The sequence below is a fragment of the Uloborus diversus genome, chromosome 4, assembly GCF_026930045.1.
Source record: "Uloborus diversus isolate 005 chromosome 4, Udiv.v.3.1, whole genome shotgun sequence".
NCBI lineage: Eukaryota > Metazoa > Arthropoda > Arachnida > Araneae > Uloboridae > Uloborus > Uloborus diversus.
Window position 1 is genome coordinate 79,493,845 of NC_072734.1, and position 144,179 is coordinate 79,638,023.

The window sequence follows — 144,179 nt, forward strand, 5'->3', positions numbered from 1 at the left end:
AGGGTGATGAATTATATATGTAAATCATTGCTTTTTCAGTCAAAATTTTAACTAAACTTTTGGAACTTTATTGAATGAAAAATATAGTCAGAGATCCAATACAAATGCAAATGACTAGCCTACATCTCAAAAATAAAATGAAATGAAAAGAAGCACCTGAGCTTTTAAAATGTACAAAAATACCTCTAATATCACTTGTGTCTGCTACTTACAAAAATGTCCGTGGTAGTGTAAAAAATCAGCCTTAAAAACTAGAATTAAAGGTTAGTATTTTGAATCAGAAAAAAATGGCATTTCATGTATACATATATATGAGAATATAAATATAATAATAAAATAATGCTATCTTTAGAAACAGGCTCGCCCATTATATTTTTACTTTAGCAAGAATACTATACAATATACTGTGTTTCAGAGACTATGCACATTCAATCAAGAAAAATAGAATGGCCGGTAAAAATTTGACTCTAAAAATCTCTATAATTTTTAACTCTATGCATGACATTATTTTAGTAATATACTTAGATCAAATGTTTGAAAAACAAGGAAAAATTAATTTCCCTTACTACGTTACCCAGTGTAATCACACATTTGATTTATTGCTATTTGATTATACCATGTATGGATATAGAAATAGATCAGCTTTAAATTATTTACTTATTCTAAGAGCAAAATATACTTCAATTTTTCTCAGTTAAAGAAGGTAGTTGCAGGCAGCAAACTGATTGAGCACCTATTATTATGAGTTTTATAAAATTATAATACTTCTTTATGAGTATGTTCATATGCAGTTCAGTTCAAAATTTTAAAGAAAATTGAAGCACAAGATAAGAAATTAACAATAGTTTCATATTAAAAACAAATTCCTCATAACAATATCATGAATCTTAGATTTAGATTGCTTGAAAGTAAAATGTTAAAAAACAATAAATGAAATTTCACTAAAATTTTTAAAGAAATCTAATTTTAGGATTTACTGCACTTGAAGTACTGTGCTTGAAAAATAAAAAGGACATGTTGAATTGCAGCCTTAATAATGACATAAGAACTATGTCGAGGATCTTATACACTACAGTTCTAACAATTTATATAAGATTGCCTAGATAAAGTCAAAAACTATGTGGGAGCTGTACTGTTGTACTAAGCACAAAAGTCGTATCTGCACTTTTAACAATATTGAATTATTGTCCCCAGGTTCTTTGTAGCATATTTTACCTAAATACAGTGTTTTATGGTCTTGCGAACAAGAAATATATATTTTTTTTAATTCTAAAAAGGTGGCACCTGAATCAAATGCATGGTGATGCAAAACTTAAAAAAGCAATATCTCAGTTTGTGCTCGACTGCAGATGTGTTTTGTGCTAGTACCGCAATGTAGTCTTCAGAACTTATTTTAATACGTAAACAGTCTGAATTCCCTCAATAAGAAAATTCCAATAAAATCAAAAAGAAGTACAGAAGAAGCTGAGCTCCCATACAAATTAAGTCCTTACGTATTTATTTACAGTGAAATCCCATTACAATGAACTTTAAAGGACTGCAAGTTTAGTTTGTTGTAACAGGAATTTTATAGTGATCAAATTCAAGTAATGTAATGGCAGTTAAATTGGGACTGCACATTTATTTCGTTGAAAAGGTTATTTTGCTGTGTTGGGATTTATTGCAACAAGATATTTTACTGTATGACAAAATGCATAATTAACACTCAAATAAAGTTTTAAAGCTTTGCGTTTCAAAGCTTGAAATGGTTCAACATATACTTCATTTGGAAATCAATGCATTTGTTTAAAAAAGGTATTTAAAGAGATAGAAAGTTACAACATGAATAAATCATTACATAAAATTGTAAGGAGTCAAACACACATAAGCTAAATTTATTACACACAGCTTTGAAACTCAAGCCTAATAAAACAAAGAGACTTAACAGTTCCTTTTAAGATAGAGAAATAGTCTTTAAGATTGAAATTCCACTTTGAAATGTCTATAAAAGAAAAAAATTCTGAACAAAATGTTTTTAAACTTGATAAAAGTTTAATGAAAATTAAGGGAATCATTTTCAGTAAAAAAAAAATAATAATAAAAATAAAAATTCACCTTTAGAGGTGAATGGCACAATATGCAATATTGCTAAACGTAAAAGGATGTGATATTGGTTCAAAATGTTTCTACTCATTTATAAACGAATGGAGGGCTACTGCAAAGCTACTGTTTATGGTTATAACAATTATTTGGCGGAAGCGAAAAAAGAACATAGTATTGAGATTTAACTAGCTCTCAGAAAATGGTGGATGCAATACTGAATAAATTTTGCTTATGTGTATTGAATATGTTTCTGATACCATTAAAAACCTTCAACCATATTTTTGAATCTTAATTCATTTGACAATATTATATACTAGGCAAATTCCAACTACTGGGAATGATAGAACTTTTTTTTTCTTTGGCAGAAAAAAAAAAGAAAAAAGTCAAGAAGTTCTGTAAACTGTTAACTATTTTTTTTAACCGCCATTTTAAGCTGGAAGTTTTATATTAAAGACCCTGTATTTCATCATGTTTTGAAAAAGAAGTATGTGATGTTCATTCTTATATATAAAATACAACCAATTTTACAAAAATAACTATACCACACTTGATCAATAAGATTTTAGTGACAAAAAGTCATTAATTAAAATATAAAGTCACTAAAAATAGCTTTTACCTCTCAGGCAAAAATGTCCAATCACAAGATAAGCTGATCTTTCAAAAATAATTAAGGGTAAAAAATGATAGAAAAGTATTAAATATTAGTATAATATTAATACATAGAAAATTTCAAAAAGCAATAGCCATCATTTTCTTCCAACAAAAATTTAAATTTGCAATAATGTAGATGTTTTTAAGAGTTAAAGTTATGCACATGATAAAAAATAATTCCCCCTTTTTCTTTTTTAAAAAAAATTGTTTCTTAAAAATCCAAACCTTATTAAAATCATTTAGTTGAAAATTTACAATTATTATTGGAAACATGTATAAAAAGAGAAATGCAGCAATGATTCTTGTCAAATATTGAAACATAGGCACCTTTAAAATATTACAATATTGAAAAGATTCAAAGGTCAAGAACTTTTTGTGAGGAAAAACATAACATTTAAAACTAAGCAAATGGGTTTAAATAAAATGTACTAATAATGTATGAGCAAAATTTTAAAACTGATGAATAATACTCAGACGAAACTGTGTGTCCAATAAAATTTAAGCAGTTTTGCAGCTGGTGAAAGAGTTACAAAGATACTAGCTTTGGTGGAATTGAATCAGGACTAGACAAATCACTGCTTGAGCTTCGTTGTTGTCCACCACATGAAGATATCACACAAGAAAGGCCACTACTAGCTGTGCTTGTCACACAACCATTGCCATCCATCATGTTGAAGTAGAGACCAGCTGAAGGAGTATTTAAGGATGTATTCAAACCATTGAGATTGGACACGTCAGGAGACGATCTGAGGGAAACACCTTCAGAATTATTGAAATTTGAAGACAAGGACAGAGTGTTTGGACGAGTATAAGACTTTGACTTAGAGAACTGAGGTTTATTGTCCATTGACTTGTTTTTTGAAGAATTGTGATTCATTTTACAAGTAGCTTTGTGGGCTTCCAGTAAAAACTCAAGTTCTTCCTTTTGGCATGTGAGCATATGTATTTCATTCTGAAGACTTTGTCGTTTATCTTCAAGACCATCTGTTTCCTAAAGCAAAGATTAAAAAGCAAATCAATAAAGTGGATACACTTTTGTATTAAAGGCACAAAACAAATGTAATAATCAAGGAAAGTAGACTCATGACTAAATATACATGCATTTTTTCTTTTTCTAAGAACCAGGGTTGTTTGGTTTAAACCACGTTGGTTTGAACCAAGTGCATTTTTAATTCAAAAATGGATTTTTTGTAAAATTTCATTCTTTTCCCCTAAAGGTTTTCATAAATTTTACATACTATTTCAAAGAGTAAAATCTAATTAATGCAAAATAACTAGCAAAGATTTTTAGATATATTACAGATTTAATAAATTTAGAAACTTATATTTTTTAAAGTAATGCAAGTTTGCTAAATAGTTTTTATTTTCTTTTTTAAATCTATACAGCTTTTCTTTTAGGTACATAAATGTGCACAAGACAGACCAACTAAGTTTTTCTAAAATTACATGGGAAAAAATCCAAATAGCACTTTTATAATTTTTTAATTATCATTATTTTTTAGTATTGCATTTCAAAATAGTCCAAAAAGCATGTTTCAACCGAAACTTCATATACTACCTAATTGGCTTGATAACTTTACAGTTTAGTAAGATAGAATATGTACCACTGAAACGATGCATAGTGTAAAAATATGCAGTCAGAGCAAGAAAAGAAAATGTATAAAATTTTGAAAGCAGAAAACATTCTTTTGACTCTGCGATCTTACTACTACTACTAATAATAATAATGCCAAATTTTTCACCTTTTAAAGAACTTTTTTAAAATCCCAACATAATAAAAGAAGTCTCATGTATGAATGGTGGAAAAATCAATAAACATTAATTTTTATGACATTATTAAAATTTGTCTCATTATTAAAATATGCTAAAAGAGTATTTTCATTTAAGTTATTCTGAGGCTTTTAATTAAAATGATTTTTTTTTTTTTTTTTTGTCTTTGATAGCAAAATTGTATTCCTAAATGCATTAAACCAAGAGAAATAATGTCTACAACAAAAAACAATGATTTTCTTTAAACCTAACTTGTCCTGCTTCTATAATTGTTGCCACTGATACATTATAATTATTTATAATGACTCAGTGGCAACAATTATAGAATATATTTGTTATATAGTAGTATTTGATTATTATAATTGCATGATTTGTTAACTTTTTTTCAAATCTTAAAACAAAATATGCATTGATCTTTTGATTTTTTAAAGGTTTTTAATATATCAGACTTATGATTCATTAGTAGATACTGCAAAATACTTTCTTCATTTAATAATGCCTGATTTTAATTTTACTTTTTTATTTATAGTAGATAGCTATGATTGTGAGGAAATTGATTTGCAAGAATTTTTCTTGGTTATTTGCAATTAATAATGTCTGAACTCTCATAGTAAATTATTTCTTTGATTAGTTATACCAAGACCCATATTGTATTTTTTATAATAGTTAAACAAATTTCAAACCATATTCTCCTTTTGAAATCTCCTAAATTATCCAACTTTTGATGCTAAATGTGAATACCAGTTTTAAAGCACATTAAATTTTGAACAATTTAAGCTCAAGTGGGGTTCTGCAAGACCAATAGTTTAGAAGATATCGTACATCAAAAACTGGCCATTTTTGGCGAAAAATGAAAAAATTATGTTTTGATCACATTCCACACCAAATATGGACATGAATTCCCACTTTAATTGAAAAAAACCTGGCTATACTGTTATAATAGATTTAATTTGCTTTCATTTAAGTCAAAACCAAAGTCTGTAGATTCAATTGTTCTTTTACAATCGCAAAACAAACAAATGATCAGCAAGTTTGATTTTTGCAGAAATGAGACAAAACACTTTTCAGGACAATATGGAAGATTCTATTCTAAAAAAAGGGGGCAAAGAATGAGATAATAAGACTCTAATGCCTATTTATATACATATGTGTGCTGGAAAAACATGGCGATTATAGAAAACTTAAATAGGTCAATAATCGACAGCCTTATGCAAATAATGCAAGCATTCGTATCTATGCCTTTAACATTGATTAATTTTAAGCTCCATTTCATTTTTCAACACGAAAATGACCTACCAGGTTTTATTTTGAATGGAGAATAATTTTGGTATCAGACGAATTTGTAATGAGATTTAAATATTCTAACACAGACGAGCAGAGAAACAAAGAATAAATGAAAATGAAAGTTCACTCATTCTTTTTGCAAAAGCAAATGAAATTGTCCAGGTTCATTATAGCAAATGCAAAGCTTCGGAGGGAAACCTAGAAGGAAAAATGTACCCCCTATACACTTCAAGAGCAATATTGTCAAATGTTTATACTTATTGAAAAGTCATTCAAGCAGAAAGTGGAAAATAGGGATGCACCTAGAAACATTAACCAAAATTCTCCCACTTTTTCACTTAGCAGATCTCGATTTCTACACAAAAAATGCTCGCCTTTATTTACAAGAGATATGAAAAAGGGGATGAATTCAAAAGATTTTTATGTACTATTGAAGAAATTCCATGGTTTTGCGAATCCATAAATTTTTGCCTAGTTTGAAAGCATACATGTGTAATGAATGAACTGGTTCTAGTGAAACTAAAAGAGAGCCCGAGAGAACTAATCCATAATTGTAACATATTTAACAATTCAGTTGTGTGCTTTTTCGGTGAATTTAATGAATTATGTTCATGTTAAATTATTTTGAAGAACTGTAATGACTCAGGGACGTTTTTACTGTCTTCGGATACATCAGAATGACTGCACGCAAGCGGATTATGATTATATTTGACTTCTCAACATCAGAGGGCTCCTGAGGAAACGCTTTTCCAAACTGTGTAATAAACGACACCTCAATGATAAGTTGATCCCTAGGTTTGGACTTGAGGGCATAGAAGATAAAAACAACTAGAGAAACTGAATCGCCATCGAATAAAGTACGTCTCAACAGATCGTAATCAATGATGAAGAGGATGAGGATCTACTTTTTTTTTTTTTGCCATTTTTGCTTCAAACATTCAAAATATTTCTTTCCAGAAGAGTGCCAAAGTCCAGTTAATTTGTATTCAGTTTTATACTTTTTTTTTCAACCGAGGAAAAATGGAATAACTCTTAGATACATACTTTTCCTTCATGCAGTTAGTGGATGTGATACCACATCTTCCCAAGTCTGGCTAAGAAAAGCAAAACTGCACGGTGTTATTCATACTAACTGGTATAAGGTTGACCAAGCCACCATAGCTTTCCTTCCTGAAGTGAGTTCCGAAGCTTTAGCCGAAGCTGTAGAGATGGAGCTGGTTTCTCTGTACGGAAATGAGGTATCCCCTGATATTCTGGGACAGTATTCAGTTCCACCTGTTCCTCAAAGCAGCATCTGTTAACTTGCTGTTGACTTGGCTTTCCTCGGATGACTTTTCATCCAGAAGCTCACACTTCTTAGCATTGAAAAAGGTGTTCCTTGTAACACCGAAACACGTGTCTGCAATAATTTTGCAATTTTTGTGCGTCACAACATTGGATTACTAACTGTTCTACTTTTATTCATGTTTTAAGTCTTTTTAATCATCATATACAGTCGCCCCTCACCGCTTCACTTTATCACGTCTTTTTCTACCAAACACATTCATTAAACTTTTCTAATTGGTTCATGCCTGCTTTCTCTTTCAGAAGGATACAAAAATATTAATTTTACATAAGGCAAGTTCTTCTGGGGGCGAGGGCTAAGGTAGAGTCAGTTGAAAGGTTTAGGGCGAGAATTGTAAAAACACTGAAGAGAGTGTCAGTAAATGCTGTTGGCTCTAACCCACAAAACACATACTGCAGAGTGTATATTATTTTAGCTCAGCCCAGAAAAAGAAGAAAGGATGAGAAGAATTAAATTTAAAATTGAAAAACACTGTAAAAGAGCCATAGCAAAGCAGAAACTTTAAAAACTGAACTGTGCTACATTTTGCTCTCATACCGACGTGCATTTATTTACCTTTGAAACTGGTTTTAGCAAGGATCAGGAGAGGGGGCATGGACCCAGATGTGAAATTAATCTTGATGAAGTAATTAATATCCAGAGGGAAAAGGGCAGAGCCAAATTCAGACACAATATCCATTTAAGCGAGTACAAATGACAAAACATTTTAAATTTAAACAAAAAACTGATAAATGAGATTTTGAACGCAGCACAATCTAGATGTGTAGAGCATTGTGCAAGTCTATTTTGAGATAGTCTTAGTAACTATCAAATTATTTTGCATGAATAAAAAAAACTTACATTCATTAAATTACTAGTGAGCTCCATTCTTCTTCTACGACAACGAGCTGCAGCTAATTTGTTTCTTTCTCTTCTTATTCTCCTCCTTTCTTCTTCTTCAGGACTGAGCTAAAATAAATGAAGCAAATAGATCCTGATCAGGGTAACAGTTAAAAAGTACATTCATACATGAGTTTCTCATTGTATTCATTTATACAGGAAAGTCATCTGTCTCACCCATCCCCTAAAGTGCACCTAACTTTACACAAGTTAAAAAAAAACCTGTAAATTAATCCACTCACCCTCCCTAACATTTCAAGAGTGCATGTACCACGACCCACCTCCCCCTCTTTCAGGGGTACTCCTTATTTACACAAGATTTTCATTAATTTTTATTTTACAAATATAATGCTGTATGACTCAATTTTTGCTACAGGAATAATTCTCAAACTAGTTCTCAGACATCTTTAGTCTACAAACATCAGTGACTGTCTAATACACAATGACAATACTTGGCTTAAAAACCTTCTACAATTACCATCTGATTGTCTTGGGGTCTGATTTCCAAGATTATATTCTTGATTTACAGCTTTCTTTATTGTTTTCACAGTAACAGCCATGCTTTATCTGACAACAATTCGCTCCAGCTAAATTCAAAATATCTTTCTCGGATATAAAATTAGGTTGCTGTCTGACCACCAATGAGATGGAAAGGCTAACAGGCAGCTGTTATCCATTTTCCATCCCTGGCAACGCTGAATGCCCTTGCAAAGACACCTAAAAAAATACTGAAAATATTAATCAGGGTGGCGACAGGAACTGGAAAAAAAAGTTTTCTGACTTTTCCCTGATTTACATTACCAATGATAATGGTTTCCTTTCTTTGCCCTACCTGAAAAGCATTGCATTTTAAATAAAATGCAGTGTTCAAAATAGTTTAAGCTGTTTATTAAAGAAATATTTTGAAAAGATGCTTTTTTTTTGGTAAAAATTGTATAGTAAATTACCGAGAGAAATAGTGAAACCTCCAAATAGCGGACAGTCATGGGACCAGAAGTTTTGTCCGTTATTGGGAAGTGTCCGCTTTTAAGCCCCAATCGCTGCTTCTGCCCATTACCACCCTTTTAATTCCAATAAACAGTGATAAGGAAATGACGGGGGGGGGGGGAATATCAGTTGCGGAGGATGAAAAGCTTTGTAAGGCAAGCAGTTACTAAGATATTCTGTGAAAAGAAAAAAAAAACCGGAAGTGAAACCAGGGTTGTTTGGTTTAAATCACGTTGGTTTAAACCATGGTTTTAATCATGGTTTAAACCAATTGGGTTTCTTTAAAAAAACCATGTGGTTTTTTTTAAAAATGGTTTTTAAAAAAAAGAGCCAAAAAAAATCCATTTTACAGGTTTACATTGATTTCCAAAAAAAATATTGAAAAATTTAAAATTCTATTTATGCTAAGTTCCTAGCTAAGTTGCAGAGATAAATACTAAAATTGCAAAGTTGCTTCTTCAAAATGTATCACAAGCTTTAATAAAAAAAAAAAAAAAAAATTAATATATTTTTTATTTCATATATGTGCCATAAAGCATATTTCAGTCAACTTCTATCATTATGCTTAATTTGCATGATTAGTTAAGATTTACTAAGGATTGAATCTTTTATTGTAGATGCAATTCATTATATTGCTCACTCCTGTTGCAGGGGTGTGACATTTTTGCCCATTTATTTGCACTTTCCTGGAATTTTTACTTCGACTTGTAAGGCAATCGACAGTCTAACTTAATTGTTTGCACCTAAAAATTGAGATTTGTTCTGCAGGTGAACACAAATATTATTTTTTGAATCAAATTAAAAAAAAGAGTTTATACTTCATATTATGATACATAATAGTTCCTTATATAATAATGTAGGAAGATGAAAAGACAAATTTTTAAATTCCCAGAACAAAATTCAAGTGTATGTGTAAAAATTGATTGAGAAATATATAAATCTTCACATATAAACTACTTTCCATTGGTGTTTTTTTTTTTTTTTTTGGATTCTGTGTGCTCAAAAGATTTTGATTGGCTATACACCTATGCTGCTTTATGACTATTGGGTGCAGATAATTCATAGTTTTTCCCCCCCTTTTGTTCATTGGAATTGGGATTTTGGTATTTGCTTTGCCTTAGCTAACCTGTGCAGTGTACCAAAGTTACTTACTCATATTGTTTTAAAAAGAATGTCTAATTCTGGTAGAAAAAAAGACCTAATCTGGCTTTCATTTGATGAAATCAAAAATGAAGCCAGTATTTCATATCATAAAAGGTCTATATATACATGCATACTAATATGTTAATCAAGTCAAACATTTCAATCAATATTTCCCCGCAGAAAGCTATTTTAATTATTTAATTTAGTTACAAGATTTTGTTCTAATCTCTCTCATTAATCAAGAAATTAGGTATAATGTGACTATTGAATAACTGTTAATTACATGGAACCTTAATTACCTTCCGAAAATTAATTGTTTTTCTTGCAAACAGTATTTAAAGCAAAAAAAAACCTGATTTAAACCAAAAAAACCTGGTTTAAACCAAAAAACCGTTTTTTTTTTTGGGGTTTTTTTTTTTTTTTGAAAAAACCGGTATTTTTTACCAACCCTGAGTGCTACAATCGCAAGGGAAATTTTTTGTGAAATAACTGTCTGTTATTTAGAGTGAATTACATGGAATGGCCTATTTTGAGGGACTGGGACTTGCAAAATGTCCGTTATTCGGGAGTGTCCGTTGAGGAAGGTTTCACTGTATTGTAGGAAATCTGAAACAAATATTTTATGTCCAGGAACCAGTTAACATAAGAATTCTAAGAAATTATTAAAACCACTCTTAAAGCCTTATCTAATCATGATTAAACTAAGAAATTTAAATGGAAATAATCTTGAACTGAATTTTCAAACAGTATAATTGTTGCTGTAAGAATAACAAACAAGTGATAGGTAAAGTATGGAAGTAATGTTGTTTTACTAATGTAAATACTACTGCCATGTGCAGGTAAACGGCAGTACCTGCAGGAATTAATTTTCGAGGTATTTGAAGAAATGTGTGGTGGACAAAGTACTAACAATAGGATAATTTTGGAATTCCACGTTTTTTTCACCCTTCTTTTTCAGCAGAAACCAAATAAGTGAGTATGTACATGTACAATAAAGGTAAACGTACCATAGATGAAAAAAATTTAAAAGAAAATGAAAAATGTTCAGTTTCTGCCCTTTACCTGCACATAGCAGAATAGACATATTTATGTAAAACAAATTGAAATCTTTCAACAACCAGTCATATTGAGCTATTCTCTAATCAAGAACTTAGGCTTTAAAGAATGAATATAGCATTTTAACTATTAAAAAATAATAAAAATATCTACTTATGTACACAACTCAATTTCAAATGATTTCATTAGTTGTTTAAAAAAAAATCTTAGAATACTTTAGTAACAAACAACATTGAAATGCAAAAGCAATTATTAATTTTAAAATTAATATGTATATGGTTTTAACGGCTGAAAAAAAACACCCTTCGTTTAATCTGAAGTAACAGCGAATAATACCATGACAAAAAAAACATATTTAAGTCAAAATTCAATTTCAGCAATTACATTAAAAATGCCAAGTGATAACTTTTAAGATTTTTTCAGCATTAAATTAAAGAACAAAAATTCTTTCTTGAAATTGTAATAACAGAATGCTAATCACTTCAAGACAATGAGTAAAAGTAAAGGAGCAAAGTCATTAATGACAGCTTCCTCTTTGCTTGAAGGGTTATTTATTTTACATAGCATGGAATGCTATAAATAAAGGTAGAAGTTAAGCAATTTTCGGTGCATAAAATCAGGGGTGCCTCCTTGGGGGGGGGGGGCATTGAAAATTTTAGGGGGGTTGAAAGGTATTTTTCACTTTGGGGGAGGTCTCTTGCTTTTCGGGGGTTGTGGGAATAGTTAGGTGGAGTGCGCTTGCTCTTGGGGGGGGGGGGGGCACCTCTGATATAATATGTGAATTAGTACACATGTAACTTACTTTTTCATCCCTCATAGGACGTCGTCCTCCATTCCTACCACCCTTTGATGTTCGGGAACTTGTAGTCGATGCTTCAGAGGCAGGGCATGGCGAGTCAAGAGATCGATCTGAAGAATGCATGCAATCATCGACCCAATGGTTTTCCTCTTGTTTTGGTATTCCAGGAAAGGAGACAACTGGGGGAGCAAAACCAGCTTGGTGCTGATGTTCAAGGGGTGCAGGAGGGATCGAATGCAATTCCATGAATGATTCCTCAATATTCTTTAATGTTGTAGGAGTTAGTGTTGGGGTGGTACGAGTTGGTATTCCACATGTCAAGCCCTCAATGGTAGAACACTGAAATAAATTTCTTTGATATTAAAATTAATTCTCTGTTATTAATTTAAAACTATAATTTTCATCATTTGAATTATCATTGATCATATCCTCTGTTGCGTCATTACGCTACAGACAAGCCTTGATTGTTTAACGCACTCTAGAAATCTTCTGCGAGCCTCCGAAGAACAACTCAACACAGCATGCGCGCCTAGCACTGTTTTGGTTTTAGCTTGTTCGCCGACTTGCTCGAATATGGTTGTGTTTTTGTAGAGCTCCAGCAACGGAGCATAGCTTTCTTTTACAACAGGGTATTTGTCCCTAAAACTTGAACAGCTATATTGGTTAGCTGGAAATGATTACTGGAATCATGTTGTAAATATGTGTAAATAGTTTATAAAGTCTTTTTTCTAAAAGCAATTAGTCTTCACTGAAAACAAAACTTACAGTCCACTTAGAATATCGCCGAATCATTAGTCACGTCAGTCGCAGGTAAATTGAACCTGAATTTTCATTGAAGCTATTAATAGTTGAAGAAATTTGTTACTAATCATGACGGATAAAGATAGTGTAGTTACTCGTCAGAGTAAAGAACAATTAGTGACTCTTAATCGCCAAAGAGGTGCTTACAAAGGACAAATAACAAGAATTGCTACATTCCTTGAGGATGGAAAGACAAAGGATTCCTTGGAATATCAAGTTAAATTGGATAATGTACACAAGCTCATTTCGAGTTTGGATGAATTAAAATTAAAATATTTTGAAGTGGTTATTGATGAATCAGACTTAGAAAAGGACCTAGTCGTCTTCACAGAAATTGAAGAACTCGCTGAAAACTCAGAGGTAAGACTGAGAAAATTCTTACTTTCTAACACTAGTAGTAATCCAACTGAAAATCAAAATGATTTGAATAATTCCAAAATATTTAGTTCTAATGTTAATTTTAAATTGCCATTGCCATTGCCAAAACTTTCTGGAAGTTATCAGGAGTGGTACACATTCAAGGAGAAGTTTCTCACATTAATCGATTCTAATGATAGCTTAAATGACACGCAGAAACTATATTATTTGAAATCGACTTTATGTCATAGTGCATTAGAGGTAGTTACTAAGATGATTCTTATGCATCACTCTTTAAGGCTTTAGAAGATCAATTTGAAAACAAAAGATTCATTGTAAAACTCACATGAATGAAATATTATTAACGGAAATGTCAAATCAAGATCCAGCAAAAAGCCTAAGATCGGTAGTTGACGTATGTCTTAAGCACATTCCGGCTCTCAAAACTATAGGTTTGGAGCTTAATAAATTTTCTGAAGTAATGTTAATCAATATCATTCTCAAAAAATTAGATAAGGAAACGAGAAAGCAGTTTGAACTATCATTGACCTCCACGGAATTACCCGCTTGGAAATAATTTATAGCCTTTTTGCAAAAACGATGTTTAGTTCTAGAAAATTTACATAGCAATGCATCAGTAAAACCTAAGAATTTAACATACGAAAAGAACCAAAAAGTTAAGAACTTGGTGGTAAAGAATAATGCCGGTGAAAGAAATACAAGTTGTAGTGTTTGTCAATCACCTAATCATTCTATTTTCAAGTGTGATAAATTCTTAAAATTAGAAAGATATGATAGATATTTAACAGCAAAAAAACTTAATCTTTGTCTGAATTGTTTGAGTACTAAACATAAAATTGTGCAGTGCCCATCAACATTCCTTTGTTCCATCTGTTCGAAAAAACATCATAGCTTGCTTCATCGAGAGGAGTCCTTGGCGCCAATTAGGAATCGTCGTCTAAATAGCGACAGCAATAGCCTGATAAATAAAAAAGGATATTCCTTCCGCTTCAAAGGATCCAGGCACTAGGAATGACGTATGTCGTCTGAAAGAAATTTCGCAATCGTTATGCAGCGAGATTTCTCAATCAGGACATATTTCAAATAAGGTGCTGCTAGCAACTTCTGTTATTTATGTGGAAGATTTAAAAGGCGTTAGAATACCAGTTCAGAATACCAGTTCGTGGAATATTAGATTGTGGAAGTCAATTAAGTCTGGCCACGAATAGGTTAGCTCAGTCTTTATCAGGGAAGAAGGATAAAGTATTAGTTTCGGGGATCAACGGAACCGTTTCTAGTATAAAATCCAAAATGCAAATACGGATCTCAAATAAAGATAATTCTTTTAGTAGAACAATTGAATTCTACATTGTTCCAAAAATAACAACTTGGGTACCTTCAAATGATCTGGATACAAAGAATTTAAAAATACCAAAAGATATAGAACTAGCCGATCCTAACTTTGGAAAATCTGCTAAAATAGACGTGCTTATTGGAGCTGAACTTTTTTTCGAAATCCTAAAATTTGAGAAACAAAAGGTTTCTAACTTAATATTTCAAAACACCATCTTCGGATACATAGTTTCCGGATCACTAGGGAATCAAGGTTTGCAGACATTTTGCGGTCTAACAAAACAAACTGATGTATTAGAAGAAAATCTTCAAAAATTTAGGAAAATGGAAAGTGTTGAGGACGAATTTATTCCTCTCAGTGATGAAGGAAAAAAATGCGAAAATCATTTTTTAGAAACATATCACAGAGAGAACACAGGAAGATTCGTAGTTACTATGCCGCTAAAAGAAGATCCGACAGTTTTAGGGGATTCAAAATCAATTGCTGAGAAAAGATTGCAGCAGTTGTGGAATCGTCTGGAAAAAAACTCCCCTTATGTGAGAACTTTATTGTAAGTTTATTGATGAGTACGAAACTCTTGGTCACATGACAAAAATCAAGGTAAACAAAGAAGATGCAGGTTGTTACTATCTTCCACATCATGGAGTTTACCGTTCTGAAAACCCTACAACCAAGCTCCATGTAGTATTTAAGGCTTCAGGCTCTTCAACAAATGGTAAATCATTGAATGATATTCTTTTTAAAGGACAAGTTAAGGAAGACCTTTACGAAATAATGATTTGTTTTAGAAAACATAGGTTCGTGTTTCTCGCTGACATTGAAAAGATGTACAGACAAATATTGATAAATCCAGAACAAAGAAAATTATTGAGAATTTTATGGAAATCCGATTCTAAAGACCCGGTAGACACCTTTGAGTTAAACACCATTACTTACGGCACATCGTGCGCACCGTTCTTAGCAATAAGAACTTTGAAACAGCTGGCTGAAGAAGAAATAGAAAAATTTAGCAAAGCATCTGAAGTCCTTAAGAATGATTGTTACGTGGATGTTTTAAGTGGAGAAGACAGTCTTGAAGCTGCACAAGAACTTCAATGCCAACTAATAGAACTTTTGGAGTCTGCTGGAATGCACCTTCATAAGTGGAAAGCAAATGATTCCAAATTACTTGACTGTGTCAATAATGGATCTTCGGAAAATCATTCTTTCTTAGAGAATGAAACTAAAGCATTAGGAGTGACTTGGAAACCCACTCCGGATGTCTTCACTTTCAAGGTAAAAATTGAACACCAAGACAAATTAACTAAAAGGACTATACTCTCAGACATTGCACGACTCTTCGATCCCCTTGGTCTAATTGAACCCGTGATCACAAGAGCCAAAACCTGCATGCAAGAACTTTGGAAACTAAAATTAGACTGGAACGACCCGGGTTCCAGATTTTATCGTGAATTCCTGGATACGTTTTACAAACTCTTTGAAATCTTTAGAAAGTTTGACCATTAGTCGTTACATTTTGACCCCGTGTGCAAAATTTATAGCGTTGCATGGATTTGCAGATGCCTCATCTATTGCCTTTGGAGCCACTGTCTACCTCCAATCTTCATCTCATTCCCAAACGTCTTGCCACTTAATAAGTAGCAAATCTCAAGTAGCTGCTTTGAAAACCTTAACTATACCTAGACTAGAGCTTTCAGCATGCCTGCTATTAAGCAAGTTAGTCGTCAAAGTTTTGGAATCTTTAAAACTGGACATTGACAGTGTCTATTTATATACTGATTCTAAAATAGCCTTAGCATGGATCGAAACCCCGCCATGGAAACTAAAGACATTTGTGAGCAATCGGGTGGCTAAAATTCAGCACCATACTCAGAACTTTCATTGGCACCACATTGCGTCTGGAGATAATCCCAGTGATTTAATATCGCGCGGCTTAGATGCTACAGACTTGGTGGACAATTCCCTTTGGTGGTATGGCCCGGACTTTCTCTCTCGTCCTAATAGTCTTCCTGAACCAGCAAGCCCTCATCTATCATCAGAGGACCAGGGAATAATATTGGAAGAAATGAAGGACATTTCTACCGATACTTCCACTAAAGAAACTACCAGCCTGTGTGGAATTACAAAGTTATCTGTTTCACCAACACCTAATGACTTTAAAAATGATCTTTTTTCTATAAGCAATAATTTTATGAAACTAATTAGAGTTTTCAGTTTTATTTTTAGATTTGTTTATAACTGTCGCAATTCAAATAGCAGAAGGTCAGGACCACTGACAGCAATAGAGCTAAGGAGTAGTGAAACCTATTTGGTTAAACAGGTACAATTTATTTGTTTTGCTGAAGATATCCAAAATCTGAAAAACCAGAGTTGTCTTTCAGGAAAGAGTAAATTAAAGTATTTGAACCCTTTTTTAGATTCAGAAGGTGTACTTCGAGTAGGAGGTCGCTTGGACCATTTTAATCTTAGCTATGAGAAAAAACACCCAATTGTATTGCCCCACGATCACAAATTGAGTGAAATTATCTTGGAATATTTTCACAAGAAGTTTTTTCATGTTGGACCACAAGCTTTATTGCTTCATGTCCGGCAAAATTATTGGATAATTAATGGAAGATCACTAGCTCGTAAAATTGTTCATAAGTGTTAAGTCTGTTTTAGAAATAAACCTAGAGGAATCGATCAAATAATGGGAAATTTACCCTCAGAAAGAGTCAATCCTAGTCCCCCTTTTAAGGAGTGTGGAATTGATTTTTGTGGTCCTTTTTCCATTAAATACAAAAATCAAAGAAAAGTGACTCTCAATAAAATTTTGGTAGCATTATTTGTCTGCCTCGCAACCAAGGCAATACATTTAGATATAGTAACTGATTTAAAATCAGAATCATTCATTGCTACCCTTAAAAAATTCTTCGCTCGCAGAGGTAAAAGTTCTACAATTCTAACGGATAATGGCACTACTTTTGTTGGTGCAAATACTGAGCTGAAAAAATTGCATGCCTTAGTAAAAAATTCTGACAACACTTTAAGTAATTATTTGGCTGCTGAGGCTATTAATTGGAAATTCATCCCTCCCCGCTCACCCAATTTTGGTGGATTATGGGAGGCTGGGGTGAAATCTTTTAAACACCACCTCAAAAGATCAGCAGGTAGTTCCCCATTAACTTTAGAGGAATTTCGGACCTTGATTGTCCAAATAGAAGGCATTTTAAACTCTCGCCCTTCGCTACCTTTGTCGTCGGACCCTAACGAAATTGAAGTCTTAACGCCAGCTCATTTCTTGATAGGTCGTCCAATAACGTCAATAGTGGAACCAGATATCAGTAGTATTAGTAATAACAAGCTGTCTAGTTGGCAAAAAATCACTAAAATGTCACAAAATCTATGGAAAAGATGGCAGCATGATTATCTTAACCATCTTCAGCAAAGAAATAAATGGTTCGTTGAAAAGAAAAATCTTAAAGAAGGAACCATGGTAATCATTAAAGATGAAAATTTACCCCCTTGTAAATGGTCTCTAGGTCGAATCCTTAAGATCATTGCTGGTTCTGATGGAAAGGTTAGAGTGCTAGAAATTAAAACACCATCAGGTGCAGTAACAAGAGCCATATCAAAAATTTGCCCTCTTCCCATAGAAGGGAATGAATAATTAGTATTCATGGACATTTCAAATTTTCTTATTTTCTATTTCTGTCTTATATTATTTTGAATACTTGAATTTATTTTAGTTTATATATTTAGTCCAGATTGTAATCTCACTGCATGTTGAGACCTCTCAACGGGGGCCGGTATGTTGCGTCATTATGCTAAAGACAAACCTTGATTGTTTAACGGACTCTAGAAATCTTCTGTGAGCCTCCGAAGAACAACTCAACGCAGCATGTGCGCCTAGCACTGTTTTGGTTTTAGCTTGTTCGCCGACTTACTCGAATATGGTTGTGCTTTTGTAGAGCTCCAGCAACGGAGCATAGCTTTCTTTTACAACAGGGTATTCATTCCTAAAACTTGAACAGCTATATTGGTTAGCTGAAAATGATTACTGGAATCATGTTGTAAATATGTGTAAATAGTTTATAAAGTCTTTTTTCTAAAAGCAATTAGTCTTCACTGAAAACAAAACTTACAGTCCACTTAGAATATCGCCGAATCATCCTCAACATCATCAAAACACAAAACATTTTCTGGCAGAGGTTTTTAAAATTGAAAATTGTTGCTTTCTTTACATTTATATCGGATGTTAAAATGTTATTCAATACATTTAACCAAGCAGTTACATTTCTCAGTAGATATTGCATAAAATAATCAATAATTTGTATAATATCAAAATGACTGTAAAACGAAGGAAATGGGGGGTAAAGCACAATCTGCATTTTAACCTCATGTACATTTCACATTCCTCCCCCCCCCCCAAAATTATTTAAAACATGCTCTTTTAATACATCAATGAATAATCATCATTGAATAAGCATTTTTAATAATCATCTTTTAATACAATAACTGTACTGTCATTCAGCGCAATCCTGGGAGTTGACAGAGCCTGGGACAAATATTTTCAGGAGCCCCAACCTTCTCCATCTAGCAAGAGATTGGTCAGCTCATTTCATGACACAGTAGATGAACATTTATTGATCTTCTTTCAAAGTCGCAAAAATCATGCTAACAACTGTGGTGGGAGTTTAGATGAAAAGTACCAAAAATTTCCTCACTTCAATAATTTCATAATTACAATGACTATCTAAAATCTATGGGTGTCATAAAGTGAAAGAAGCAGAAAATATCACTAAATGATACCCTCTCATATCTAGGAGCCTGAGGCCAATGCTCTTCGGACGGCACTCATTCATTTAATCGGTCTTACGAAACTGCTATATAGAAGTTCCAAATCCGTGGAAAGAATGTCTAATTTTTAGAGGACAAGCATTTATTTAATGCTTGTCCTCCTATGTAAGAGTTGTTTAAATAGCTATTTAAAAATCTTACAAAATACATGAAGGTCAAAATCAAGAAAAAAGTAGGGTCAATTTGTCAAATGCAAGCTTCAAAGTTGGGAAAAAAAAAGGAATCTCAACAGGAAACACTCAAGTCTTAGGAAAAGCAGACATAATACCTGATTTCCCTTAAAAAGGTGACCATGATCATTTTAACTCTCTTAGGCCAGTAGGGGTGCTCATCACAAAATAATTATCAGTATGTTTAAGAAATGGAAAGTAACCTGTGATTGCTACCCGTTTAGTAAGCAGTAAGCTATATTCTTCATAACCTATGCCTTTTGGAAACATTTAAATACTACTTCCTCTTTATTTGTGTGAGAAAAATGTGTTTTTGTTCTGGGTGCAGTTTTAACTCCAAAACCCTTCCCGCCAAGGCTGGCACCTCGTCAGTTTGGACATCTTGCCCTTTTCCCCACAAAAAACTTACCAAATTTATACTACTACGTGCCGAGTCCGCTCAAAGAACGGGCCTCTAGTTTCTGACTACGCTGACATGGCCTCCTTTCAGCCTGCTTTCCATGACTGTGCCACTGTCGCTAACGCAGTTATGGAGCTCTACAGGGGTCTGTCCAGGATTTTTCACAGGGTCCGTTTTTTGTGAAAAATCAAATAATTTTGTGAAAAATGAATTAATTTTGTGAAAAATCAAAAAATTTCGCAAAAAAAAAAAATTTTTTTTTGTTAAAACAAATTTTAGAATTTAGAGATGGCACAAACAGCATCAATTAAACTTAAAGTTGAATGTTTTCCTCTTCTACGTCGAGAAATCATTCTGGATTTTTTTTCTGATATTTGGCGGGGGGGGGGGGGGGGGGGGGAAAGCATCGCTCTTTCAAGTATCAATATTTATCTACCATTCTACATTATGTTAAATTATACTAGATATATTTCTGTACAGCACTTAAAATAATTGTAACAAAAATATAAATGAATAAAATAAAATTCAGAATAGGGTTCAGCATTCAACTTTTTGACCCAAGACACTCTTAAAAAGCACAGAATTTGGTTTTAAAACTTCTAAATTCCGTGATTTTAACAAAAATAAAAAGATATTTCAATTGTTTAACCTCTTAACAAAGCGTAATAATCATTAAAAATTCGAAAAATCGGATTCCCATAGCGGATGCAAAGAGATCGCAATTCTCAAAGTCTGAAGGCATCAAAAGTATAAAAACAGCTTGTAAAAGAAATATTTTTGATAAAATTATTTTAAAATTGCAATTTTAGAGTCCTATAATAAACATATCATTAATATCTGTGGACACAGTTGACCCAAAAAATAAAATAAAATAAACCATCTATTTAGCATTTAAGTTTTGACTCATTAACAGAAATGGAATTTTGCTTTAAAAACTTGAAATGAGAGTTCTAACAGAAATAAGAGACTTTTCATTTATTTGAATCCTAGTAAAGCGAAGTTAGCTTGAAAAAAGAACAAAATGTGATTCTCATATCGGATGTTAAAAGATTGCATTTTTCAAATGTAGACATCTAAAGAAAAAAAAACGGTAATTAAAGGAGTTTATTTAAAGTTAATCATCCTTGTTAGCATCGAAAAATCAAAACCCATATAATTTTCTCCCAAAATAACAATTAAACATCTCACCGCACCACCGTAAAAAACGCAAATATTGACAAGCTGGCAAAATGATGAGAATATTTTCTAATCAAGTCATTATAAAGGTTCAAAGCCAGACGCTAAGGGGTGATAATTTTGAAGTTGGTAACACTATCTGAAGGGATCATATTTTTTCCTCACCCTTACTATCCCTTTGCAGTTCTAAGTTCATTTCGCAGATATATATTATATTGCTTATTAAATCATGAGCGGAGAAAAGTACTTACCAATGCCTTTTCAGAAAAGTTTACAAAAACACCGCTGCTAATTAGCTGTGATAAAACAAACAACCATTATATTTATTTGGCAGTAACCATTATTTATCGCTTGCAGGAGCATTCCAAGAGTGCCGATTTTTTTTTCAAAATTAGCCGATTTTGTATAAGCTGATCCCTCTAATTTGACTTAAAAAAAAGGTTCCAAAAATTATCGGTTTATACACAGAAATATGCGTTATTTTGCTTTCAGATTTGCTCTTTCAATAAACAATTTGACAGATCCGATCTTGTTTATCAGAATTTTGTGAAGGGTCCGTTTTGTTTGATCGGGATTTTGTGAAAGGTCCGTTTTGTTTGATCGGAATTTTGTGAAAGGTCCGTTTTGATTGATCGGATTTTTGTGAAGGGTCCGTTAACGGACCCAAATATCCTCTGGCCAGACCCCTGCTCTATCAGTTGATCATAAATTAAACTTGTCTTGTAGCAGCATAAACCTTTCTTGAAACTAAGCGCATTTGTGGAAGTTTGTAGAAGTCAATACAAATAATTTTGGGCTGTTAATGGACACAAATAATCCCATTTACGAAAACCACACTAAGAACATTTAAGAGACATTCACAATTGAAGAACACAAGGACTCTTTGCAACTCAATACTGGTATTCCGGAACACGATAGGATTACCAATGTTACATAGGTGTTTTACGTTCAATGTTTTCCGTTAATCACAGAGTGTAGATGTCTCTACTGTTTACTTTAAAAAAAATATTTTGTCAATAAAGATGTACGAAGACTGGCACAAAAAAGATAAATCATGAAATAAGACATATGCATATTATTTTGTTTTTGATAAGTGGTAGTAACAAAGTGCAATGATTAATTTAAGATTTCATGGAATTCAAATTTTTCTACTTTCAACAGTTTTAAATTCAACTTGTCAAACTTACTGCTACTGAAGCGGGGGATTCATCTGCGCCATTAGCCATAGATGATAAAATATCAGCTACGGATAAACGATCGGATATATTTTTCTCGTTCGCTTGAGAATACATAAGATTATGTCATCAAACAACAATTTTCTTTACTTCCGCAATTATTGTACTTTGTATTGAGCATAAGAAAACATCATTGAAGTTTATTATAATTTCTCTTTACCAGATGAGTCACAAATATGACATCATCCAATAAAAAGAAATAAAAAAACGTCAGAATCGCAGAGTTCTTCTTCCTTCTATGGTATGCACACACTGAGCAATGTGATTTAGCTGGAGTGGTATAAAAACAGAACTTCATTTTTTTTACATTGTTATTGCTTATATTGAAATAAGAACAAAAATGAAATGTATCATAGCTTTCTTGTGTCGTAGAAAGCAAAAATATATATAATTTTAATTTACAGCGAAAATAGTTCATTGAACTTCAAGTTAAGCAAAACAAAATGGCATCAATAGCGGTCATGACTCAAAAAACATTCTTCTCAACCGCCATGTTCATTTCATTGTTATGTGTAAAATATTTGTCTGTGAAATTTTCTGAACTTTTTAAACCAATATGAGACTGCAGAATCACTATTGGCGTTTTGTGTTAGCGAATGGAATAAAAAATCAATGTCAAAGCTGCATTATATAAATTCTCTACAGTTAATTATGATTATTTATTAAGTACTCTATTTTTTTACATGGATATGTCTAGGTAAGCAACCGTAATTAAAATAATTTTATTGTAAATATTTACTTGCGCAGAAACAAACGTTCCTATTTATCGATTAAAAAAGACTGAAAATTAGAAACTGAGGCGTGAATGTTCATTATACTTCATGCATGAATTGAACTTAAAATATGAAGTTCGTTGTTTGTTTACATTTTTTCTTTTTCATTTCCTCTTTGTAACACGATGTATTGAAACTTAAGACGGTGTATTGTTGTGGTGCTTTTTTTTTCTTTTATGTACACCTTAAGGCCTATCGCAAATGATTAGAAAGTTGATAAAATCATAATTGCTTTATTTACATCGTTTCCTGCAGTGTTGCGTATTTCGAGAAAATGTTGTGACTATGAATGTGGGTTGGTACATGCGTTTAAAGAAATGATTCTACATATTTTTTCCACTGCTAACGAAAGGCAGATTATCTTATTTTGCACTTATTCATAAAATGAATTCACTCAGTAAGGAGATAATTAAACTCGTTACAGGGGAGGTGAAAAAGTAGGATGTAACAAAGGACGAGAGGTCTCAGAGACCGCTCTATTTAGAAAGTTTTTTAAAATCGTGGAATCAAGATACATTCCTGTAATTTCTCCTAGATGTTCTTTGAACTTTTATTAGCATGGTCGAAAAATTTATTTTTGAATTCTGAATGGAAATTACCGAGGAAATTTTGCTAGTCTTAAGATTGTTCGAGAAAATGATTTCTTTGTTCTTGAATATATACAGAACATTTTAGTACCAGAAAGTTGATTATATCATGTACGGAAACATTTTGACAGCCCTTTAACTATTAGTTTTTGAGGAATAATTCAGCGTTCATTGTCTCTAGAACATCTTTTTGTGAACATTTTAAACAACTCTCAACCTCATCTAGAATATTTTGCATCTCTTCCGCATAATGCGGATAAGATAAATGAACCTATATTTGCGGTTTTAACGCTAAGAGCGATGTCGGCTAGTGCCGAAAGTTGTAACACTGAAGGGGAGGTGCGGTCTCACAGACCGCGTCCAAAGAATGCAGTGAAATTTAAACCAGATGCACTTGCCTAAAGATACTGAGAAGCAAGTGGGGTGTTCAAGGTCACAAAACAAAAAGCTATTGGGTGAAAAGCCCTTCAATCAGCAGGGGTCTGGCCAGAGCAAATTTGGGTCCGTTAACGGACCCTTCACAAAAATCCGATCAAAAAAACGGACCCTTCACAAAATTCTGGTAAAACAAAAACGGATCTTTCACAAATTGTTTATTGAAAGAGCAAATCTCAAATTAAAATAATACAGCATATTTCAAGTTAAATTAGAGGAATCAACTTATACAAAATCAGCTAATTTTGCAAAAGGAAAGGAAAAAAAAAATCAGCACTCTTGTGATGCTCCCGCAAGCCATAAATAATTACTACAGCCAAATAAATATAATGCCTGTTGTTGGTTTCTTTGAAAGAAATTAACAGCTGAAAGTCAGTTTGGTTTATAATTTTGCTTGTTTGTTTTATGCAGCAGTATTGTTGTAAACTTCTTTGGAAAAGCATCAACATTCTCTGAATAGGCATAGTAAGCACTTTTCTCCCCACTCATGATTTAATCATCAATAATATACAGCGAAATGAATAAAGAACTGCAAAGTATAGTATGGGTGGGGCGGATGTGATCGCTTCAGATAGGGTTAAAAAATGTAAACTTTTCTAGGGTTAAAAAATGTAAACTTATCGCCACTTAGTGTCTGGTGGTGCAATGTTAAACTGTTATTTTGGGAGAAAGTTATGAGGGGTTGGTTTTTCGATGCTAAAAATTATAATTAACTTTAAATAAACTTTTATTTACCGTTATTTTTTTCTATAGATGTCTACATTTTGAAAAACGCAATCTTTTTACATCCAATATGAGAATCATATTTGATTCTTTTTTTCAAGCTAACTTCGCTTTGTTAGGATGCAAATAAATGAAAAGTCTCTTTATTTTTGTAACAAAGCTTATTTCAAGCTTTTAAAGGGGAATTCCATTTTCTTTTATGAGTCAATAATTAAAATGCTGAATCGATGGTTTATTTTTTATTTTATTTATTTATTTTTGCTTCAACTGTGTCCAGATATTAATGATATGTTTATCATAGGACTCTAAAATGCAATTCAAAAGTAATTTTATCAAAAATATTTATTCTGCAAGCCGTTTTTATACTTTGAAGATTGCAATCTCTTTGCATCCGCTGTGGAAATCTGATTTTTCGAATTTTCGATGTTTAGTAGGCTTAGTTAAGAGATAAACAAATAAAATATTTTTTTATTTTTGTGAAAATCACGGAGTTTATAAGGTTTGAACGAAACTCTGTGCTCTTAAGCAGTGTCTTGGGTTAAAAAGTTAAATGCTGAACCCCTGCCTAATTTTTTTCTTACAGTTATTTTAAATACTATACAAAAAACATTTCTAGTATAATTTAACATGATGTAGAATGGTAGATAAATATTGATACTTGAGGGGTGCCCATCTCCCAGGGAGCGATGCCTCCCCCCCTCTCTTCAAATACTAGAAAAACACTCAAGAATGATATTCTCAACAGAAAAGAGAGAAAACACTCAACTTTAAGTCAATGATGCAGTTTCCACCATATCAAGAGTCTAAACTTTTGTTTTTACAAGAAAAAAAAATTGTTTTTAATTATTTGATTTTTCACAAAATTATTTTATTTTTCGCAAAAAACGGACTTTGTGAAAAACCCTGGACAGACCCCTGATCAGACTGAAAATGAAATAAGGCTGATTGGATGACTTTTGAGCAGTCTGTGAGACTGCACCTCCCCTATTAAGGGTTAAAAAATGTTTATTTTTCTACTGCTTTCTTTAATTATGTAATTATACTATGCCAATATACATTTACACAGTACAGCAGAGCTCCGATTATCCAACTCCAACTATCTGAAGCACTTTCTGAATTAAGATGAAAAAATAAAGCGATGGCACTTGCTGCGGTTTGAAAAATAATTCTTTTGACACACGCTTATTCTTCTCTCCCAGCAATGTCTTTCATTTACAGTACGAAATGTACATAGTACATACTGTCATAATAAAGTAAAACTATCAAGTATCTTCACACACAACTCAAAACTATCTGCAAGGAATAATAAAAAAAAACAATAGTTAGGTAAATTTTTCAGTTTTACAATGCTTATTGTGATTTCAATCATCTATCCATGAAAGCAAGAGATTAATTTCATTGCATGTATAGATTTTTAAGGTAACCATTATTTTGTATTGATATTAATTTGAAATTTTGAAGTACATATTTGCAGCAAATGTATCCGTGCATGGTGTGTGCGTCCATATTATCTAGCTATGCTGTATTAATGTATAGCACTAGGAAGAATGCTTAGGATGAAAAGTGTTACCTTTTGCAAGATTTATCTTAATATATGTGGCTCTGGAGTAAAGAAAGGAGGGTTTACAGTTGGACTCTGACCTACAGGAAAGTTGGCTCCTTTAATTCGAGAACTTCATGTTATTTATTGAGTTATTTTATTAATTTAAAGGCATTTTCGTTGTCAACTTTGATTTAAAAAAGTAATGTGTTTTTCCCTTGATTATTACATAGTAATGTTATTCTTATTTATTTCTAGCACTTTGTTCCCAATTTCAAAGATGGGTGGAACTGTAGTTAATAATACCAATCAAAGTGCTACTGCTACAAAAATGCTAGGGGTTACTTCTCCAATTAGTACAGCAATGCCTAGGGAAGAAGATCTTCGGAAGTCTAAAGAACTGGAAGATGTTCTTCACCAGTATAACCTTTTTGAATCTGATGAAGAATTGTCTCATAGGTAAATTATAGATTGGCCGACCCTTGGCTAATAACTGCAGTAGTATACAGCTAATCTGCGGTAGCTCAAAATATTTTCGAAAAAGCTTTTGAAGTTTTTTTCCTCCATGAGAATATATATATATATATATATATTATATGTACAGAAACATACAACATAGATGGGCCATTCCACAAAAAAGTAAACCCTTTATCTCACACGTGACAGTTCATATGTTTCAATAAAAAGTAATAATTTTAAAGAATAAAAAGGAATTTTCTGCTTGAGATATCACTTAAAAGTTTGTAATTTGTTAAGCAGGAATAAAATATATATAAGGCGTAGAGACGTACCGAGTACTCGGTAACTACTCTGTACTTGGCCAATTTGCCGAGTACTCGGTACTCGGCCAAATTCTGATCAGATACTCGGCCAATACCGAGTAGTTGCAAAAAATTGAATATTCTCCAAGGCAGAGTAAAATTTATGAAAAAGAAAGAGCAAGTATTATATTCTGCAATCATTTACAATTAAAATTTATAAGTCAAATTTAAATTTTGAGAATAATGACGTTTGTAATGCTTTAATGGAATAACTCTTTATTTTAATGTCCCCAAAGTTAATAAAACTTATTTTTTAAAAATTATGCAAAAAAGGTAAGTATAGAAAATATGGAATTTTTATATTAAAAATGAATTTTTGCTACAAACAAAAATTAGGTAGAAAAAATATAAAAATATCTTTGTTTAAAAAATAAAAGGAAATAAAACAACATTAAAAGTACAGTGCAGGAACATTGCAGACACATGTTTTGGCATTACAAGGAATTCCTTTTACAATGCACAAAATGGGAGCTCGTGGATTTAAAGGCATCCGACAAAAGTCGGATTTTTTTGTAGAATGTCTTTACATTCTTTAGCTCACATGTTATGCACTGAAAAAAACGTTCCTTGTAACGGGGGGGGGGGGGGGGGCAGAAACACATGGTCTGAAATGTTCCTGCACATTTGTTGTATTAAAAAAATTATTTATGTTTGGCAGACTAAAGCTGTAATTGATTGGTATACAGTGAAACCCCTCCTAACGGACACCCCTCTTATGCTGACAATTTTTAATTCCCCAGTTCCAATGCAAATAACATTATTAAACCCCTATCCTGCGAACACCTCTCTGTTGCGGACAAAAAAAATTGTTCTGTTAGTGTCCGCATTAGAGGGATTTTACTGTAATTTGTTTTAATTCCAACTTGATTAATCATACCTTTTATTTTATTAATTTTTAATTTTAAAAATAATTTTTTTGTAAAATTTTTGACACAAACAAAATTGTTTATATAATGCGTAATTGAATTTCAGCAGGAATTTAGTTTTAAAAACTATTATATGGACAAGGAGGTCTATACTACTATTCCAGTAAGTTCAAAATTCATCACCTGTGTGTCGGTGGTTCTTCTTAAAACGTAATTGGTACTTGGTAACTCGACCGAGTAGTGAAAGGTCGAGTACTTGGCTACTCGGCGAAAGTGCTACTCGATACGTCTCTAATAAGGCGTCATGTAGGGATAAACTGACAATTTTACGTAGAATACCCCAAATTGTTGTATTGCATTGGAGTTAATGATGATTAGAGAAGAAAACATTTTTTGAAGTTGAGTGCCTAAGATCCAACCCTATGATCAGGGTTAGGTTTTGGACTGTGCAAAACTGGTTTATTACACCATAGGTGGTTTTTAGTCTTAAACTGTCCAAAAGCTAAAGGGGTGTAATCTAATTGATTTGTATTTACTGCAATATTTGTAATGCATTAATATAGATTTTAATGAGGTTAAATAAATGAGTATTTAATAATATTTTCCCTCCAAACTACAGTGAAATACGTTTAACACGAAAACGCTTAACATGAAAAATCGGTTTACGCAAACTGGAATAGCGATCCGGACTGCATACTGCGCACTTAAATATAAATCTTTTAACACGAAATTCGTTTAAAATGAAAAAAAAATTTCGGTACTTTCAGCTTCATGTTAAACGTTTTCCACTGTATTCATTTTAAACAGTTGTTAATTTCTATTACATTCCTTATGTAACAGTTGGTAGAGTTGTGAAAGGAAATTCAAAACACTACCTAGACTTTAATTTTTGTGTAGACGGGATTGGAACGCATGCCTAATGATTCCCAAAGGTGGATGTCAGTGTAGACCTGTGCCTTAGACCTCTCGGCTACGAAAAATGTACTAACAGTAATAAGCCACTAGCTCTTAGTCCAAAGGAGAGTTACTCACAAACATACAAGTGAAGCTAATAAAAGCGTGTTAAAAATAAGAACAAATGTATTTATACTTAAATGTTCACTTTGAATAAATATATTAAACAGTCAAAAAAAAAAAAAAAATAATAATAATTTTGAGCTATATTGTTCTCTTTATGATTTTTTCTCACAAAATATAGTTTCTCAAAAAATAGCTTTGGATGCAAGGTTATTGAACAGGACGGTAAAAACTTTTCCAACCCCGCTTTCATTTGCACACATGCATAAACAAAGGGAAATTTGATTACTATTATCAAAAAAAAAGATGAAATAAACTCATGCATACAAATTGAAATTTAAATCCAAAATTCAACTTCTATGTTATTAGATTAAAATCAGCTACATCAATAAGTTGAATGTTCACATTGAATAAATGTTCAATATAAAAAATTACTTCGATACATTTTATTCTGTTTTTGATGTTTTCTCACAAAATACAATTTCTCTAAAAATATAGTTTTCGACACAAGGGTTTTGCACACACCAGGATTTTTACCAAACCTTGCCAACCCTGCCTATGATTGCTTTTAAAGCAGAATCAATGCTCAAAAGTGATTTAAAAGAAAAAAAAAATATGATTTTCTCAAAATGTAACCTAGATTTTTATGTTTATTAAGGAATGTGCTAGTTTTTTTTTTTTTTTTTGCTGTTTATTTCTCTTATTTCAGTAGTATATAACCTTATTTTAACAGTGTGTACCTCCCCCCCCCCACCCCACCAAATACTATAAAAACCCTCAAGAATGATACAATCAACAGAAAAGAGGAAAATTCCCTATTGAAAGTTTCAATGATGCAGTTTGCGCCATCTCAAAATTTTGAAATTCTGTTTTTACGGAAAAAAAATCTGCAAAATTGATTTTCCGCACAATTTGATTTTTCACGAAAACAGACCCTGTGAAAAATCCTGGACAGACCCCTGATAACAAGGCGCTCCTGTATCCGATAGATCTTAACTGAATCTTTGATGTGCATCTTCTAATTTTTAGCAATTGAACTTCAGCTTTAGTTCTTGGAGAAGTTGTAGCATGTCTGTTCATAATTAGCTCAGGAATTTAATTTTGAAACATCATGGTTAAGAATAGAAAGAATCTTTTTTTTTAAGTGAATTATGTCATAATCCTTCACAAATGTTAGTTGCAATGGTTGTTGATATATTTTCTCTATTGAAGGATGGAAGTACTAAGCAAAATCAATGAACTTGTTAAGATATGGATCAAAGATATTAGCTTAAAAAAGGTAATGTAATATTTTATTCTGTAAATTTTTCATTTTTTAAATGAATTTTAAGTAAATTTATTATTCAAAACATATTTTTAGAACATGCCTCCAAATGTTGCTAAAAATGTTGGTGGAAAAATTTACACATTTGGATCATATAGATTGGGTGTACATACAAAAGGTGGGTCATTTTTTAAGTTCATATGTTTTTCGCACTGCTGTTCATGAAACATTTTTTTTACCAATTAAACTTTGCCTAGGTGCTGATATTGATACGCTATGTGTAGCACCAAGACATGTGGAAAGAACAGATTTTTTTTCTTCCTTTGTTGAATTATTAAGAGAACAACCAGAAGTGAAAGATTTGCGGGTAAGTTTGCAAAGTCGTCATTTTTGCAATTTTACTTTTCACTTATGCCTGTTATTTTACCATACTCAGGGTTGCCATGCACCTGGAAAACATGGAAAACCTGAAATTGTCAGGGAAAATGAAAATTAGCTAAAATGGTCAGGGAATATCACAAATTGGTTGAAATTTCTGGAAGTATCAGGGAATTTGTTTCTAATTTTTCCGTTTTGTGGGTGAAACTGTTGTTCCATTTGGGCAAAGATGCAAGGTAAATGTCACATTCCGGATATGCAAATTTTCCTAATAGTTGAGAGAAAGATTTGTATATTCTTAAATTACGTTTTTTCGTTTCTAAAAGAGTGCTATTTGGTCTTTCGTATTTATTGCCATTTTACTTTTATGAGTAAGGAAAAAGCTCGATTTTTAATCAGCAAGTTCAGTTACAGAAGAAAACGAACGAAAGTAACTACACCGTTTCTCACAATTATTACACACCCATGCAAAGCCGGGTATTTTTGCTATATACAACAATCTTGTAACTAAATAAAGAAAATTATTCAATAGAGTCTGTCCCCCTACTCCTCAGTTACCGTCGAAAAAATATTTATTTTTTACCAGAAAAGGCCAAATACATGCATAACATTTTCTTTGTAGCATCTTCTGTTCGGAATTAAAATTCATATCTTATGAATGTAGATTAAGCAAACATTTTACGCAGTTTATAAACTTGGCTAGTCTCTGGCGAATGTATGGCACTGTGGTCCTTTTTCCGATAAATAATGGATTTGGATTTTTTTACTGTCAGGATTGTTTACGTTGTTAAGAAACAGTTGATTTCTTTCCGTGGGAGGATTTTAAAGGTTTGATGTTCTCACTCTAAAGGGACATACTATTTAACCTCTCCCTGTGTTGACCATTAACGTGAATTGATTGAAAAAAACTACATCAACGTGAGTGAAGCCGCGGGTAAAAGCTAGTAATAAATATTTTTTCCGAAAAATTTTAAAAAAAAAAGAATTTCTTTTTTTATTTTTACTGTCCGTAACTCTGGAATCGTTCACTTAACAAAGTAATGCTGAAGACCATTTTGTTCGTAATTTATTGTAGATTTTTTCGTACATTGCACTTTTCGCTCTAAACACCGTAGTTTCCTAAATATTTCCGAAAAACATAAAAACTACTAATTTACGTTTATCCCCCTCTCCCCCAAAAACCCGACGCTGAAAACGGTGTAACTTTTTACCAAACAATATGTGGACTGTATAGAACAATTTGGAGTTGGAGGGAAACTTTTACTTTAGATGTTGAGGTTAGGCCTTTTTTTGCTCTATTTGCACCGTACTACTATAGCTGTGCAAGTTGGTACAAAGTCGTTTTGGAACCGGGAAAGGGGTGGTCTTCAAAGCACTTTTTTTTTTAATGTCTGGGTTGTGCATATATTTATATCAAGTTCTTTTTTCTTCGGGTGGGAGTGAAACTGTATTCGAATAATGAGCTCTTCACTTGAATTCTATTTTCTATGGGAGGGAGAGGAAGATTTTCATTTTGTTCGAAACAGAACTCGTAATGCGTTTTTTAATCTGATTCTTTCCAATAGACGATTTAAAACTTTGCGAATCAAACAAGATTGCGAAGCAATCTTAGGGGGTTGGCGAGTGCCAGCAAGGCGGGGGCGGAGCCCCTTAGTGTTAAAAAAAAATTGTCAGTCATGGGATGCCATCGGAAGTGGAAACTTCAAAACACAAAATAAATTTTTTATGTTTGTGCGCAAGCTCCCGGGCGTGTGCGTGTGTGTGGTGTACGTTTAATTTCCATTTAAAATTAATTGTTGTATGAAAAATTTAAAGTTCATAAATTGTAGATCAAAAATATGCGCTTGGCTTCAGTCTAATGTTTATCAGCTATCCGAGCATCAATTATATACATTTTGGTTGTTCTATTTTAGTTTGTTTATTCTCTTACACATAATAGTCGATGATCGAGTAACCTGCATGTTTCAACAATGAAACTCATGCCACGGCATGATAATTTGATAATGTTTTGGTAATGTTTAACATGCAGGGAAAGGCTTTATTGTGAGAAGGCTGAACTTGATCTGGTATCTTAACTGTTTTACTGGTAAGACTGTCATTTCAGGGGAATGAAGAAACGAAAAAGTGGTCAACAATGAACGCTACCTACTGGAATTTAGCGTTAATCCATTGGAGTTTTACAATTTCAACTATCGAAATATCACCAAACAGGCAATGGCTTCGTTCAAATGTAGAAGCAATTTTCACCCGTCATACCTTGATGGGCGACTTTCTAGTAATATAATAATTCTGTTGTGAGGATATGTTGCTGGTGAATCACCTATGTACCTCTAGTGGAATCTCCTGTTTTTATTCCTTCGGAGGTTGGAAAGTATGTTTTACGAAAAAAAAGGGGGGGGGGAAGAAAGTAAGAAAAGTTATTTACGAGAGCTCTAATTGTTTAATAACTTTAAAAAAGATTATGGTATTCTGGACAATGTACTGAATATTTAATTTTGTTTTATCTAATTATTATATTTGAAAAATATTAAGTAAATACTTTTTAAAGTAATTTGAAATGAAACTTGAGTCCTTTGGATTTTTAGATTTTATACTTGAAAAACTAAATTTCATTTAATTTAAATATCTTACAGGGGTCTGTCCAGGATTTTTCACAGGGTCCGTTTTTTGTGAAAAATAAAATAATTTTGTGAAAAATCAATTATTTTTGTGAAAAATCAATTATTTTTGTGAAAAATCAAATAATTAAAAAAAAAAAATTTTTCTTGTAAAAACGAAAGTTTAGACTCTTGAGATGATGGAAACTGCATCATTGACACTTAAAGTTGAGTGTTTTCTCTCTTTTCTGTTGAGAATATCATTCTTGAGTGTTCTAGTAGAAGAGAGGGGGGAGGCATCGCTCTCTGGGAGATGGGCACCCCTCAAGTATCAATATTTATCTACCATTCTACATCATGTTAAATTATACTAGAAATGTTTTTTCTATAGTATTTAAAATAACTGTAAGAAAAAAAATTTGGCTAGGGTTCAGCATTTAACTTTTTAACCCAAGACACTGTTTAAGAGCACAGAGTTTCGTTCAAACCTTATAAACTCCGTGATTTTCACAAAAATAAAAAAATATTTTATTTGTTTACCTCTTAACTAAGCGTACTAAACATCGAAAATTCGAAAAATCAGATTTCCACAGCGGATGCAAAGAGATTGCAATCCTCAAAGTGAAGGAATCAAAAGTATAAAAACGGCTTGTAAAATAAATATTTTTGATAAAATTACTTTTGAATTGCATTTTAGAGTCTTATGATAAACATATCATTAATATCTGGACACAGTTGAAGCAAAAATAAATAAATAAATAAATAAAATAAAAAATAAACCATCGATTCAGCATTTTAATTATTGACTCATAAAAGAAAATGGAATTCCCCTTTAAAAACTTGAAATAAGCTTTGTTACAAAAATAAAGACTTTTCATTTATTTGCATCCTTATTAAAGCGAAGTTAGCTTGAAAAAAAAGAATAAAATATGATTCTCATATCGGATGTAAAAAGATTGCGTTTTTCAAAATGTAGACATCTATAGAAAAAAAATAACGGTAAATAAAAGCTTATTTAAAGTTAATTATCCTTTTTAGTATCGAAAAACCAAACCCATATAACTTTCTCCCAAAATAACAGTTTAACATCGCACCACCAGACACTTAAGTGGCTATAAGTTTGAATTTTGTAACCCTATCTGAAGCGATCACATCCGTCCCCACCCATACTATCCTTTGCAGTTCTAAATTCATTTCGCTGTATATTATTGATGATTAAATCATGAGTGGGGAGAAAAGTGCTTACTACGCCTATTCAGAGAATGTTGACGCTTTTCCAAAGAAGTTTACAACAACACCGCTGCTTAAAACAAACAAGCAAAATTATAAACCAAACTGACTTTCAGCTGTTAATTTCTTTCAAAGAAACCAACAACAGGCATTATATTTATTTGGCCGTAGTAATTATTTATGGCTTGCAGGAGCATCACAAGAGTGCCGATTATTATTATCTCTTTTTTTTTTTCCTTTTGCAAAATTAGCTGATTTTGTATAAGTTGATTCCTCTAATTTAACTTTAAATATGCTGTATTATTTTAATTTGAGATTTGCTCTTTCAATAAACAATTTGTGAAAGATCCGTTCTTGTTTACCAGAATTTTGTGAAGGGTCCGTTTTGGTTGATCGGATTTTTGCGAAAGGTCCGTTTTGGTTGATCGGATTTTTGTGAAAGGTCCGTTTTGGTTGATCGGATTTTTGTGAAGGGTCCGTTAACGGACCCAAATTTGCTCTGGCCAGACCCCTGTCTTACTCAGATAAATGCTCAATAGATAATTTGTGCAATGCATTATGATATGCTTTGTTAAACATGAATGCTGTCTTTTAATTTTAGACTGTTGAAGAAGCTTATGTTCCTGTAATCAAGATGACATTTGATGGAATTGAGGTAAGTAGATGCGGCATTAGAATTCTTACTAAATCATTATTGCTTTCTTATTCAAATGCATACTTATGTGTAAAGTTTTTAAAATTTACTTAATTTAGTTGGTCAAGTCTAAGCAGTTCAAATCAGGACCGTATTTAATGGGTGGGTTTTTAGTGTTCAAACCTCATCCCAATGTTTTCTTAACTAATCTAAAAATGCTTCTTGAAACTTTTTTTCTGAAATTATTGCTATAGTCGGACCACGGATTGTATGGAAAGACAAACATCCGTTTTACAGCCGGAAATGGACGAATCTATTATTTTTTACCGATGTCAACTTTTGCAGAAGCAGAGTCTCATTCAAATGAGCGGAATACGTGCATCAAATTTTTACTTTTCCCCCTTATTCACATAGATTCGTCTTATCTGGACGTTTGAAAATTCCATGCAATCCGTGGTTGGACAGTATCTTATTTTTATGTATTTTTTTATTTCATTTGAACATGAAAGAATTATTATTGAAGAGTTGTAAAAACTGCTTTTTCTGCATTCTGCAGTATTTACTTTTATTGTAAATATTGCAAACATCTTTTCTTACAAAACAGTATCCCTTACCAGGAAACCATACATTAGTGCAATGATAAAAAAAATCTGAATAAGTAGCAATTCAAAGAGCGTTGTAAAACAAGTTTTTTAGCACATAAATTATTTGCCCTTGTTTTCCTATTATCCAAATATGACATCTTATATAGATGTTACGGTAAATGTGATAAATCCGGTGGTTTTCTACAATCCTCACTTAAATTGGTAAATGTGATAATTATTGAATATTTACCCTATTTATCATATTTACCGGTTAATTTATACGATTCCCGACTCGTAATGGAGAATGTTATAAAAGTCTATACTTTGCCAAAATTTTTTCAGTTTGCTCAGCCTCTTGGCTTTTTTTTATAGTATCTCTACGTGATATGGTTTTTTTTTTTTTTTTTTTTTTTTTTTTTTAGATGCACTTGTCTCCATCTGTGCATTTAATTGACCATGTTAGTAGGATTTTAATTTCAATTCAATACAGTAAAACCTCACTAATCCAAACCCTATTAAACTAGATTTTGATAAATCCCAACATCTATTTAAATGCATACTATATAAATAAAATAAATTAAGCGTAATAATAAATCTTTGTATGCCGTACTTTGTTTTTTTTTTGGTATACATTTTAAAAAATTTCTCTCCAGTTTTTTGTTTTATTCTCTTGAATTCAAAACACAATTTTTACTGCTTACTGTAGTTTGGCTCAGTTTTTACGTTATTTTTTTTAAACCGTACTTTCATTAATTCATACAACCCCCCTATTTGTATAGATTAATGAGGTTCTACAGCATTTCTGATATACTGGCAAGACCGTTTTTTCAAGATGTGGGCTTTCTCGCTTTTATGGAGTTTCTAATAATGGACTTTATGCTTCAGCGTTTCAATTTCAAGTTTTAGTTACTGTCATAAACTTAGAAAAAAAAGTACACAGGTCTTTGTTGACGAAAGAAAACTAAGAGGATTCGTTAATAAAGGTGAATTATAGTAAAAAACAAAATTAGTGGAAAAAATTCAGAAGGTTATCATAGACTAAAAAGATGTGACATAATGGCAGTTTTGTCAATGTTTAAAAACTCATCTATCCCGTAAATAAGGAAGCTACAATGTTAGGTTTTATGTGTATTTTAAAGAAATGTTTACATTAATTTATGAAGCACATTTATCAGTAGGCCATGGTGGCAAAAACAGAATATTAAATGGGCCCTTAAAAAAGGTACACCTTAGTAATATTACCAAAGCAGTTTCATAATTTACAATATATATTATGTGCAAAAAAGTGTGTATTATAAAATATCTAATGAAAATTAAGTAAAAGAGTTACTTTTACACATTTATTTATTTTGAAATATTACTGTATGTTTTAAGTCATCGCAACATTTTTCTAATTAATTATGCATTTTTAGAAAAGTTGAAAAACTTTTCCCTTCTTTGGAATTAAGACCTTATTCAGAAAATTTATTACATTCCCCATTACCATTTGGCGATTGTCGAGAGATAAAAAAAAACAGTAAATTTGAACACTTTTACTTGGTTTAATGGTGATAATGTCATTTGGGGCGGCAATTTGTTGTACACCCCACCCGCAGTCAGAACACTCAAAACAAAAAAGTTAAGGCAAACATTAAGGTCATACAATTGTCAGAAATAAATTTCAATTTTTGTGGTGAATCGAAAATTTACATTAAAAGACCAGCAGTAAAATTATCAACGCATTTTATAAAATTGCCCCTGTAATCAATTTTCTTTAAAATAAGCTATTTCAGATTATATCAGAATTGCAATGTTTTTTTGAGCAATCACGATTGCTTATTGTTCTCATTTGACGGTCCTTGGCGTTCCGGTTCCTTTTTCAGCTTGGACCAGGGGCCTCTGCAGCACCACCGGCCTCTACAGGCACGACTGTCCCCCAGTAGCCGCTTTTCCTGGTCGGTGGAGTCCATGTCCTACATACACGCACGCTCACACACGCGCTTTGTTATGCACATACACATTCCACACACATACACACACGCCTAAGTGCATACACACAGGTCTACGCACACACACAAGCCTACACATGCACACACGTGCGCCTGCACTCGCATACCCAAATATACACGTAACCCCCAGAAGGAAGGGCAGGCTTGGGGGGACAGGAGTCGTTTCTGGTAGCAATAAGTCCAATGAGTAGGGTCCTGTCGTGATTGTGAAAAACATAATTTGAATTCAAAATTTCAGAATTCAAATTAATTTTTTTTTTTTTTTTAAATAAACTTGGACTATTTTGGATTTCATCCCCTCTCCCCAGAAAGGTGTAATCTGGAGTGAACCTCTCCCTCCTTCCCTTACGCTTCCAATTACATTATTTATGGTACATCATCTAATTTGTTTGTTCTAAGACATTTAATTAAAGTAAAGCAAAGCAAAACCAGTTTTGTTCTTAAAATATTTTTGTAAGCTTTAATAAATATCAAACCTTGTTTTAATGCCAAAAGTAATTTTTAGTGTTGAAAATATTATTTTTATACAACTAAACCCTTGTTTCTGTACATAATTATTCAAATTTATTAAATTCCCCATCACAAGTCGGGGATTTTATAAATGAACTGGTGAATGTGATAAATATTGAATAATTGATCACATTTACCATGTTTATTGGCGATTGTGTATAATCACTAGTAATTATATACATTCACCAATTTATCACATTTACTGTAACATATATGAGGCCCTATAAAGTCTGCAGAAATTTAGCATAAGTTTTAATTACATTGATTGGCATGTAATAGATTACATAATAGACAGCAGATTGTACATCACTGAGTAATATTTCAATACTTCTCCCCGCCTCCACCCCCATTTTTCCACCTGCAGATTATAAGCCGAAAAATATGGTACTTCACAAAACTTATTTTATTTGAATTTTAAAGTAGATCCCCTAAAAATGTCTAAATCCTCTTAAAAGTATGATTTGTAAAAATGATATAATCATATAATGCGATGAAGAGTTATTCTTATTATTTATTTGTTTGTTAACCTGCTCAAGTAGAAATATCATTGTATAGTTTGTTATTATGACATTAATTTTGTATGTGTTTTGCCCCATGCCAGCTTGACATGTTATTTGCTAGACTAGCTTTGAAAGACATTCCAGAGAACCAAGATTTAAGAGATGTTTCTCTCTTAAAGAATTTGGATCCAAAATGTGTGAGAAGCCTGAACGGTAAACATTTGACTTGTTATTTAGTGTAGTATTTATATAATTGTATTAAATTTAGGAATTTTAAATCATAAATATATTAATTACATTGCTCCATGTCGGTCTTTGCAGATGCTTGTTTATTTAATTTACTTTTGAAAGCTGTTTTCTAGAATGTCCTCTTTTTTTTTAATTATTTTATTTAAAATAGCTGCGTTGCATGGTTTTGCTTGGTTTACCTTGAAAATAAAAGTTGTGTTGAGTGACACATGTTCAACATCTAGGCTTCAGTTAGAAAAAAAAAATATTGAAAAATTTCCTGTCAAAATAATCATTCTTAAAGAAAGAAAACGGTTGATCAAAAATTCCCAAATAAATTAAACTGATCCGTAAATCCAAGTAAAATCCTTGATTATCTTCTGCTGCGACGACAAAAAAATAAAAAAGGATGAAGAATAGTTGCCAAATAATAATAGACAGGGGAAATTTTTATCTCAAAAATAAAATTTAGTTATGTCACAGTCCAGAAGAAAAAGTAGCAACCTTCTGAATGGTTTTATTCACGATAATTTAAAATGAGATCGTACAAACGATAATTTTATGAATTTCTATTCCATTATGCTTAATAATGCTTATAAATTTTTTTCCCAGTGATTTTACAGCCTTGTTTTTTTTTTTTTCTGGAAATTTGAAGGAATAAATTCAATTTTAGGGATAATTTTCAAGGGCTTTTGGCGCTAAATTCAAACTGATCAGATAATTATTTCAAGTAAAAAGAGCCATTTAGTGCCATTTTCGGGCCCTCAAATGAAAACATTCTTTCTCTGATGCCCAAGTTCCTCCCTGCCTAATTTGGTCGAGTTCCAAATGAAACTCGATTTTTATAAAGAACATACTCACAAACAGTATATTCTTTGTTCTATATATGTATATATAGCCACCATAAAAAATTCTGGAGACTATTGAATAAAAAATTGTTTCATAGATACCGATCATTTACCTTTTTCGTTGACAAAAGGGACTAATTAAAAATCTCCTCGCTGGTCAATGCGAGGAATCTATTTGCACATAAAAGATTAAAATGGTTATTTTTGCAAAAGCTTTTTAGTTGAAAAAATAGTTTTTTTTTTTTTTTTTTTTAATGAGCTTTGTATGAAAGAATATTATAAAACATGCAGGCAAAAAAAAAGTCTATCTTAGTGTTAAGAGCAATTTGAAATATTCCTTTCGGAAAAGTTACTTTTCCAAAATTTACTTGTTCAAAAATTTAAACTTGAAAAACCTGTCCCACAAAAAATTGAAAATTGCCCTATTTCCTTCAAAAAATCAGATTCTGTCTGTTTAATGCCTGTGTATATTCGTATGATCTTAAAAGCTGCATTTATTTTCTACTTATGCTCTTTAGTGTTTGCATGCTAGAATTTATAAAGACGACATGCTAAGTATCTAAGAGCTTATTTAAAAAAAAAAAACTTTTTGTATAAATTTAGAAGGAATTCATTTTTTTACTTGTTGAATTGCTTTTAGGTTGCCGTGTTACTGATGAAATACTGCATTTGGTACCAAATCGTGAAAGCTTTCGATTAGCACTACGTTGTATAAAGCTCTGGGCTAAAAGTGAGTATCTTCAATGAAATTCTCATTGCAAATTTACCTCATGCAATCTGAATTTTTCGGCAGTCCAAAAGTTAAAATGAGAAAGGATAAAACTTAGTTTCTTAACAATTTGCTTAGCTTTAATGCAATAAAATCCCATTATAACACACTTCAATTGACTGCAAATTTTGTTCTTTGTAATAGAATTATTTCAGGACTGAGAGAGTACTTTGTTGAAACCGACATTATGTTGTATTGGTATTTGTTGTAATTGGCGTTAGGTTTGTGTAATTCGTGTTTCGGCTTGCATAGCTGCCAGAGATGGCTTTACTACATACTGATTTGTAACCTTTTGCATGCTGTAACTGCTTAATAAAATTATCTTTCATTCTTAAATTTTAATCATCTTCTTATCTCCTTATACACTACATGGCTGCCAAGTTTCGTGAGTGTAGCTCAATTTCTTCTGGGTGCATGTTTTTTATTGCAACAGTGTATATATGCTAGTGTATGCATTTTTTTATTAATGTACTTTGGTTTCTACATTTTTTGAGTTTCATAGAATAACTTTTTGTCTGTTAACTAAAAATCCGGCAGACATGGAAATCGGTTTGCACAAAATTTGGTTAACCCGAAACATTTTCGCATACTTGTAGATTTTGTGTTAACGAGGTTTGACTGTAATTTACTAAACTGTTATGGCATTGAATTTTCATTTATTTGTGTAATTTTGTTTCATTAACAGAACATGGTGTTTATTCAAATGTACTGGGTTATTTGGGTGGTGTGTCATGGGCTATGCTTGTTGCGAGAACCTGCCAGTTATATCCTAATGCTGCAGCTGCTACTCTTGTTCATAAATTTTTTCTTGTGTTTTCTCAATGGTAAGTAGATACCTTTTAACTAAATTTTGTCATGCAATATTAATTTAATCAAGCTATTAAAAGAGACAAAATTTATGGTTTTTTATTAGCTATGTTAGTTAAGAAAAAATTATCTTGAGAGCTAATGTTTTAAATTGATTGAAATTGCCTTAATTGTTATTTGTACAGAATATATAAGCTTTCAAAGTAGATTGTGTAGCAGAAAAAAAAAGTAATATTTTCATGGGTTAAATGTAAAATATGTAGATAAATAGAAAGGCATTTAAAATTTTTCAATTTGATTTCAATTGCAACTATATGTGAGAATGATATAATTTTTTGAGAAAAAATGCCAAAGCATAAAAATTGAAGTGTTCATGATCGATAATACCTGCGAACATTATCTGCTGCAAGACAAGTTTTTTCCCCTCTAATTTTCCGATTTTCTCGCGGGCTGCAAGATTTTGTTCTCTACTTTTTGTTTTCCAATGCCTTAGTTTTTCTAGGTTATTAATACTATTCCACAGAAATTTTTATCACTAATGGCACTAGTGATTATGAAGCATTTGCGCAAGAATGTCAACATCGGTTTGTTTGCCCAACCTCCTTTTCTGAACAGCCAGTAAGATTTTTAAGGTATGACTGCTCGTAGCTATCTTGAGTAGCATCAACTCATTGGCCATTCATCGAAATCCGATCTAACTTTGCTCGGATTCCGATGAGTTTTCATTGGAAATTGCTCCAATATGTCTCATCGGCAATAGTAGAATCCGATCATCGAAATCCGATGAATTTTGCTCCCTATACCGATGAGATTTGGAGCAATGTACGAGCAGTGCTGTTCCGAGGCGATGAATTTAGGATGAAAATACGATGAGAAGTAGTAACAGCCGCGATATAGGGACAAGCAAGAGGAAAACAATTTAGCAGTGGGAAGGGGGTCCGCCATCTTGGATGGTCACGTGACCCTTCCGCCATCTTGAAAACTCTCAGGATGGGTATTTTCGGATGACGTCATTTTGGACAGTCCTTTAAATTTTAATAACTCTTTAATAGTCTTAATAACTTTTTTAATTTCTTACTTTTGATTAACATGATTCATGAATTAAACCTAAGTTGCTTTGGCCGGTATTCCGACCTGTGGAATACAAGCTTCATAAGCTAACCACTAGACAAGTAATCTTCGTTCTAAGGAGGAAAATAGTGTGTTAAATAGAAAATCATTTGTGGCGCCATCTATCGGGGACCAAGGCCATGACAGATTTCTGAACGGAAAGTGAGAATTTTATTCAGTGAATGTGCTTGTGGCGCCAGCTAGTGAAAAGACGCAGTCGATCATTTTGCCTGCAAACCGAGTTGGAGTCAGTAATTTTGGGAGCCAAATTGAATGGAGTGGAATTGTTTTGGAGATAGAAATGATTCAAGAGTCGGAGTCTCATTTTGTTCGCAATTCCAGTGAGGTAATTGGGGTTGGAATCGGGGAGTTGAAGTTGATTCGATTTTGCATCAAGTTGGAGTAAACCCTTCCAAAATCCAGGAGTCGCATTTGGAGTCAAAGTCTCAGTCATTTTTCCTCCGATTCTCAACCCTGAATGTTGATCCGTATAGCCTTACGATTGATCAGTAGTCGGATATTCAAATAATAAAACTTATCCTATTTTAACAGTTGGGAGATTTCCAAAGATTTTAGATTGGGAAAATTTTTATTGGAAAATTTAAACGACCTTTTTTTCCGATAAGATGTAACTCAGCAAATTTTCATCAGAAAAAATTTGATCGTTACGATCTCTTTTTCCAATAAAATGTAGCTCGGCAAATTTTCATCGGGAAAATTTGATCGTTATGATTTAGTTTTTCGATGAAATTTCGCTCGGAAAATTTAATTGTTACGATCTCTTTTTTCAATGAAAAACAGCTGATCGAAAACCGATTCTCGGATTCTGATCGCAACGATATCAGCGTGCGTTACGCAATGAGTTTAGGAGGAGTCGATGATCGACCGAGCAAAATACGATGAGTTGATGCTACTTGGGATTGTAATGAAAAATGTCTCTTTTACAAATCAAGAAAAAGTTACTCGTAATGAGAAAAGTTTTTCCCCCCCCCCTCCCAAAAATCCTGTATTGAAATGCTTTATCTTTTTCCATCCTCAACAATAATTGTAAATTTTGCTTTCAAAGCTTGTACGAATAATCTCCGAGTGGCAGATCAATCCATTTTTATGTTTATAATCGTTCAAATTCAAATTTTTTAAATATCAAAGCAAATTAACGAAATAATGCTGGAACTTGCATTTTCGTTTATACAGGCATGAAATTATTCTGCGTTATGCCTTTTTTTAAAGACTTTCTGGTTATTTTGTAGATTGATCTAAATCCATTGAGAAATCGTGACTGAAAATGTAGAGGGGTAGAGGATAACTTTTGATCAGGTTTCTTGTAGTTTGAAAGAAGTTTTATCATTTTTAACTCATAAAAGAATTTGTTTTGGATACACGCCGATATTGAACACATGCGTGGCTGAAAATAGCATGCTGACTTTGAAATTCCAATCCTTATGCATCCTGCGAGTATTTCTATTCTTCTGAATGTTGGAAGCTATTTTAGTCGTCGCTTCCTTTAATCTGGTCATTTTAATTTTTTGTTACAAGAATTTATTCCCTCCCCCCTTTTTTTGTCATTATTAAATCATGGGTATGTTTTAATTTGTCTCAATTCATTTTATTATTTGCCTGTAAAAGTATTTTAAATGAATTTAATAACATCCTCATTTATGTATCTAACTCTTATTTTGCTTATTCTTAATGCAGCAATTTTCAATTCATGTGAAGTTCAGCTTTTTTTTCAAACCTGCACTCTCATGCTTGTTTGTATCACCATCACTTAGAAAAAGAAAAAAAAATCTTTAATGCTAGTTACCTTATATTTATCCTACATTTAAATGTTTTCCTACATTATAAAGTTCAGGTTTGTCATTTTAATTTTTTTTAGAGAAATTTCTTTTGTGCAGTTGAATGAAAATATTCAAGAAAATAAAAGAAAAGTTTTCTACTGTAAACTAACAAAATGCTTGTTAATAGTAAATTTAATGTTTAATAAAAAAATTTTCCCATTTGTTTCCCTAAGTTTTGTGTAAATTTACATAGTTTAAATTATATGTAAAAAAATTCTTATAATTATTACAACTGCTGTTTAATTCAATGCTGATATGTTTCTAGGCCATGGCCCAAACCTGTTTTGCTCAAACAACCTGAAGAAAATAAGCTAGGTTTTGATGTATGGGATCCACGTGTAAGTTTTTTTTTTTTTCTGAGCCATTTTTTTAAGTTCATGCTCACACATTTTAAGTGAGAACAAATTCATTTTGCATTATTTTCCTTGACTTTGTACTCTTTGGATGTAGATCTGCTGACAGGGCCCAATATAGGCTGCCGTGCTACCGTTTTTCAGTGCCTACACAAAAATCTTGTTTTGAAATAGGTACTTTCACAAAAATCAAGTAATAAAATCAGGTAGCTTCACAAAAACATCGAAAATTTCACAAAAATTCGCATTTTAAAATATAAAATTTGTTTCTCTGTTTAAAACAAAATTTACTTATACAAAAAATTCTAAGCAGGTTTATATGAACAATCGCTTAAATAGCAACCTTTTTGTGGTATTTTAACGAATTTTTAGCTGTTTCTTGCCAAAGTGTATTTATGCAATATTATTGCAATCTTTTAACATGTTTTGGGAACCGTTTTTCTCATAATTTCCTATATTGTACACAGTACATAGCCCATTAAGCTGAAATTACGATGGTGTTTTTGGTACTTCTTAGGTTTTTAGTCCCCCCCCCTCCCCAAAAAACAAAACCTGTCAAAAATAATACTAGATGACATTTACACTTTTTAAACTAAAATTTCACTTGTTCTACTTCTCTTTTACAAAAATTAGGATGCCTCTAAAAGTTCACAAAAATAGAATGATGCAATACTTTTACAAAAATAGGTAGCGAGAAAAATATCCTGAATTGGCCCCTGGCTGATATTCTTTTTAAATGGTGAACATTTTACTTTTGAATGTATACCAGCCTTTAGCTCAAATACAATATCACATGCGTTAATGCAGAGCAGTGCTGCATGAATACCTCAGGGCACTATACAATGTATTTAACAAATGCGCCCTCAAAGCGTCAAATTAATCATTCTAATGACTTTAAATATATGAATGGCTAGCATTTTTTTTTTCTTTTTAACTGTTTATTTTACACAAACAGTATGTTCAAGTGACCATGCAGTTTCTGCACACCTGAAGTTATACCAAATCAAGAATAAACAAGAACACATTTTCCCCCCTGACTTTTCAAAAATTAACAGCGTTTACAAACAGTAAGACAACAGTGTATTAACAGCTTTTTTTAAATATCTTACAACAAGGTTTAGCATCCACATGTGTTACTGTATGATAATAAACAAAAGCAGATAATGTAAAATTTATCTTGATTAACTATGAATTCAGTTGAAAGGGATCTAGGCAATTGAGTTTCCATTGTGGTATTGCTTAACAAAAGGAAATAAAACTTTAAAAAACAATAGATTTTATCAGTTTATTTGTCAGTTTAGGTTCTGAAAGAGAAATTGTTGAAACGTGTGTGTTTTTTAATGATTTTTTGTTTTTTTGCAGATAAATGTAGGTGATCGTTTTCATCTCATGCCTATAATCACTCCTGCATATCCTCATCAAAATTCCACATTCAATGTCTCATTATCAACTAGGTCCATAATGCAAGAGAGCTTTAAAGAAGGTGAATGTTTGTTGTAATACTAGCGCAAAATCAGTTCATTCAAATTAAGTGGATGATGTGTTATTTAAAACTGCTTTTATAGCATTTTAAAAATTGCCATGTTTCACAATTATTACGTTTAAAAAAATGTGTAATCTTTAATGGTATAAAATCTTTATTGTGATAGCCCGAGTTAAGTTATATCAAAAAAAGAAATGTTGAAAATCTAATCATTACTTTTAACTTGATTGGAAATGTCACAGAACAGGACCATGAGACTTCATGGATTTCCACAAAAGAGATAATTTTCAGATGTTTGAAGTTACAATTCTAGTTATAAATGAACTTGCATTCAGAATTATGGCATTTCTGCTGACATCTTTGTTTGAAATATGCAAACTAGTTGCTAATAGTGCTTTAACTCATTTATACTCCCGCTTTCATTTACATTTGAAAAATAGATGATGTGTTATAAGAAAAAAAAATGGCTAAAATTAAGCTTCATTTATAATTTACCTGCCTGGATTTGTTTTCAAAATCTTGTGTGAGCCCTGTTTTTGTACTAGTATTTTATTGCTTGTGTTGTGTAATTAATATCACAATCATGTGGTGTGTCAACCTTTTTTTTTCTTCAGCATTAACGGATTGCTTTTTATCCTCAGTCTTTGATGTTCCATTTATTTTTCAGATTACCATGATGACAAGAAAAAGTCTAAGAGAGAGATACTAATTTTTGTCTTCATGGTGGTCTTTTTGTGTGAAATTATGTTTTTCAGAGAAAACACCTATATAAATGAACTTAAATAGCAAAACTCCTAATAAGCATATTGTAGCCTCAGAGCAACAGTACAACACATCTTAGCGTTACTTCTGGGACTAGGTATATTACTGTTGCTCTGAGGCAACTATGTTGTTGTTGCTTATCCTTTTGAACAGCCTAGAAATCAGATCAACTCCAGCAGGTTGTTGACCACTAAAAAGTAGATTGAAATGCATGGAGGAATCTGAGGTTAGACTTCCGGTGTGTAAGAGAAGAGTTGATGTAGTACAGTAAAATTAGGCCAAAAAATGGCCAAACCCAAACATCAAAAAAAAAAAAAAAAAAGTTGAAACCTGTTGCAAATTACTTTTTACCCTTCCAGCAAGAAGGGGTAAAAAGTCCCAGCACTTTGCGCGTCCTGTTTTGAGGGAAAGGGGGGGGAGGGCGAAATAATCCTCTTTTTAAATAAAAATAATTTCTATTACTTAAAAAAAATCTCAAACCTCGCAGAAACCACTCTATAATAGTAAAATAATAAACTCTCATAGAAAAAAATGCTAATTAACCGGGATGCACAGGCGGGGGGGGGGGGGGGGGGGGGGCTCCATGGCGCAGATTGCGTCATTGGAATTTTTAGGACAGTTTTTTAATTTTTTCAAGGGATATTTCTTTTTTGAGGGCTTTTACTCTGGATGGGTACTCCGTCACACTTCAGGGGTGCACCATCGCTTTGGGAGGGGGGGACATGAATTTGCATTCTAAAGTCAATGATTGCAGTGAAGTTCATGAAAAAATTTTACTGATTTAAAACTTTTCCGAAGTACAAAATGCCACACAATGATATAGTAATATCAGAAGGATAATTCTAAAAGATCTAAGCAAACTCAATAACCAATTTAGTTGTGACTGGAGTTATTAAACTGTTTAGAGCGCTGGGGTGGTATCTAAAACAAAATCCCTTTGCAGCATAAAAAATAGTTCAAATTGACTGCAGTTTACCTCCTTATTAATTAATTTATTTCAACTTTTCTTTAATCTTTTGCCATTACCGTAAGGGGGGATAAACCAAAATTGCCAACAGTGAGACGGGCAATGCTGCAATTCTGCACCCTCCAAGTCTGTGGGGGTTCCCGTTTGCAAACATCTAGCCGCCTCTCTTTTACGCAGCTGGTTATGTGAATTATGCTAAATATGCGAACATATACTTGCAACACTATCTGAAACTTTCGAGTATGTTATGCAATTTTTAAAAAATTGAAGAATATGTCACATTAGATACCCAACGATCCAACGCAGTGACAAATTTAGGTGGTCCAGGACCTGTAGTGATTCAAGAATGGAAGAAGTCTTGATGATAGCAATGAGCAATACAACAGTAGAATGCTAAATACTGCTCTTCCCTCTCTACGGGTATTGACTCAAGTTGGTAGTGGTGTTGTTCGCCAATACTGGTCGTGCCGCTGATAATAAAGTGAGTTGTGATGTGGCCTTTAACATTGTGGTAGTAACATTAAAGGATATGGAAGGCAAAAAATTAAGTTGCCTTTCCTTCTAAAAGAGGTATGCAGTTATGTCTCTACCTTCTGTTACGAGAGTAGTTACTATCTGAAGAGATGTGTAAGCCCAAACCATCTTTTACACCGAATAGTATGAACAGTAAAAAAGATGGAACAACGAATTGCAAAAAACTTCTAGTACGAGTTGTGCACTGATCCTCCATCAGTATTTGATGAATCTGGTTTCAGAAGTAAAGAAAACCTGTATGGTTAAGTGTTGTTATCTGAAGCAAAAGATCCATCCACTCCACCATCACAAAATAAGCAGTTGGTGTCATATATGTTATAGATAGAAGATACCTTCTCGATCAGATGTTTTTTCTTTTTTGGTAATGATCTGCAAGCCTCAAGGAAATATGCCAGCAATGCAGTGTATATGTCACTTGTAAGTATGGGAAAGCTAGTGCCATTTTTTGATGGTTACATAGAAGGAGGAAGCACCACAGAAATATCTGCGTCCTATTACAACAGCCAAGCCTTCCGCTCTAGAAGACTTTCTTCGCATCATATCTTGTGCTTGCTCTGAGGAATTATTGGAAAAGGGATAAGCTTGAAAGTGGACTGAAGTGCTCAACTATATGCACAAACTGTGTTAGGCATAGCTGCAACAATAACGATTTTGCCAAGAATCTAGATTCCAAAAGAGATCTTGATAATGAAAGCTTTTTGTTACAAGCTTAGGAAAAATCATTTGAAAACTCCAATTTTGATGGAGCTTTTATCTCAAGCTAATGACGTATTTGAGGCATGCATGTTATAACGCAAACTAAAAATTTTGCTTTTAAGTACTGCAAAAAAGCAATATAGTAAACGAGGAAAAAAAAACAGTTCAGCATAATTTTTCTGACCATTTAATCAAATGTACCATCGGAGGGAAGGGGAATCTTCAAGTATAATATTTCGTTTTGGGAGGTGAGCTACTGTTCTTGTGGGATGGATAGTTCTGATTTAATGCATTTTAAATTTACATGAAATAATACTTTTACTTGAAATGGAAAGGGAGGGGGGGGAGCGCTGTAGCTTCGGGAGGAGAAACACCATTGCACTTGGAGGATGGACACACTTGATTACTAACTTTAACTTTGCATAAAATAATATTTCCACTTGAAATGTATGGAAGGAGGAACGGGGGTACTGCTTCGTTTTATGGGGATAGGGGGGTTCTAGGTGGGTTGTGTCATCCCTCTTGGGGGTAAACGCCTCTATTTTCATGCTTTTAAATTTAGTATAACATAATATTCCCTCTTGAAATTTACTCTAAAAATTCCGAAAAAATGCTCAAAACAGCAATTTTTAGATGCCCCCCATTCCGAAACCTGACGCAATGGGGTGGGACTTTTTACCTGTTCTTATTGGGAGGGTAATAAACAATTTGCACCAGGTTTTTTTGGATGTCCGACCCCTATTTTTACTGTACTAATGTGTAAAAAAAGAGTCTGTGACTATTTCTTCTTCGTAATCTCAAGTATTTACATTTGATAGGATCCATTGAAAATGGATGTCAGTATTCTGGGAAATTTTCCTCAGTTTGAGCAGAATAGATACGCTAGTTTCATTATTTACCAAAGGGCGAGTTACTAAGATGGTGTAAAACGCTCTGCGGTTGTTTACCATACCTTTATTGCTGCATCCTAATTACCACTTTTTTTTTGTTGATACGTGTTACATTACCTAATCAATAAAATCATCAGTCATAAGAAAACTGGTGCAAATTTCTCAATTTCTATTCCATTCCATCTGTAGAAACAAGGAGCCCAATGAGTAAAGTCCTATTGCAATTCTGATTGCAAAAAACATAATTTAAATTCATGACGTCTAAATTCAAATGAATGCCAGGGGCTGACTGGATGCCGGATGTTTTCTTTTTTCCCTGACTTTTTTTTTCCTTTTCTTTCTTTTCCATTTCAAAATTAGTTTAACTTTTAGGTGTCTTACCAAATTATGCTGCATTGTCATTTTGACAAAGAAAGACACTTTTACCTACCCCCCTCCCCCTCTTTTTTTTTTTTTTTTTGATTGGTAAATTAGAAAAAAAAAGATGTTTTTTTTTACTTTTCAGGACTTACAGTTGTTGATAACATCATGAAAGGCAAAGAAGGATGGTCAAAGTTATTTGAGCCTACAAATTTTTTTATGAAATATAAGTAAGAATATTTTTTTGAGTATAATATTAACTCATCTTTTTATACTTAGTGTTCCTGACTTGTTGACTTTGCGACTTACTTTTATACCTTTTATTTATTTCATAAGAACCCACTCTGCAGAGATCATTCGTAGTATTTTAATGTTGTAAAAATAATTTTCTATAAGCAAGATTTCTGAACTTTTGCTTTTTATCCACATTGAGTAAACTGAACGTTACTAAGCCACTGCTCAGCAGGGAATTTAAAAAGACATAAAGAAAGATAATTTTAATTGCTTTATTATTTTAAATATTATATACTTTCAGTAATGGGGAAAAAAAATGTTTGCTAAATGTGTTCTAAAAATAGTGGTAAATTTTATAGCAACTTTTATTAATATGGTACCTGATAATTAATATAGGTCAACACTATGAGAACCTTTAAAAATAATATAAATTGTGGATATTCTCAGTTTTATCATAGCTAGTAAAGATATAGAAGTATAAAATTGTTTTTCCTAAACCAGTGAATTAGTAAGGTCTATAAACATGAAATTGGGCATAGTATGGCTGTTGCCGATGCTGTGCGCCTCATCGATAGATTTTTAATTGAAATTTATAAAAGTTTTATCATTTGAGCACTTTTTTGCTAAACTGACACCAAACTAATCTTATCACGAAAATATTTATGAAAATCTTAAGTAAAAAACCATATTTAAAAAGTGTGAGGAAAGAAATATTGGAAATGGAAGGATTTAAAAAATTGTTAACATTGAATTTGTAAACAATTTTCAATTAACTATCAATTATTTCTGATAAAAGTTTATTGTGCTGTTATTTCTTTTATTGCGGTATAATATTTTAATTTTTCAATTTCTTTCTTGCTTCTTACAGGCATTTTATTATTTTGACAGCAACAGCTCCTACAAAAAAAGAGCATCTTGAATGGTAAAAAATTATTAATCAAACATTTTTATTAATATTCTTTGTAATATTTTTTGATATTTCTGCAACTTTTTTTTTTTTTTTTTGAGACATAAATGAACTATCAGTCTTATAACAAGCCAAATTTAATGTTGGTTGTATGTAATTATTTTCCATCTAAAACTTTTTTGTCGTAAGCAAGTAATTTACTTATAATTGATGTTCCAGGTATGGTTTAGTTGAATCTAAAATTAGGATACTCATTTCTCATTTGGAAAGGCATCCCAACATCAATTTAGCTCATGTAAATCCTGAAGCTCATACTCCATTAGAAGTGGAAGAGTAAGTATTGCATCATTTAAAGTTTGTCAATGTGCCATTTTAGTGCTGTCAGAGTTTTAAATAACAGTTCAATTTGTTGGTTTGTATTCTAGAGATTCATACCAGTCTATGTGGTTTATGGGATTGCAGTTTTCAAAAACTGGAAATGTAAATGTTGATCTGACTTATGATATTCAAGCTTTTACAGATTCTAGTAAGTTTTCTACTCTTTGTTTATACATAAAATACACTACTCAACTATTAATATCTATTGATAACGGTCAAATTGTTTAGAATACCGGGTCGGAAAATCGACTTTTCAAAGTCAAATACTTCCTCTAATGAATGCATAGGTTTACTATCCTTAAACTTCATAGTTAAGGCGCATTATTTTAACTTGTAATCCTCCCTCCTTATGATGGGGGGAGGGGTAGTTAAATCTTGCTAGCTTGAAAGCTATACCAGGATTGCCAACCTTGGGGAAACAATTAAAGGAGCATCTGTAGTGATTTGAGCAACATTTTGAAATTTTGCAAAGCAGCTTGGTATTTTACATAAAATTCAATCTAAAACACTAAAGCCACTTATCTAAAAATGTTTTTGAGCTTTGATAATCATTTTAAGTACTAGTTAAAAAATAAAAAACATCTTTAAACACAATCATGCTTGAAAACGTTCGGCCGGGAAATGCGGAGCAAGATAACTTTTTTGCCTGCGGAATTTTGCTATTTTTGCGGAGCAACTCTGCATGATTCACAGCAGTTGGCTACCCTGCTATGCATAAACGCTTGAAATTACATCATTTTTTTCAGTAACACTAACATTACTATCCGAGAAAGGTTGGCAACCCTACATTAATGTAGGCTAAGAATCTTCGACTGGCTGGCATCACACCCGGGGGCCCTTCAGTTACAAGTCTGATGCATTAGCAATCAGCCTACCACGGCCCTTGTAGCAGTATAGCTACAATACACAATACTACTGGTTATTCTTCTGTAGCTGTTTAGTTGTTCGTTGAGCAAAAGCAATTGCTCTGTTTTTGCTAAATCAGTCACCGCCAGGCTCTTTGCTGGAACAAAGCTCTTTGTCTGTAAAAGTTTTTTTTGTGTATTAAGCAGTATTATTTTTAGTTTGCTCCTCCTAAAGGAAAAAAAAAACATGATGCTTTAGGTATGAGCTAAGCTGACTTATTAGTTTATAAAAACTCCTTATATTTTCAGTTACAAGGCAAGCTACAAGCATCAATGTGTATCGAAGAGGAATGAAAATTGAAACTAAGCATGTCAAAAGGTAATTTTGTGCCTGCATTTCATTTTTAGTTTAAAATGACATACGCTTTTTAGATTAGCTCCATAATAATAATTGTGAACTTAAAACTTTTGCTTTATTCTTCAAACATACCATATTTATTAAGTTCATGTACTTTACAAAAATTGTGGAAGGTTGGAAATGGAAAATGATTCTTTTGCTATTTCCTGCTACAAATTTGTTTATTTTTTAAAATTTTGTTCAAAATTGTTATTTTGTTAAAAAGGGGGAGGGGGGCGGGGTAAAAGTTTTATGGTATGGGATTGTTTTCATTCAATCTCAGTACATTGGAAAGCCGCCTCCTTCCACTTTTCAGATTAAATCTTCCTGGTGGATGTATATTTCAAGACAATGACCCTGAGCGTACCCCAAATACAGTCAAATCATATTGCAGATTAAGCAAAAAAAAGTCAAGTTAATATTAAACTGAGCTAACTTTAATGTATCAACTACAGTTCAAAGATTAATTTTAAATCCTCTCATTATTTTCTCTCTCTGTTTTCTTCCCAAATAGATTTTTAATATTTCTGAAAATGTTATTTTTAAAATTCATCTTTCTTCTCTTTTAATAAAAAAGCTAAAAGTCTGGATGTCTGTAGCGCGCATAGGGCCTAGACCATTTGACCAATTTTCATGTAATTTGGCACAAAATTGGTTTGTAGCATAAAAGTGTGCACCTCAAAGCAATTTTTCGAAAATTCGTTTAAACCGCTTAAAAAAAGCAGTCTTTAATTAGAAAAAGCTGGCTTTTTTAAGAAAAATATTTTTTTTGGGGTAATTTTATTGTAATTTAATCAAAATCAAAATTATCATTCTATCCATAATGCAATTACTACTGTATAAAATCAAATTCCATGAAACAAGGATAAAAAGTTGGTAGTTGTTAAATAAAGTCGTTCAGTACAAAAAAAAAAAACCTTGATCTTCAGTAAGAATTTAGATCAATGGAATTTAAAAGATTATAAATAAATTTTAGTTAAATTAAGATCAATAATTTTAGCTAAGATAACATGACACTGCTGCTGTCACACTAGTCATTTGTTCAGACTTGAAATAACAATGCATTTTATACCTTTTCTTTTAATCACCAAAACTGTTTCTTATTTTCTGACGAAAAGTGAAAAACATCTTTTGAAAAAAAATTTTTTTTTATTGAAATTGTAAATGAAAATCTTGGAGTAATTGATGAAATTCCCATAAAAAAAAAATTGTCTTAGTGAAAAGAAGTACCCCCAGACAAACTTAACTAAGATCACTGAAGTTTTAGGAACTCAACTATTTGCATAAAATACACAGCCAGCTCAGTCAATTCCAGCGGGGGACTGCAGTTTCGTGCTTATTAGCACTCATCAGCCCGGCATGGGAGTGACTGAGCTGGAGGTGGAAAACCTCTTAAGGAAGCCTAGAGTGCCAAACAAACTGGTTTGGTACTCTAGGCTTCTTTAGGTATTTTTATGTATCGAATTCTACTTTGTGTTTATACATTTCAAAATTACATCCTCGAAGTTTCTGTGCTAGTTCTGTTTACTGAACTTCAAAGGAATAAAAGATAACCAAAATTTAAGATTTTTTTGAAATTTAAAGGTTTTTTAATTAATTGAACTATTCATAGTTTTTTTACAAAATGTTTATAATATTATTAAAAAAACTAAAACATGTATATTTTGAAATAAATTTAAATTGTTAAAAATAATTTTGTGCATTTAAAAAAGTATTTTTTATTTATTTATTGTTTTTTTAATTTTTAAACAAAAATGCTAAGTAGCACCATTGCATTATTTGCTATAACTGCTGATCCCATCATGTCCCCACTCTGAAATTTTTTGGGATGTATTTATTAAAACATATTAAAAAACATATATTTTTTTCAAAATTTTTAAAAGACACTAACTTTAAAAAAAAAAAAAATTAAAATTTAAAAAATATATTAAAAATTCAAGAGAAATATGCAAGTTGCATGTCAAATTAAAGCTCATGCAATTCTCTTTAAAATGAGCTGTTAACCAACTGTATTGACCCCATAGAACTAAAATTGTAGCATTTTTAAGCACAACAGATGAGTAAAAAAACGTGAGTTTTTACACATTTAAAAAATTAATAACTCATTAACCAAAAAAGATAGATTTTTTTAAAAAGTAGATCTGAATTTAGAATGTCAAACAGTGTAATCCCTGACATTTTCATGAAAATCTTAGGTGGTAAATTTGAAAAAAATTTTTTTTTTTTTTTTTTTTTTTTTTTTTTTTTTTTTTTTTTTTTTTTTTGTTGATTTGACATGGAATGACCCATGTAGGAATAGCTATACAACAGACCTACCAAGGGTACCAGTATTATCTCTTGCCGCAGGACAGTAGAGGTTCCTGTACTATTTGTACTGATTATCCTCCAATTTTTAATTTTGCCACTTACATTGCTTTGCTTCTAATTGCCTCATGTGTAACTCATTGATATTTTTAAATGGGATGCATATGTTCTAGTGGTACAGAAGTAATAACTTAAAATGTGCTACAAAGCCAAGTTAGTTTTAAAGTATCTCATCATAAGGTTATTTAAAACTCTTTGCCAGACATATGACCTTTGAAAAAGTTGTGAATTTGTAAATTTTTTTGAGAATGTGTGGCGTGACCATATTTCTAATTTATGACATAGATTCAATGTGATGAATTTAATAATTATATTTTTATCTGATGTATGTTTTATATTATTTTTAGGAAAGATTTGTGTAAATTTTTGCCTGCATCTCTATTAGGAAAAAACAAGAAAAAAGAGAAAGAAAAAAGTGTAAGTATTGAAATATTCATTTTTGTTTTGCATATGTTGTATCAAACTCATTACTTGCAAGCTGAAGCTACAGATAATGGCAGGGGGGACACGTCTTCCTCAATATTTTGAACTCGTCAAAAGTCCCCCTCAATATTTGAGAATAATAAATGCGCATACAAAAAATTCCGGTTTTACTCATTTCTGATAAAAAACAAAAGAAAAGATTTTGGACCAAAATAGAGCTGCTGATCTACCACGAAAACAAACAGAAAATGACACCCGTTGTCCAGCAAAAACTGCTTTATCTATAACATTTGAGGAACCATCTGAAAATCAGTTGATTCCCACACTGTTCGCTGTACGTTTACTTGCCTTTTTTGCCCTCTACTTTTTCTTATTTCTTGTATCTTATTGCTCCCCACCTCCTACTAACAAAACTCATTAAAACGACAATCCACCATTCAAATCCCCCCACCATCTTTCTGACCACTCGGACGGGGGTGATAAATTTTTGTTGGGGTTTGCTTCGTGTTTCCTTCCCTTGATCACATGGTCTTAGAAGAAAATGTTTTCTCGGAATTGAGATAAGGCTCGAATGTGCCCCCTGCAAAAGTGTATCTTATTTTCTATCCAAATGCAGCTGTGTGAACAGCAAACTTCGGACCAAAAAATTCTGTAATTCGAATTAACCATCATTTTCAATTTCTCCAAAACTTCAAGGCCATTTTATGGTAAGTACTGCTCTCTTTTTTTTTCGCTAAAAAAGGAATAAGGATGTAAAGCTATTGGAGGTTCTCTCTAAAAAATTTGAAGACACCCTCATTAGAAAAAACCTCTCAAATTTCTTTTCCCTTTAGGGTAGCCCTCGATTCTTTTAGCGCCACATCAACACTAGAGTTCAAAGTGGTATCGGATATTTTTTCTTATGTTTTCTCTTAACCTAAACATGAACCATAAGCTTTGCAGAAAAAGCGAATATTATAAGAAAGTTTTCAGTATTTCATTTTTATTTTTCATAGTTTTTATCAGCTTGCTACGAGCTAAGTTAATAGAAGAACATTTCAGGCAAAAATAATGATATTGCGCTATTGATAGTACAGATTTTCGATTACAACATGAAAATAAAAGTATTTTACTATTTATTGACAGTTCATAACATAAAATATTTTATCCATATTTTTCTAATACTTTACATTACTTCTAAGATATATGACAACTGAAGAGAGGATTCTGGATTCTCTCTCTACCATAGAAGAAATATCTTAATTTCGTTCTTTGATCATATTTTGGCTTGCAAGAATAGTGGCCGAAAATGCACTAAAAGTAAATAATTTAAGTTCTTAAAATACAAAGCTTTTCTTGTTTCTTGTAGCAAAAATTTTCAAAATTTCATTGTTATAAACATCAATAAAATTTGCATTTAAATGAATGCGTACATAACTAAAGGGAGACGTTACTGGTATAAATACTGAAAACTCGAAGTGCGGTTGGAATTCCTAATTAAACGGTAAATTTAAAATGGTTCACAAATCTTTTGGTTTTTTTTTTCTCTAGTAAAAACCGCACTACAAAGAAAGGATTGAATGAAGCATCCGGCCTAGTTGAATCATGAGGTGTGACTCTACCACTTCGACCTGTAATAATTTATGTTGAGAATATTCATTTTTACAATTATAATTTTATAAATTGTCCTTTTAGTTATACACAACTAAACCATACAACAAAATCTAGTAAAAAATTATATTTAATTAAAAAGTTTGTGTGCTGAACCCTTGGAACCAGAAACTGCAATAGAATTGATAATATATTCTATTTAACTTGAAAGTTCCCAAGAAATAAATAAGTTACATTAAATTATATGTAGTTAATAATTATATGAACAACTTTAGTTGCTTCAAAATGAAGCAGTCAAAATATTGCATTCTTGAAACATTTCCAGCTTTGAAACTTCCAAAAAAAAAACTAGGATTATAAAATATTCAGAAAATTATAAAAACGTAAGTAAAAGCTGATTTTTTAACTTTTAGTTTTTGTAAACCTAAATATGAAGAGAATGCCTTTTCCTTGCACATAATTTTGATCTAAAATCTAAATATTTTCTCTCCAGATAATTAAATTCATTTACAAAATGAACATTGATATGAGGCTATAAAAGAACTGAAAGCTATAAAGTTTTGATTTAATTTGTTACTTTAAAGGAAAAGGTTTTGGGGTGTACTGTAGGTCAATGTATGAATTCACATGCATTGTTAATTATACTATTATTTCTTTGAAAGTTGAATAGTACGGCTTATTTCGCCATTAAACTTCTAGAAATGAATCAATTTGTTCCTCCTTGTCTTTCAAAGATAAAATCCGATTTAAAAGAATACATTTTTCTATTCATGTTATTTTTACTGTTTATAAGTAAATGCGAAACAAAAAAAGTAAGTTAAAGAAAGAAATAAAAAATATAATAGTGCAAAATATATCAAAAATAATAACTATGCTGCTATAAATTAACATTGCAGTTACTGATATTTTTATATCAGTATTAGCTAGCTTAATATATTTATGATCAGTGATCAAATGGATATTCAATTTGTGTTTGATGTTCAGTCGACTCTCGGAATTTCTTTGCATTTTAGGGCAATGCCTAAGGGTATTTTGCACATCAAAATACCAGGGGAGGGGAGGTCCGTTATCTAGTAAGTTTTTTTTTTTTCCGAAATTTAAAACTGCCGCTTGTGAAATAAGTCGAGCTAGTCTCCCTTGAAAATAAAAAGTGAAAATATTGTTTATTTTATTGCTTTCTTTACTAGTATTTTTTCTTGATGCGCTCTACTATTTTATCCATAAGGGAAAAGATTTCACCTATGTTTGCTTGCTTTGCTTTTAACGGGATTAGATTTACATTTAGAGACTAACTTTTTATTTTCAGTTATCTTATTGAAACGTTAAGAATATGCTTAGTTGAGACGGTTTTTGACCGTATTTTTAGCCTTTTGAACTTCAACGTTTCCGAACGGGAACATCAATTTAAAAAAAAAAAACTTTATAATTTTTGCTTGTGAGTATTTTCAAAAAATTACTTTTATCAACAAAAGTAGATTTAATTTTTTTAAAAGAAAAATTCTTTCATTAATACTGTTCCTACAAAACATACAAAAACCCCGTTTTTATCGATTTTCAGAGTGAAAACTTTTTTAGCTTAATGCTGATAAAATTTCACAGATAATATGTATAGAAATCCTGTTGATGAACAAACCCAACCGATAGAAATGAGCTAACCACAAACTCCTTTCTTTAAGGTAGAAAAAGGGTTTCTTGTAACTCCGAAACATGTGCTTGTTGCTTCCTGAAAATTTGCACCTATGAACTTTGTTTTATCTTCTTTTACTTTTCAGCACACAGATATTTATTTAATTCTTACTTGTATTCATCATTTCATTCTTTTTATTTTTGAACTGGAAGGCTTCCCGTTCCTTTTTACTCTACTAAATTAAAGTTCCCATTTTCAAAAAAATGGCGGGGGGGGGGATAACCCCTTGGTGATTCTTCTGCATTGCATCAATCGTGCCTCCCAATAACGAAAAGCTAGCGACGCCCCTGAGATAATGAACCACATTTTTTCATAGTGAGCATAAAACTCCAATAATCCGAACTCCTACTATCCAAATCGCTTTCAAAATTACAGAAAAGAAAATACGATGAAAAAATACTATGATTCGCAAAATAATGATTTTGTCTACGCACTGTTCCCTCTACAAAGTTAGCCAAACAGTTTGTTCTTTGACCGACAAAGCAATTACTTTAATTGCAACTACATAAGTTTATACTGTATCACAAAAGTACACTGAACATGTAAAAGTGTTACCTTTTCATTTGATTAATTAAATGCTTTTTTATGTTGAAATAATTTCTTCTCCCATTTTCAACGAACATGCAGTAATTAATATTAATCCTTTTCCGGGAAGAACCCAATTTTCTGAATGAGGTCTGGTCTCGATTTGAATAAGTGGAGTTCCACTGTATATACAATTTTGCGTCAAATTTCAAGTTAGGACCCCCCCCCCCCCCTCCCCCCCACACACATCTTTTTTCTCCCTCTACATTATACAAATCTAAGTAAGATTTCTCCGGATAAAACAATGAGGGTATCTCTCAATTAAACTTTTGCCATTGTAGTGTACTGGCAACTTATGCAAAATTGCTTCAAAGCAACATTAAGACTTCTGTAACTTTAATTAAGCAAATTTTTCATAGCTCAAGTCATATCTATCGAGCTTAAAATTGTGCTTATGTGTAATGTTGCAGTTCCTCAAATGTTTATTCTAAAAGTTAAGCTTTTAACATATTTGTAGCTGCATACAATATTGTTTTGTTGTGAAAGATTTTAAGGAGTATTATAAGATTATTTATAAGTCAACATCGGTGAATTTAGTAAAATTTTCAGCTTTTTGAATTGTTGTGTGATTTGTAATTTTTGATTGATTCCACTCTTCAGTTAATCATTTATTGAATTCTGATTGCTCATTTACCTAGAAATTGTCATAATGAAAGTTATAGATGTGTTCTTAAGCTTTTTTTAAAAAAACTTAAGGAGATGCATATTATGCTTTTGCTTATTTCATGTACTATCAATATAGAAAAATCCCATTCTTGTAATGATGTAAAATGTGAAATTTCATTACTCAAAGTAAACATCCTTTCATAAATTTTACAGGGAACTTTGAACTCCACTTTGAATGAAAACAAATCTCCAAAATTATCAATGGAAACTAAAGTATCAGATGATACTCAGGTTAGTTAATCCATTTTTTGTGGTATTTCATCCTGATCCTCTTACCTTTGAAAGTGTCATATAAGAACTAAAGTAATCTTTATCTTGTGTATGAAATGATTTCTGTTTGACATCAATATATCTCAGTGATGTGCAGTTTGCCCAAGCAGAACTTGAACACTCCAAAAATAATTTTCATTTCTCATTTGTGTGCTCATAATTGACAGGAAATATAATTTATAAGTTTTAACTTTCTTCTATATCCAATATATAGAAGAAAATTGGATTCTTGCAATTTTTTGAATTTCGAATTTTGACATATTCGAACGTTTTGAGGTGTGCTGAGTCCATTTCGGTCCATTTTTACTTTCTTCTATATCTAATATATAGAAGAAAGTATTGGATTCGTGCAAAATTTCGAATTTTGACGGATTCGAACGTTTTGAGGTGTGCTGAGTCCATTTCGACTTTTTTTGGAAAATGTGTGTGTATGTGTGTCACGTCTGTGTGTGACCAGTTTTTTGTGGCCGCTCTACAGCAAAAACTACCACATGAAATTGAACGAAATTTGGTACACATATGTGCCCCTATGTGAACTTGTGCCCATTGGTTTTTGGCGCGAATTCCTCCAAGGGGGGTGGAGCAATGGGACGTTTTTTGAGTTACGCGTGCTTGCTATTCCTCAGGAAGTAACTGGCAGAATCAAACAAAATTTGGTCCATATGTTGCCCCTAACAAGAGCAGGTGCTGATTCAATTTTGGTGTCAATAGCTCAAACAGGGGTTGAGTTATAGAACGTTTTTTGTTGTCAATTGTGACTGCTGTATCTCAAGAAATAACGAACAGAATCAAACAAACAATTTTTGACAAGTAGCCCTTAGTGGGTATAAGAGCTGATTTTATTTTGGTGTCAACAGCTAAAAAGGGGGGTAGCACAATCGCCCGTTCTTTTTTTCTATTGTGAGTGCCCTATCTCAAGAAGTAATGCTACGTTCTGGTTGAAATTTGGAATGTATGTGAATCCATATGTAAACAGGCATTGGTTCAATTTTGACTCCAATCGCTCCAAGAGGTGTTGATTTTTTTTTTTTTTTTTTTGCAAATAAAAAAAGTTTTATTAATTCAACAATGAGAAAGATAAATTGTAACGGATTGTCGTCTGCGTATTTCTCGTGATTTTAATTGTATGGAAATGATCGGAAATATTATCTCAATGATTTAAAATTTTTAACTATTGCCATCTTATGTTTGTTAATAAATAAAATATTTGTAATTAATTCAAGTAAGGCTTTTAAAGTAACTTTCAACTTTCGTTCTTGGTTTTGTTTTTACAATAATTCAGACATTATGATGGTCATCAAGTTTTTGCATGTGTAATTTTGTTTTTGTTAGGAATATTGCTTCCTCGTCAAGCATGGGGAGGGATCAGAAAAAGGAAAAATGTAGAAGAAAGTTTCGTGATGGCCACAACATACTAGTTGGAAAATGTCTGTCTGTATGTGAATGTGTCTGTCACACCAGTTTTTTTTTTTTTTTTTTTTGGCCGCTCTACAGTAAGAACTACCGCATGAAATCGAACGAAATTTGGTACACATATGTGCCTCTATGTGAACTTGTGCCCATTGGTTTTTGGCGCGAATTCCTCCAAGAGGGGTGGAGCAATGGGACGTTTTTTGAGTTATGCGTGCCTGCTATTCCCCAAGAAATAACTGGCGGAATCAAACAAAATTTGGTCCATATGTTGCCATTAACAGGAACAGGTGCTGATTCAATTTTGGTGTCAATAACTCAAACGGGGTTGAGCTATAGAACGTTTTTTGTCGTCAATTGTGACTGCTGTATCTCAAGAAATAATGAACAGAATGAAAGAAAAAATTATCGGAAAGTAGCCCTTAGTAGGTATAAGTGCTGATTTTATTTTGGTGTCAACAGCTAAAAAGGGAGTAGCGCAATCGCTCGTTCTTTTTTTCCATTGTGAGTGCCCTATCTCAAGAAGTACAGGTGCTGTTTTGGTGTCAATAGCTCAAACGGGGGTGAAGCTATAGGACGTCTTTTGTCATCAATTGTGACTGCTGTATCTCAAGAAATAATGAACGGAATTAAACAAAACTTTATTGACAAATAGCCTTTAGAGGGTATGCGAAATGATTCTATTTTGGCATCAACAGCCAAAACGGGGGTGGCGCAATCGAATGATCTTTTTTTCTATTGTGAGTGCCATACCTCAAGAAGTAATGCTATATTCTGGATGAAATTTGGAATGAATGAATCCATATGTAAACAGGCGTTGGTTCAATTTTGGTGCCAATCGCTCCATGGGACGCTGATTTATTTATTTTTTGTGTGAATAAAAATAGCTTTATAAGTACAACAATAAGAAAGATAAATCGTAATCGACTGTCTGCGTATTTCGCATGATTTTAATTGTTGGAAAATGACCAGAAAATCGCGATGGTTAAAACTTTTCTGTTGCAGTGTTTGTTAACAAAGAAATCTTTGTAAACAAAGAAATCTTTGTAATTATTTTAAGCAAGACTTTTAAAATAATTTTCAATTTTCATTCTTTGTTTTGCTTTTGAGATAAATCGGGAATTGTAATTTGGATGGTCGCCAAGTTTTGGCGTGTGTAAAGTTTTGTTTTTGTTGGGAATATTGCTTCCTAGACAAGCATGGGGAGGAATCAAAATCATAAGAAAGATATAGAAGAAAGTTTCGTGATGGCCACAACATATTAGTTTTATCTTGACTTTCATTAAAAATAAGTTTTAAAAAAATTATTAGTCGCTCAAACGGTAATGTCTTCGGAGCACGGATCCCCAGGCAAAGAAAAGAAAATGGCACTGCTACTACTCGAACCCATGCACAAGGAAGAATGAAGAGTTTTGCCATGGCAACACAATGTCGCCATGACTCCTATCCAATGTTAAGAGACCATTGTTGGAACTTCTTCAGATTCAAAATGAAGCAAGCATGGGAAAATCGCAGGGTTGCCAGTTTTTTTATAAATTTTCTGATTTCTTAGCTTTTTTGGCGTTTTTAGATTTTGTCAAGACAAAGGCAGATTTCTAATTTTGGACTTTCAATTGAGTAAAGTAATGCTTTGAAAGAGAGAAACAAGTTTTTCGACCAAGTTATTGAATATTTTACTTCTAATAAACAAAGAATGGAATTCATTTATAAATGAGCTGTTAAATGAAATACAATATTTGCTTCTTGAAACTCGAAACTTGGCAGTATTTTATGCCGCTGCATATTTTCGACCCTAGTGTCAGTAATTACTTGTTTTCTTAATGTGTTGCTAATGTTTATTTCTGATGTATATTTGAAATTAATCATTATGTATTACATATTTGTTTTTCATTCTGTAGATTCTGTTGAGTCATGTTTTTTTTTTCCCCTGAACTCAGTTTCTCCTACTCTGTTACTAATAGATCTTGGCTAATTTCTGCATCTATTATGCACTTTTTTGCAGTTTTGAAGCATGTCCCATGTATGAACAAATTCTGTTGTGTATTTTCTATTGAGAAAAGAATTGTTATTTTTATTTCCACTAGCACTTGCACTGTTGCAGTTTAACCTATTTGAAAAACTTTTGAGTACTGTTTTTACAGGGGTCGAAGTGGTCCTATATATCCTATATTTCCTATAATTTCAAAAAAAGTATGAAAATCGTCCTATATTTCCTATATTTTTGGAAAATGTCCTATATTTCCTATATTCCTGTTTTTTATCCAATTTATTTCTTTAAAACAACAGTAAACAAACTATCTGACTTCGGATTTTTCGTCGAAAGTACGTGTACAAACGAATTTGCAAATTAAAAAACACAACTCACTAAATCCTGCAACAGGCATCTACTCTCATTGGCCACAGCAATATGACGCCACTGTAGTGGGTGGAGTTTCGAGAACGAATTCCGAAGTTGGTTTTAGAATTTTGCGTTTGGCAACAGCAGTTTGTTTTGTTTTCCAGCGTGGATTTTTTTGGTTTTGTTTTCGTGGTTTTTTTTTTTTTTTGTTTTCGCGGGTATATTTTTGTGTTCAGTGCATTTTCTGATTGGAATGTTATAATAGTCTTTTTGCAACTTTTCTGTTTGTGGAATTTTATGGAACAAAATATCTGTATGTTTGTGCTACAAAGCATTAGTTATTTCCTGTTAGTTCTCAACACAAAGACGGTTTTTATTTATTTATATAAGCTATGTTTGTGACACTTCTATCCCTGCAAAAATTGTGAGTTGCTGTGTTAATTATCAATAAATTTCACTTTATTCTTTCTTTTTTTTTGTCTACAAAGTACACTTTTTTCAAAAATTATTCTTTCAACTACAGGAAAGTCATTTCAGGTGTAAGTTATAATTTTGTTTGAAGGTTTTTTTTTTAAACAAAATCATTGATAAGAATAAATAAGTAATATGCATGTATTTCTTTTTTCACAGCGAAACTATTCATATAATGTGTCCTATATTTGTCCTATATTTTTTGTGGAAAATGTCCTATACGTGACAAGTCGATCACTTCTACCCCTGTTTTTATGTTTTCATGAAGTAAGATACATTTCTCCTCTTAATCTAGTTGAATGATTCTGACTCTTCAAATGCTGAAAGTGCTACAAAGAAGAGGCCATTATCTGAAGATGCTGATGATACTTCAAATTCAAAACGCAAGTCCTTTGATTTTAATTGTTCTCCTATTTTGGGCCAAAAGGATATTGAGCTTCCATTTTTAGAAAACAGGGCAAATGATTCTGCAACTGATGATTCTCAGGTACTGTTACCATCCCTTTATAGACTTGCTGGCAGAAATATCTGATGGACCAATGTAATTGGAATTGGATATTCTATTTATTTAAATTGTTGTTATTTATGTCTTGGAGAATTTCTAAGATTTTTGTGTACTTAAATGTTTGTACTTTAAGATTATGCATGTAAAGTGAAATCATAATTAAGTTATGTGATGTAAGCTACTGTGATAAAAAAAATATGTGCAATACACCTTTATTTTTGAGATGAATTCAAGTTTTGTTTAAGGTTTCTACTCATTCTTTGTGCTGTTGAGTGTATTGTGTTTAATATTTTCACTTTAAACATTCTATTGCTGCTCTTAGGCCTTTAAGAATGCTCTTTTAAAAAGTCTTGCATGCCTTGTCTCTTTACATTTCTTATCTTCGCCAAAGCTAGTAACTGTTTTGTGTTCACTTAGTGAAATTCAATCGGTCCTTTTAGCTTTAACAGGGATTTAAAATAAAACGTGTAAATTTCTTTATGGTTACTTGCAATTGTTTTTATGTGTTTTTGTGTGTGTAATACTTATAGAAAAGTATTTTCTCTGTCTAATCTAATGTTCCAATTAAAATAGAATTTGTAATGACTTCTGTCATTTTTCTCAGTTGTGAACTTAGCTTGCAAATTCTGTGTTAAGTATATTTTCTTGAAAGTTTTGATAGTCTAAAAGTATCTTTTATTTTATCATATTTTTATAACTATTTTATTAAACAAAACTGGCTTATATTAACTGTGTTTCTTTTTGTTTCTTTATTTGTATTTATATGTGTTTATTTTGTATTAAATATGCAAAGAAAAAAATATATTCATTTTATAAAATAAAATGAGGGACTTTTTCAGAAACAATTCTATCTAGAAAGTAGATTTAAACATACAGAAAGTGTATTTGGTGGCTTATAATATCATGAAAACTACAAGTTAGAAACTGTTAAAACATTCAAAATGAAACTTTACTTCTCAAAGTAATATTTTCTAGTTGGTATCTAATCATTTACTTGCTTTGAGTCAAAAAGGGAAAAACAATGTTTTTCTTCTAGTCCATGATTCTTGTTTGCACTTACAATTTCAATGCATGCCATTAATGCCGTACAGCTTGTCAGTAATCACATTCTGATATCTATGTTACTCCATTTATTATGCAATAAAATATAATTGATTCAAAAAATTTCAAGTCCCCCCCCCCTCTTTTTTTAAATTGTCAATGTAGTTTTAACGTTTCAGCTGTCATTCGAAATATAGTAATGTTAAAAAATACATTGTCTTTGAGTAAAGATTGCTTATGTCAGCTGTAGGATGTTGGAAAGTAGTGTGTTGAATGCTGTATTAGATAGCAACACAATGAGGCAGCCAAGCTTTTAAAGATTATTTTATTTATTTATGAACTTATTTTGTATTATGTAACAAATCACACTTTTTTATTTCATATTCTCTTTGTTATAATTAACATGGAAATTTTGTAGATTACAACATGTTAATTTGAAAACTAACCAAATGCAAATATTTAAACTTATCATTAAAAAGCACTTATATTGATCAAAAATAATGAATAGATTATTTGTAATGGGAGTAAAATGAAAGATTTTCTGATCACTAGTAGAAAGCCAACTGAAATTGCAACAAAATTGCAAGTATTCAGCATAAAAGTTCAAAAAGAGAAAAAAAAAGTGGAATTTATAGGTATGGATTGCGTTTGCTATGTTACACTTTATGATGGAAGCGAAAAGAAATCTTAATTTTCCATTTTTGTCCACTAGGTCTCTGAAGACAGGGGGGGGGGGGGGAGATTCTTAATGCAATTTGCACATGAATAAAAAAAATCAGACCCTTCAAGAATCTTAAATGAATAATTGCAGATGATTTTGTGCAGTTGAATTTCAAAAGATGTTTGTAAAATAGTGTAGCCCCTCCCCCCCTCCCTCAATGCAATGAAAAGCCTCAGCTTTGTATCTGAGGAAGGTTCAATGAGCATATTGAACATGTCTAATATCAATGTATAGCTTAAAGTTACAATTTGAGTGGGGGGAATAAAGATGTAGGAGAAAATGACATGTAGAAATAACTATCCTTAAAGTTAGGAAGCTTCTTAAAATTTTTTTTATTACAGTTAAAAAATGTAAACACTTAAATGCAACAAAGACAGGAGCATGTACTTTTCTCATACAGTCTTGAGATTACCGTATGTTTTTGCATGGCTTAAATGAGTACTATCACAAGTGGAAAAATAAATTTATTTTCTGACTGAAAATGTTTTTTGTACCAAAAAAGGTAGCATAATGAAATATTTTTAGCTGTTGATAATATAATAACAGTTTTTCTAACTATGTTAGTGATGCGTGATGGGGAATTCTTTCTTTTCATTAGTAAAAAAAAAAAATTATGATTTTTTTTCAGACTTTTATGTTTTTTGTGGAAATATGAATGTTGTTGATTGGATCTTGTAAAATTCTAACTATGAGATCAAGATGACAAAAAGTTTGATTGTAAGATTGTTTGTTCTGCTAATAGTAGAATTGAGAAGAAATAAAATGTTTTATTTTTGTTGTGGTATTCTTTATTAAAAGTGGTGCATTTTAACAGTTTTGCCAAATCAAATCAATTTCTCATAGTTACAATGCAGTTGGGAAAAACAAATTTTAAAATTAATAGTTTTGAAAAGTGTTATATTTATATATATATATATATATATATATATATATATATATATATATATATATATATATATATATATATTTTAACTTTAAAATTTTGGCATGAGAATAATATCCTTCTCTTAATTTCAAAGCTTGTGGAAAATGAGGTAGCCTCTTAAAAAATGCCATTTTACTTTTAAATAAGAAACAGCAATACCTTCCACACATAGAAGTCCTATGAAAAAGTTAGTTATAATCCTGAAAAGTGCTTAAGATTTTTAGAACACTAAACACAAACAAAAATTTTTGACCCTTTAGTTTTTTCAAGAAAATTAAAATAAAGTACCACAATCCCTATTAAAATCTGATAATGTTGTTCATAATGAATCCTATTTCCCAACATACGGACAATGAACTATAATGCATTCACATTTATGTCTTCAATTTCTCAGTCTAAACAGACTTTCTCTTAGTTATGCTTTATTTATTAGTGAATATACTTTTAATAAATTTGCTTAAATTACTTCCATAGACTTGTATAATACTTCCTTGTGACGATAGCAGTTCTCCGGTTCAGAAGGCTGGTTCGGAGATGGATGATAGTCTTGATTCTGAAATGAAGAAAGAAACTGCACCTTCAATTTCAGATTCTTCTGGTGATAATGTTGATAATGAAGAATCTAAAGTAAAGCATTAAAGCTACTACTATTTTGCATTTGCTTTTTTTTTTACTAATATTTTATTTTAACCTGGTAACAGTTTTATTAATAAAATTTAGTTTTCATGTTATAAAGTTTTTTTTGATGATCCTTTATATTTTTTGTATTTTGTCAACAAAAAACAGATTAGTATTTTTTTTTTCAAATCTCATTTGTAAATGAGCCTTATTAACAATTTATAAACTATCCTTTATTGATATGCCCTTTTTTTTAGTATAGTAAAATGTATATTTTACTTGTTTTTGAGCTGAAACATTTTTTGTTTTACCCACATTTAATTTACTAACATCAGTTTGACAAATTAAACTTTAGGACTTCCATCATTCATATATTTTAATTGCTTTAAATTTACACCTTCTCGAAAGAGTCTGAGAACTCAAAAATCAACTAAACTAATTTATTTCCTCAGAGCCAGACTATAAGGCAAAAAATTGATTTGTAGTTTTTTTGTGCAATGTAGGCTATTTCACATCGAGCCATATGATCGTAATTCCAAACAAAAAATCCTTTGCAATTATTTACAGGTGTTGAAAGAGCTTAAATCCCATCCTTTGTAGGTACCAGGCAAAAATTTTCCCCTCTCTCCTGTATAGTAGAGATTATGTAACTTAGTCTGGCTCTGAAGTAGAGAAAGGTCATTAATGAAAGATAACAAGTTCTAGATTTATGTTAATTGTATTAATAGGTGAGAAATATGTTTTACTTCATATATATTGAAAACTTAATTATTATGTGAAAAGTCTAATTACCTATTGAAAAATATATTTTAAACAAATATTCATGAGATCGTTATCGTAACAGAAAGCTCTAGGGATCTAGTACTGCTTAAACAAAGTACTTGATCAAGAACATCAAACTTCTTTCTAGCTGAATAACTTAGTGATTGCTATTTTTAACTGTTGTTTTAAATAACATTATTTTTAGTTTTAAAAGTTGATTTAAAACTTTTCTACTAGCTGAATGGAGTAAACAACACATCCAATGACCAAATTCCTGGCATATGTGAAAATTCTGATGCATCAACACAAGAAATCAGTATGACCTCTTGAACACAGAAGCAGAAGAGTTTCATGGTGATTCACTTTTTGCTGGTAGGTTAGCTTTTTTTTCATAAGATTTATTGTTTTGTAAGTAATCAGTAAAAAACCAACTTTTTTGTAGATTCACATTCAAGATAAAAATTGTATGTGTAACTCTTTTGTAGTCAGTATTACTGTACAATTGAAACTGCATGAAAAAAGTGCAATGCAAAAATCTTGTTGCTAGTTTTTAATTTTGGAATTTAAACATTGCAAACACATGTAGGTGTAACTTTACTGACAATAATTTTTTTTTCAAAAATGAATTTAAGGTGACTGCAGTAAAACAGTTAAATAAATATGAAATTTTAGAAATTAAAAAAAACTACTGAAGAATCTGTTAACCAAATGTATCCTTTTAGTTAAGAACTTTCTCAATTTTTTACTGAATCAAAATCAGAGCTGTAGTTTGTTTATTTAATTGAACGCTTTAATCTCTCGAACCAAGGACGCCCCATATGCAACATTTGGGGGGGGGGGTAAAATATTTTCCCCATGGTTTAGCAGGATATTTTTCCCTATAGAAATATTTCATTATAGATTAGAGTAATTAAAATTTGACATTTTTAATAACTTATTCATCAATTGCTGGAGAAAAAGAAAAAATACTAAAAACAAGGAAGTTCAAATGCAAGGGGTGGGGAAACTTGATCTCCCACTTGCCCCCCCCCCCCCCCATACGGGCGCCTTTGTCACAAACTACTGGTTCGAATTGAAAAATTCTTTTTGTGTTGAGTATTCCATTTATTGAGGAAGGCTATTGGCCATTAAAAAAAAAAAAAAAAAAATCAGATTGACCGAAATATTTGTAATTTCAAATTAAATGTTTAATTGTTTAGTTCTATGAATTCCTAATAGATGGCGGGGTATGTTGAATTCCCAAGTAGAGGGCGCTGGCTGACAGTGTCGATAGCTACGTTATTGTGGATCTGTTGTGGTTTATTGTCAGCAAACTGATTTTTGAATGAGTTTTTTTCCCCTCTTTCGTTATTCAAGTACATAATTTGATTTTGCAGGATTTTTCAGTTGGGTTTTGTTTTCCTTATTTCTTCAACATTTGTTTTTATTCCTATAGTTGAAGATAGTTACTTATCTAAGTAAATAATTTGATTTGTCGTGTTATTCAATTGTGATTGTTCTTTATAACGTTTTACTATAGTCTTGTTTATTTGCCAAAACATTTTACATTGCAGACGATTTACATTGCGGTTACAATAGCTTGGTTGCTTGGCGCGTTAAGCTGTGAACTTATACAGTTAAAGGATTATTTTTATTCCTATAAAGTCTTAACATGGACATTGCTGTGCGGGTCCTGCTGGTTAGAAATATTCCAATTTCATTTTCACCTTGCATATGACAGCATAAGATACATCTTTGAAAAGGCTATCCTAAAACTCAAATAGCAGCTGATAGTTGATTGAAAGCTGGTCCTTCTTGTGATGTAAAACTTTATTTTCCTCACCTTTGTGTAACTTAAAAAAAAAAAAAACTTAATAAAATAATTCAGGGTTTGTACGCTCCTTCAAAACTCCTCCAATACTCCTTTATTCAGGAAATTTTTTTGAAGGGCCCTTCACACTCCTTCATTTTGAATTTAACTCCTTCAAAACTCCTTCCTTTTTAGTTCAAGACTACATAATTTTCCTCTATGACAGTAACTTAAAATACTTCGATCGACAACTTAACATCGTCACAAGGCAAAGCTATATGGACAATTGCGTATATTGTTTTCAAAAGATGTGATTTACAAATTGATCATAGAAGTCTTAAAAGTTGAAGGTGAGAATATTATTAGATGACTAAGACATTTCATAAGTGTAGTAAAACATGCTTAAATGGTGCTTAGCTTTTTTTTTTTTTCAAGTTTTATGATTATTGCTTTTCCCTCCCAAACTCTCAGCAGCAAAAGTCAGTTTGTCTAATTATTATTTAAATATTTAAAAATGAATAGGTAGATGTACTATATTAAGTGATTGTGTTTAAAAAACAATTGTTTAGTAAATCGCAGTTGTACAAGTGATGAGGCCTTGAGGGGGAGACAAGTTCATGAAATTGTGACAAGGGGAAGAGAGAAGGTGACAAAAGGTGAAATCGCACAGCTATTATAATAATATGACATATGACAAGAGGAGTAATAAGGTGAAGTGTGACAGTGACAAAGGGGTCAAACATGTTGAGAAAAAAAGTGCGACATCATTAAAAGATAGCCCATTAGTACTCCTTCAAAATCTCATTTTACTCCTACAAAACTCCTTCATTTTATTTCTGAAATTGAGTACGAACCCTGTAAATTTTATTTTTTCATTTTCAAAAGTGACAGTTAACTGAAATTGTTTAACTTCTTAAAAATGTTAACTTTACTGAGAAAAGTTGTGAAATTTACTGAAAACCACTGAAAAACGTATTAGGTCCTATTAAAAAATGTTATGTATGGTTTGAGCCTCTGGTTTTCAGGTCTCTTACACCTTGTTTTGCTTTGATGAAGAATTTGGTGAAAAAAACTCACAAAAACATGCATTTGCCTTTTTTGCACTAAGCCAAGGTGTGGTGAGATGTAGGGCATGTTTTGCTAGTATAGAATTGGTGCTCTGATGTTTCTTAATGGTGAACAAAAAATCAATCCAATTCCAGGATTAATTTATACAAAAAATTCTGTATAATATTATTATGCATACAATCCTGCTCAAGATTGTTGGCGCTCGGTTTTGGACATGTCCTCCTCTGAATTGGTTGAAAACTAGATTAGCATAGCCTGTTTTAATGAAGTGTTGGTGAAACAATTTTTTTTTTTTCACAAAGCCTTGTTTGTTTGTAACATGAAATTTATTTCAAAATGAACTCTGATACTGAGCACTTCAAGATAAAGTGCAGATTATGGAATTTGTTATTTCCTTATCATACCCTCTTCATTTCCTATGAATTCAATGTTTTTGACTCTTCCACCGTGCGCCATCAATACTGAGCTGCACAATAGATCATTAAATGTATTAAATGCTTTGAATTGTTAAAGGAAAACAATTCTTTTTTGAAGATAAGAACATGAGCTCTTTTCTTTTGGATCTCCAAAGGTATGTATGTATGACAGGAATTTCTTGATTAAGAACTTGATATCCTAATTTTTATAACATATATACAGTAAAACCTTGGTAACTCAACACCATATATAAGAGAGCACACACTAACCTAAGCAGATATCTACTCATCAGTGTTATATATTTAAGGAAGTAAAGTACACTTATAATTCAAAACTCTGTATCTACTGTTAAATCTTGTTTCCTGTATAAGAGAAGTTTACATCCCACCCTTTTTAAGCAGTAATTTTTCTTGTAAGGGAAAAATGTTTTTACTGAACGAATGTTGTAATCAATTGGAAATAAAAAAACTGAGTAGCTAACCTCCAGTGTTACTCTTTCTTTCCTAAGAATTTTTTTAAAGAACAGCATTATTCTTGTCTACAATTCAAATACATACAGTGGAGCGCCACAAATCTGCCAACCTAAAATTCAGTAACGATCAATAATGATTATAAACTATTCATTTGTTTAAGTAATTCATGAATATTTCAAAGTTTTATTTCTTAAATTTTAAGATACTGCTTAACGTTTACTTATTTTATGGCCATAAATCCCTAAAATCCCCTCATCTACTTCTCCCAAGTTGTGCGGATTTTTGATTGACAATCGTTCTTCTACCTAGGAATGAAAGACGGAATTCTGGAAAATGCAAATGTTCCAATAATTTATAAGGATGAATTGTGATAGAATAGAGCAGAGAGTAGACAAATGAGTAGATTACTGTTGCAATGCCTAGAGTTAGCATTTTCCAATACAAATACTTTTACCTCTTAGCATAGAAAAAATGCATGTAGAGTTATTGGTTAATTTGAGTATTCCACTTGTTGAATTACTGAGGTTCTACTGTACTGGAAATAAGATGCCAAAAAGTCTTTAACTGAAATCAAATATAGTTGAATTCTCATCTCATGTTCTAATTAAACTGCAGCAAAGGAAAGCGTTTTGCACTCTGTTGTATATAATTTTTTATTTCAGTACACAGTTAAATATCTTACTAAAATAAAATTTTATTTGTTACGTTTGATACTCCATGAATATTTTTTTTGATTGGTGAATTAATTTGATTAATCCAATATCTTTGAATAAATGCATAACAATTATTAGCTGCTGTTTGGATATACAAAAAAAAAGTCATTATTTTAATGGGATAGACACATTAATATCATTACCAACCAGATTATTCTAACAATATTGATACGTATATATGATTGTATTAATCAAGCATTTTAGGTTTTAAAGTTTTATTTTCTTCAGATGTAGTTTCTTTTACTTTTATTTTAATGATAATTCTAACTGTATTTGATTTTATATTTAAAAGGGAAATGTGAGCTATAACATTTGAAATTCCTGTATAAATTCTTTCTAAATGCGTTTAAAATAAAAGATGTTTGATTTAAATATGTTTTTTAAAGAATGTTAAGTATTGAAATAATGTCATGTATAACTGTATGTGTTCAACATTTTTTACTTGTTTTTTTATACATAAGGGGTGCGTGTTATCTTGTCTTTTTCTTTAGGGTTCTTCCATGTAGGTTCTGTGGATGAACGAGCGCCTGTATTGACACAAGGAACCGGAAGAAAGCGGAGGCAGTCAAAATTTATGTATATTTAGTTATTATCTTTTTTTATATATATAAAAAAATTGAAGCAAAGGCAATGATATCACACAGTAAAAGTATTATTTTAGATTTGGGGTCAGAGAGAAACTTTGTTGAAGACTTAGTTGTAACTTAACATACAAACTAACAGAAAAATTATCTTGAATAAGAGGGAGATTTTAATTCTTCTCAAACATTTTCTGGATAGCTCATATTGTAAATTTAGGGAACTTGCTCTAACTTCACAATACATGTATATAGCAGCATGTAAAATAAAAAAAGGCTTGAAATTCATTCCCGCATATATTCACAGAGCACAATTCTCTCCCAGTTCATTTTTACAACTCAGATTTTTAATATGTATATGTAACATTGCAAAAACATATTACAATTTCTAGTATATATTTTTTTCTATGATGGAAGATTCATTCTGAATAAGAGCAAGGATTCAATTAGCATTATTTAAATTATTAAGTTTTAGCCATCTTGGCTCATTGATTTTTTAATTACAAGTATTTGTTCTCAATATTTCAGTGTTGAAAAGGAAATTTGTATTATTTTCCCCAATAGATTAGTATTCAAAGTTATTCAGGCTTTCCCATGCAATGTTTCAAATGTCTTTGCCAGAAATAAAACGTTTTTAGAGCAAACATCAGTCTACTGTTTTATTGTGTTGTGTTATTTTATTGCTGTTTCAAAATAAATTCAGTAGAAATTAGAGACGTACCAAGTACTCGGTAACTACTCGGTACTCGGCCAAATTCTGATCAGATACTCGGTCAATACTGAATAGTTGCAAAAAATTGAATATTGTCCAAGACAGATACTAAAATTTAAAAAAAAAGAGCAAGCATTATATTCTGCAATCATTTACAATTAAAATTTATAAGTCAAATTTAAATTTTGAGAATAATGACATTTGTAATGCTTTAATGGAGTGAAACCCCTCTTATGCGGACAATTTTTAATTCACCAGTTCCAATGCAAATAACATTATTAAACCCCTGTCCTGCAGACACCTCTCTATTGTGGACAAAAAATTGTCCTTTTAGTGTCCGCATTAGAGGGATTTTACTGTAATTTGTTTTAATTCCAACTTGATTAATCATACCTTTTATTTATTTATTTTTAATTAAAAAAAATTTTTTTTTTTTTTTGTAAAATTTTTGACACAAACAAAATTGTTTATATAATGCGCAATTAAATTTCAGCAGGAATTTAGTTTTAAAAACTATTATATGGACAAGGAGGTCTATACTACTATTCCAATAAGTTCAAAATTCATCACATGTATGTCGGTGGTTCTTCTTAAAACATGATTGGTACTTGGTAACTCGGCCGAGTACGCGGTACTCGGCCGAGTAGTGAAAGGCCGAGTACTCGGTTACTCGGCCAAAGTGCTACTCGGTACGTCTCTAGTAGAAATGTAAATTATTTTAATGGAATAAATATATACAGTGAAATTCTGTTAAGGACTGCAATTTTGTTTGTTGTAAAGGAATTTCATTCTAATAGAATTCAAGCTATGTAATTAAAATTAAATTGAGAATGAAAGTTTATTTCATTCAAATATTTTGTTCAATTGGTATTCGCTGTAACACAAGTACAATGTATATGAAAATTTTAAATGGCATGTGGCCCAAAATGCAAAGAACTCAGAGCTGCAATTTCAAGTTTCCAAAATTTAGATCTTTCAAAAAAGGGGAAATACCACAGCATAGGACATTATATGTGTTCTCAAAATTTCACCGAACTCTGCTTTTGTTAATTTTATTTTGTTTCTGAAAACCTTAATGTGAATCATGCAAATTAAGTACAGTAAACTCCCCATTATTTGCGGAATCGGCTGGCAGAAGTATCACGGATAAACTGCAAAAAGGTTAAAATGATTATTGCGTTTAATATTGTCTTTCCTCAAAAACTTAGCTGTATTGATGCATAATACTTTCTTCAAACAGTGAAAATATGTACAGTACAGAATACCTGCCAAACTCCCTTTGCTGATACAGTAGATTTCACTTGTTTCAAGGTACCAGTATACAGAGAAGAAAAATTGCTGTTTATGAAATTTTTTCAGTGAAAAATAAATTAAAATAAAGCAAAGAATTTTTTAATAATTCAGCAACACATTCAGACCCATACGGCTTTACTTATATTCCTCCCAGTCAGTATCGATTAGATTCAATAACCAGAAGTAACAAAAAATAAGATCTAAAAAATACTAATCATTTATTAAAAATTCCATTGAATTTCGTATTTCACTTTTTTTTTTGAAAAATTGTGCATGTTATTGAACATGTTAACTGAAGTGAAGAAATTGACCTTTGCTGGAACAGTGTCGCCAGGCAATGGGAATTTTGTTAACCTTTTTTTTTCTGTGTTTTGGTTTGTTTGATTGAAAGACTGGCTCCGACTCCAGCAATTTTGGAGCCTTCGACTCCCGATTCTTTTAGCCCAACTCCAATGTCTCAAGCACTAGCAGAAATGAACCGACTTAGGGGGAAAACGTCTGATTCCGACTTGCTCTTGAAATTTTAAACCTTCGATTCTTGACTGAGAGTCAGTTACGCCGAAATCAGTCCTCGACTCCATCCCGCAAGGAACCATCATACATTTTTGTTGCATTAACTATCAAGTTTGTTTAATTAGGCATAATGAGCAATAGAAAGAATTACCACAAGTTTGATATTCATTGGAATAATTTAAGCTAGTGTAATTGTGTAGAATTAAGATCTCTTAATTCTTTGCTTCTGAAATGTTTACTAATTTCCAAATGTGGACCATAGGAAATCAAATTATTCTTGCTAAAAAAAAATTAGTGTAGAATAATAATTGAGCCATGGTTGTTAGCTCTGGTATGAAAAAGGTCAGAATTAAATAATGAATTTTGACACAATGGCTAACTAAAATTGATAAACGCATTTAGTGCCTTTTTTTTTTTTTTTTTTTTTTTTTTTTTGTCAATATGAATTAAATGCAAAGCATTTCACTGTGGTAAACAATTTATGTGCCTATCCCCCCTAAAAGTAGTTAAAATAACGTTGCTTGACGGGTCTGCCAGTGGAGTAAGTGTTTGCCTTCATGCAGTGGAGAACGCAATAAGTGCCTTTGAATGTTACTATCTTGGTTGGTCAAAGTCCCTAATTCCAAAAAATTGGAAAATGCCATAATCCGCCTGGAATCTTATTTTCGATGCCCTGTAAAATTTGTTATTTGACACTTGCTATGTTTTCCATGTTTAGTCTTCACTTTGCGAAACATGTTTTAGAAATTTCCGAATTAAAATTTACATTAGAAAGAAGAAAGTTGCAAACTGACTTTTTCTCGACAATCGCAAAATGTAATCTTTTTCTTTAAAAGAATTCAGGTTATAAATGAAAATTAGTTAACACACAGCTAAATTGTCATTTTATCTCAATACTGTCGTTTGCTTATTTTTTGATGAGCATTAGAAAAGCTCATTTAAGAACATGGTAGTTAACTAAATGTCCTAAACAGCACAGTTTAAAATCAGCCTGCCATGGACAACTTTTGGAAATGTAGAAAAATAGTAGTACCCTATGATCGGGGAACCCCTTTGAACACAACCCAGTCCAAAGAGATGCTTATTTCGTCATTGAAACATTTGATTATTAACTCCGTCAAAATTAAAGCCATAAAAATCTACAGTAACTTCAAAAATCAAAGCCATTGAAATGTGTGATGCATAAAGTCAGAAATCTAGTATTTTGTCTGTTCTCTTTTGTATTTTTTTTAATTAATTGCTCATAGTTCATTAATTCTGTAGTAAAATGTTAGCAAATGATGAACCCTGCCTGTACAGTTAAAGAAAACGGAGTGCTCACATGTCTAGACAAAGAAGAAAGTAGTACAACATTGACTTGGATTTGGTATTGGCAAGGCTACAATCAGTGATTGGAAGAAAATCTGACTGTAGTTGAATGTTTCTGTACTATGACAAGTAATTGAACAATGCCATAGTTCAACAGTTTGTGTTCTCATTTAATTTTAGGCCTTCACTAACTGGATTTCTGAGGTTCCACTGTGCTTTAGTAAAGAAAAGGAATAAATTCAGTCAGGAGCGTATACAGACTAGCATTTAGGGTCATGCTGAAAAATATCGAGTTATGGGTACGAAAAATTTTTGGTACTGTTTGGATGTTGGTGAAATACGAGGCACGTTTTTAAAGTAAGTACCGTTTTGAAATAAAAAAAGAACAATTACAGATAGAGCAAAGAAATTTATTGGACAAAAATCTACCACACTTACGCTATTTTTCGATATTGATCCTGGATTTTCCAAGTGTTTGTCAAAGTGTGGTACAGGTTTTTGCATACCCTATTCGTAGAAAATTGCAGCCTGTGAAGACAACCATGAGGACTATTACAGGGCTTTGGCTGGGAAGTTTTTGAACATCCACCGGAACTGCCCGCCCTTGTTCACAGTAACTTTCATTTGTTTCGGCATCTAAAGTCTCTCCTTGGCGGCCGATGGCACAACATCAATGATGATCTCAGAGAACATGTTACCCCATATTTGACTAGACAGACGGCAAATTCCTACGAATAGGGTACAAAAACCTGTACCACACTTTGACAAACGCTTGGAAAATCATTGGAGCAATGTCGAGAAATAGCGTAAGGGTGGTAGATTTTTGTGCAACAAATTTCTTTGCTCTATCTGTACCTGTTCTTTTTTTATTTCAAAATGGTACTTACTTTAAAAACATGCCTCGTACATCGAACTGACCAGTGAAAAGGCTCTTAGTCAGGCATAAACTTTATTAGTTTTAGAAGCAATGAAAGGTAATATATATTTACTCAAACAAATAATTATTAATTTATACCGGTCATGAACTCCATGACTCTCCCCTCGTATCTGCCCCTGAGAGAGAATTCGGCTTAGTTACAAAATTCTCACCACTCTTAGCCACTGAACTTCTTTACTCACTGTCAACCTCGTTACCAAAAAATAAAAAATTGATTTTGAAGGATCCCCACTATTAAAGAATTCCTAGAAATTGTATCAAACTGGGACAATCATCTAGTTTTCACACCAGAGGTGATAGTGAACTCAAGTAAAATTTTCTGAAGATGGTGTGAAATTTTCGGAAACTAGGAAACCTCCCATAAAAGATGTTCTAATATTATGTATACAAAAATCATTTTTTTTGAGCAATCACGATTGCTTATTGTTCTTATTTGACTGTTTTTGACGTTACACTGATTTTATTTTCCCCGCCAGCACCACCGTCGCGTCGACCAGCCTCACGATGCTGCTCCTCTTGCGAAAACAGTGTCTAGATTGCGTCCATATCCTACACACACACACTCATACCTGCACACAGACACAAATACACATTCCTACACAAACACACAAGCGTTCATACACGCGCTCGTGATTGCGAAAAATAATTTGAATTCAAGATGCCAAAAATTCAAATTAATATATATATGTATATTTTTTTGCAATTTTTCACTTTTAAAATGTGTTGTATGTTCAAAATTTTTGGAAATTTGGGATGACTAACAGCCCTGATTCACACATTTCAAACTTTAAAATTAGTTCAGTAGGTGTGCGTTAAGATACTCTTTAAGTTCCGTAATTGGATCCCAATTTCAGGACATGCTTCGGGAAAAAGTTCTTGGCATTTCTGAATTTTTCAAGCAATTTCTCTTGAAGCAGTGCATTGAAAGCTTGTTATCAGATTGGTTTTCGTCTATTTCAAGTTGAAATGGAGATGAAATATGTCTTAGTCCTGTGGATGGAAAAACTTGAAATGTATATTTCTGTATGTAGTTCTAATATATTTTGGAAGTGGAGAAGATTTTCTTGTTTCATGGTTCTAAATCTCAGGCCTGACTTCCAGGGTAGGCGGATGCCTAGGGTGGCAAATTTCAGTTGAATTTTTTTTTCAAGTGTGAATATTTGTTTCAGTGCAATAAACAGGGTTTGTATGCCTCCTGAAATTCATTTTTTTCTTCTAAAGGCCCTTAAAACTCCTGATTTTTTGTTTTAACCTCCTGATTTTTTCCCCTCTCCTCCTGAAAATAATTTTCAACAACAATCCCTAATTTTAATTCCATGTCATCTCCGTTGAGGCAGCCATAAATTGAATCGCTGGCAACCAATCAAAATCCTCATACAGAGCACCCAGTGCTTTTTGCAAAGACTTCGATCCAACTGACCTGTTACTCTGTTCAAACATAGCCATTACGGTTACTGATTGTAACTGCCACTAGAGAACGAACCAAGAGCCTGTGCTAGTTTTTGTGTTAACAGCAACAGCTATTAAGCATATTTTCTATATTGCTAATTAGTAGTGCTATTGCTATTTTGTGGTATATTTACTACTGATAATATGCCGATATATCTAATATTTTGTGTATTCCTGTTATTTCAAATATTTTGAATCCAATTTTTAATTCTTTTTTTTAATTGAAAAGTGTATGAAAAAAAATTACTAATCGATTAAAAATTTGACAACAAAGTAGATTAAATGTTACTGAAACTAATTTTCTTCTAAAAACCGCTCATGTTATTACTCCTGAAAATTTTGTTTTTGACTCTTGAAAACTCCTGAAATTCATTTTGTCTAGAAGAGTATGAACTTTGTATAAAATTCACATCTTCAATGCTAAAAAAAAAATAATTCAGAGTGTGTACCAGTGCTTGGAAATGCAAAACATTGTTCAAACTTTAACTAGAAATTTAATTTTAGAGGCGGCATATTGCATGATTTAAAAATCTTTTAAGAATACTCATATCTGTTTTTTAATATCTGGTAGGTAGACGTGTTTTAGCACTATAAGAGAGAGAGAGAGAGATTCACAGCTTCAATGCGTGATTTAAAAGTCATTTGAAAATATTAATTTCTGTTTCAGTGCCATAAGATGCACAACTTTAATTCTAAAAAAGATAATTTAAAGTGTACCAGTGCTTGGATATGCAAAACCCAGTTTGGAATTTAACTAAAAACTCTAATTTTAAGCACTTGACTCTTATATTTATTTTGAGATATTATTATTATCATCATTAATATTCAATGGAGGGGGGGGGGGGCTCTTGTCAATATTGCTTAGGGAGACAGAACTAGAGCCGGTCCTGCCACATCTACTTTACATAGGCCTAGTTTCCCCAAATGTTGAAGTGCTATCAAATTTCCTCAGTTTTTGCTTTTTTAGAAATCAGTTGCTCAAAAACTAAAAGCACCAGTAGTCCAAAATTTTGGTTTCCTCATTAAACACAATGGTATTATCAGAGCCGGATCTATGGGACGGGGGGGGGGGGGGAGCTGGGGTTCTTGCCCCGAGCAGCGAATTTGAGTAGTATTTCCAAGGGCAGATGGATCAACCAGCCTATGGGCCGCCCCCCCCCCCCCTCGATGCCCTTGTGGCTTCGTTTCTTTTCCCTTCCACCTGTTTGCTTTTGTTTTTTTTCTTGCTCCCTCGAACCTGTACATCTTCGGCTTTTTGCACAAACCTGGATTCTAAAAGGGCTTTGAGACTCCAGGTTGACGCCCTCTTGGGGGACCGTATCCACCCCTGGGTGCTTCCGGCAGGAAAAATAGGCTTATTCTAAAACATTTTAGAAAATACACGAAATATTAAACATTTAAAATATGGAACTAGAAAAAAAAAAGAGAGTAATGCATAAGTTAACTAAACAAAAAAAAGTACTCACTAAAAAAACTTAACAGATAGGATAAAAATCGTGTAGGTGGGATTTTATGCTTTCTTCTGTATTTGGCTAACATTTGAATTTTTAATAAAGTCATTTCTAAAAACTGGCATATTTTTCAAAAGAATTCGATTAAACAAGACTCTTTACACAGGCACTTTCGGTATTAAACAGTGGGATAAGCAAGCTTATTTTAGTTGAGCTGAAGTGGAACACGTGTATTACCCACTTAAATAGTTTCGTCCCTATAGTAAATTAAATAATTTTTCTGAATTTTGATTGCTTCCTCGTTGATCAAATACTGGCTCCTGGCACGCCATGCTATTACCAATAGTGGTTTATTTTAGGGGGCGGCACATTTTATGATTAAATGAATGAATCAACTTTTTCTTCTTGTGATAAAACCATACAATAGTTTTTCTCTTACTAATATTCTCACCGTTTTCTTAGAAACTGGGGGTGTGGTGATGAGCCTGTAAATTTTGCTTACTTAGCATAACGTAAGACATAATTCAGGTATTACTAAGAGGGTCATTCTGTACATATTTAGAATAACTTAGGTTATAGCTAAATTGGGCTATTAATATTGACATTGAAAATTTGCTGCTTACTAGCATAAATGCTAAAGGGTCATATACCAAAATCTTATTTTAACCCAAACCTTCAATGACATTTGATTGACAATTGAGCTGTTGACTTAAAACTCGTGTGATAGTGGTGCAACCATAATGGGGGGGGGGGAGGCACCCCCCAGAAGGCCGAGTATAATAATTTTTCAAAAATATTCCATATTGTTAAAGAGAAGAAACAAACACGCCTTGGGAAAACAAAGTAATTTTATTAAGAAAAAATATAGAATGTTGTCGGAAAATCCAAATTTCTTTTAAAATATCCTTAAAAAATTTCTTTGCAGATTATCCATCAGTTAATCAAGTACTACATCTCCTATTTCTCTTATCCCCCCCCCTCCTTTTTCTTTTTCCCAGATCATCAAAAAATAAAGTCTTCCAAATGCTATGTGTCGAAAACCCCTCCCCTAACCAAAACCATTTAAGAGCATCTCAAATCTCGTTTCTGTGGCTTCAATTTTGCAAAATCCCAGGGGAAAACCACCAAACACCTCGCCTCCTAACAATATCAAAAATCGTTTAAGACTGCTTTTTTTGGAAGTGCAATTTCGAAAAACTGCGGAGCCCCAAACATTACCACATATAGATGGTCTACAGTAGCGTTTTTAATACTTCAACTTTGGGAATTTTCCGAACAAGGCACTCGAACCTTCTTTCTCTAATAACATCCAATTTTTCAAACATTGGATTTTTTGAAACTACAATTAATTGAGGTGCTTAGCATGCAGTCCCCTTAAAATAGTGAGCTGATGCTCCTGTGTAAAATCTGAAAATGAAAATCTACAATTCCAAAATAATAATAAGGTGGAGCGGTTTAAACCCCTCCCCTGAGAGTATCAGTGAATATTTCTTAAAAGCTTGTCTTTTAGGACTTCTACTTCGAAGGGTTGTTTCAGGGGAAAGCCTAGGAGCAACCCTTTCCCTAACATCATCAAAGTTTGTCGTTAACTGCATTTTGGAACTTTAATTTAGAAATATTGGGGGATGAGTGATCGATTGAAAATAGCCACTATTCCCCTCCCTTACCCTAACTTCAATAAATATTGCCTATGGTAGCGTTTTTAAGACTTCAATTTCAAAAAATTTCCTCAGAAATCCCCACAAAAAATTCCTCCCCGTAGCATTACCACAGACATTCTAAACCTGCATTTTTAGGACTACAATTTCAAAAGTTTCTCCGGGGAAGTACCTCCGGATCTATCTATCAGATGAGGAAAATTTTAAATGTGCCCCTAAAATTATTTTCTAGTTGTGCCACTGCCAGGTGAACTTGTTTTTTCAACAGTAAAAATGATTGGGGCTGAAAAGAACTTACAGGCATTTACAACTGATTTTATTGCAGTATGTAATTGCTTCATATGTGCCAACAAGGCCGGATTTAGGGGAGGGCAGGCGGGGCTACTGCCCCTGCGCCTCCACAATAAAATTTTTACAAAGTATCCTAACTTTCACGGGTCGAAAATATCGGATATATACATATATATCAAAATATTCGGATATATATCAAAATATCGGATATTTTCGAACCCTGATTAGGGGCCTCCACTCCTTCATTGCCCCAGGGCCTCCACACTTCCAAATCCGGCCCTGTGTGCCAAATCCTCCTGAACTTGTAGAGCAAATGAATCTGTTGCTGTCTTGTAACAAAACTTTTAAAATATTCTTTTCAGATTATATGAGGCAACATGCGCCCATATTCAAAAATTTTAAGGGGGGGGGGCTCAGATATTTTCTCCACGGTTTAGAAGGATATTTTCCCCATAGAAACTGATTTCAGCACAGATCAGAGTTTTAAAGTTTGTCATTTTTAATTAATTATTCATTAATGGCTGAAGAAGAAATGTTTTTACATTTTTGCAAAGAAAAAATACTAAAATCAAGGAAATTCTAATTTGGGGGGGCGGGGGGGCTTGAGCCCGATCTTGCCCTCCTATATAGGCGCCCTTGTATGAGGCAGTGAAAAGCAAAGGGATGCAAGTGGACATTTTCAAGTTTTGAGTAAAACATGCTTAAAGATAAGACCCTAGATAGACTTTCATTGAAAACTTTCCCTAAATCCTGCTTTATAACAGCACATACCAGGGCTACTAGTACTATCTCTTGCCCCAAGACAGAGGAGAGAATCACCTACCATTTGTACTGGTTATCTCCTAATTTTTAATTTTGCCATTTACATCCCTTTGCTTCTTACTGCCACATATTAGCTATTGGAGTTTTACTTACCGTACTTTTTAAATTAATTTTGAACATGTTTCAGCGCATTTAACATCTGCATGCTTTTTTTAGTATTTATTAAGGAATTAGTGTTATACAAAAAATAAACAAATAAATAATTTATAGCAATAGTTAAAAAGCATTGCAATTCAAACCTTAAAAATATTACAATTACTTGCAGCATACTGGTCAAATTTTCGATCAAATCGGTTCAGTCTTAGTAATATAGATATAAGCATTTATAAGAGCGGATTGCGGCCATCTTTGATGACATCAGTCTAGAACAGCGGTTCCCAAACTTTTTCCCCTTGCAAATCCCTTCCAAACTCCAAAAGAAGTTGGCGAGCCCCTTGGATACTAGGTAATAAGTAACAAGCAAAAAAAAAGCGTGCACACAAACACATAGACAATAAAATTTGGGAGATTTATTTTTTTTAGTTTGATGCTGTTCCATAGTGAACAACAAGAACGAGACATACTTGCAAAACATAGACTTACAAATATTGCTATGAACCGAAATGATCGTTAAAAAATGAATGCAAAACAAATTCACCAAAACACAAACTGATTCTTCTGCTTTGAGCTTCTATCGACTTAGAAAAAGATTTTAAAATGGAATTTTTGTAGGACAAAGAGGCTCAAAGTTTGGCTGAAATTTTTCTGACACAACGTTATATTTATCTCTATCACTAAATCAGAAGTCAATTAAAGAATTATCTTTAACATATCTTTCAGAGAGCTGCCTTAAATTAACTAAATGAACTTTTTTTTTCTTCCAGTAAAATGAGAATGATCTCTAGGTTTTAGTCTTCTTGAAAAACACTACGAGCACGAGCCTAGCTCTTTGATAAGGATATACTGCGCACATTAATCATTTGAGTGCTGAAGAATTTTCTTGTAATTATGATATAAATGTGAAGTAAAATGGGTATTTTGAAAAATAAGTGTCCATTTTTCAATAAACGCATTTACTAATTTTTACACACAAACACACAAAAAAGGTGTTTTTTAACAAAACAATAACTTTTAAGATCACTTACTACAAGAGAAATGTTTTACACAAATTTTATAAATTCCTTATTTAAATATGCACAAATTAAGTTGCATGGTTAAAATCCATTGATCTTTTTTCTTTTTACTGCTTAAACCTCACACTGCCAGACTTTCACCCACGAAAATTTACTAACGTAATTAAATTTCCATACTTCCTGTGGTATTTTTGGGTTGCTAGCCATTCTTTCTCTTTTTCGAGACCAAAGCTCGAAGTAAATTGTAGTCTATCTAGTGTAAAAATTATAGCAACAAACAATAGCGCAATCTCACTTCTATGCATTTTTGACTCAACACACGAGAAGAGCGATAGCTCTTCGTCAGACTCAAATGGTAAAGAAACTAAGCATCAAAATATTTGAGACGCTTGCATATGCTCATGTAATATTTTCATCAAGTTTAATCAACTTCTCCGATCAAAAGACTGAGGAAACGAATGCTTTCAAATTCTTTCATCTGAGGGCATTGTATTCACAAGTAGATCTTTTCCAGACTTCAGGATTATTCTAAAACCGGTGCTTTGCAATGACAGACTAAATTCTTTAAATGTAAAATGTGTCAGCAAGTATACAAATACTTCCATGCTAAGAGTATCGAATGTGTGAGAGACAAATGAATAAAAAAGGAGCAAAATTTGCTTAAAACAACTTGAACATGAGACTTCATCAGAAACAGGCATGTTAAAACTCCGCCATTACAATATTTTTTTTTTGCGAACCCACGGGTTGGCAAACAACCATTTGGGAACCGCTGGTCTAGAAAATGTACAAGGTGGCAGATGTCCACCCAAAGCTCAAAATACTTTCTAGGACACCTACTAGACTTTTTTGATAAACCATTCCCCCTGCTCAAACGTTCTACAGAAGTGTTGAGCATTTATGAGAACTACCGGCCTCCATCTTTGATGACGTCATAAAAGGAAAATGTACCCGGTGGAGGATGTCCAACCAAGTCCAAAATACTTTCGATTACACCAATTAAACATTTAGAAAAAAAAAATCTCCCTACTCAAATTTTCCTACACGTGTGCTGTCAGATCTTGGTTAAGGGACGAAAACTAGAAGATTTTAGAAGTAGACAAGCACCCGTATCTGGATACTGAACTTGTTTTTGAAAAAAAGGGAGAGGGTTTTGAATTGCAATTTGTTTCACGGTATATCTCCGTTAAATAAAATCATACAGACATGATTATTATAAAGTGAATTTTTAATCAAACTCTTTGGCACTTTACAGTTTATTGGGAAAAACTAAAATACAACTTGATAGAAAAATTTAAAACAAGACGGATGTGTGTGTGTGGAGGGGGGGGGGACATTTTGAAGTTTTGCCCCACCTCGGAAACTTCCTACATCCGGCACTGGGTATTATCATTTAACAAAGTTAGAAATAGCACTTTTAACCAGGAAACCATATGATAATGCAATAACAAAAAATCAATCAAAAGAACATAGTAAAATATGTCTTTTGAACTCATATTCTGCTTTCATGTAGCTATTATCAAAATTATAAAGTTTTTAAGTCTGCCGAAATTTTAAGATGAGTGGGCAAATTTACTGAGTTTCGGTGAGGAATATGGAAGATCGTGAATAGTTGAAATCGCGTGGTACTCTCAATTTCTTGCCAAGTCTTTAAATTTGGCACTTTTCTTGAAATGACAGTGGACTTCAACTTTATATCTCGATAATGTAGGGACAACGGCAAATAATTTTTGCATCCAAAAATTCTCATCATGCTCTTTCAATTCCTAATTTTCCTTTCATTTTCAGGGCACACTGCCAAAACCAGAGAGAAACACCCCTCAAAACAACCGCCCAAAAATGTCAATCTGCAATCTTAGCGAAGACCCCCCCCCCCCCATAGGTGGGCTTCCCTGTCGTTATTACACTATTTCTGTGGTTCCTGAGTAAGCTTTCAAGGTTTAGATCATGATCATTATTCATACAAAATGACCCAAGAGTACAGGTAATTAAAAAAACTTACGTGCATTTTCATTTAATGAATGATGTATCTTTCTGAAAGAAGAAGCCTTATAAAACTAGTTTTCTCTATTGCTAGTAATAAGTGGCAAAGAAAATTTGATATCAGTATAGATTATTTATGTTTAGCAACAACATGAAATTACCAAAACACACACACAGGATTATTTTAGTTGAAAATCGTTTGCTGATTTTCAGAGATTCATTATAAACCTCAAGTGAATATTTTGCTGAAAAATTGGAAGATTCGCTAAACTTTAAAAAATAATAAGCACCTATTTATTTTAAACAAATTACAAAGCAAACAACTAAACAGCATTTCAAATGTTTCACAATTTTATTTAATTTTTGGATGTGGGGGTCAAGTAATTCATTGAACAATTCTGGTTCTTTTCAAGACCATTATCAAAATAACTCCTCATCTTCAAAAGAAAGAACACAACATAGGATCCTTTGAAGAATATTCAAGTTTCAATTGAATTTCCCTGCTTTTCCCAACTCAGCAGTAAATTGGTGATGGAATGAATCAACTGAAATGTGTAGGTCTTAAAGCATAATAGAAACACAATTGAAAAACATGTCTAGTCCTTAAGCTCCAGTCTTTCTTTCAGGACTAACTAAACTCTATAAATAAATATACAATTTTTTAAATGTCCAAAAGCATTATTCTAGGATCTTCTACTGCAGCTTTGATCTTTCGAAGGAAAAGGACAGCTTCACGACCATCAATGAGACGGTGGTCATATGTTAATGCAACATACATCATCGGTCTTATTTCAACCTGTAAAAAAAGGAGAAACGAATAAAATTTACAGCTTGTAAAAATCATTAGAATTATTTTATTTGCATAATAATAATGTTGTAAGATTCTCAGTTGTTTTACCATGGTCTGAATGTTTTACCCCAAATGTTTCGGCGGCATCTGCGGTAGCCATCTTCAGTGTTAATGTGGCCGAAGCTTCCAGGGAAGTGACTTCCTATTAACTGATGCAGATATCGAAGTATTGTCCATATTTATGTGAGAAGAGCTAGTTCTCTCTTCGTTCTGGGTCAGGATTGGCGAATGAACGTTTGTCATTGTTTCTGTTTGGCTGAAATTTGAGCTCTCTTCATTCTGGTTGGTGATTGGCGGCTGGGTATTCTTTACTGTTTCCGGTTGGCTAAAGGTATCTCTCGGGATAATCCGTCTAAGTGCAAACATGGCACAACAGTGCGGAATCTTATAACATTATTGACACCGGCCGTGAAAGCCTTCATTATTACATTATTTTACTTGCAGTTTTTGAACATTTTTACAAAAAATAAATACTTTTGTGCTGAAATGTGAAAGGTAATTAAACAACATTAAAATTTCATAAATGTGCAAAAAACTGCTGATGTGCTTCTAGATTAGTTAGAACCTTTTTCCATTGCAAAAGGTGTGAAATTATGAATTTTCTTTCATCAATTGTTTTTATTTTTATCTACAAGCTCACATCTTATGCATTGAAAAGGGAATTCCTTGTAACCCTCAAACAATAGTGTGTAATTTTTGGCAAATTTGCATTTTAGCATAGTTTAATTATTTTTTTAATATTTTCACTAGTTATTCTGCAAAGGTAAATAAATGTATGTTGACTAAAAGACTTTTCGAGTTCTTAGAACTCGACTTAAGAAGAAAACATTTAAAGAGTATAAAAAATTATTTTTATAAATACAATATAAAACAATTTAACAGAGTATAGTAAAGCCCCGTTTCAACTAACATTAATTAACTCTTTTTTCTTAGTGCTACTATGTACTGGGTGGTCTAAGAGAAACTTCCCTTGGCCCTCCTCCCCGTAACGGCATATCAACTCAACTAATCTATCAAAACTTCAAAGATATGAACTTCAGATTTAGATATTTTCAAACAATACAGAGCTACATGAAATACACCGCCAGTTCAGTCATTTCCAGCCGAGGACTGCAGTTTCGTGCTTATTAGCCCTCACCAGCCCGGCATAGGAAAGTGACTGAGCTGGAGATGGAAAACCTCTAATGGAAGCCAAGAGGGCCAAACAAACTGGTAGCAAATGTAGAATTAGCACAGACCAGACGAGTAGTTTTGTACCTAATGTCACAGTTATACAATATATGAAAGTTTCACAAACATTGCTTGCTCTCTTGATGCATTGTCTGCTAGTTCTTCCGTTTCAAGAATATTCTAAAATTTCTCCTTTGTGCATATTAAATTGAGAACTTGTTTAGATTTTTGAAACCACCTTTTCGAAGAGGCAACTGCAGGGTCCCAACAATGTAACATTTGATTTTGAATTGCGATAATTTTGTAATAAAATTACAGTGCTTCGGTTAACAATTAATTATTTCATCCATGCATTTTCTGTTGTATATCAAGAATTCAATTTTCATTTTGTCAGTTTTTGCCAGTTTCTGCTGCAGATGTGGCAGAAAGTGGTTTTTGCCATGCTGGTTTTAACCGGTTTCTACCAGTGGTTTTACAGCCGCCTCGGCAGAAACTTGCCAACCCCTAGTATTTTTATGCTAACATAAATGTTAGCATAAAAATACTTGATCAATACTTTTTCAGTAAAATGTGTTTGAAGATGTTTAAAATTTTTTTTATTAATTCTACAGGAAAAAAAACTGCTGAGGTTTGTTTCAAAATGATAAAGAACTGATAATGGGAAAGAAAAATTAAAGATAGCTGCACTTTTGCAGCAAGAAAGAATTTTGATACTGTCTCAAAAATCCTGTCGTACTGATGGAATGACTCTTAAAATAAAATCGCAAAATAGTATTTTAGAAAGAAGAAAATTTGAGCCTAAAATAAAAGTGATTATAAAAGCAAATAATACAACATTAAAAAGCACATCATGAATTATTTGATTTTATTTTTAAGCACAAAGATATTTATATTTTTCAAAAAGTTAGAAAGAAAAAAATGTTTATTACACGTTTTGACTTCATGTCAAAAAATATACTTTAGAATACTTTTGACTTCCTTTGTACAGTTAGTTTTCAGATATTAGTATTTAAATTCTTGAAAAGTAATACCCCCCCCCCCCTTTTAACAATGAGAAAATGCAGAAAGAAAAAAAAAGAGAACAATCACAACTGTAATTGTTTTAAGTTCTTAGGTTGTGGTTTAAAATGGTCTGCAGATGAAAATTTTATTTTGTCACTAGCCGCCTGCTGCGACCAGCTGGTTCGCCTTCTTACGCCATTCACCTTTCTATGCAAGCAGCCACCTACGGCGGCTGTTTGGCTAACTTGTCATTTACCTTTTTACTTCAAGTTTGCCGCCTTCGGCGCTGTTTAAACAAATTTGGCTGCAGTATTAATCAATCCATCTCTATCTTTTTTTGCGCCATTCACATTTTTACGCAAAGATTGCCGCCTTCCGCGGCTATCTACCTTTTCGATCAATCTCTAAATTTTCTTTTACATCTCTATTTATTTTAACCTCTCCGCTCATTTCCTAATAAAAACAAAGATCACTCAAAAAAACCGCTTTTTTTATTTAAGTAGAACAAAAAGAAAAGTTATCTCCAAAACTCCCCGTAGTGTGCAAAAAGTAACAAAGTAAAGCAAGTGACAAAGAAAAAAAAAATCTCGCTGTTTTTATTGAATTAAATGCGCACAGCCATGAAATGTAACGTAATATCGAAACAGCAAAACGTCCAGCTTGGGGGGGGGGGGGGGGGGGAGATGGAAAATGAAATAAATGCATTCCCTAAATTAAACAAAAAAAAAAGGAAAGAAAAAAAGCAAGCGCTGCCGGAAAAACACGTGGTCATCACGTCATAAAATGTAGAAGTAAACTATGTAGTAAAATAAAAAAGATTAACTTTGTTTGCGATTAAATTCCGTCGTAAATATCGAATCGAAATCCAAGTATGACGTCAGAGGCATAGAAGATTGAAGAATGCTTTTTTCGACCGATGCGTAGAAAGATACTGATGCTGATTTTAATGCTGAAAAGAATGATGTGTTCAGCATTAAAAAAATTGTAAAAAAAAAAAAAACTATTGCGTACTTTTAAGAACTTTTTTCTTCTGAAGAGGGCGAAATGTTTTTACTATTACCAACTTAAATTTTAGAAATGAGGCTTTGATAATTCTCGCAGGATGATATTAGAAAAATGTAAAACCCAGGAAAAAATGCAAATTGAAGCTTTTTTCCAAAATTCATAAAAAATACAAAAATTGCTCTATCTTCAAATCTATTTTTTTCATTCTTCATATTTAAAATTAAATTTCCAACACTATAGTACAAAAATATTTGTGTGGTGCGATTGGTTCGGGGTCTGTGAGGTAAAAAATACTAAAAAGTGCAAAAAAACACATAAAACATTAAATAACTTTTTTTCTAATTAAAATATCAAAAATCGAAGCGCGAGGTGCACTTCTTCGGCAGAAACTGTACCTGTATACCAAATTTCATCTTTCGAGGCCTTACCGTTTTCCCGAAAAGCGCGCCACACACACACACACAAACATCTTATTTTATTATATGTATAGATAAGAAGGTAAAGCCCAGTAACTGCAAAATTTTCTTTTTTTCCATTTTTGTCATCTATTGTACTTTAGCTTTATTGAACACTAGCGGTACTCACACGGCTTTTCCCATAGTAGAAAATTAAAGGGTCATTTGGTTTGCATGTATATTTACAAATAATAGATGATGAATTCCTCACCAATTCGCTATATTAATTTGCTCGCCGATGTTACGGTTCATTGTTATGATAATTTGGTAAGTTACTCGTTCACGTTATGATAATTTGCTCAGTAAAATGTTCTTAAAATTGGGATGGAAATAGAACAAAACCGAATTTTCGAAAAATCGCTTCGAGGTGCACACCCCTATGCTACAAACTAATTCTATGTCAAATTTTATGAAAATCGCCGAACGGCCTAGGCCGACGCGTCACAGATATCCAGACAGAGAGACTTTCAACTTTATTATTAGTAAAGATGCGGTGAAAAAGATGCCGGAAGCCAGCCTGTGTGGCTTCTGCTGAAAATAAAGCATGGAAGAAAGATAAAAAAAATCAATTTGAATTTTGACATCTTGAATTCAAATTATGTTTTTCGCAATCACGAGTGTGTGTATGTAGGCGTGTGTGTTTGTGTGTGGGGGTATGTGTTTGTGTGTAGGGGGTTGTGTGCAGGGGCGGCATTTCAGCATTTCATTTGGGGGGTCGAGTTTCTTAAATATGAATTACCACAGTATGGAACCAAAACACATATTGGATAACAGCAAGTAGTCATGATATGGGTTTAGAATTAATAAAACTAAGTGTTCAAAAGCAATTTAAATTTTTATGACAAAATGTGTAGTTCGTTTTAGAATATGTTATCATACCAAGTGTTTTAGTACTACAGTTTTCACCTTTTAATAAAGTTTTTATGCTTGATTTTTAAAATACAGAAGAACATGAAATCTTGTTACTAATCCAGCAATGCCCAGTGTCATGCTCTTTTTTTCAGCTAAATTTTTTCCCCATTGTGCTTCGAAAATAATTCTCTAACCTCCTAAAACACGAAAATGATTTTTCTCTACGAACTGAACTGATTGGAAAGTTGAAAAATAATTGAAGTAACAAAGTTACGTACGAAAACACACCTTTCACATCTTGCTCTTCAAAATCACCCAAGTAACTTTAAAAATTGTGATGATCTTCATTTTTCATTATCAAATAGTCTATTCTAGGCTAGTCTCTGAACGATTTTTCTTGCCTCATGCGATAAATTTTACTCATAATTGAAACAATTCATTTTTTGCTTTCAACGCCCAATCCAGAAAATAAAGAGCCAACAATGCAGAAAAATATGTATCATCAAATCTTGTGTTAATTTCATTAGAAGCTGAATCTATTATTTTATACAATATGTTAAATAAAGATTTGACTTTACATCATCACGTGCATTTTGGTTACCTCTTCTAAATTCATTTGAATATTCTTTGCACTTTTTAAAAATTCTCTGGAGTAAGAATTTTTTTGAAAAGATCCACGCTTGGTTGGAATAATTTATTTTAGTTTAATATTTTTAAAAAATTACTTAAATCGGTGCGCTTTCGTTGTTTACACTTCTGTCGTGTGACATCACAAATGATGGAATGTCATTCAATGTTGCCATTCACAGAACAAAATATTTTTAGTTCGCATCTTTACTCACGTGTATTGGCAACGATAGGGTTGATAGCAAGCATAGAGCGCAATATTCAATTCGCTTCTTGATTATCATAACGTGGAAACGTGATAGAAAGATGCGCCACAAAGTGCATCATTTGTGACGTCATCAAGACCACGCCTTGTTTGAAAAATCGGACACTTTAAAAAATTAATTTAAAAAAAACTGTTTGAAAAATGAAAGTATTTTCTGGGTCCACATATTTTTTCTTTTTTTGCTCATTCTATCTATTTCAATGACTAAAAGTAGTACTTTTGACTGAAGGAAGCCACACCATTGTAGCTTAAACTGTAGCTTGAACAGTCCAAAAGTTCATGTTAGCTGATTGAAGATGTTTTGATATAGTAAAGCACTGTTCAAAGACTCTCCGCAATACAAACAAAACGAATAAAAATTCATATGAAGACATGTTAAAGGATATTAGCTTCTTCGTTATTCAAAGAGTTGTTTTCCAAAATCACTGCTTTGAAGTTATCGAGAAGAGTTTTTTCGGTTTAAAAGACCATCTTGTGTTGTGTCTTAAAGACCCTCTTGTGTCACCTTGATATTGCATTATTAAAGAGGCCACAGAAAAGAGATATTTTTTTCAAAAATAGTATGTATTTTTAAGACTTAGCTATGAAAGTATTCTATTCATTGAGCAGTTGAAATGTGTTTTCAGAAGAAAGTGATGAACACTCATTAAATGTACATACTCAAAATATGAGCGTAACAATGGATGTAAAATACCAAGGCATTTAGTGAAAATCATGCAGCCACACCACTACACGAGCCTCTCATAACCGTCCTTACACAGAGCACACAGAAATGAAATATTTAGCCTATATGAAGTTTACGTCTTTAGTTAAAATTCACCTTAATTCTTTATCATTTTTTTCTGTTCTGAAAAGGCCGGTAAAGTCTTGATAAATTTCTGATTATTTAAAAACATAGAAAACACTTGCTCAAATCTAAAAATAAGTCGAGTTTCTTCAACCATTCCGGAGAACCAGCAAGATTCCTTTTCCATGAACATTGGTTTGCGATTTACGAAAATTGAATTTGCTCGTTTTTTTTAATCTTTCCTCCCAAAAAATTTGGGGGTGCGACCGCCCCCTCTCGACCCCCCTATTTGCCGCCCCTGGTTGTGTGTAGGCATGTGTGTTTGTGTCTGTGTGCTGGCATAAGTGTGTGGGTAGTTGTGTGTATGAATGTGTGTGTGGGGGGGGGAGCGGGGTATGTGTATATGTGTGTAAGCATATGTGTTTGTGTCTGTGTGCAGGCATGAATGTGTGGGTAGTTGTGTGTGTGTGTATGTGTGGGGTGTCTGTATGCGTGTGTCTATGTTTGTATGTGTGTGTAGGTGTATGTGTTTGTGTGTGTGTAGTTGTGTATGTATGTGTGTGTGTGTGTAGGACATGGATGCAAACTGAAGACGGATTTCGCTATAGGAGCAGCATCCTGAGGAGCACGTCGACGGTGATGGTGCGGAGGGTGGTGGTGGGAAAAATCAAAAGAGGCCAAAAAACAGTCAAGTGAGAACAATAAGCAATCGTGATTGCTCGAAAAAAACTCATTTCTGCAGCTCCCTTCCCACAGCAGTATTGTACTGTATTTGATTATTGTATTATATTGAGATAAAAAAACATCCACTTTGAAGAGTCTTAAAAGCTTCATCTTTCACTTTGGTTTGATTTCTTACCTTTCCTTTGATGGCTACAGGCCTCTCGACAATAGCATGCATCCCTAATATTGCAGACTGGGGTGGGTTTATGATAGGTGTGCCATATAATGAACCAAACACGCCACCGTTGCTGATTGTAAATGTCCCTCCATCCATATCTTCAATAGCAAGTGCTCCAGTACGTGCCTAGCAAAAAAGTTAACAAAAATATAAATCACAAGCAAGGATATCAGGCTAAAAATTGAACTCATGAATGCATTGATATGAAATTTAAATCAGTACAATTATGATTATCTGAACAATTTTTCAAAAAGACTTTATAACTGAATAAAATATACAGCTTCAAAAACCTCAAAAAAATGTTCAAAATAAATTAACTGAAAATGGGATAATTTAGAAACCGTTTTTCTTCAATAAACTTGATGTTGTCCCTTTTATTAAAACAGCATTTGTCATCAATCTTTTAAGGGGGGAAACCAGTTTAGGAGGACAAAATTTTAGTGTTTTTTTGTGAATTTGTTAAACAGGGAAGGAATAATCAGAATTTGTTTAAACTTGGGGGGGGGGAGGGTAATATTTTATTCAGGTTTTGAAGCACAGTTTGTAATTTTTTCAAGACATTTCTGCCAGAAATAGTAGAGTTAGAAGTTCCTGTTTGTGGACGGTCGTTATCAAAGCTTGATGTTGGTTGGCATTACTGAAGTCACCAGACAATACCGAAAAACATTCCCATTTCAATAGACTTTTGTTTACCCCAAAAACCAATATCTATTAATCGAAATTTTTATTTTAAAGATTTTTCTTTGCATGTAAAAAATTGTAGAATTAAGGAATTGATGCTAATTTAAAACTTTAATGACTCTGATTTTTCACCCCATTACGTTGTAAACACCCTGCGATAGAATCTATTGTGGAAATGAGGTATTTATGTATTGGAAATCAGTAATTCATTTCATCTGTCAATTACTCTTTCATTTTATAGAAACTTGATTTCAAAGATAGGAACAATCTTTATGAACTTTTAAAAGGTCTCTGATAGTATAAGGTAAAACCACCAGTAGCACTGCACTAACTGTTGACACTTACTTTTGACACACATAATTTTTAATTATCCTTTTAAACTGTTGCCAAAACCAAACAGGAATTTAATAGCAATTTTAAAAAATATTGCGGAAATAAAGATACATATCAATAATTATTTATATCTATACAAAAAAAAAATCATCTACAGCTTCTTCAGTTCTCATGCTTTGAATTCACTTCATTTTGATTCAATTAAACAATTCCAAACTTTTGCCAATGTTTTTAATTTTACAAAAAACTGAAATTTAACTTTTTATCTATTTTTTGAAACTTCAAAAATGATAGGTTTAAATAGGTATTAATGTTTAAAAAATTTTGTGTATGTAAAAAATTTAAGTTTCTGTAAAACATTTTCTTTGTCAAGCGCTTTCTTCAACAAGGTTTGTTCAAAACAAATCTGCTTTTTAGTTCAGGATTTATACATGACTTTTCAAATAGGTTCATATGTTATAATTAGTTTGAGCCACTGAAAAAAAAAAAAAAAAGATGGAGATGTGGCTTCCTCAGTGAGATCTTTTGAACAAGAAATGTTTCTTAATGGTGGTTGGGGGCCAGACAGACTGACAAACACATATTTTTCACCTCAATATCTAACTTTCAAATTTTTTATTTCTCAGTATTTTTAATTTTTTACTTTATTTGCTTGATATCATTTACTTTTAAAGAATTTTTTTAAATACTAGCTGCTCACTGGCGCTCACCAACCCCCGGAGATTGCTTCGCAATCTTATTTGATTCGCAAAGATTAAAATGGTCAATTAAGAAGAAACAGATTAAAATCTCATTATGGAACAAAAAGCACCCCTTCCCCGGGATTCATAATAACTTGTACCAACGTGCAGAGCCTTAAGGGCTAAGGGGCTCCTGAGCATTGCAAAACTGCAGTTTTTTTATATTTGAAAAGTAGCTTTCATATACGTGGTCTATAGTAATATATTTTGCTCTGGGTTTGAATTGAGTTGAGCCTAAGATTTTCCATTAAAATCAAAACCCTTAAAATTTGCGAATAAGTAAGAAGAAACAAACCAATCTCAAAGACATAACTATGGCAACGCCAAATAAAACATCAATAATTTAAATGGAGATGAGATTTTTTGAACTTGATTAAAATGGCTTGTAACTTTTTTTCCCTTTAGAGATAGAAGCTTAGTTTTTTGACCGTAGGTCAAGTTAGATCTGAAGTAAAAAAAGCTGCTCTTTCCAGTCGTGTCAAAAAGAAAACTGTGGGACGATTCCTTAACTTTTTACCGATAGATTCAATGAAGAAAGGAGTGCTGAAATTTCAGCTAAGACTAAAAAAATTCGATCTATAAACGCAAATAACTCTCACTATAATTAAGTTAGAGCAATGAAACAAATTGCGCAGAACGCGGAAAATTCCATCCTTTTTAATGATATGTAATATTAATAAGTGCAAGTAATTTTCACCCCTTTAATAGGCAATTTACACGAAATTTGACTTCAAAATTAATTACAAAAAACTAATTAGAAATTTAAAAAACAAAACCCCAGGTGCAAACCACCGTGGTCGAAGTAATTTTGCACAAAATTTCAAAGCTGTAGGTGCTATGGGGTCTCCTGGACACAGGCCCGCCATAGACTTAATTTCAGAATTTCTTTTGACCTTATGTTTTTTTTTAAATACAAAGAGATACTAAGCACATTTTTTGGGGAAAAAAGCTAAAAAGAAGTTCAGTTTGCTATAAAATAAGTTTTCATACCTATCATACAAAATAACAGCAAATGATTGTTATAAAGTAATGGGTCATTCTACGGAAAAGTCAACCATTTGTCTTGCATGTAATGGTTCATATATTTCATTAAAATGTAATAATTTTAAAGTGCAATGACAAAATTTTTTGCTTAAAAAAAATAATCACAAATAAGTTTGTAATTTATTAAGTAGAAAAAATTTGTTCATTAATTATTTAAAGTATAATTTTATGAATTAAACGAGACGTCATGTGAGGGACAAAATGACTGTTTCCGTAGAATGGCCCTAATGTTAATTAATCAGGTTGATAAAATTAGGTTGCAATGTTGGCAATTTCTCACTTTTTTTGGCATTCAAAAGGCTTACAAGGAAAACGAGAAATGTGTTGATGCTGGTGATTTTCTTAAAAGAAATTATTTGGTAAATTTGCAAGAAAATACTGATTAAGTTGCAGAGTATTGAATTCTACTCACTTTACGGACTAGTTTTAAAGTCCTTACCTTTTCACCTAAAGCATGAATTGCTTTTTCTATGTCAGCATAATTCATTTTCCCAAGATTTCTAATAACAGGAACAACTAAGCCCTGTAAGAAAAGAAAGCCTTTCAGTTTAAAATCATACTCATCAACAAAACAAAGTTAGTCACTGCTTGTTAGGGAAAATCTTGAATACCTTTGGTGTAGCAACAGCAACACTGATATCAATATAATCTCTGTAAACAATTTCTCCTTCATCAATGACTAGAAAAGAACAAAGTAAACAAGAGTTATTATTCTCTCTCATAACTTTATTGCTAACCTATACTTGTGTTACGCAAAAAATAGTTAGGCAGAGTAATTCCCTAAGTCATACGAATTAAAAAAATAAAATCAAGGGAAATACAATCTTTACATTTAAAAGCAGGGTTGGCAAGGTTTTGGCCACTACGGTAAAAAACCTGGTTTTTTTTACCATTTTGTCCAAAAGCATCCAAAACTATATTTTTAGAAAAACTGTATTCGGTGAGAAAACATCAAAAACAGAATAAAATGTATCAAAGTAATGTTTTATATTGAACGTTTATTCAATGAGAACATTCAACTTATTTATGCAGCTGATTTTAATCTAGTTACAAAGAAGCTGAATTTTTGATTAAAATTTCAATTTGTATGCATGAGTTCATTTAGTTTTTCTTTTTGGCATTAGTAACCAAATTTCCTTATGTTAATGCACGTGTGCATATGAAAACAGGGTTAACAAGGTTTTTACCATCCTGTTCAAAACCCTTGTGTGCAAAAGTGTCCAAAACTACTTTTTGAGAAACTATATTTTGTGAGAAAATATCAAAAACAGAACAAAATGTGTTAAATTTTTTTGACTAATTTGACATATTTATTCAATGTGGACACTCAAGTATAAATATATATGTAACTTATTTATGCAGCTGTTTTTAATTTAATTACGTAGATATTAAATTCTTCATTAAAAATGTCAATTCGTATGCAGGAGTTTTTTTGCTTCCATAAATCAAATTTTTCGACATTTGTGCATTTGTGCAAAAAAAAAGTGTTCAAAATATAGTGCTATAATTGATTTAAATGCAATAAATTACAATTTTTTATAGTTACAGAATGTATTATCTTAAAAATATGAATTAAAAAAAGAATAGCACAAGTTTTATAGCATAAGTGTTTAATCATCAATGTCTTGTTCTTTAATCTATGACTACCGTTCAACCAGTGGTCGAAATTCAACCATATTCATAAATGAATAGTTGAGAAAACTTGTATGAATTTAACTATTTCCAACATTTTTATTTCTACTCTTACTCATGTTTACTGCTTATCAGGAAACGTACAATTTTTATATGCACACACAATACGAAACAATAATAATTTATTCCAATTTTGCTTTTTGTCTGTTAATCTCAAAATAAATAGATGAAAGGGAATATCTTGGTACTGGGGTCGTTTCCGAAATTTTAAAGGTGTTTTTCTCTGAAACAGCATGCTTAAAAACTTAGGTTTTAACCATTTTTTAAATAATTTGAAAAAAACAAAACATTTTTTAACAATCATTTTAATTGGTGCGCAGATTGAAATTCATTTTTTACACTTCTGCACATGTCATCAAAAGCGATGAAATGCCATTAGCACACATCGCAAATTTTCATAACCTGGAAACGCAAATAACAGCAATGCGTAAACATTTAGCGAGGCAATGGAGTAGCGCACCAAAGTACATCACTTGTAACGTCATAAAAACCATGTTTTATTTCCAAAATCAAACATTTTAAACAATAATAAAAAGCTTTTTCTGGCTCCACGTATTTTTTTTTCTTATTCTATCAGTTTCAGTGACTAAAATTAGTACTTTTGACTGATGGAAACAACCCCATTGAGAAATTGGTGTGGTCATCAACTTCTTGGCTTGAGCAATTTTATTTTGGACACCATGTTGCTCTGTGCTAACTCTATGCCAGTAGGGCCAATCCATCGTCATGTCCAGGACAAAAATATGCTTAAATTTCATTAAAATTTCGTCATATCTCTTAATATTTTAATGAAACAAGGATAAGTAATTTTTTTAATCTTTACAATTGATACAAAGATACTCATGAGACAACTATATCTTTATTTAATTTTGTTATTTAAAATACAATTTATTTACATGCGTCACGTGCGGGACATCCAAAGTCAACCTCTGGTAACTTGCTTATGAATAAGCTCATATTTTTGCTCTATTAATATAGAAATGACGAAACAAATTGTAGATTTTGAAAGCTATGGTTCGAACGTAAAGGAAACGTATCTCATTAGTTTAGAAATAATAATTTAAGCCATTGAAAAAAAATATATGTATATGCCCATTCCATTAAAAAAAAATCATTTTATGCCGAACGTGATGGTTCCTATATTTCATAAAAAAGAAATAATTTTTGAAGAAAGTTTTCGCTTAATAAGTCACACATGCGTTTGTGATTTCTTAAGAAACAAAATTTTGTTCATCATCCTTTTAAATTATTAATTTTTATAAAACTAATCACGTCACGTGCGGGACAAAATTACCATTTTTCGTGGAATGGTCCAATAGATATTTCCCTACTCTTTGTTTAGGTATGCAAAGGAAAAACACTTTTTACGCTGGCATTGGAAACAAATAATTTGATGCCAATGGATAAAAATCGCCAATTATCCAACTTTTGAAATCTTTCTGTATAAAATGAAGCATCAAAACTCAGTTTATACTTAAAACTTCTGTGTGAACAACATTACTTATAAATCGTCTACTATTATTGAGTAAGTTGCTTCTTTGTCATTAGAAATATAAATTTCCAAGTAGCAAATGAACGAACTCTAGTCATGGCAACATATAACTGACCATTCGAAAACACTGGACGTAGCAATAATAGTACAATTTTTAAAAAAAGGTCGTCTTTATGATTTGTTAATGGTTGAGGACGGTGCATAACTGATGTCACACTTTTCAACATTTTCGACTCTCTCCCCCCTTTGTCATAAAGTTTCACACTTTACCAGACCCCCTCTTCCCTTTGTCGCATATGCTGTTTTTCATAAACCTTCCTATTAAAAAAAGGTTTGTCATTCTCCCAATTGTGTGTCCCTCTTGTCATTTCTTTCCTCTCCCTTGTCATAAACTGTGTCTATTTCTTGAACCCCACCTTAAAGCAGGACTTTATTCGTGGACAGCCCTTGTGTTGTGGTAACTGTATGCAAATATTCTACTCTTTGTTTACGTATGCAAACAGGGGCGGATCCAGACAGAATTCTCAGAGGGGGGCCATTTGCAAAAAATGATGCTTTGGAAATTTTTGAATATTACAAATATCAATATAACCCACCTTTAACCAGAGCATTTTTTAAGGAATTTTCACTAGGTGACACAAGTTTAACATAAAGGCTCTAACCATCCCAACAATTTTCCTCTTTTCTAAACAAACGTATGCATATATCATCGTCTCAAAGTGGTATATTCCTGTAATCAGTATTGTTTATTCTGAGATGACTGTATAGGATTTCTGTAGGAGGAAGCTGATATGAACCATAATATTTACTCTGATGTAAAGGGGGAGGCGGGGGTTTCTCCTCCGAAAACTTTTGGAATTTGTGGTCTTAAAAACGCATTTCAGACCATCTTTGGTAATCTTAGGGGAGAAGAGATTTGGTGGCGCTCTCCTGTCTATTTTTCGAAATTGTAGCTCTAAGAATGCAGTTTTAGACGACCGTTGATGATGTTAGAGGAAAGAGAGATTTGAGGGACTATCTAAGGAAATTTTTCTGATTTGTAATCTTAGAAATTCATTTTATCTGTCTTTCGTAATATTAAGGTGCAACTCCACCATCCCGCTCATTTTTCGAAATTGAAACGTTTAAAACGCAAACATTATCTACAAAAATGTTAAGAAGAGGGAGGTTTGGGGGTTCTCCAGAAGATTGTTTTTGCAATTGTAGAGCTAAAAACGATCTTTTCGTCATGATACGTGGAGGAGAGATTAGAGGACTCATACCAAGAAATTTTTCTAATTTAAACTTACAGTCTCAAAGATGCATTCTAATCATCTTTGGTAATGGTAGAGAAGAGGCTTGGAGCAAGGGCACCCACACAGGGAGGCAAGAGGGGCTTAAGCCCCCTCCCTTTGAAATAAGAACTTCCTTGTGTTTAGTACTTTTTTCTTTGCAAAAATGTAAAAACATTTATTCTCCAGCCATTAATAAATAAGTTATTAAAAATGTCAAATTTTAATGACTCTAATCTGTCCAGAAATCTGTTTCCATCGGTATCCTGCTAAACCATGGTTAAAATATCTGAGCCCCCCCCCCTCCCCACTTACAATTTTGCATATGGGCGCCCATGAGTTGGAAGCACTCCCCCGGAAATTGTTAGAAATTGTAGCTTTATAAAAACGCTGTTTTAGATTTTTTTTTGGGGGGGGGGGAGAGATTAAAAGACCCATCACAGGAATTTTTTCTAATTTATAGACTTTAAAACAAATTTTAAACTATCTTTGGTTGGTAAAGTTTAGGGTTTGAAGAGTTTCGGAGGCCCACTTAGAAAGCTAGCTAGGGCTATTTAAGCTAGGAAAGAGGGTTTTAAAAAACTACTTGAAATTTCCTCAGTGTGAGTTTATGATTCCTCGGCAATGTTTTTATATTCATGTTATACTTCTAGGAATAATAAAGATTTGTTTTAATATTTAGCTCTAAAAAAGGTTTTTAATTATTTTTGAAACTTTTTCATGGTGACCATGGACCCCCTCTCATTGTTTTCCTTATTCTTATACTTTGTATGCATCATAAGAGAAATTTTTTGCATTTTTGCTCAAAAAAAAAGATGGATTTTAACTATTCTTGAAATTTTCTCGGAGGGGGCCATGGTCCCCACGCCCCCCTTCCTGGATCCTGCCAGTGTATGCAAAATAAAAACATTTCGCGCACTGCAATTGGTGCCACAAATTTGATGCCAATAGATGAAGCGCGCCCATTTCCCAATTATCAAAGTCTCCCCGAATGAAATGATGCTGCAAAACTCAGATTATACTTAAAACTTCTGCATGAATAATTTTTTTTTTAAAAGTTTATTATTGTTGAGTAAGTTGCCTTGACCTCTATCAATAGAAATATAAAATTTCAAACAGTCAAATGAACGAATGCTACTTGCTATATTAAAAATTGTCCATTCAAAAATACTGGAAGTCGCAGTAATAGTGCAATTTTATTTTGAAAAAACAATCACGTTTGTGATTTGTTTAAGGTTTAGGGGATAACTGACTAATGCACTTTTCAAAATTTTTGATCCCTCTCCCCTTTGTCACAAAGTTTCACATCTCACTATACCCTTTCTCAGAGGCGTAGCTAGACTCGACTTTCGGGGGGGGGGGGGTTACTTCTTTTTTTATATATATATATATATATGTGTGTGTGTGTGTGTGTGTGTGTGTGCGTGTGTAAATTTTTTTAGTATTGAAAAAAATAAGAGGCAGTGAATCTTGCATACTTTGGAATGGGGTGCCCCAATTCCAATACTTGTGTCAAACAAAACAAAACAAAAGCAAAGATTTTTTTTTAATGTTATGGAAAATTCAACTTTTTTTTCTTTTCCCTCCATTTAATTTAAAGTGAAATTTTCTAGCAACGGTCTTGTCAAAACCAGTCTATCCAAATCAGGGGGAAAATCAAATATCTGATGAGCGCGTTCCGTTCATTTCAGTGTGACTGCTTAATTTAGAGGCTAACACATATCTACAAAAGCTGGCAACCCTGAAAACTAATAGATACTTCCATTTCCGCCTGTAAACTGGATGTTTGACTTTCAATCTCATCCGTGGTCAGACTATAAAGACTATTTTTACTAACTTGGTTTGCACTAAAAGTATGAAATAAAATAAAAAAAGACTTCTTGAATTATAACCCGCAAAAAATGAAATTGCTTTTCATATCGTTATATTTATATGTTGCTTTTTATGTATTTACATTTATGCTAATTCTAAAGCAGCTAATAAAATTTGAATGAAAAAAGTTAGGGAAGAAATATAGGCGGTAGAAAGTTATTCGCTCAAATGCATACCATCTGTTCTCCTCTCAAGTCTTTATTTTTAATTTTATTAGCTGCTTTAGAATTTACATAAATATCTATTTGGGAGAGCAACAGCAATTTTCGTGTATTATAAACAGAAGTCTTTTTTATTTTCTACTTTTTAATGCGAACCAAGCTAATAGAAATAATCTAGATTCATTTCGTTTTTAAACATTTTATTCATGTAATGCTATGCAGTTTTTCTTTTGAATTAAAATAAAATTACCTTCAGAAGAGTCCGATGGGACTAATGCTGCTTTGCAGACTGTACTTCGTTTTCTTCAGATGACGTTAACTTTCTCTTTTTAGAGCAATCCTTTTCGTCATTTTAATTTTTTTCTTTGGGTTTAAAAAAGCTTGTTATCGGTTTTGCTCGCTTCATTATGCAACAACTTTCACTTAGAATGTACTATTTTAAACAGACTGTACGTTTCCAAAAGAATATGCAGTAAATACTGGCTGAAAAATCAATGTGATTGCAATGGATACTCTAGTTAGCAAAGGTCATTTTGACTATGATCTATGACACACATGAGACCAGACCAACAAAAACCTCTATCGTTTCGAATTCCGGTTATGCTATCATTTTTGAATTCGAAGCCCAATGATCTTTAAAGCAGCAAACAAAAACATTTTCTTCAACTCAGAAACAGAGGAATTGTCTTCAAGAGCTGAGGAGGCATGGAAAAAAGGGAGAAATTCATTCCACGAATAGGCTTTCCAGGAAGATTAACCAAAGGACAGTCGTTTCGCGCACTTTCTTAGAAGAAGAGTAAAAGGGTGAAATTCACAGGTTTGACATGTAAAAAAATGAACATTTCAAGTTCATGGTTAAAGGTCATTCAAGTTAAAAGCCATTTCGCTCTGTTATCTGGATTAGTACTGTTCTTTGGTTGCTCTCTTTCTTAAAATTGTGATTCCTTAGAAAACCGAAATGATTGGAGTGAAAAGAAAATATAAGTTTTTTTCAAGTGATGAAAAAAGGAAAATCGTAGAATACTGGCCAAGTTAGATTTGCAGCAATTGCTAACCTCAAGAGGATAAATAATGAATCAAAAAAAAAAAAAAAAAATCAGGGACCAAAAAGCAATAAAAGACTTTTTCTTGAAAAAGATATGCTTAAAGTTTCTTTTACTGTCAAAATGATTCCTTAAACTCGCAATAAAGCACTTAATACTGTAATAATAGAAAAAATACCTAACAAAACTAATAAAGAGGAATTTTAATCAAGAGCCCATATTGTCTTTAGTATCAATTTCAAATTTTCACCGTCATATTTCAAACTTCTATAATAAGATTCTTAAAGCCCCGTATCTCAAAATCTCTTTATCTCGATTTTTTACCTTTAATGTGAAATTCGATATATATAGATTCGACTGTATGCAATATTCCCACTGCGCGGCTCATAAAGTTAAACATATTTAACAATTTGCAGAATCTATGACAAAGAAAGGCTGCATATATGTGGATTTAATAAATCAATCTCATTTCTAAAGCGAAGTGTCAAATTTCACTCAATTATCAAAAAATTGTCGCAGCAGAGGGAGGCGTCTTTATGCTTGAGGGTCACACATGGAGCAGATTTTCAATGGCTTTGGGGGGGAGGGAGCGAAGTGAATTTTTGACCTTTGTTACTCAAAAAAAAGTCGTTTTGATTTTTTTTCTTTTTTTCCTTTCTTTTCTCTCTTCTTTTTCCCTTTTTTTTGAGACTAACGTTTCGGGGGTTGTCCCAAACTTAGCTACACCCCTGCCCTTTCTTCCCTTTGCCACATGTCACACTGTTTTCATAAACATTCTTATCAAAAAAAGGCTTGATGTCACATTCTCCCCATGGTATATGTCCCTCTTGACATTTATTTCCTCCCCCTTGTCAAGAATGGTTACGCTTCAATGAACCCCACCTTGAAGAGGGACTTCATTCGTAGTCAGCTCCTTGAAAATACATTTCACTACTCTTTTTTTTTACGAATGCAAAAGAAAAATATTTCTCACCCTGGCATTGGTGCCAAAAGTTTAGTAACAATGGATAAAGTTCGCCTATTTCATAATTATGGAAGTCTCTACTCGCGGCAACATATAATTGTAATGCGAAAGCACTGGTTGTCGTAATAATATGCCAGTTTTATCAAAAGTTTCACATTGAGATCTGTTTGTGGTGATAGCAAATGCATGTATTATTGGGAGCTGTGTGTGTGTGTGTTTTTTTTTTTTTTTAAGAAGGTGATTTTATTGAAAATAAAAGTCCTCCCTCACTACGGAAAATGAATTATTTAAATGTTAAAATTGCGAAAACATATAATCAAAATGAAAATATCTTAAATGCCCGTAGTTACCCAAAAAGCCTCAATAATAAAAACAAATGCAAGAATTTCATTTCTTTACGCTCCAGCGAGAAATGGTAATACATAATACTACCCAGCAATTTCTTCACGCTAACTATGTTGCATGAAAAAGCAAATGAAAAATGAATTTTCACTAACTTATAATTGCTTTTAGTTCCCTTTCTAGTCATCTTAGCGAATTTCTGTTTTTGAGCTGTAATGGGGGTAAACATTTTTACGATCTTTCCAACCATACCAAAATCAAAGCACTAACATGCATTTTTCTTGTAGAAAAAGTGATTTAAAAAATGAATTAAAAGTTAATGTTTCACGCTTCCAACAATGGAAAAGAGATAAAATTAAAACTTTTGAGTTTTGCTAACTAAAAAACGCTTACAACTTTTTTTTAGTGGATTTAGGTTATTGGACCTTGGGCGTCCTGACAACTTCTTCGTTAGGAGTATTTTTTAAAGAACTTTTCAACCATATTAAATTTGAAAAAATTGAAAAAGAGCCATTTAGGATGGAAATGCATTTTTAATTAATATGCTTCCAGACAATTTCTTTGTTAGGAGTATTTTTTAAAAAACTTTCCAACCATATCAAATTTGAAAAAAATTGAAAAAGAGCCTTTTAGGACGGAAATGCGTTTTTAATATATCCGTTAATTAGCATTTGATTTCAAAAAATTTTATTGATGACACTAAAACTCGGCAATAGCTACTAAACAAAAATAATGAAAGAAATCAGTTCACAAACAGAGGAGAAATCGGTACCGAAAGAAAACGGTTTGCCTATTAATATATAAAGATTTTTAAAATAACTTTCGTTAAAACATCATGTAAAACTTATTTGCAAAAACCATAAAAAAAATTAAGCTTTTTTTTTTGCACCTAAATATTGTACATTTAATAACATTGCTTTGAGTTATAAATGAAACTGAAGTTAGTTGTCTTGGTAGTGTTGTGAATTTCCTTTCATAACTTCACCAACTGTTATATAAGGAAGTTTTTATGTAATAGTTATTGGCAATTTTTTTAAGTAAAATATTTTTTAATGAAAATTTTGGCGAAAAAATTATTGAGTACCCATTAATTAAAATTCATTAACATCTATATTTATTGCATTATGAATAGTGCAGTAAATAAGAATTGATTAGATTACACCGCTTTAGTTCCAACTTCATTTTGGACAGTTTCGGACACTTTTGGACAGTAAAACCCACCTGTCCTGTCCTAAACCAGTTTTGGACAGCCCAAAACCCAACCCTGTTTAACAGCATCAAAATATGGATCAAATCTTGCTGATTCTTTTGTAGCAAAATTGAAAGGCTGCAAAACAACTATTTATTGAAAGATGCTCATCAATGGCGCCCATATGCAAAATTTTAAGGGGGTGCTCAAAAAATTTCCCCATGGTTTAGCAGAATATTTTCCCCATGGAAACCGATTTCAGTACAGATTGGAGATATTAAAATTTGACATTTTTAATAACTTATTCATTAATGACTGGAAAAGAAATTTTAATACATTTTTGCAAAGAAAAAAGCACAAAAAGTAATGAAATTCTCATTTCTAAGGAAAAGCTACTCTGGAATATAAGAATAGGCCGAGTGACATAAGTTGATTTATTTATGATTTCACACAAAAAGTCTTATCAACATTATTATTTACACACTATTTTACCAATCAATTTTTGTCAGTGTTAAAAACTTTTTACACAAAAACAAAAATGCAATATCCTTTTCGTAAATAGCACTTGGTCTTTTCTTGCACAAGAGGATTGAATTGAGAAATTCATAAAACCAGGAGTGGCGTAAATTGCTCATTGTAAAATAGGCAATCAGAAGCTTTGCTATTTTTGAATCATAAAACCATAAATACAAATTGTTTTTTTTTTTTAAAGTAAAGAGATGTACATATATTTTACTATGATATAAAAATAAGCTAGACATTGCGCTTACCAGCATTAACTATGGGTTGATCTTGCAAGGCATATGTTGCTGCTTTCACAAAAGCTGACATAAATCCCAGTTTTATATTATGTTTCTTCAGAAAAGCATCTTTATGTGAATTTCTCATTTCTATAATATTCCTAAATTCAAAGTTAACTGATTAATAAATATAAGAAGAGTTAACTCACACATATGCATACATATACATATCTTATATACATAAATGCAGTGTGTGTATGTTTGCTACCACAAAACTCGAGAAGTAGTAGATGTCACTTGAAATTTTTACACAACATTCCCTTTGTGTAAAAGAGCGCCCATAAAAACTTTTTATACCCAAAATGCAAAGTATTTTGCAAGAATTGATTTGAAACATTAATCTGTGACTAATGATTTGTATGTATTTTTGCCCATTGTTAAGCAAGAACTGAAGTAAATATTTCACCCATTGCCAAAAGAAATAAGATATTAATCCCTTTCACTCATGTAACGTATAAAAATACTGCATACAATTTGATTTTTTCGAGGCTTAAATGAAAACAATTTTGTCTGACCAATGAGTTTACGCACTTTAGTCCAATGTTAAGCGAGAACTGAAATAAATACTAAGCTCAAAGAAAAAGCAAATATTGGCCAGTTATGAGTGAACAATATTTAGAATAGATGCTATTTTTGATAAGTTTCAAAGATAGAATTTAAAAAAATTTCTTCAGCAAATGTTCAGTATGAAAAAAAAATTGCAAAAAACACAAATATACGATATATACCAATGCAGTGATTTTTTAAATAAAAATGAATTCCCAGACTTACGACATATCAATTTCATTAAATGTGGTCAACATTGCATAAGTGTTTTGTGCTTCTTTTAATCTTTGAGCAATGCGCTGCCTCATGCGGTTCATTTTAACCTGAAAGAAAAACAAACTATAGATTAGTAAAGGGCTGTGTCTAAGGGGAGGGTTTTAGGGGTTAAACGCCCAGACTTAGATAAAGTGAAAAGCTTTCTGCGAACTCAAAGCTTAGCTGAAAACTTTTCTGCACATAATTATTTTGCCTAATTCACCCTTGAATAGAAAAAATCATTTATTTATTTTTTGCAATACCATCTAGTTCACGCTCAGTTTTCACTAACTGAAGAAAACTGCCTTAACCATCATTTTTTGCCCAATATCAATCACATGATCATTATTATTACTTTCATTTTGTAGTGAAAAGATTCATGTTGATCTGAAACTAGTCATATTTTTGACTAAGATAAAACGTAAGCTACCTGCTCTTTACTTGAAAAATTTATGAAGATATTTGATTTTGTAAACGAATCAACAAAAACTACTCATTCGTTTAGAATTAAATATTTCTGCAAAAATAAGTATCATATATCCTACGCATTACCTGTTAAAAATGTGTAAAATTTATGAGGTGCAGATTATCTGTGCTTTTTTATTTTCTCAACGTCAACACATTGAAACTCAATTTACAGCAGGATTAACCAATAGAGACCATTCCCATAGTCTGTAAAGTTGTTTATTTTACATAGCTTGAAATTTCTTCTTACGCGATTCAGGCTGTGTAAAATAAACAACCATTTGCAACCGTTTGCTTCTTTGTCTCGAGTCTTTGTCTTTAAGTAATTAGCATACTATAATCATGACTTCAAGAAGAAATCAATATTTTTTAGATAAATTTTGCTCAAGAAAAAAGCAAAGAAGACAGGGCAAGAATGGCAGATAGGAAAATATTCGGAAGAAACAGAAATAAACGAGTGGATTTTTTTTATTTCCTTTTTTTTTAAATTAACGTTAGTAGGTTAAAAATATTTTCTGCAGAGCCAAAAATTTTCTGCGAACGCTGTTTGTCTATATTATGCAAGACTGTAAACACCTTCCATTGGGGAAAAAATAATAAAAAGCCAAATGAAGAAAAGCACATATTTTACTAAAATTAACTTGAATGTTGAAGTTTGTGTATAGCAATTTTTTAAAAAACATTCTCTTTGAAGTTTCACGGCAATTTATGAATGTCCTTTCTTCATAGAAAAACCATATTTTGGAAAAACTGATGGAGAAACCGCAGAATGGGCTGTCAATACAAATCATCCACTGTGTTTAATATTTCCTCTTATGAAAAGGTTATGATGACTTGGGCGTTTCACAGAAAGAGAAAGAGAAGAGTGTTGCTGCAATGAAGATGCATAGCAATTATCTTTGATAGTTTAATTTGCATCCGCAATGAACCGCTACCTGTTTAGTTTTCTAAGCATTATCTTAGAAAACAAAGCCTAAAAACATATGTTTTAAGAATTTGTTGTGATGTACCGCACAGTAAACAGATAATCGGGTTTGAATCTAAACAAGCAGTAAAATGAATAATACTAAGGCTGCCAGCCCAGCCAGAATTTGCCATTTCAAATGGCAAATTACCAAATGATTTGGGAGGAGAAGTTCACGACGGTTCAAACATGTATAAAAAATACAATAATGGCATTGTTAATATCACTTCAAACCAAGGCTCCTGGGAACTCCTCCCTGCTAGGCCCCTCATTATGACCATTAAATAGAAATGAATTATTTGGCACACTTTTGTGCTTTCCTGACAATGCAGGTAAGAGTGAAAAAATATTGAAACCAAAATTCTTCCCTTAATGAAATCCTGGTCACAGGCCTGGATTAGTAACTGCTTTCAATGGTGTATTATATTAGAAATTGTATCAGAGAAAAATAAGTAAAACATCCTGTGAAATGCGTGAAAAGCTCTGATTAATGTAATTAGTGATTGCAATAATGGTATACTGAATACCGGTATTTTGAACAATTTTGCAATTTGGTTGTACCGGTATTTTCTAAGGTAAAATACCGGTATTTTCGTTATTAACTGAAAATAATAAATCGTTTCAATTCAAGAATTTTCAATTTTACCTTATTAAATATCTACTTATATTTTAAAAGTACATTTTGTTTTCCATGATACAGAACCAAATTCAATCTATTGATGTAAAAATTTGGCTTCAAAAATACGAACTAATAGAATATCACTAAAGAAAAGTAGCAGAAAGAATGCAAAATATTGTCATTACGGGATAGTGAGGTGAATCACATTTTCATGCGCTTTTGTGCACCATGCTTTTATTTTTCCCATTGAAAGTGAATATCAAGTGTAATTTTTAATGCATTTGACTATGAACAATTTATTACAACCATCAATTTCAGCAATACTTTAGGATTTTGTTTTTAATTATTTTCCTGAACTGTACTAAATTTTAACAAAAACATTTTTTGTTGACATAAAAAATGGTAGTTTGTTGTCACCAGTTTTGGTTTGTTGTCCTGTCTTACTATTTGGCATTATACTTGACAAGATAATATTTAGATACTATTTAGTGCCTTGAAACTTTGCATAGAGGTAAGGCATAATCAATGGAAATACATTTTCAGATATTTACATAATTATAACTATAAAGAATTTTGAGAAGAAAGCAAAAACGAATAAGAAAAAATAACAAGATCAAATTTTGTAAAGTGTATCGTAAATTTCAAACCAAAGGGCTAATGAAAAGCAATCACAAACCATCTCCTGCTCTTCTTCCCGGGATACTGTTATTGATGCCGGTATTCCGGGATCACGTTTTAAATGTAAATAACGAATGCCGGTATTGAATTTTTGGTACGGTATTGTAATCCCTAAATGTAATCCATCATTTTATATAATCTCAATCAAATTTTTTACTTAAATCAATATGTTTTATCTAAAAATTCATGAATAAATAAACAAACAACATGCAGTGGAACTCTAGGCTCTCAACCAGTGACTAGTATCAGCAGAACAAAGCCAAGGCACATAACTTAATACCAGAACCTGCCATTCAATTGTCCAATTGGCTAATTCACAGCATCTCTGCAATACTTGGCACCAGGGATTTGCAACCAATGGTAGTCTTTCTAAGGGATGGTTTGTATACAAGCTGTTTTGATCCATTCTAAAACCTCATCTCCCAAACATTGAAGCTTCCAAAGTTAACTGCACTCTATGCAGAATGTCATAAATAGTTGTCAATTGTGGGACCAGATCCTAGATGGATTGGACCTATTTCCAAGCAACAATTTATTAAGGTAATCGACTTATTTAGCCCAAATACTGAATACAGTGGAAAATGTTTAACACACGAAACTGAGAGGACTGAAAAAAAAAAGTTTCATTTAAAAATATTTCATGTTAAGAGATTTATATTTAGTACAGTGTACAGTATACTGTCTGCACTAATATATCACATCCTGTTAACCGAATTTTCATGTTAAGCATTTTGATAAAACGTTTCGTAAAACGCACTTAACTGTATAGTGAAAATATGTACACATGTTTCAGTAGTGATATAACGGTGCAACTAAGCAGCTGCCCCTTATAAATTTTCTTTTCATAAAACCATCTGTCTGGGAGAGTTACCTTCAATGGAGGTGTAAAGGCATCCCTAAATTCACACTCCTACAAAAACCATTGAACTTCTCAAAATTTTGGTTTCCTTACAATGCATTGAGTAGACACTAAAGGTTAATTTGACATCCTTTTAGTTTGCCTTATAATCAAGTATATACATAATGCATAGGTCTCTCTCTCTCTCTACACACATATATGCAGGGTGTTCCGCTTTAACTTGCAAAACCTCTATTTTCACAATTGTTAGTCCAAGGTGCATACTTCCAATTGCAAAAATGTCTAAAATCAGATGCAGAATTTAGGTATTGACAGTTTGAAACAAAAATAAAAATGAATTAAAAAATACAAAATTTAACTTTTTATACAGGCCCTAGATCCCCCAACTTTTTTTTAGGGAAATAATCTCCATTGAAAATTATTACTAACACAAAAATTTGACATTTGTACGACCAAAACTCATGGAGATATTTGAGTTCGAAGTTTTAAGGGACCATACAGAAGTAAAGATTGGAACTTATAGCCTTTTCAGAAGACAGGTTGTCGAAGTAAAAAACAAAGTGTTTATATTTTTCATTGCAGTTCAAATACCATGACATTCAAAAATGCACTACAAAACCTCGAAGAATTTGAAAAAACACTCTACCCACACACATACTTTTAAACCCATATTAACCATTATATTTTCCCGCAAAAGGTGTTATTGACAGCAAGTGTAAAGTGGTGTAAGTCACAAAACGCTGTGTTTCATATCTCGGGGAATATTGGTCGTACTAATGCCAAACTTTTTATGTTGGAATTATTTTTCAATGGAGATTATGCCCCTAAACAAAGTTAGGGGACCTAGGGACCATATAAAAAGGTAAAATTTTTGTATTTTTTGACTCATTTTTATTTTTGCTTCAAACTTTCAATATCTTAACTCCGCATCTGTATTTGAACATTTTTGCATTTGTAAGTATGCACCTAGGATGGACGGTTGTGGAAACAAAGGTCTTGCAGATTAAACCGTAACTCCCTGTAAAATGATACTTAGTACTGACAAAGCAAATGAAATATGACCATACTCGTTGTTCTGTTCTAGTTCCAGTAATAGTAGATTCTGCTTGTCCGGGAGGTAATGGTGTAGGCGTTACTGGTATTTTAATTGAGGACACTGGTTTAGATGACACAGGTGCACTAGGTTTTGGTGGAGCAGGAGGTGGTGTAGTAGGTATAGGCACACTTTCCTCAGTGCTAGGTGTTTTTGGAGAAGTTTCTGGCTCAGGAGTTTTAGGGACAGAAGCAGATTCTTCTTTTGCAGCTGGTGCACCTTTCCCAGCTAACAAAATAAGAACCACATTACACAATTAGTAATTATTTAAGCCAAGAAAATTAATATACTTCAATATTTCTTTGTTTTTTTTAATTACGTATCAAAATAATTCCTTCAGACGAGGATTTTATAACAATTATCTACAAAATTCATTGCATTATTTATGAGGTATGATCAATTTTTTCTTACATTTTAGATCAGGGAAATTGACATTAAAAGAATAATATAATAAATATCTACTAATATTTATACCTCCAACTCTGAGTTTGCAGATGCTCATCCCTGGTTGAACTGTTGCACCATCTTCCACAAGAATCTCCTCAATTACACCAGCTGCTGGTGCATGGATGGGCACTGAAGTCTATAAAAGTAGGGAAATATATTTCAGAAATCCATGAAATATCTTCTTTATATAAACGAAAAAAAATGCACTGCTTGATTTAGCTGTCTCATTTAAACCAAATAACTCCCCAATATTGCTCCCCCCCCCCCCCCCTCTTTTTAAATGATGCAGAAGATATTGATATCAGATAACAAATTGTCACTCTGTTAAATGAGTTATCAACATGGTGAAGATTTAGATACATTGAGAGGAACAGCAAAGATGTTTGAATAAAATAATTGTAAACTTAAAGAAAAAAACTCCAACATACAAAGAAACAACATTGGAATGAAAATTGCAAATTTGTGCATTAGTGTCGTGAAGTTATTTTGTATTTTGAAAATTGTTGTAAAGAAAACACATGAGACTTCACTAAAACTATTAAACTGCATTGCTGGGAAAGGATACATGTTGAAATATAACGGGATTTGATTCATATTACAAGAACTATGAACTTTTCAAACCAGTAGTTAAATTCAAGAAGTCGCAAACAAACAGACCTATAATGCGTATGTTTTATTTGGAACTTTTTAAAAGATTAAACCTTTATAACATATTATTCGAAAAAAGTCTTTTTCTCATTCTTCAAACAAATCCTTTTTTTAAAGACAATTGATTGTTAAAAAACATATATAATCAGGTCAGGATCTATAAATTCGTTAATAAGTCAAAGCGCTAGTTTTTTTTTTTAAAATTTTTTGGCTCAATTTGATGGGTTGTTGGGCCCCTTAAGAACGTGCCCCCACCCCTCGCACTGCCTGGATGGGCAGGCCTGGACTTAAACTGAACCTTAAAATTTATGACATTAGAATACCCAGGATGCTAATCAATAATGAGCAACCATTTTTTACTTCTTAAATACACCCAAATTTAAATTTATTTATTTTTTTACTCCCATTTAAAACAATTTCCAGCGAAGAGCACCTTATCAAAAGCCCTATAAAAGTTGATACAGAACATATTAACAGTTTTTTGTTAATTAAGAAGATTACTTTGCCATAGACATACAATAAAGATGTGGCAAAGGACCTACTCTTCTGAAGTCTATTTGACAAAAACTACTTTATATTTTGTAAAATATAAAACGGTTCCATGAATTTTAAAGAACGTTTAAGCAATATATCATTTTGAAAAGGTTCCTGTAAATGTGATGAGCAAAATATGACTAAATAACTGGACTAAATGACTGGAAATCTACATTAATAGGAAATCTTACAAAATAAAAAATGTAGAAGCTGTATGATTGCTATAAATTGAAAATGTTTCTATTAATCAGATTTAACTATCAAATGTGTTTTACAAATACAAGGATAAAATAAATAAATAACTTTAATAGGAATGCTAATAAGCTTGGGTAATATATTATAATGAATTGTGAGTAATATCTCACCTTATGTAAAGTGCATCATTTTAAAATTCCATTCAAAAAAATTAATATTTTTAAAAAAATTTCAGATAAATCATTTTTGAATCACACAAAGTAGTTTATTTATTTACTAGAATGAAAATTTTAAGAATTAGAAAATTACGAATATATATATATATTTATATATATATATATATATATATATATATATATATATATATATATATATATATATATATATATATATATATATATATATATATATATATATATATGAAATAAGCAAACAAAATTTCAAATATTAAACAAATTATATAAAAATAATGATGATAAAAAGGAAAATTGCAAATAGCTATTAAATAGGAAAAGATAAAGTATGAATCCAGAGCTCATCAGCTGTGGAGGATTCATTAATTATGGTCAAAAGACCAAAAATTTAACTATGAACTAAAAGAGAATGTTTAAGCACCAGTACATGCAATATAGAGTAACATTGGGCAAATGCACCACTTGCTAAACTATAAACTATAAACAAGAGCTCAAACCTATAACTAAAAGCAGGGGGTTTCGCCTAATTAGGAAAACAAGTTCCGATAATTAGCCACATCGGAATTGTCTCTTTTTATATGGATTTCAAGGTAAGATAATTTTGTTATTGGCAGGTACTGTCCCGTGGATGGCTAATTATCGGAACTTGTTTTCCTAATTAGTCGAGGCGAAACCCCCTGCTTTTAGTTTTAGGTTTGAGCTCTAATTTATTGTTTATAGTTTAGCAAGTGGTGCATTTGCCCAATGTTACTCTATATTGCATGTACTGGAGCTTAAACATTCTCTTTTAGTTCATAGTTAAATTTTTGATCTTTTGACCATAATTAATGAATTCTCCACGGCTGATGAGCTCTGGATTCATACTTTATCTTTTCCTATTTAACAGCTATTTGCAATTTTCCTTTTTATCATCATTATCTATATATATAAAAATGGAGTTTGGTAAATTTGTTCCCTAAGATCTCAGAAACTACCCGGCAGATTTGGCAGAAACTTTCACCATTTGTTCAGTTTGGTACTGGGAAGGTTTATAGACCAGTTCGAAAAAAATCCGATTGATAGTTCCCTCTTTATTCCAATTTTAGTCCCAATTTTCGCATAAATGCCCCAATATGGGGGTGGAAAAAACGTGCACATATTAACATTATATGTCCATCGAAAGCGCCAATTTTTCTGCTGAAAATAGCATCAGTTCGAAGTTTCTAAGTTGTATAAAAAACGAGTTATGAGCTTTTTTATTCCCTGTTCGAAGGCTTTCATCAACCCAAGTCATTTTTTAGTGTGTCATCTCAACTCAGGGGCGGCAAATAGTGGGGTCAAGAGGGGGCGGTTGCACCCCCAAATTTTTTGAGCAGAATGATAGAAAATGGGTGAATTCAATTTATGTGAGTCGCAAATCAACGTTCATTTTAAAAAAATCTCGCTGGTTCTCAGTGAACTATTTGATGAAACTCGACTTATTTTCAGACTGGAAAAAGTGTTTTTCGTTATTTGTATGATGACTTAGACATTCATGAAGTATTTTCCGGCCTTTTCAGAACACAAAAAACTGATAGAGAACCATGGTGAATTTTAACTAAAGAAGACATTTCCTCATATAGGCTAAATATTTTATACTTCTGTGCCCAGTATGGTGTGTCCAATCTGAGAGGCTCTTGCAAAGTGGTGTGGCTGCAAGGTTTTCGCAAGAAAATTCCTTGATATTTTACATTCACATTTACGCTCATTTTTTAAGTGTATATTTATTTAATGAGTGTTCATCGCTTCCTTCTGCTAGAAACACATTTCAGCTGCTCAGTGCATTATATGCTTTCATAGAAACTTCTTAAAAATGTATGTGATTATTGAAAAAAATATATATATCAACAAATACCTTTTATTGGGCTCTATACTTATGCAATCACGAAGTGACACAAGATGCTCTTCAAGAGTTAAAACCATAAAAACATTTCTTTCAAAGCAGTGATTTGACGACTGGAAGAATGATTGCATAACGATTCTTTCAATGGTGAAAACCTCATGCCCTTTTTCGTGTATGACTTCGTTTGAATTTTTGTTCAATTTGTTTGTATTGAAGAAAGTTTTTGAGAAATGCTTTACTCTATCAAAACATCTTGAATCCGCTACGCTTAATTTTCGGACTATTCAAAACACAGTTCAATCTACAATTGATCTGTGCACCATACTACTATAGTTCAATCTACAATTAAAACTGAAAATGGATTTTACATAGATGTATATTCAATCAATCGTGAAACTTTTCGAAAAAATTCTTCCTCCAAGCCACTTTTAAAAAGGGGCAAAAAAAAAAAAAAAAAAGTGACAAAAATCCACATGATGATGTGAAGTCAAACATTGATTTTTCAATATTTTGTATGAAGTAATAGATTTAGTTTCGAATGAAATTAACACAAGATTTGATGATAATTATTTTTCTGTATGGTTGGCTCGATTTTTTGACCACTTCCTGTTAGCTAATGTATGTTTGGAACCGCACTGTGGTAATACATATTAAAGAAACTCGACCCCCCAAATGAAATGCTGAAATGCCGCCCCTGTCTCAACTCCCAAGAATTGTTGTATTGTTGAATATTTTTGCGTTTCGTCTGACTTTTTGAGGTTTTTCTCAAGTCAAATCTTAAAGTAACGTTTTTCCACAAGATTGGCTAAAAATAAATGGATTTGGCTGATCATTTCACTTTTAAACGTTATATGTAATTAATGGTTTATTATTATTATTTATGCTGATTGGACACTTGCTCACTATATCTAACCAACCAGCAGAAATATTGCCAGAATTTTTTCAGAAAGATTTCAGTAGCTGATGCATTTGGCAGTTTTTTCCACTGTCGCTGTTTTTGAGCCCAAAGACTACGTAATAATGTTTCTCAGCTTTCACCATATAAACAAAATATCGCCAATCAAAGATACTTAAAAAATATATATACTGTGTAAAATAATTCAACAACTAAATTAGGCAAATCCATAAACCGCACAAAAACTTCCATTAATTTTTCTTTTTGCACGATTTCAAACAATCGCCAAATTTTTCTACTTATTTTGGAAACATTTCGGATGAAACCGTTTAGCGCCATTTTATTTTGACCAAAAGTATCTCAGCATCTGGCAACAATATTTCTATAATAAAAATTAGTAAGGAGGGAGAGTATTATCGAAAGTGTCCCAAAATGAATCTCCCAAATTTGGTAAGATTTTAAACCGCACCAAGTGCCCACAAAAATTGAAATTTCCCAAAATAACTAAAGCAAGTGTAAGGGGAGCACGGGCGTACATCAATAGCCATACAGAGAAGGTTTTAGATTTAAAAAAAAGTACTAACAGATAAATCTTTTTAAACATGTAAATTTTAATTTCATATTTCGGAAATTCTTCAAATTTGTATATGCTTAAATGTCGTGCTTTCGTTTCTAATTGAATACTATTTTGTTCTTTATACTTATTGCTATTTTAATTTAATGAGTAAGGAAGAAGCTCGATTTTTAATCACCTCAAAAAAGGTTTGTTTTAAATTCTTTCGCTTAAAACATAAAACAAGGTCAAGTAACGATTGTTTCTCATAATTATCACTCACCCAGGCAATGCCGGGTATTTTTGCTAGTTTTTATATAATTTGTTTAATATTTGAAATTTTGTTTGCTTATTTTATATTTACTTGGCTTTTTAGTTTTGCTGCATTGCGCATCTATGGGCTTTTGGTGTGGTCTTTTCAATATTTTTCACTTTTATTATATATATATATATATATATATATATATATATATATATATATATATATATATATATATATATATATATATATATATATATATAAGAAAAAGGAAAAGAAAGAAAAAACCTTTATCATTTTTCTTTTTCATTTACTTATGTGCAATGAGAGAAAGTCACAATTATGACAAAAAATTTTATACAAGATATTTTTCATTAAAATTTTTTTTTTCTAAGAGTGGTTGTAGTCTCACTTTGTCTGTCTCAACTTCACATATCACATCATCTTCAGCAACCTGATCACCAACAGCTAGAAAAATCAAAAAACAAACATTAACATAAGAGAACAACATAACACAACCAAGAAATACACATTTTATAAACAAAAAAAAGAAGAAAATATTGCAGGCCTTAAATTGCAAATGTGGCACAAAGGCTCTATCTCCCCCTTCATTTTACATAACTTAATTACAGTAGGCGCCTCTTAATGCGATCACGGTTAATGTTATCAGTCGCTTAATGTTATCAGAATCATGAAATCCTGGAACACTTGTATGTTAACACATGTTAAAAAAGTCTGATATTGAAATCAGCGTCTTTGTTTATTGTTATCACTTTTTCATAAACTTTCAATTTTTTCTCCGTTTCTCTTCCTCAATTAACAGAAATACATAGGCAAACCCTTGTGAGACTAACTTTCTGTGTAGCATTTTGTGGGTTTCAATAGCAGTTCAAAATTTTTCTAGGAATGAAGCTACAGAAAGTTCGCCCCCACTGACCACAGACTCACCCTATGAAAACTTTCTTTTGCACCTAAAAAAATTCAGTCGATGGAAATGTTGCAGGCATTGATGTAGGACATTGACAAATAAAACGGTCAACTTCACCTATTACTATGTGATTAAAAATTGCATAATTTAGCTTTAACTTTTTATAATTCAGATATTTCCATTCTGTTAATTAATAATTTAAAACAGCATTCAGTTTAGTAGGTGTGATTTTAATTTGAGGTTGCCAAAATAAATGCACCTTAATTGGAAAAAAATCATTATTTTGTGTCTCCTGGATTCTTTTCGATTATTGTTATCAGTCGGTTATTGTTATCAAATTGTATTTGTCCCAAAGTGATCACATTAAGCGGCGCTAACTGTACTTCAAAACTGAGGATTCAATTTTCTAATTTATAAGACAATCTTCACCAGTAATTTTAACAGTGAGCACCAACATATAGCACACGCACACACACACAGGGGCGGAGAAGGTTGAGCCTATGGTTTTCGATACCAAAGCATTTCTGAAACTGCTTGGTGTCTCTAAAAATCACCAAATTGGAAAGGAATAAGGCCCTAAAAAGGGCATAAACAAAACAAATTAATTTTAAAGGCAATAAAAAGAAGTATTTCATATATATTTACTTTCAAAAATAATTAACAAATTGAAAAAACTACTGAAACTGTTTATGTTTCATTCATAAAGTGTTTGAACACAATGTGAACGAATATTATTAGTTATACAGTCGACTCGCGATAACTCAAACTTCGATAACTCGAAATTTTCGATATCTCAAAAAAAAAAGTATTTCCCTGCACCTTTATTTCGTTTTTAATGAAATTTTATCTCTTTAACTCGAATTAAATTCTCTTTCTTTTCGGTAACTCGAATTTTTTTCCCATTCACTTAAAAAGATTTCAATCCCTTAAAACTCGAATTTTCAAACAGCTATCCCTTTTCTCCCCCATTTACGCGCTCTAGAGAAGAAAAACATGTCCTCGGGCTCTTTTGTTAGTGATTTTCACAGTCGTGTTCAACACAGGTATGTGGGAGGGGAGACATGTTTCGGCTGCTGTTTTCTGTGGACAATGGTCGAGTTTCTAGAATAAGCGTTCTCTGAACTTGAATGACCAGTTCCTCGGAACACAAACCCTTTCTCGTTCTAGTCATCCATCGTCTTCTTACTTTACTTATTAGTGCTGTGAAAAAGCTCAGGTCTATTTGTCATCGAAATATGGCTACAAAACGAAAATGCACTACATTTTCTATTGCAGAGAAAAAAAAAGGTGATTGATGCGGTTGAAAAAGGGGGAAAGAAAATGATAGATATTGCGAAGGAATTTGGCATTCCGAACAGCACACTCTCAACCATTCTCAAAAATAAAGAGACTATTCTGAAAAACTTTGATGACAATCAAGGGGATCGGAAAAAAATGAAGAGAGCGGAATACCCGGAAGTAGAAAAGTGCTTGATAAAATGGATTACCGTATGTGCCGTACCCAGAACATTCCACTCGGTGGAAACATATTGAGAGAAAAAGCGGAGAATTTTGGGAAGCAACTCGGCTTTACAGATTTCAAAGCAAGCAGTGGTTGGTTTGAAAATTTCAAGAAAAGAAACAACATCACTTTTTACAAAATTTGTGGAGAAAGTGGAAGTGGAAGTCAAGAAGTCTGCAAAGAATGGAAGGGATCACTGTCTTCAATTCTAAAAGAGTATGACGACAAAGATGTATTCAATGCCGATGAAACAGGTCTATTTTTTAAATGTCTTCCTGACAAAACAATGTACGAGTAACTTTGTTACTGTGCACCAACATGGATGGATCAGAAAAAATGAAGCCAGTAATGATAGGAAAATCAAAAAAGCCAAGATGTCTCGCTGGAGTTAAATCATTTCCTGTGGATTATGAAGCTAACACAAAATGATGGATGACATCCGAATTGTTTGAAAAATGGCTGAAAAATTTAGACCGTAAAATGTCTAGTCAAAACCGCAAGATTGTCCTATTTGTTGACAACTGTACAGCCCATCCAACCTCAATTACAACAAAATTAAAATCTGTAAAACTGGAGTTCCTCCCTCCCAATACCACTTCAAAACTACAGCCGTTAGATCAGGGAATCATCCAAAATTTCAAACTAAAATATCGTCATCAAGTCGTAAAAAATGCATTGCTGAAATTGATGAAGGAAGCAACCCTACTGTAAATGTGTTGCAAGCAATGAGAATGGTTGATAAAGCCTGGAATTGCGTTGAACAAAAGACAATAGCAAACTGCTTTAGAAAGGCAGGTTTCCATAAAGCATCTGCTGAGAAAATCCATCTAGAAGAGGAAGAAAAAGAAAAGGAAATCGAGGAAGTAGTTGATGAGGAATGGAGCTTAGTGTCAAAAGCTCTGCAGCTAGATCCTGTAACAACATTTCAAGACTTTGTCAACATAGATGATGTTCAAGTGTGTGGAAATTTATCGGACAAAGACATAGTTGACGAATTTCGACCACTCTCAGAAGAGGAAGATGATGAGAGTGAAGAACTTATCCATCCAAAAAAGATAACATTTAATGAAGCAAAAAGTGCCATGCATGTGATGCGGTTGTTTATTGAATCGAGACCTGATATGGACTTAAAGACATTCAATGCTATTTCCCATTTGGAAAATATAATTGACGTGGAGAGAAAAAAGAGTACCCGTCAAACTCTTCTGGACAGATATTTTAAATAAAGTAAGGTATGTTCTTATTTTGTGTTTGCTTTTGTTAATGAGGCATATAAGAATATTTATACCTTAAATAAAATGATTTTTTGTAAGATTTTTGATAACTCGAATTTTCGGTAACTCGAATTTTTTATGTCTTCCCTTCAATTTCGAGTTAGCAAGAGTCGACTGTAATTACAAGAGTTATAATTATAGTATAACTTCAATTTAACAATTTCCTCAATTTCGTGATACATTTCACTGGTCTAGATTAGACTGCATTAAATGTCTATGCTCCTCCATTTAACCATATCCTTGATTTAATAATAAATTTTTTGAGTCCCTTGACAACCGTTAAATTGGGGTTATAATGTATATACAAACACAAAAGAACAACCAGTAAAGGGCTCTGTGCTAAAATGACTATTTTATTTCTGTTTATTTATTTATCACCATGGCAAAAAAAAAAAAAAAAAACAGATTGTAAATTGCTTAGTTCTACCACTAAGACAACATGAAATATGTTTCTAGCAATCCAGAACACTTATGAGTGAAAACAATTTAGGAAACATTGCTTAATGCACACATTCTCTTATATTTTTTGAGAATATTACCTTTATCCCATCGGATGTCTCCTTCACTTAGAGATTCAGCCAACTGTGGAACTTTAATTTCTCGTATTTCATTTCCTGAAAATCAAATGATTTTTAGACACACAATATATTTCAACACAAAAAAAATTTTAATTACTTAGACACACAAAATAGGGTTTAGATGCACAATAACACAAATTCAATAAACCCTTTCTATTATTATTATTATTATTTAAAGGACTACTTACTTAAATTTTGACTTGTATGTAAATAATAGAACTGAGAATTTTTTCTCGGTGACCTAGCCACAGTTCGGCAATAAGTGCTGAAAGGGAAAAAATAGATTTTTAAACAATTACAATTTAATGTACAGTTTGATGCATTAATTTTCACTCTTTTTCAAGCTTAAAAAACTATCAATGAAGCTTCAGAAATGTAACAATAATGTACCTTACAATACCATAAAATTAGAAAAAAGAATAAAGTGTACAAATCAACATGTTGACCAGTTTTTTCCTATGTCAGGAATGCAGACAATTTTGTAACGTTTTCCTCTTTGATATGTTAGATCAGAATGAAACTCTTTGTGCAAAAATATAGTAGAAGCTCTTAGGAAAATAATTTATTCTAATCATTTTATGAACTATCTTTTTTGAAATCAAGATTTTGTGGTGAGTCCATGTGGTAGAATGCAAAAAAGGACCAACTGATAAACATATTAACTAAACAGATCCAATTGATAAACAAATTACAAAATAACTTAAGATTAATACCTTCTACTCAACTGTTCGTTTAAAGAACATTAAATCTAGGAAAATCTACTAAGTTGCAATAAAAAACAACTTAATTAATTTTTCCTGACTGTGCACTAGGGTGCAATATTGGGTGATTGAAGTTACGTATTACACAAATCCCATTTCCTTCAGTGCAGGTAAAAATAGCAAAATATTTTGTTATGCCTACAACTTGTATTAACTATACTTATGGAATGGATCTTTTAAAATTTTTGAACAAAAGTTGAACCTTAAATCCATAAATATATTGAGAACAAATGTACAATAGATAAAAATACAACAGAAAATTTGCCTTATTCACATCAGATATTATTCAAATTAAGCTTGCATATGTACTTTAAAAATTTAGAAAACTTTATGTGGAGCATAATAATGTTATGAAATATATATTTTTTTTCTTTTTAATTTATTAACTACTATTCTAAGCAAAACATATTGTATACTTGAGATACTCACAGGTTTTGAAAACATAGTTTTTCTGAAGACTGCTTTGTTGAAAATAACAATCTAGAACCTGAAAAATAACAATAATGCATCAATTTTTTAAAAAAAATATCTTCACTAACAAGAATTTTCAAAAGAACATGTATTGTAAAGATTAATATAGAATAATAAATCCTAAAATCTAAAAAAAAAAAAAAAAATTAAAAATAAATAAATGAATAAATAAATAAATAAAAAACAAGCAATAACCAATATTTCAAATTATTATAAAATCTTAATAGTCGATTGCAGTAACAAGAGTTTCGAATTTAAGAATTGAGAACATACTTACAATATTGTATACGCCACTGGGATTTATTCTATAAAAAAAAGAATAAAAATAGTATCATACATAACAGACTGATTTTACATAAGCTTTTATTTGTTTATTTAAAGTTAAACTTGAATTTCTTACAGTTTGAAAAAATTTTTAATGTTGTATAAGTTTTATAATTTTTCTCAAAGAGCATATAATCCATAGTAGAGTGTAGAATCATACCATGAGCACCCATATAGGGGGGCAAGTGGGGGCTCAAGCTCCCCTTAGAAGTAACTTCCTTGCTTTCAGTATTTTTCTTTGCAAAAATGTAAAAACATTTCTTTTCCAACCATTATTGAATAAGTTATTAAAAATGTCAAATTTTAATAACTCTAATCTGTACTGAAATTGATTTCAATGGGGAAAATATCCTGCTAAACCATGAGAAAAGTATCTGAGCCACCCCCCCCCCCCTTAAAAATTTTGCATAAGAGCGCCCATGAATCATACCAACAGTATTTAATCCACACATAAATGATAAGTAAAATTTATCACAACTATGTTTACATTTTCAATAGATGAATCATTTTACATTTAATGTTGTTTCTTAACTCCCTGTGGTTGGCTAGTCCCAGAATTACATGATAAATGGACGAGATATCTCGTCAAGAACTGTAAGGAGGTTAAACCACTTGAGCAACCGAGTCCAAGAATGAACACATCCTGATATAAGGCAGACTTGTGTGCGGCTTCCATTTGATGAGCAACAAAGTGTTGAAGGTCTGACTTAGGTCAGACAACAGATGAGACAGTGAGAAGCAAAGGGATGCAATGGACATTTTCAAGTTTTGAGTAAAACGCGTTTAAAGATAAGACCCAAGGTAGACTTTCATTGAAAATTTTCCCTAATTCCTGCTTTATAACAGCATAGGCCAGCCAGGGCTACTAGTACCATCTCTTGCCCCAAGACAGAGGAGAGGATCACCTACCATTCATACTGGTTATCTCCAAATTTTTAATTTTGCCACTTATATCCCTTGGCTTCTCACTGCCTCATATGGTTGATAGCAGCATCAACTATCAGTGGATTTTTTGATCCTGGACAGAAGTCAAACAACCCTTGCTCCATCTCAAAAGATTTGTAATAGAAACATGAGAACTTTGTGTGACAGATTCTATGTGCACCAGAAACAATTCGTCTACATGGAGGTTCTTCGACACGCTGGGATCAAGCCCATATTTTTCCAGTTACGAGACATTTCTATCCAGTTTTGTTATAAAATATGGTTTTTGGTCATAATGTGCGGTACATCTACGTATTTAATTGTTTTGCTTATTATCCATACTATCCAGATATTTGTTCATCTGAATTGCTTCTGATCGAGTTAGTAAGGATAAACAAGAGTGTACTGTATAATGATGTTAAAAACATGAGAGTTACACACTCTTTTAATGGTGGATCCAATGTTAGAAATAAGAAATCATAAAGCTAATTTTTCAACAAAACATTTGTCCAGATTTCTAAATCAAGGTTACAAACTACACCCCGTGGTAAAAAAAAAAAAAAACGGCTGATTTAAATTTTAATGATCTATAGCAGAAACATCATGAAATGTAATCATGTGCTTGTTCATTCTTAATATATAAAAATATTCTGTGCGGACATTTGTCACCATAAGGCTTTTAAATGGCTGGACCGATTTTGATCAAATTTTTTCTGTGTATTTAAGTTGTGGCAAGCATGGCTTCAAAGCGGGATGGATTGAATCTGAAACGTTTTCGTTAGGTAATTAATTAATTTAAAACATTGGATGGTGAACTCTCTCAAATAATTAATATTTATTTTAACCTATTGTTGAGTGAGAACTGAAATAAATATTTAACGCGTTGCCAAAGGACAATAAGAAAGCCAGCTCTGCTTTTTGTAATGAAATTTCCTACTGTGATATGTCAATTGAGAATAGATACAAATACAAATGTGACGACCAGCAACAGGCTCTGGGTCCAGCTAGGCTGGTCCTAGTCAATTAATTAGTCCCCAATGAAGATCAATGGCCCTCTTAAAGCTATCCACTCCCTTGCTAGTTACCACCTCTTCCGGTAAGCTATTCCAAGTGCCCACGACCCTGCTAAAGTAGTAGTTTTTCCTGATTTCCAAGTTAGCCTGAGATTTAAATAGCTTAAAACAATGATCCCTTGTCCTGCTTTCCCCGCAAAAATTTAATCTATTTACATCTTTCATTTTGATAAATTTAAATAACTGAATCATGTCCCCTCTGACTCTTCTTTGCTCCAGGCTATACATGTTAAGCCTATTAAGTCTGGTATCATAATCTAAATCTGAGAGTCCCCTTACTAATTTAGTTACCCTTCTTTGAACCCTTTCCAATACAAAAATATCTTTCTTCAGATAAGGCGACCAAAACTGAACAGCATACTCCAAATGAGGTCTTACTAAACTCCTATATAAAGGCAGAAGAACTTTCTTAGATTTGTTTGAAATAGATCTATTGATAAACCCAAGCATTTTGTTGGCTTTGTTACTAGCAATACTACACTGTTGACTAAACTTGAAGTCCTGATTTATAAAGATACACAGATCCATAACATTTTCTGCCTGATTTATGACTGAACCCTGTAAACGATATCTCATACGCTTATTTCAGGGTTCATACTCTATTTGGAGAAAAAATTCCATGACTTTTCCAAGACTTTTTCATGACTTCAATGAAAATTTTCATGACCTCGTTACACAAAGAGAATAGCACTATTTAATCTCAAACTTGGTAATATTTGGAAATGAGCATTAGCAAAACCTTTATATGAATGCCACAGCCTCATTGAAGCACTTACTCATAATGGAAAAAATATAAGTGCACACTTAGAAAACTAAACTATTCTTATTTGTCTTCATTATATAAATTTAAGTAAAGTAAAAATGCGGTGAAGGGAATATGATGATGCTTAAATGTCATATTAAGATATATATTTTTGATATATTTTTTTTTTAAACAGGCAGAATGATATAGAAATTGACAATGGTTGAATGAATCATCACTAAGTTTCAATAAATTTGCTTCAAAAGTTAACTTTCAGTGTCAACAGTGCCTTTAATCATCCACGTAACTTGACAGTAGTTTGGTTCTTTAAAGTAAAGCCACATAGTTTAGTTCTTCATGTTTCTAAACCAGATCTTTTTAGAAAAAACCATTCAGTAATGAATCAATCTTCTGATTCAAAAGTATGTTTGTTTTGTTTACAAATTTGCATAATTTCAAATGCATACAAATTAATAGGTTCAGAAATTCCAGAACACGTTTAATTCCCAACATTGAATGTAGCAGTGGGTCGAATGGATTAGTTTTGTGTGCCCTATGTTGGGCACTACTGAGATAGAGCATTAGAATTTCTCTTTTTCTGTATTCTAATGCCTGACTTAAGATCTTTATTTTCTAAAAGATTCAACAAATTAAGATAAACTCTGAAAAATTTAATAATAAAGTCCTTACGAGTGATGGAATCGAACTCACATGCAATTCAATTGCTTTTTTTTTTTTTTTTTGAGTGGGTGTGGCAAAACTAAGAACGTGAAATTTTGCTACTACAAAATATGAAACATAAGAAGTGTTGAAAATAACAGAAAATTAAAAATAAGTGATGTCCAGGCAGTAAAATTACATTACAAAAAACGGCAAGCGGCTGCGACAGAAGTGGATGCAATGAGATTTCAAAATTCAGATTTGAGTTTTGGATCATTCCATTTTCCATTTTTAATAGCTTTTATGTCCTATACTGTTAAATCACTCAATTTCTAATGCTCCTTTAACTACAGTTCCTTTCTCTTTGTCCATGACATTTTTCCATGACTTGAAATAAATTTCCATGACTTTCAATGAAAATTTCAATTTTCCATGACTTTTCTAGGTCTGAAATTCTGTTATTTTTTTTCCATGACTTTCCAGGATTTCCATGACCCGTACGAACCCTGTTATTTCCATGACCTAAGTGCAGCACTTGACATTTCCCTACATTAACTGCCATACCCCATTTATCTGCCCACTTAGTAATATGATCTAAATCCTCTTGCAGCTGTATTACTTGCTCTTCATTTTGGACAATCCTCATAACTTTTACATCGTCAGCAAAACAATTCATGCTTCCAGAAATATTTTCATTGATGTCATTCATAAATATAATAAACAAAAGAGGCCCTAAAACTGATCCCTGAGGAACCCCACTTAAAACATCACTCCAATTAGAATGATTTCCTCTCACAACTACTCTTTGCTTCCTACCAGTAAGCCCATTTCTAACCCAAAGTAAAGTTTTTCCTCCTATTCCTATGTCAGCTAACTTGCTGAGAAGAGCAACATGCGGTACCTTGTCAAAAGCTTTTTGAAAATCAATATAAACAACATCCACACATTTTTTGTTATCTAAAGCTGAGGTAACCTTGTCGTAGAAATGCAATAAATTAGTAGTACAGGATTTACCTTTCCTGAAACCATACTGCAAACTAGTCAACAGACTATTAGTCTCTAAGAACTTCATGATCTTAATTTTGATCAAAGTTTCAAAAATCTTACAAATCACCGAAGTCAAACTTACAGGTCTATAATTCCCAGCAATACCTTTAGACCCCTTCTTGAAGAGTGGCGTTATGTTAGCCAGCTTCCAGTCCTCTGGCACCGTCCCCGAGTTATAAGAAGCATTGAAAATATTCAAAATAACATCCACTAATTCCTCTGCACATTCAACTAAAATTTTTGGATAAATATTATCTGGTCCAGACCCCTGCACTCAGTCTAAAACAATTCATTATATGACAATGAGATGTTACAGATACACACCATGTTGGAGTTAACTTTTAATTAACGTTCAAGTTTGAAGAAACTGGCATTTTCTAATGTTTTTACTTCAAAACACAACTACTGAATTAAAACTAACACAAAATAAGCTTTCCTGTAAGGTATATTGCACGAAACAACACCTATCACCCAAGTAAACAAGTTTGAACAAGATTGCTTCGGGTTGCAAAACATGGGTTAATTTGGTCAGGGATGCCATGCTTAAAAAGTTATCGCCTCATTGGCGAGAAAAATATTTCAATTTTGTGCAAAAAATCGGATGTCGCCAAATGGGGGGGTATATCACATCTGTACCTTATATTGACATTATAATGGAGTAATTAAGCAAAGAAACACTTTAAATATTTTTACCTCAAGTTTATTGCGAAATGAAGAAAAAAAAAACGTATTACACAGATTTATTTCCCCATAATTAGCAATTTTAATGTGATTCAATGGTTAGCTCTCTAAATATCGCCAATAGAGGCCAAACTGAAACCAGATTATAAAAAAAAGAAAACGTCAAATTTGTTGCCAAACTGGCGAAAAACTTACCGACCAAAAGTTTGCCGATTTATCACCAAGTGCTTGCCACATTATAACACCACTTGAATTTGCATTGAAATTAACAATGATTTCATTGGTATAAAAGATTGATCAATGCAAAAGAATCCGTTTGAAACATCTGATTGCAACCATAAGGAAGGTGCACAACTAGACCGCACTAGGAGTTTACATACCAAATTTCAACTTTCTAGGGCATACCCTTTTTGAGTTATGCGATATATATATATATATATATATATATATATATATATATATATATATATATATATATATATATATATATATATATATATATATACGGGTCATTCTCCTGAAATATGGAACTTTGCAATCCTGAATTTTTAATTTTTGAATTTTTTGAAAGACAAAATATGTGTCCTGGTAAAACTACAATAGCTCATTAAACATATACATTTATTTTGCAGATAAGGATGCTTTAGTTTGTAAAAAGGACAAAAAGTGTCATTACCACCCCACGTTGAAAAATCGTGAGAAATTCTAAAAAAATATTTTTTTAGTGGTTTTAAGGTTTAGACTTAAGTACCAGCAATAGCCTGACAGAAAATGAAGAACAAATATATCATTTTAAGTCTTTTAATAAATTAAAAATAATTTTGAGATCTTTTTTTTTTTATAAAAATATACTGAAAGCATTACATCATTCATTTTCACTGGTTTAAATTAAGTCTTATAACCTAAAGTAAAAATGTTTCCAAAAATACTAATAGAGCTCATTATTTAAAATTACATTTATTAAAAAAATTGAACATTAATAGTTCGAGGACATGCAATTCTGTAGCAAGGATGGTAATGACTCTGGAAGGATAGTAATGATCATGGCAGGTTGGAAATGAGGTATACATGTTTAAAACTTAAAGCAAACATACAGTAAAAATAATGTCAAAATGCTATGTTTTTTTCAAAACAGAATACTATGACGTCATTATTTATGTATTTATTTCGCATGAAATAGATTCTTGCTCGTTTCTCTTCCAAATTATATTCGCCTTTTGCTATACAAAAATATCTATGAGAAATGAGTATAGGAGGATCTTTAATAATGCAAAAAATGTGCTCTGTTACCATCTGGTGCTTGTCCTCTTCTGTGGACCAACAAAATTACATTTTGTTTTTGATCTGGACATGAAGTGAATTCCCAAACTATTATTTTAGTTTGAATCAACAACATCTGCACATTAAGGTCTGAATTAGTTATCATCCTATGACAACTTACATTTAAACCAATCAATTTAAAATATAATGTACTTTACAAAATGATAGTTAATTGGGAACCATTGATCATTAAAAATAACAGCAACCCACTGCCCAACAGCTACTTATTATATAAGATAATTGAAAAAAAGAAAGTATAAGAAAATTATGCATCTAAAATATTAAAAACAATTCAATGTACTGAATTTGAAGGTAAAAATATTTATAATTAAAAAAACAAAGCAAATAATTTATTCTATCCTCAGTCTGTTATTACCATCCAAATCTTTATACTTTGTGCTGGATGGTAATGATATTTCACTTTATTTTACCTGGCATGAGCTAAACTGTAGCTACCTTTCTAAAAATTTCGCACAGTTTGGTCAAAGATTCATCTAAAGCAAATACAAAACAAAAACACATAATAATGTTTAAAATAACTATCAATAAGTATGGATGGTAATGACAGCAATAAAATTTTTTCTACTTATTTTAATAGCTACACATCTAAGCAAGATGCATGAAGATTTCCACACAGTAAATTTTTGCTTTTTAAACAAACAATGTGGCTTAAAGTAAGACAAAACAACGTTAGAAGAAGCACAAATTTGTAAATTACAGCAGACACGTGTTTCGGCGTTACAGGGAACGCCTTTTTCAATGCAAAAAATAATGATGTCTTTTCATCCATAAGCTCATTATTTTTTGCATTGAAAAAGGCGTTCCCTGTAACGCCGAAACACGTGTCTGCTGTAATTTACAAATTTGTGCTTCTTCTAACGTTGTTTTGTCTTACTTTACTGTTCAGCACAAAGGTATTTATTTATCTCAAACAATGTGGCTGCTACGAAAACTGAATACTGTTTCGTTTAATAGTACCACCAAGTGGTCATGAAAGAGTAAAAACTGCTGGATGGTAATGATGCAAAATGTTAGGGACAAATTAAAACTGTTACACTAAAATTTCAAAATTGCAATCAAACAAAAAAAAACTGTTTTGAATTTGATAATGTGAGGCAATTATGAAGAAATTTTTTCAAGGCATATATATTTATTGCAGTTTTATTTGCAGTATAGTTAGATCACAAAAGACAAACATTGAGTTGAATGGACAGTGGATGGTAATGACTTTTTAGTATATCACTTTAGTCTCAACAAAAATAGATGTTGTCTATCACTGTTAAATCCATGTTATTTTGTTTGGTACAAAGTTGCAAATAAATAGTATTAAAAAAAAATTTAAAAATATTTATCAGGTTGCAGCTAACATGGGACGGAAAATTCCACATTTCTAGAGAATGACCCATACATACGCATGTCAGAAGAAAAACTTGTCGCAATTAATTTGGGGATCGTCAAAATGGATATTTCGGGTGTCTATACGTTTTTAGGCATATATCCACGTGTGCTTAGGTTAAAAAAAACTCAATAGTCATTCGGATGCGAGCAAAATGGAAATTAAGGCCGATTTTTCGGTGAAATTTTTTTCGCGAATACAATACTTCCTTTACTTTGTAAATGGAAGTAAAAGGCAGATTTATACTTTATTTCTTCTATTTATTTATCGCACTGAAAGTAACAGCACAAGTAAAAGTTCGGGAAGGGTTTGGAAACCGAGATTGTTGACATTTTTTTCGACAATCACAACATTTCTTGACGACCAAACACCATGTGCTTCTTTTTTTTTTTTTTTTTTTTTTTGCTTTGTTGATGTTTCCAAAATTAATTATGTACTATCCAAAATGTGGAGACTGCTCCAAAATCTCAATTCTCGAATGTGAATTGTTATTGATGCATAAAAGTTAATAATCTTATTTTTTATGAAATGTGTTTTAAATGCTTGTTTTATGGAAGTTTTCAATTGGAATAAACTACGATTCATTTCCTAATCAACGATGATTTACCGCGAATAAAAATGCAGCATGTTTCCAATTCACGAGATAATACTCTCACACACAAAAATAATTTATTGTGAAGTACGAGAGGTAAATATGAAGGACAATTTTTAAAGTATTTGAATCAAATCATAAAACAGAACGAAGACTGAAAAAGTACATCTGTGGCAACTTTATCGATGTGATTAAGTATACCTTGAAATTTATTCTTGAAAAGTGAATACTGGAAGCAGATTTTAAAGTTTTTGTTAATAATCGAGATGAGCAACCGCAAATTCCAGCCATGATCTTTCTTCTGCAATCGTAAATAAGTCTAGTCTGTCTCCCTTGCCAGATGCAGCAGTTCAACCTTCAGACAATATCTTTCAGTTACAAGTACAGTGAACAAAGTAGTCATGGGCATAACCGAAAGGAGCGTTTTTGATACTCAAAGGTTGCGTTCGATGAGCACGACCGAGAGCGACCGGTTAGTTAATCACGTGACAACTAATGATCACGTGCTTCAATCAACCAATCAACTGCTTAAAATGGTAACCGGTGAGGTAACCGGTTGATCATAGAACGCTGTGGTAAATTACCGGTTACTTACCGATCGACCGGTGAGGTTTGTCGAACGCACCCAAAGCTTACGTTCGACGAGCTCGACCGGTTAGTTAATCACGTGACAGCTAATGATCACGTGCTCCAATCAACAGCTTAAAATGGTAACCGGTGGGATAACCAATAGATGATAGAACGCTGCGGTTTGCAACCGATTACTTACCGGTAGACCGGTGAGGTTCGTCGAACACAACCAAACTGTATTGGGTTTAGAGTCCCTAAGGACTCAAACCTTCTAATCTAAACTAAGGATCGGGTTTCAAGCAATTATAATAATTTAGACATTCTTGAACTAAGCGAACTTCTCCACAAGCAATAAATTTGTTGAGATGCTTCTGGGGCCGTTTTTTGAGGAGTCTATTTTTAGAAGTACTTTATTTATTCGCAACTTCCGAGCTCGAATACGCTACCTTGTGGTGATTCACAATACTACCGAAAAGGGTAAAACATTCCATTCCACGTGTTTTCTTTGGAATAAATTACAGGCTTCAGACAGTTTGTGGTGTAATGTAATTTCAGAAGAATAGAAAAGAAAGCTTCCCACAAGCACGATGAAAAATTACTGTCATTCTCTAAGCAACAAACGGCATTTGTTTGTTTTACCTTTTTCATCCGCCATAAGATAGTGCCTGCAGCGCTCTCTATAGTTCATTGAAGCTGTGAATAATTAAGAGATCGGTCTACGTTCTTGAAAGGCATGAAACTGCTTCTCGAGCGGTTGTTTTACATACAATTAGGCCCCGAAAGAATATCGAAGAAATTTTCAATACATGTCTTCAGCATGAGGAGGAGGAGGCAGCGAAAAATTCCCCAATGGGCCAGGTATGTGTGCTTGGCGGGGGAGATTTTTTTTACAATGGACTAGAGTCGAGTCCCTGTAGGGACTCAGAGTAAACCATTTGAGAGAGTGCCCGTTTTTAAACATTTTATTCATGTAATGCTAAGCAGTTTCTCTTTTGAATTAAAATCAAATTACCCTCAGAAGGGTCCGATGGGTCTAATGCTGCTTTGGAGACTGGAAAATCGTTGCTCATTTACATGAAGGCGGAAAGCGGGAAGCGTATGCAAATTTCGTAACCGGTTCGGTGTTTTAACAGGGCGTCTGCTCCTGTTTGTTTATATTTGTTTCAGTTGAAGCTTCTGTTATTTTTCCTATTATTCTTTTTTTAAATGTTAAAGAATCGAAGTGTTTTCTGTAAATGTTGAAGGGTTTTTTTTTTTTTTTTTTTTTTTAGAAAACATGTCTTGGATAGCGCTGAATTATTTTTTAATCTTTTTTATTGAGCCACACTAAAAAATAGAAGTAAAAAATTCTGAATTTGCGTTTTTGGAATTAAAAGTTAAAAACGTGTAGTAAGGGATCATAACCATCGAAAAGTTCTAAAACTATATGTTAATTTTTGTGTTCATGCATGTTATAAGTACACCTCCCGTCTTTATGAAGAAGTGCTATTCGGAACTCCAGCGCTCGAATACGCTACCTTGCGGTGATTTACAAAACTGCCGATGAAACTAAAACATTGCCACGTTGCGTTCCACACGTGTCTGTTGACGTAAACACAGGCAGTTTGTTCTGAGTATATATTAACGCAATCGATGTGTCTTAGTTTGCTTTCAGCTACAGAAATTAATTCGTCCCTTAGTAGTATTTTCGAGCTTCTCAAAATAATGTTTGTTTTCATTATTTCCTTAATAATTGGTGAAAGCGAAACGTTATACAAGGTAAAAAATTTTATTGTTTTGTATGAATTTGTAAGAATATGGGGGTTTTTTAATCTTAAATTAATTAAACTTACCATATTTTACAGCAGCATTTAGTTGGAATGGACAGTATGCAAAATATTTTCTTGAATATATTATCGTAGAACAAAATGAGTAACCGAGAAAGAATTTACTTTATTCCTTTTATTCTCAGCTGAAAGGTTTGGCCAAATTTGTTTAGGGTTATAGTTTTAGTATAGTGCGAGCAAAGTAGCCTTGGCGAGATTTCGCGTTTTTAGTTAAACCATTTTTAATATTTATCATGAGTGGAATAAAATAGTTAGAATTCGATAAGTGAAAGGAAATAATGGTCAATCAACTGAAAAAAAAAAACTACCACCATATATCCGTGAGAATTTTGTTGATGATTTGCATAACATGACACAATTAAATCGTAACTCAGAAATTAGAAAAATCGAAACAGAAAATTTTTAAATGAACCGATTCGGGAATTCGAGAGAAATAACTCAGCTACAAATGGAAAACAATAAGCGCTAGCCAAGCAAGGCAAAAAAGTATCATCTTCTTTCGATAACAATTTGTAATGTCATATTGAATTTTCTAGCATTAATTGTTATTCTTGTCAGACCACAATTATTTCTTCGTTACCATGTGCGTTTGTTTTAGTTTTCAAGTCCGCCATTAGACAGTGACTTCAGTGCCCCCTATAGTTCGTTGGAGTTGCGAATAGAAGATATTCTGGGTTCATCAAACAGGCATTCCCTCCCGCGAACCCCTCCCCCCCCCCCCTTCCGCTGAAATTCAAAGATTAATTTAAAATATAGAATGGTCTATGTTCTAGGATCTTATCACACCATACTGCTGTTGTATGCATGAAAAGTTGAAATTGCACAAGGATTTCATAAATAAAATAATTTTTAAAATATTGAAACATATATTTATTTATTTGCTTTTTTTAATCTATTTCAAAAATGAGGTTTTTGGCTTGTGCAAATTATTCTCAGTCAGTGGTGTTCCCATCTGTTTTTCTGAGGGTATACTCCCAGTAATCCATTACGCACAATATGTGTATGCGATCATATCGTTGCCTCAGAGCAACAGTAGGACATCTTAGTGTTGCTCTGAGGCGACGAAATACGTAATATGTCTTTATATGAAAATTTTTGAAACTTAAGGGTATACGCTATATGTCTAAAAAATATTTGAGAGTATACGGTGTACATGGAATATACCCTATGGGAAACCACTGTTCTCAGTGTTCAAAAGTTTTCCTTTCTGATAGCTGCTCGGAAAACAACAGAGTTGATAATTTTTGCTGTGTTATTGCTATCACATTTTCAGAACTCGATGAGGAGCATTTTTTCATTTAGTGACACAGTGAAACCTGTCTAGTTTTACCGACCGCCTTGTCTGGTGGTCAAAGAAGTGATTATGGATGGGAAGTTACTGGGAGGTCATGACACAGTCTGCACTATAGAAATGTTCAGAAATGTATCTTTAGGGTTTTTTGTTTTTTTGGACTCCCGCTACTTGCAAACACCAAAGGAATTGAATATAAAAACAACAAACACGAAGATAAATATTTTACCCTCAGCTAAGTTGATTAGCAAAACCGGAGGTTTAATTGTGAAGGATGTGAGAAGAAACGATTTAACATTGAAATTTTAGTCAGATAAAAGATATTGATGGTCATTTTTTATTCAATGATGGCAAGAAAAAAAAAAAAAACCTTGAAGATCCCCTCTCCTGTATACGAACAGAAAAATATCAGATAAATATAGCTTAAAATGAACAAGCGTAACATGCATTGAGATTATTTTCCTTTTGTCCACCCACCTTTCACTCTAGTCTGGCGCTCGCAAGTAAAGCTTGACCGCGAAGAGAAGGCGGCTGACCTTGAAGCAAACACATCATTTGTGTCGTTTGTAATAGGTTGAATGTTATTATTTTGTGATAGATAGGATCAGTAAGAACGACTTTCACTTTTAGGTGCTTTCTGGTTGATTCCACCTATTACAAATGATACAAAATGAGGTTTCGCTTCAAGGTCAGCCGCCTTCTCTTCGTGGTCAAGCTATAACGCCTATCCTTTTCCAATGTTGATGTAGCTTTGGAAAGAAAGATATCGAACAAAGTTTTTGCATTCAATATTCTTATTATGAAGCCATCAAACGAGTAACAACTTTCTTTTCAACTCTTGTTGAATGCTCATGGAAAATATTTATCAGGAAATTAAAGAAAAAAGTTGTAATTAACTTGTACTCATTGTATTTATTTTTATCATTATCATTAAATGTAAAATTTATACCTGTGTGTCTTTTTCCGTAAACTCGAATTTTTTTTTAAAGACCTCATAAACCAAAAACTACGGATGCACTGAATACCGAACATTAAGTTAAAATTCAGTCCTTTTCTTCAGCTGAATACTGAATATTTTGCCAAAATTTGTTGTTGTTTCAACATTAAGTACAATTGTTGATTAAAAATAGGAGTGGAACAGAGCTTCAGCCCAGCCAAATCATGAACTGATTCAGCACATAACAATTTGTCGTGAATATTTTTTTACAATAACTAGTACATAAAGTATTATGTCCCATAATAAGTTACGTACAATTATGCCCTAGAATAAAACACATTAAATTTAAAAGAATCCATTGAACTATAAGCGGTCCCATAATTGAGAATATTGTACCTACTTGGAAGTTGCTAAGAAAAAAGTGACTTTACAACATTTGGTTGATAATTATTTAAAGATTTCTTCATTTGTTATGAAATGAAGCTATTACAATATTGCGTAAAACATTGTTTAAACACTTCTAGCTACTTATGAAAACAATGTCATTATTTTTATTACATACTAGGTGTAAGTAATATTACAAAGTATTTGTATGATAAACAATTCGCAGCTCCAACGAACTATAGGGGGCACTGAAATCACTGTCTAATGGCGGACTTAAAAACTAAAACAAACGCACATGGTAACGAAGAAAATGCTAAAAGTGTTGTGATTTTTGTTCGTACGTATGATTTTTTCGCTTTGTTCTTTTTAAATTAATTTTCAAAGTCTTGTGGATATTCTGGCCCACGTAGAAAGAAATGAGAATTCAAGAAGCATTACGAAACGTCAAAGATTAATGCAAACTACGTAGTTCGTAGTTCTAAGCAGCTATTTCCACGATGTTGAATTCGATATTTATCAATTCTTGATAAAACTAAATAATAATTGTGGCCTAACAAGAATAACAATTAATGCTAGAAAATTCAATATGACATTACAAATTGTTATCGAAAGAAGATGATACTTTTTTGCCTTGCTTGGCTGGCGCTTATTGTTTTCCATTTGTAGCCGAGTTATTTCTCTCGAATTCCCGAATCGGTTAATTTAAAAATTTTCTGTTTCGATTTTTCTAATTTCTGAGTTACGATTTAATTGTGTCATGTTATGCAAATCATCAACAAAATTCTCACGGATATATGGTGGTAGTTTTCTTTTCAGTTCAGTTGCATACTGTCCATTCCAACTAAATGCTGCTGTAAAATAGGGTAAGTTTAATTAATTTAAGATTAAAAAAAACCCCATATTCTTACAAATTCATACAAAACAATAAAATTTTTTACCTTGTATAACGTTATCCAAGTTTGTTAATCCAGAATTTTCGCTTTCACCAATTATTAAGGAAATAATGAAAACTAACATTATTTTGAGAAGTTCGAGAATACTACTAAGGGACGAATTAATTTCTGTAGCTGAAAGCAAACTAAGACACATCGATTGCGTTAATAAATACTCAGAACAAACTGCCTGTGTTTACGTCAACAGACACACGTGGAACGCAACGTGGCAATGTTTTAGTTTCATTTGCAGTCAATCACCGCAAGGTAGCGTATTCGAGCGCTGGAGTTCCGAATCACAACGGTACTTACTTGAAAAGGTTTCGGGTGTAACATTGAAAATCCAGTAAATCTTCTCATTGCCTCCATAAGCAAGAATAATATTATAATATCTTCTTTTTGCCAGCAAGATAATTCTTATGACAGAATATACAGAAATGATCCTGCCGATAAGAATTACCCAGCTAATTCGTATAGATGCTACGTTGCAGTTCCTAGCATGTTTAAAATCGCTTTTTTTTTCCAGTGCATGATGGTCCTTCATAAAAAAGAGGCTCATTCGTTTCGCGAGATTATCAATGATTTACGTAGCTTTGTTCAATTTCGAAGTTACTTTGAAATTCATTTCATCAAAACCATTGCCGTAGACACAAAGATGGCTACCTTTTCCCTGATTTTAGAAGGTTTATTGTTACCATAGAAACGAAAGCATGTGACATCAATAGCCAATCATCGCACGTCGGACTTCGCTTTTCTGACTTGGAGTTGTGGACGATCCACAACCCATTCCCGACGAAGTCAGGCAGGTTTTGGAGGCGCGAAAACTGGTTTTCGAGCTCAAAATGACGTCACATGTCCGAAAGCGGGAATCGTGTAAATCGGCACTTAGAGTAATCCTTTTCGTCATTTTAATTTTTTTGTTTGGGTTTAAAAAAACTTGTTATCGGTTTTGCCCGCTTCATTATGCAACAACTTTCACTTAGAATGTACTATTTTAAACAGACTGTACGTTTCCAAAGGAATACGTAGTAAATACTGCCTGAAAAATCAATGTGCTTGCAATGGATACTCTGGTTAGCAAAGGTCGTTTTGACTATGATCTATGACACACACGAGACCAGACCAACAAAAACCTCTATCGTCTCGAATTCCCGTTATGCTATCACTTTCGGTTTCGAAGCCCAATGATCTTAAAGAAGCAAACAAAAACATTTTCTTCAACTCAGAAACAGAGGAATTGTCTTCAAGAGTTGAGGAGGCAGTGGAAAAAGGGAGAAATGCATTCCACGAATAAGCTTTCCAGGAAGATTAACCAAAGGACAGTCGTTTCGCGCACTTTCTTGGAAGAAGAGTAAATGGGTGATATTCACAGGTTTGACATGTAAGATGAACATTTCAAGTTCATGGTTAAAGGTCATTCAAGTTAAAAGCCATTTCGCTCTGTTATTTGGATTAGTACTGTTCTTTGGTTGCTCTCTTTCTTAAAATTGTGATTCCTTAGAAAACCGAAACGATAGGAGTGAAAAGAGAGTATAAGTTTTTTTCAAGTGATGAAAAAAGGAAAATCGTAGGATACTGGCCAAGTTAGATTTGCAACAATTGCTAACCTCAAGAGGATAAATAATGAATCAAAAAAAAAAAAAAAAAAAAAAAAAAAAAAAAAAAAAAAAAAAAAATCAGGGACCAAAAAGCAATAAAAGATTTTCTTGAAAAAGATACGCTTAAAGTTTCTTTTACTGTCAAAATGATTCCTTAAATTCGCAATAAAGCACTTAATAATGTAATAATAGAATAAATGCCTAACAAAAAACTAATAAAGAGGAATTTTAACCAAGAGCCCATATTGTCTTTAGTATCGATTTCAAATTTTCACCATCATATTTCAAACTTCTATGAAAAGTCTCTTAAAGCCCCCCGTATCTCAAAATCTCTTTATCTCGATTTTTTTTCTTTAATGTGAAATTCGATATATATAGATTCGACTGTATGCAATATTCCCACTGCGCGGCTCATAAAATTAAACATATTTAACAATTTGCAGAATCTATGACAAAGAAAGGCTGCATATACGTTGATTTAATAAATCAATCTCATTTCTAAAGCGAAGTGTCAAATTTCACTCAATTATCAAAAAATTGTCGCAGCAGAGGGAGGCGTCTTTATGCTTGAGGGTCACACATGGAGCAGATTTTCAATGGCATTGGGGGGGGGGGGGGGGAGCGAAATGAATTTTTGACCTTTGTTACTCAGAAAAAAAGTCGTTTTGATTTTTTTTCTTTTTTCTTTCTTTTCTCTCTTCTTTTTCCCTTTTTTGAGACTAACGTTTCGGGGGGGGGGGGGGCGGGTTTGTCCCCAAACCCCCCCCCCTTAGCTTACGCCCCTGTAGACAAGCCATTCATTGGGAAGGTCAAGAAGGGGCGATTGCACCCCTGGCTTTCAAAAATTTATCAATTTACGAAAATGTGGGAGTGTGGTTTTTACTGTTTTTTCAATGTATTATGCATAGAGCATAAATTCTTCACCAGGGGCGCCGACTTGCAAAAATCATTGGGGGGGCTGGCCCAGTCATCACCAGAGGTTTAGGGGGTTATGTAATCCCATGGAGGTTCCCCCCCCCCCCCCCCAAATAAAGGTCGATTTTTGTGCCTTGAAAATGCCAATTTACATATATTTTCTGGTGTGTATAATTTAAAAAACAAACAGTATGTGGCATGGCGTTTTCAAAGTAAAACAATCCAAAAATTGGTATACAAATTTTTCTGGTTCAACTAGATCATGTCACTTGTCTTAGTAAGAGACATTTTTTGTTCTATTTTATGGGGAGTCATGCAGTGCCGTAGCTAGGCATGGAAAAGGTAGGGCGCTTGACTTGCATTGAAGGGCACTGCCAGAGACGCCGACTTAAAAAAATATCTGGGGAAAGGGGGCATGCCGCAGGAAATTTTCTAAATTTGAGATGAAAAATAGTGAGTTTTAAAGTTTTTTTAAAATCATATAATCAACATTAGAACCACGAAAACTCGACAAGCCCGACACATATTTTTTGGCTTCGAAAAACGGAAGAAATAAATACAAACACACACAGTATTTTTGTAAAAGGAAATTTAATTTACGCATGCTTTTTAAGGCCAGTTGTATTTACATTAGTGATATCGGCTAACATATTCAAGTGTAAACGCAGTCTCTCAATGTCTAGGTCATTTTTGAAAAACTCAGTTGATTTTTCAAAATGTTCTCTTC

At 32.4% G+C, this 144,179-nt stretch overlaps 3 protein-coding genes across 3 annotated transcripts; 1 reads left to right on the forward strand and 2 right to left on the reverse strand.

The window, feature by feature from the left end:
- Positions 1-3,043: 3,043 nt before the first annotated feature.
- On the reverse strand, positions 3,044-22,421 carry LOC129221181 (transcription factor kayak-like). Its single transcript, XM_054855632.1, has 4 exons — positions 22,281-22,421; positions 12,000-12,335; positions 7,973-8,080; positions 3,044-3,724 (listed from the first exon to the last, which is right to left on the reverse strand). The coding sequence occupies exons 1-4, from the start codon at positions 22,383-22,385 to the stop codon at positions 3,260-3,262; spliced, it is 1,014 nt and encodes a 337-aa protein (XP_054711607.1). The 5' UTR covers positions 22,386-22,421; the 3' UTR covers positions 3,044-3,259.
- A 385-nt stretch (positions 22,422-22,806) lies between these two features.
- On the forward strand, positions 22,807-75,236 carry LOC129219843 (poly(A) polymerase type 3-like). Its single transcript, XM_054854152.1, has 22 exons — positions 22,807-23,025; positions 26,645-26,845; positions 30,303-30,369; positions 30,451-30,532; positions 30,612-30,721; positions 35,161-35,214; positions 38,877-38,988; positions 40,492-40,581; positions 41,306-41,444; positions 44,641-44,713; positions 46,091-46,211; positions 50,566-50,650; positions 51,523-51,576; positions 51,781-51,894; positions 51,987-52,087; positions 53,094-53,163; positions 55,893-55,962; positions 60,650-60,727; positions 65,281-65,472; positions 68,652-68,804; positions 69,795-69,929; positions 74,509-75,236. Exons 1-21 carry the CDS (start codon positions 23,012-23,014, stop codon positions 69,885-69,887), a joined length of 2,073 nt encoding a protein of 690 aa, XP_054710127.1. The 5' UTR covers positions 22,807-23,011; the 3' UTR covers positions 69,888-69,929; positions 74,509-75,236.
- Positions 75,237-88,457: 13,221 nt separating this feature from the next.
- Positions 88,458-135,340, reverse strand: LOC129220017 (dihydrolipoyllysine-residue succinyltransferase component of 2-oxoglutarate dehydrogenase complex, mitochondrial-like). The gene is made up of 14 exons (XM_054854345.1): positions 135,201-135,340; positions 126,518-126,545; positions 126,199-126,256; positions 125,197-125,273; positions 124,970-125,044; positions 121,140-121,195; positions 115,616-115,724; positions 115,116-115,369; positions 110,434-110,531; positions 109,633-109,763; positions 99,448-99,515; positions 99,276-99,359; positions 95,997-96,164; positions 88,458-88,920 (listed from the first exon to the last, which is right to left on the reverse strand). The coding sequence occupies exons 1-14, from the start codon at positions 135,288-135,290 to the stop codon at positions 88,786-88,788; spliced, it is 1,431 nt and encodes a 476-aa protein (XP_054710320.1). The 5' UTR covers positions 135,291-135,340; the 3' UTR covers positions 88,458-88,785.
- Between the last annotated feature and the right edge of the window lie 8,839 nt (positions 135,341-144,179).

What these genes read in the sequence shown, in the direction of transcription:
- LOC129221181 (XM_054855632.1), bottom strand. Translation starts at nt 22,385, where the DNA reads ATGTATTCTCAAGCGAACGAGAAAAATATATCCGATCGTTTATCCGTA. An exon ending in GTCCTATGAGGGATGAAAAA is followed by an intron (nt 8,081 to 11,999) that starts GTAAGTTACATG and finishes CATTTATTTTAG; the next exon opens with CTCAGTCCTGAAGAAGAAGA. An exon ending in TCACTAGTAATTTAATGAAT is followed by an intron (nt 3,725 to 7,972) that starts GTAAGTTTTTTT and finishes TCTTTGCTTTAG; the next exon opens with GAAACAGATGGTCTTGAAGA.
- LOC129219843 (XM_054854152.1), top strand. An exon ending in AAGATATTAGCTTAAAAAAG is followed by an intron (nt 30,370 to 30,450) that starts GTAATGTAATAT and finishes ACATATTTTTAG; the next exon opens with AACATGCCTCCAAATGTTGC. An exon ending in ATGTGTGAGAAGCCTGAACG is followed by an intron (nt 38,989 to 40,491) that starts GTAAACATTTGA and finishes AATTGCTTTTAG; the next exon opens with GTTGCCGTGTTACTGATGAA.
- LOC129220017 (XM_054854345.1), bottom strand. Translation starts at nt 135,290, where the DNA reads ATGGCTGGAATTTGCGGTTGCTCATCTCGATTATTAACAAAAACTTTA. An exon ending in ACATACAAGTCAAAATTTAA is followed by an intron (nt 125,045 to 125,196) that starts GTAAGTAGTCCT and finishes TTTGATTTTCAG; the next exon opens with GAAATGAAATACGAGAAATT. An exon ending in AGACATCCGATGGGATAAAG is followed by an intron (nt 121,196 to 124,969) that starts GTAATATTCTCA and finishes TGATTTTTCTAG; the next exon opens with CTGTTGGTGATCAGGTTGCT.